Raw genomic sequence first — 129,456 nt, forward strand, 5'->3', positions numbered from 1 at the left:
TTCCATGGGTTTATTCGTTACACAAACTGCTACTTAGTACTTGTTTATGTTTGTGCAAGAGCATCCCTTTGCCAGCTTTCCAGAACAGAGGCTGAAGGCCCTGGTTCAGTATCACTGCTCCTCCAATCCAAAACATGTCACCTCATTTCCAGCCCTGGCATGGTTGACAGAGGCATCTACCCCAAACAAGTGCCCTGGGAGGCTCTCCTTCCTTCCTCTGCCACCGCCATCACCAGACTGTTTCCCTCATGGCAGGGGCTACTGGCAGCACTCCCCGTGACGCCCAGCTGGCTGAAGGCACCTGGGCAAGGTGGCTAAAAGCTGTTCCTCGCTGGCTAATAAAGGCGGGAAATGGAAGGGATAAGAAAAAACAATCCACAAATGACCGTCGAGGTGGAAGAGAGCACAAGTTCCTCACACGGACACACACGCTGCCCTCAATCCCGCCCCTCGTGTGGTCAGGCAGTAATGGCGGCAGCCGGGGCGGCCCTTCGGCCTTACTTAACGGCGGGCGGGGAGCGCTGACCGGGCGCCTTATGTAAGGGCAGAGGCGGGGAGAGGTGGGGCTGCTTTCAGCCCCAGCCCGGCCGTGGCGGCATCGGCGGCACCATGTCCTGGTACCGCAACGCCGTCTGGTTCGTGAAGGGGCTGCGGGAGTACACGAGGTACGGACAGCGGCCCCGGGGAGGGCGGCGCGGCGGCGGCAGGGCGGGCGCTGCGCTCGGGCTGGGGGCGGTTCTGTGCGCCCGAGGGCGTTTAACCGTTTGGAGGTGTCGGGTTTTTTATATCTTTGTAATGGAAGCCTTCCCAGCCGCCGGAGCAACCGCGTTCGAACGGCTCGGCTGTGGGAGCGGCCCGGTCGCACTGCCAGCGCCCGCTGCGGGCCCGCCCCGGGGCTGCGTCCGGGCCGCCTCCGCGCCTCACGGTGTGGGCTGTGTGGCAGCGTTCGCTTCGAGGTGTTACTGCCTCGCTCCTTGCACTGTCACTGGCACTATACGTAGCTTCTCCCACGAGTACAGAGAGTGATGCGGGGCGGGGGGGGGGGGGGTGTGTGCAATTTAGCATATGCTGAGCTGTGAGGGGAGAAGGCTTTTCAACCCTCCCCTGTGGGTTTTTTGTAAGTTCTAGTTTCTCACAGGTGTCTCTGGTTTCTTCAGGAGTGGCTATGAGTCTGCTTCCAAGCACTTCAATCCAGCCGACGTGGAGGTGAATGTGGCTGGAAGATCCTTTCTGATCACTGGCGCAAACAGTGGTATTGGCAAGGCCACAGCCACAGAGATAGCGAGGAGAGGTGAGCCAGGCTGTGGTGAGGGGCTCTGAGCGGTCATTACAAAGAGGATGGAAGGAAGGGGGTTTGGCTTTCCAGTACAAACACAAAGACTCAGCTCCCTGGGATGAGGGATCAGTTGTGGTTTTTTACAGGGCTGGTAATGTGGATTAGAGGTTTAAGCATGACCAGTACTGGGAAAACTGGAATAATGAAACAAAATTAATGGAGAGGGATCTGCAAAGTGTTTCTCAAGTGCACGTTTAATTAAAGAACATTAAAGAAACTGTCTGGGTTATAGTGGCATCTAAGGATATAAGTGATGGATCAAGGTCTGTTTAAGGCTGATGCAGTACAAGTAGCAGTCTGGCTGAACTTGAACTGTTTTGAAGAACTTAAAAACATATGGTATGATGGAAGAAAATTGGCATTGCTAAGCTGGGATGGGAGACTTATGAAAGAAGCAATATGGTTGTGCTTGACCTTAGTGATAATCTGGAGTTCGTGCTCTTTAACTGATTACATGCAACCATTTTTCCTCTTGCTCTTTGTAAGCAAGGAGAGGGTATGAACTGGAACTAGCTACTATTGAAGGATAAAACTAATCCCCTTCAAAGTTGACAAAATAATTCCTGTTGTGCAAGAGTGATAGGAGTTTTGGCATGTAGAAGAAAAGGGAGGAGCTTGCGGCTCTGCTCTTCTTGCTTTGGTGTCATAACTGCCTTATAAAGGGAAGTGGTGACTTGGTAAAATGAAACTAATTCAAAATTATCAGCATCAAAGAGCCTTTGGGTTAAAGATCCCTGTCAGTGCTAGTATGTGATTGATTTCAGGTTCCCACTACTGCCATTACATGTAACAGCCTTATGTAAGTATTACTCTGTCTGGTGACTGTTTTGCTCACAAAAGAATATGCCTGCCAGATTTTGCAAGCTGTCAAGCAAAGTGGATCTGCATACAATTTGGTCACCATGTCTAGTATTTGGAGCCCAAAGAACAATCTTGGGCTCAGACTGCTTGTCTGATACGGTATGTGGGTGTTGCTGTGCATGTGAAGTTGAAATGACTTAACAGTATCTTCCTGATCCTATCCTTGCACATGTCGCTCTGAAACTCAATGTCAGCTGTTGGGCTCTGGCTTGTCATTGAATCTCTTCTTGAATCTCTTCTCCACTGTGACAAGAAAACAAGGAACTGAGACTTAGGAAAATAATAGCAATCTACGTTGACATGACCTTCAGGCACCTCAGATCTTAGTAAATAATGATTGTCTTGATGACAACCTCTTTAGTCTGAGCTTAGCTGTTCTCTGAATTGGTGTCTTATGGGTATTGTAGATTTGGGCTTTCATGTATATCTTGTGAACTGCACTTCTAGTTTGATGCAGTCTTCTCCCAAAAACTCTTGACAATTCCCATGTGTTGTTTATGTTGAAATAATTTCAGCCTTTGCCATGGAAAATATGTTCAAATCCCTTTCCTAGCTCATAGGTCACACCAAAACTTCCCTCTCTCCTTAACAGCAAGAAAAAAAGTTCATACTTAAAGCCCTTCAAACCCATCTCTGTTTTCATTGGATGTTTTCCACTGTAGACCGAGAGCATTCATGATTGGCTTGAAGGCCAGATACTTCTTCCATATGTTTAATTTGTAGCTTCACACATTACTTGTTCTGTCCCCTTTGTTTTGGGAAGAGCTCCTTAAAGTTCTGCAAATACATGTCCTTAACTGCCTTAAGAACTTTAATTAAAGCCCTCCTTTTTGGTCCCTGTGAGAATGGCCAAAGCAGCTGGCATTGGACTGTGGCCCTTCTGATTTGCCTTTTCTCTCTCTCATGAAATCTGTTCTCCATGGGGAAAAGGCTGTGTGTATGTGTTCAGTGCCTGTTTGTGCACAGTCCCGTCCATGCCTGGTATATGTGTAATGCAAACAGAAGATGAAGCTGTGGTAAACATTGATTGGTGTTGTTTGTGTGATTATCCCCGATTTGGAGTTTCCCACTGCTGCCTCTGATGGCACACTTGGTAAAAGTAAGCCTGACAGTGCAGTCTGGAGGAGTCAATCTGGCAGTGTAATGGAGTCAGACCCTGTTAGAATGTTTCAGAAGAGCCCCGAGGCTTGTTGCCTGCCTCAGCTGCATGCCCTGTACATTTGCTCTAGCGATGCTCAATGGAAAAACCTGTCTCACTAACAGAAAATATCTGCTCAGTGTGGCCTGGACTGTGCAGTGTGTGACTGCTTTATCCCCAAGGTAGACTTGATGTCTTGCATTTGGGTTCTGGGCACTAAAAGAGTGACCTGTCATCATTGTTTCTATTACCAATCTAGTGGTGTACTGCTGGCACTTCCTAAAACATCTTTAACAATTGGTAGGAGTAACAAGTGTGGGTACTCCTGTGTCTGAGATAAACACATTACTTGTAATGATCACAGAATACAAAGCATAACAATAAAAAAGAATGATTCCTACCTGTACTTGAGTCCTTGTTTTGCAGGCTGTCTTTCATGTGGTCATGTAAGTATCCAGGCCTTTGAGAGGAGCTTTGCCCGGCATATTCCTTTCATAGAGAAGTTGACTGGAAGGTTATTTTATCCAGCATTGTTGCCAATACAAGATCAAAACAGCCATTTCTTTGTCTTGCTGAATCTTGAAACCCACAAGGACAGAAATTGTGTCCTCTTGGGACAGCCTGATCTACTCAGAGGAAAACTAGGGGAGAACTTTTTTCGTAATGCCTGACCTGAGCCTCCTAAGCTGCAATCTGAGGCCATGGTACTTGTCATATTGATCACTGCTGAGAAGAATTATTCTATCTGGCTTTTTTATTTCATCTTCACAGAGCAATGCCAGTCACTTGTGTTGTTCCAGCCCTTTACTGAACTTTCTAAGGCATGTACTAAAAGAACCATTTACAATACAGATGCCTTAGCTTTAGTTTCCAGTGTAGCTCTGGTATTTTAACAACACTAAACACAATGTGCAGACAGTACTTGGAGTGCTGGGGCCTTTTCCACACATGCAGCCTTGCGTGAGGACCCTCTTACAGCATGGTATTTCCTTCTATCTGCTTGCCTTGCGAGAGACCAGAGCCAAGCAGAACTCCTCCACCTGGCTGACTATATCTGCTCTTTGTGTCCCAAACCTTTTGTTTGAAGGACTTTTACCTTTAAAAGACCATTACATTGGTCTTTTGACAGACCCTGTTGAGATTCTCGGTGTGCCCTGTCTTCTGGATTGGTGCCTTTACAGGGGGAATTTGTTCCTGAGAATGGCCCGAGGCTGGTGGACGGTTCTGGGGTGCTACAGCCCTAACCAGCCCCAAGCTCATCAGCAAGTCACGGGAGCGCTGAGAGCTCCACAGACCTCAGCTTCAGCAGCATTGGTGAAAAGTCACCACTCAGCACTTGGCAGCAGAGAAGTGGGACTGTTGGCTGTGCACAGCTCAGGAACATTCTGCCTACTGGGAAGCTCCTGTGATATTTCAGTGACTGCCACTGCTATTAGCAGGCTATAGACTTCCCAGAAGCAGGAGGGTGATCAAGAAACGGGTTTTTTTAAATTTCATTTGGATTGTATAAAAACTAGCTTCAAACAAGAACTGCAAACAACACGGGGCTTCCTGGCCCTCCCTCTTTGCCGATGCCCCCCTCCCGTGCAATTAGTTAATTAATTAAAGACTGTCTTTCTGGTCATAACCCACCAGGTGGCACAGTTCATCTGGTTTGCCGAAATAAGGAGAGGGCTGAGGTCGCCAAAGCAGAAATAGTTACGGAAACAGGCAATCAGGTGAGTCGTCTTTCAGTCTTTTGTTTACTCTTAGACTGTTTATAGCATTAAAGACCTCAGAGGCCGTTGAGATACTCTGTGTTGCCATTTTGCTGTTGGGTTTTTTAATAGTCTTTTCATACAGACTTGGAAACATCTAGTGGTTTATCATCCATCTGGTTTGAAGTGATTTAATTTTGCTAGGTGATGTTTTCTGTGATTAATAGCGTTTCCAGCAGCATGCCCATGTATGTAATGTTTGTTGGTATGTTTGGTGATGTCCTACTTACTCTTTCTAACTATGTGGCTAGGGCTTTTAAAAGTTAATGCATTGCAACACTCTTGCAACAACTTTTATGACTTTACAGCACTGGAGGTTTCATATATCTGAATAACATGCTTCTGATTAGCTAAGATTGGCTGGTCTCTCAAGTCCTGTGTGTGGTCCTAGTTCCATGCTCCATGTACTTTTCTGTCTCCTTTCCTGTTACTACTTCTTCCTTGCCTCCTCCCTTCTTCTGTTATGTTTCCTTGTTGCTCCTGTATGTGTCCCTGGACAGCATACTCCTGTAGCTGCCACTGTTGTTTTTGCTGACTGTTCAGGAAGGTGTGCTTATGGAGAAGTGCAGTCATTGTCTTTCTATGTTGGTGCAGTGGTTTAGACTGGTACGGAGTTGACTTTCTTTGGAGCAGCTCTTATGGTGCTATGTTTTGGATTTGTGACCTAAACAGTGCTGCCAACCCATGCTTTTGTTATTGCTGATGAATGCTTGTGCAGCATCAAGGCCTCTTCTCCTTCCCATGCTCCCCCACCAGTGAGCAGGCTGGGAGTGCACAAGAAGTTTGCAGGAGATAAACTGGGGCAGCTGACCAAAGGGATATCACATACTATAAGATGTATGAGCTGAGAGAAGAATGAAGGACCATCATAATTATGTTGACTTTCCAAATCCCATTGTTTGTGATGAAGCCCTGCATTCCTGGGGATAGCTAAACACCTTCCTGACCAAGGGGAGTTGTGAATGAATTCCTTATTTTGCTTTGTTTACACACACAGCTCTGCTTCACTATTAATCCATCTTTATCTCAACCCAAAAGTTTTGTGTATTTTACCCTTTTGATTCTCTCTCCCATCCCACTTGGAGGGCAGTGAGTGAGTGGTTATATGGGGTTTAACTGCCTACTGGAGTTAACCTACAGCACTTGGAGAGCCATCTTCATCTTAAATAAAGATTTTGGCTCTTGAACACAGTGTTTTGATTCCAGTTATAGTTTTTAGTGTGTATCAAAAATTCTGAAGACATTTTATGGTTAAAGATACCTTAATGACTAAATTTCTGCTCTTTGGTTTCAGCTCCCTAGTGTGACACAACCAGCATTACACTTCAGTTCTTTAATGTAGGTGAATTAGATCAGTCCTTATGTAGAAAGAAATACTTTCCAGCTGTCTAAAACTGTGTAATCCCATGGTTACAGTAAGACTGGTAATTATCTATGTTTACCTCCTTTTGTAACTGCAGTCTGACAGCCTGGGAAGAGGGGTGAGTTTGATGACCTCTGAAGATTTCTTGATGTTCTGTTTTCTGTAATTTGGTGAAACAAAACTTGAGGCAAATAATGTTCTTCCTCTAAAAGCTGTACAGTTGCTGCATTCCCGCTTTTTGGTAGGCTTCAAACCTGTAGTTTCTGCAGTCATGAAAAAGTATGGGGGTACTACAGAACTCGTTTTGGAGGACCCTGGGGACAGGGCACTTGCTCAGAAAGCAGCATTCAGTGAAGTGTTAGACAAGCTGTAGAAGAGGCCTTGTGGGACGTTTGACAGCACTGGGAAGAGTAATTTTAATGAGGAGTTCACAAGAACATACTTCCTTTTTTAAGTGCTCCTTCAGAAACAATCCAGAGTGATAATAAAATCTGCAACTTGACAAGGTTTATCCAGACCTAGCTTGCTCATGCAGATCATCTGGATGGAGATCCTGGTGTAGTATATGCCAAAGATTTTTATTTTCTATAGCAACACATGCTGGAGTTTAGTGCTCAAACAGAGTTGTCATTTGGCAGGGACCTGCCCCTAGGCCTGGGAACTGGAGTGTTCTCCTAATCTGTTAAATTAGCTCTAGTCATGGACATTAGGTCTCACTTTGAAAACAGCTTTGCTCTCATCAAGGACTGTTAAAGGGAACAAGCTTTGTTTGAGCCAATGTGACAATCTTGTGCAGATAATTGTTGATTTAGATCTTTTTCAGTCTCTGAAATCACTTGTAATATTGAACATCTGTCCAAAAAACTTCTCTTCTGTACCAGTAGATAATGGTAGTTGCTTCGAGGGTAGAAAGCTTTTTGAGAGGTATCCAGTTAGAAACAGTAGAGCAGTGTCAAGTTTTTGGACAGAAATTAACATTACAATGAGAAAATTCTGACCTAACTCAAAGAGATGAAATCCAGTGGCAGGAGAGGAAAAGAAAAATCACATGTTTGTTATCTTCAGGGATGCAGAATTGTAGGCAGGGAATAATGCCTTAAAATTTTCTGAGCTTCTTCACTTATCTCATTTGCTTGTGTAATGAGTATTTCAAGAAACAACTTGGAAAGAGAGGAGGCCCTTTAATGATTATTTGTTGTTTTTCATGAGAACACATCCTCTGCATAATTATTTTAAAACTGCCTTTTCCTGGGGAACATCATAAGACCGTCTGTGGTGTGTCTTTGAGACTAAGTGCCATCTAAGAGAAGAGTGGGAGTTGACATGCCTTTTGTATGCTGATAAATGCCACTATACTTGTACTGAGTAGAACACAAATCTGCAAAAAGCAAGAGAATTGCCTGTAACAAACAGTAAAAGGTCTTTGATGTTTTGGAGAGAGGATATATTTCTAGCTTTAGTGGTTTAGAAAATTATAACTTTGCTCCATGTCAAGCTTTTCCTTTGTTGTTTTTTCCTGTTGCATCTACATTCCTGGCCATAATATTTAAAAACATTGCAGGACTGTTAATTTAGCAGTTAATGCCACAGTTAGCATGGAAGGGGGTGCAAATAGCACTGACACCTCAAGACAGCTGGAGTGGGAGCCGTGATGGAAGTGTGCCCTCCTGCCCTGTCTACAGTGCCTGGGCCTGGCACGTGAGAGCTCACCCAGACAGCCCCAGGGGAATGATGTGGCAGAGAGCAGGCTGCAGGCAGTGACTGGTACTCTCCCCTGAGCCTGGGGCAGAGCTCGATGGTGGCCTCATCTGTTGGATTCTGTTGGCCCCAGGAGATGAGCAGGTTGCTTAACTGTAGGGAACAGGAGATGGACAGGGTCTTTGCAGAGTGTAAAGGAGAACAAACTCCACGTTGTGTGAAAGGAGGGACAGCTGGAAGCTATGCTTGAATAAGTGACAAATAGAGACTCCTAAGATGAGGAGGAATAGAAGCTTGTGGCTGCTGGCAACAGAAGGCAGGCTCGTTCTCTGCCTGCAGATGTGCATTTGTAGAATAGGTGTAGTGCCATGGTAACAGATGAGGAAAAACAAAGTCTGTCAGGGGAAGTGTTGGAGACAGATGAGCCTGAACCTGTGTTGGCACTGGGAGGAAGTGGTGAGGGGCCAACCATACCTCAGGCTGACTGAACAGGAGTGTAGCCAGCAGGCTGAGGGAAGTGTCTCTTCCTCTCTATTAAGCCTTCATGAGACCAGAGCAGGAGTCTGTGCCCACTTTGGGGCTCCCCAGGATGAGGAGGTCATTGATGTCCTGGAGCACGTCTGGTGGAGGGCAGCTGAGGTGACTAGAGAGATGGGACATGTGATGTGCAAGGAGAGGCCAAGAGGGCTGGTTTTGCTCAACATTTAAGAGCAGAATGCTGAGATGGGTCTTAGTGTAGTCCACAGGCACATCATAGGAGGGTAGTGCCATACTTCTCTTGGAGGTCTGCAGTGAAAGGACAAGAGGCAGCAGACAGGAAAAACGGGAAAAAATCTGACTAGATACTAGGGGTTTTTTTTTCACCATGAAGGTGGTTAAAAAAACTGGAACAGGGTGCTCATAGAGGCTAGTGAATCTCTGTCTCGGGAAATGTAATTTCCCTGGACAACCTGATCTCAGTTACCTGCCTTGAGACTATAGTGGGACTAAGTGGCTTCCAGAGGCCCTTTCTAACCTAAATTGTTCTCTAATGCTATGACTTTGAACGTTGCTTTGGAAAGTTGCTTTCAGCAAAAGAGGAAGCTGCTGTATGAATTGTTTAAACAGAAGTTTTGCAAGCTTTGCAGTGTTTTTCTAGTTCTCTGCTATGCCTGGCTGTCTCATGTATATTTATCTAAGTAGGACTCTCTTTTAATAAATTTGGCATTAAAAAGCTATGTATTAGTAGCAACTGAATCAAGTGACTGAGCATGTTTTAAGAACTAGAATTAGATTTCCCAGTTGTGCATCTTAACCTAAGTGTTTCGGCTGTGTTCTGGACATACTGCTTTTTCATACTGCTTAAATACCTTTTCACCTAGATGGGTTGTAACAGACAACAGTCTCCTCGCTGTCCTTGTTGATTGAAACTTATTTTTTCCTTTAGAATATCTTCTTGCATATTGTGGATATGTCTAATCCCAAGGAAATCTGGAAATTTGCTGAAAAATTCAAAAGTGACCATAAATTAAATGTGTTGGTAAGTTTGTGTATTTAAATCATGTGTCTCTTTTTGTGGCAGGCAGCCTATGATTTTGCCCAACAAGTAGTGTTGATTTTGCAAGTTGGCCCTCAACTGACTGCTTAGTTTTCTCTAAATGTTTTTTTTTTTTGCAGTAGTCTCTATGGTTTGTTTGCTCTTGTCCATTCTCAATTCACATACAAAGAGGTATGCTACAAAAACGAAGGCAGTAATTTTTTAGCTGCATCTTTTGAGGTTCTGTTGACTTTCAGTGCTTTGTCTTTTAATAACTTTTAAAATAACTTTGTCTTTTCAAGGACTAGCTTTAAACTTCAAGAAAAAATACACTTTTATAGAAAGTCTAGTTAGAGCAGTCTAAACCAGAGCCAGGGAGAGGACAATCACCTAAGCATTGTAGCTGGTAAGGGGCTCAGTACACTTTCCCCTTTATTTAGCAGTGAAAATTTGGTCAGGGGACTGTGCTAAAATGGAGACACCTGTGCAGTTGTTTTGATGCTTACCAAGTGGGGAAATTCTAGTTGAAATGGGAAAAGAGCTTTTGAGGAGTGGTAGTGAAGAAGCAGGGTGGTATACGGGGGCAGATCTCTTTCCAAGGTGGGAAAAAAAATCTCAAGCTGCGACCTGATCTATGTTGACCTGCTTCTGCAGGGCGGTTGGACTAAGATGATCTCTAAAGATCCCTTCCAACCCTACCATTCTATGATTCTGTAATTCTGAGCTGCCTCTGGAAGGTAAGACAGAGAAAGAAGTGTCTGAGAATGTTAGCTGCACACAGTTTGCAAGCTTCTGACTGTTGCTGGGGCTTTGTCTTACGGTGCATCCGTGCTGTGTGGTGCAGTGCTGTTTCAGCAACATGTGAGTCAGTTGGAGTATCTGTGCAGGATTGCCAAGCAGAGAGGAAAAACTGGGATCCCTACAACCAGGGCACAAAGTCAATGTGGAGCATCTCTGCAGGTAGCTCTGCTCATCTCAGGACTAGCTTGATGGCAGCAATCTACTGACTGGCTAACCTGCTAAATTTGGAACTAATTCTTTGGATTTGCTGAAGGTGAGAGTTTCTGTGGCCCATTCCACCTCATGTTGCACAGCTTCCTGTAGTGGATTTTCCCCCGACAGTGAACACGTCACCACACAGCATGGAGGATGTGGAGTCAGTGTGGTCTCTCAGATGAGACTTACTCCACGACTTTAAACTCTTTTCTCACAGAAAGTAATATGCAAGCTGTAGATCAGCTGCAGCAGACTAGTAAGGTACTAGGAAGACTCTTGGCTGTTAGTGTAATACACCTGTGATGAGCCACTTCTCTGAAAATCCTTTCTTTTGTGAAAAACCTTTGTGATCAGTGTCAAAGTAGTGTGATTTGGAATAGCATGGTTTATTGAAACAGTTTGTAGCTTTGTGTTACAGTGTCAGAAACCAGCAAACTTAAGATGGACTACTTGTGCCTCTGCTTTTGTTTGTAGATATTTGGGTAGATTATCTTGATTTACAGGAGTTGTCTTGCAGATCAACAATGCAGGATGTATGGTGAATAACAGAGAATTAACTGAAGATGGACTTGAAAAAAACTTCGCCACAAACACTTTGGGTGAGTATTGAAAGGCTTAGTTCTGAAACATGCCTCTGTAACCAAAATAAGCTTGTTTTTACAGCTGGGTTCATGAGGTATGTGTTCCTGCTCAAAGAGGGACCGTGCCATTGGTATGCCAGGGAAGAAACAGAAAAGGAGGAATATGACAGCTTGTTTGGAGTGTCATATTAAAAGTTTCAGTTTTTCAGTTCCCATATTTATTTACTGTATGTCTTTATTTATCATAGCAGCAGTAGACAAATACAGATAAGATTGATTCTGAAATTTGCCGGGAATCTTTGTTCCAAGCCCTGCTACTATTGATGCTCTTTGTATAAGTGTGCTCCTGTGGCTTGGATAGAGCTTGGAGCATGTTCAGATATTTAAAAAGATATTCCAATGTTTCAGTAGGCTTGATCAGCCTTGTTTGATGTAACAGAGGCACTGTGTGGGAAGACTGTTCCTTATATAGTGCTCTGGACATCTTCAGCAGATGCAACACCTGGTCAAGTGGCTTAGTAGTACTGGGTAAGTCTTGGGCACTCCATGTAAGGGGCATATCCCATGAACTGCATGGTGGAAGTATGAGGCAAAATGAGGGAAGCAAGTAAAGAGGGAAAGGGGAGATGTGAATGAGCAGGGAAGATGGTGAGCAAAGTAGAAGGTTGCTCCATAAAAGTCATGGAACAGACATGAACAAACAGCTAGCCAGCAGACAGAAGAGCTGCCTGCCACCACTGATATCTGTAGGGCTGAAAGCGGCACCTCTTGCGAAGAGAGCTGCTGTGTTTGCATCAACCAACAGTCTTTTCCCTCATCTTCCATGCAGGGTAGGTGACTTTCTCAAGAAACTGTCTTTAATATATTCAGAAGTGACACATTAAGGAGGAGCTGTGGTGCTTTGTTTCTGTATGTTTTCTCCTGTTTATCAGTATCTGGGGGGAAGAACAGGGAAGCTTAGGCTGTAAAGATCAGGCATTTTTAGAGCTAATGTAGCCTGGAAACCATTGTTGGGTTTTATTCTTAGCCCTTTTTCATGTGTAGCTTCCTTAACTCCTATTTACTTTTGAAAATTAACATTTTAGGTATAAATGTCATGTGCTTAGCAAATACAGTGCACACTGTTTTTTCTTCAAGTCTGACAATATTAAACTGACAGGTAGGTATAAAGGCACAGATTGATTTTCTTCAAATTAATCCTCTGCTAACACTCTTCTGTTTCTCCTGGTCAAAAATCAAATGGAATGTAATTTTGCCATCAAATTTCCTGTGGCTGCAGAAGTGCAAGAACCTTGAGAAATGTATTCACCTTAAATTAGTTTAAACTTCTTGTGATTTTTCAAACAAAAATCCAGTGATCCAGTGCAAAGGTGCAGCTCTTCCAGAGAGAAGCAGAGTGAAATAAATAACAACAGTTTGAACATGAAAGCATATTCTGGTTTAGTTTGATTCACTGAGGAAATTAATTGACGAGGAACTGTACTAGTGCATTGCTTGAAGTAGATTTTATCACACAGGTAGAAGCAGTGAGTTCTGCTTTCCTAGTTGTAAATCAGCCTCACTAAAGACATGCAGCTGCACAGGGAAAGCTGAATTATGATTGCAGCATACAAGGAAAGTGCTTTTATTACCTTTTATGAATGTTACATACAGATGTCCTTTATTCATTTGTATATCACTTTCTGTGTGACTGTATAGGAAGGTCAGGGAAATGATTGCATATTTGAGCAGATAAGGTAAGACAGATAGGTAAGTCATCCACTTGTCCAACTTCTGCAGGGTTCAGACAAGGACTAGGTTGTTTGCTCATCCTGGTTATCTCTAGGCAACAAGAAGGATTAAATTTTGAAGCTTTTATAACAGAGTGGGACTTGGTTGAGCTGTGAGAGGCTGTGTGGAGAAAGCTTCTGTGCTTTCAGGTCAGGCACACATGAGGGACCAATGCTGTCAACAATGCAGCTTTTTTTCTCTTCAAAAGTCAGAGCTGGGGTAATAAATCATATCTGTTGGAGTCAGAGTAGGAGAAAGCTGTATGAAGAAATGCCTGTCAGAGTGGATTCTGTGTTAAGTCATTTCCCCTAAGCACTAAGTACACTTGGGTGCGATTTACTTTGGAGAAGTTACTCTGAATCAGGAACTATGTGTGGTTATGGGTTCCCAGCAAAAAACTTGGCTGAATTGGATATGGCTGCTGTATAGGTTGGCTGTAAACTAGAATGTGGTCTGAGAGAACAAGTTGAATTCTCCTCTTTGCCTGGAAAAACTAAACCTTGGAAGGTGATGTGGGCTTAGTGTCCCTGTTTTAGAAAATCTGCAGTTGTCTACCTCATCAGCAGCACAGAAACAGTAACTCACAACTGCCTGATTTCTGCAGGATTAATATTGGTAATTATATTCAGATTTTCACAGGAAAGGAGTTTCTTCTGTCTTTCTTTCACTATTCATTTCTATCCTGGATCTTAGCTCTGGTCTAGTAAAGGAGTGTGTAGGCTGTTACTAACAATGCCAGACTCTGAACTATAACACGCTTTAAATTCAGAGCAGTCTTTGAATTCTGCATCTGATACTTGATTGGCGTTATGTAAGCTGTAGAATTGCTCGTTGAGGTGTCGAAAATGCTGTGGAGCTTTTAAATCCAGGCTAGGAATATTTTCCTCTTGACTGGCTTGTTAATCTGTTTTTGAGCACAATGGGTGTTAGAGTTCAGTTTTAAGTGGTTATCTGACTTGAAAACACTTTATATCTTGATCTTTTCTTGGACATATATGGGACAATGAGTGCCTAGGTCCTCTGGTACATAATCTGTATGAAAACAATATGGATTAGAACAGAAAGTAAACTCTTGCTGTGAAACACCACTGACTAATCGAGGACAGGTCGTTGAAATAGGAGGCGGTAGAGTCCTCTCAGGTGTTGTCAGGATATACAGGTGGGTGAAGGCCATGAAAATGCAAAAGGCAGGTTGGCAGCTGAGGCTTTGTATGCTTTGTCCAGTATTCAAGGTCAAACTGTAAACTGCTTTGAACAGGCAAAGGCAGCTGGATCTGTGCTGGTACCAGGCACCCTTAAAATGGGACTCGTACACAAAGGCCTTGTGGTTTGTTGTGTTTCTGTTGTTGCTGTCACATGACACGTCTTTCTCTTTTTCTACATCCCCAAGAATTGTTAGTGTGATTGCAGAGAGCAGAATAGCTGTGGAACACACAGCGTGGTGTGGGAGAACTAACCAGCTACGGGTCTGAAATGGCCCATTGCTGATTGAGTCACTCCTTCAGTAAGAAACTGAGTGACTGGCCTGGGGTAATGTGGGCAGATTCCCTGAGGAGCTGCCAGTCCTGATGGACTGATTTCATTTGTGAATCCTTTAGTTGCCTTTACATTTCCTGGGTTGTTTCCAGGAGCTGGGCAGTGACAAGCAGTTGTGTCTTCTCATGAGACTTTACAGACTTCTGAGACAACACTTCTGTCTTTTAAATTATTTTTTGATTTTTTTACTTCACTTGTTTTAGCAAAACTCTCAACAAAGAATAATCAAACCGACAATAGTCAGTCATTTTGGGGAAAAAACTGGCAGCATTAGTATGCAAGTGGAGGCAACAGCAGTATGTTCTCATTGAAGCACTAAACATTTAACTGAAACAATCCTTGTTCCTCTATTTTATAGCCTGACTCACTTTACTTTTACTCAACAGATCTTCTTGCTTGCCATGGAGAAATGGCATATGTGTTACATTTTTATTGCTACTTACCAGCCGAGGGGATGCTAAAACACACTCAGAGATAAATAAATGATGCTCCTAGTATGCATCTTTTCTTCAGTCTAATGTGCTCTCATGTTTTAATAATATGGCCATATACATTTACTCTCTGTGCAAGAAGGGACGAGGACAGAGGAAACAAGATGATTTTCTTCCCCAGTAGCAGTACAGCCCACGTGTGGCAAATTGCCTAACCTGTGTAGATGTTTTGTCAGTCTCTTCCCTTCACAGAAGCCATATCTAACTGGTGTTTTGCAGAAGCCAGCATTGCCTAGTGGGCTGTCTTCTGAACTACTAGGGAGTCCAGCAACTTGGATAAGAAAACCTTTGGCAAGATGACCTAACCTGTGAAAAGGAGACTATGATACCAGTTTTCTTTCTAAAGAGCTTTGAGACCTGGGGATGAGAGGTGTTACATGAAAGGATACATTTGAATATAATTGCAAATCAACTGGCCATAGGAAACAGAGGAACCCCTGGGCTTTGTAATTCAAGGGCAATGTAAACCTTTGTTTTGTCTTTCACATTTGTTAGCTCTTCCCCTATACTGACAGTTATTGTTAGGGTGGAACTGGCCCCCAGAGACAGCACACTGGAGTCTTCATTCTGATCTTGTACTCAGGAAACAGACCCAGAGGCATCTCTTACTTGGAACTGCAGAAGCCAAAGGCTTACAAAGACAACCTGGTCAGGGAAGGATGTCAGTTTGGTTTTCATTTTGTTTTAGGGGTTTTTAAAGACTTGGACATAAGAAAAGCAAGCCAATGATTTTTACCAGATGAATGAACCATAGACATTTGTACAATAAAAGTGGGGAGGGGTTTGTTCTCACTTTTTTCACAGTTGGAATAACACTGTTCCTATTAATACTGCAAAGCTCAGGCAGATGGGAAACTTCACTGAGCGCAGTGCTGGCTGCATGCCCTTATCTGAATGTTAGTAGATTGAAAACCTCACCAACAATTTACCACTAATTGCCAGATAGAACAACAAGCAAAAACTATTCTAGAATTCACCGAGACACTTGGGTCTGCACTAATTGTCTCATCAATTAATTTGACGTAATAAACAGGTAATGGCTTTCCGATATTACTTCTGCTCAAACCATCATTTTCTTTGCAAATTAAAGTACAAGGTTCAGGGCCACTTTAAATCTGTAGAGCAAATAGGAGCATGTGTTCATGTACTATGATTATATGTGATATCCTGTTGATTTCCAAGTCTGAAATGCATGAATCCTAAGAAGTCTTCCGGGTTTTAGCAGGCTAAAGCTGAGTTACAACACCAGCATTCTGGAAATCTGCCTTTGCAGTGTTTGTTTATTTTTTTGTTAGAGCTGTTCCATCTTTTAGTTAGTTTCATGTTCTAGCGTGGAAAGATTTGTAGCCTTCTGTAGGAAAGGCCAGTGTCTCATACACTGTAGGCTTCTGTCCCTTGCACAGGGATAGTTTTCACTTTGGTTATGCTGTGTTGGAGATGGTGAGATCCACAGTCAAGTAACTGTTGCAAGAATGTGCAGAGCTACCTTCCTGCAAGACCTAACAATAGTGTTTTCGGTAGAGTTCCTTCAGCTTCTACTTCAGGTCACACAAAAGGTTGCCTAATCTTATATAGAAGCTTGTGAAAAGCAGACAGGCTGATTTTCATTGGATTTGGTGTGTTTTTTAACAACTTAGTCTAGGAATCGAATGTTTATCTCCCTCACAGCTCCTCCTATTCTACACTTGCATCATTAAAGTTTCCCTCTGGTTGTGTGAGTTATCGCTCAGACAGGTTGACAGGGGAGCCCACTGTATGGAATTAAAAGCAGGAGTTGTTAATTAAAGCACAATATCAGATGACTCAACTGAATTGAGAAGACCTCAGAGCAAGCAGAGCAGTTACAAAACACACTACAAGGGAATGCAGAGTCATTATAACTCTCTTTTTTGAGCAAATAAACATGAAACTTAAATAAACATCAGTGTGATCAGCACTTGGGAGGGAGTGTGTATGAGCAAAGTGCCTTCTCATTGAGTGCCATCCTGGTTGCATTTCTGGAATCACTGTGTGTCATGCACAGACTGACAACCCACAGTCTAATCTACAGCAGGACAGAGTTGGTGGAATGGTTTGTGATGGAGGAGTTGCTGTATCCTTAGAAGAAATCGTTAATGACACTGTGTAATACATGATTTCCTATTATGTGAGCTCAGCTTCAAGACATAAAACATAGAGGAATTTTTCCAAAGAAAAGCAAATGTTGGGAGGATGTTTATCTTTAAAAGAAAATGTGCATCAGTCCCATGAGCCTCTTTTAACTGGAGAAAACAGGGCCAGTGAGTGCTGTGTCAAAACTCATTACACAGGAGAGGGCTGGAGCTTGCCCAGTAGATTTCTCTAGTCAGCTCTTCACCTCAGCAGAGTTCAGTGAGGGCAAGATCAAACCCTGTATGTGGGGGTGACTGGATGCTTACTCATCCCCTTCAGCATTTCTGCTGCTTCTGAGCAAGCTCCCAAGTTCCTCTTGCCAGACTCCTTTGTGGCACAGTGAATGCTCCTATTCAGAGGAAACGTATACCATTTTACCATGGCTTATTTTTTTCCCCCACCATGACATGAGTGGGAGTCAAGCTGTCAAGCCATGTAGACAATGTAACTTCAGAGGGCAGAAAAAGGCATTGTACAAGAGTCAGGCCTTTGTTACACAGATGTTGATGCAGGTAGGAGAGCCATATGTCCAACTCTGCCTTGTAGATCTACTCATAGCTGGCTCTGAGGTGTGTGTGTGGGAGACTGCTGCTCAGGTTTCTGCCGTGTGAGCAATTAAAGTAGTTTGCTCTTTTCCACGGGCACTGAGACCTGTGCAAGAAATGGACCATAATCCAGGGGAATTACTCAGACAGAAACATCTTGCTCCCCATTGCTGTGCGCCTCAGAGGGCTCTTGGTTCCTCTTTGGCGTGGATACAACTGCTGGGGAACAGGCAAGGGGTATAAACTGGAACACAAGAGGTTCCAAAGAAATACAAGGAAGAATTTCTTCACTGTGAGGGTGAGAGCGCACTGTAATAGGCTGCCCAGAGGGTTTGTAGAGTTGCCTTCTCTGGAGATGTTCAAAACCCACCTGGATGAGTTCCTGTGTGACCTACTCTAGGTGGTCCTACTCTGGCAGGGGAGTTGGACTAGATGATCTTTCAAGGTCCCTTCCAACCCTTAAGATTCTGTGATTCTGTGGTGGCCTCAGGGCTGAGTGTCTCCATTTACAGAGTATCTGCTTGTAACAAAGACATACTTTCTCTAGAATCTCCCAGGAATAGTGGCAGTTCTTTTTTTCTGGGATTAAAAAGGGCCTTCTTTTGTTTCTGGCTGAATCCTGAAAGTCTTCTCAGGATGGGCAGGATCACCAAGATATCCAATGCTTAATGCTTTCAGTGCAAAGCATGTCACTGTTCATCACTTTTCCCTCCATGCACCTTTTAAAAAGTCTGCATGGTTTGAACACAGTGGTAATTAAGCATTAATCACACCATTTTTACCTAAGCTCTGTGGGAGGAGGTTTCTCCTTTAACAGACAACAGTGACTTTTGTCAAGGAAACACACTAGAATGCTGAGTGTTCATTTTGGAAAGGCAGGTGTCCAGTACGTTGACGTTAATAATTATCAGCAAAGGGATATACAATTTGGATGTTGTCTCGATTTCCTTGAGTAGCAGGGAGGAGAAGGAGGTGTATTTTCTTCTACAGAATCAGTCTTGATTTTTCTTGCAAAGACATTTTTTTTCTTGTCTTGGTTTAGCAAGGAGCAGCTTTTGCTTGGTAAGAGGGGAAGGGGGTTGCAGTGAAGACCCGGTAAAGAGTTTTTGGACTCTCCTGGGTTCAGACCCACCTCTGGCCCAGCTGGGCCAATCTGGTGCCTCTGCCACCACTATTTAGGGACGGGAATCTGAAGTGCTGGCAGGAGGTGTAAGAGTGATACAAGATGGAAGTGAACACGCAGACCCTACAGTCAGAGAAGGAGGAAAGAAGGAGAAGCAATAGACCAGAGACCTCTCTGCAAGCCGTGGCGAGAATGCAGGCTGTACGTCTGCAACCCCTGGAGGGCAATGGCAGGACTGAGAGCCACCAGCAGCTCCATGTGAGTGAGCTCGGATGGGTGAGGGACTGTGTGGGGAGATGGCCATGGCCCAGGCCGTGTTGAAGAGCCTGCGCGCCGCAGAGCAGCCCCACACGAGAGGCAGAGAGGAGCTGCAGCCTTTGGGATAACTGCACATCGGAGCAGCCTGTTCAGGGCTGCTGGGTGTGTGAGTTACCCCACGGACTTGCAGGGAGGACGGGTCCAGAACCCGCCTGCCCTGAGGAGGAACAAACGGCAGAAGCTATGGGGAATAAACTGACTGAAACCCCCACTCCCTGCCCCCCCCCGAGCCATTCAAGGGGGAAGAGGTAAAAACACCAGGATCAGGGCTCTTAAAAGGAAGAGGGGAGATGTGGGGAGAAGGTGTTCTTAAAAGGCTGGTCAGACTCTTCATTGTTGTACCCCTCCATGTTGTTTTGTGTTGGTTATGTTTTGGGGTTTTATGGTCATGCTTTAGTTGGTGTTGGATTAAATTATTTTCTGTTTTCTTCCCCAAGCCGAGTAGCCTGCTCTGTTTTGTCCTGAACCTTAAGCGGCAATTAAGCTCTCCCCTACCTTTGGCAGTCCTCAGGTCTTTGGTACTTGAGGCTAATTGTGGTCTTTTGTTCCCCGATGGGCCTAAACCATGCCATTTCTTTACTAAAAATAAGAAAATTTTCCTTATTAGTTTTTATACTGTTACTGCAATTCATGTTTTTGTAAGGCCTGTGTCAGGCAAGGCATTCATTTGCTTTTCATCCCCTAGCACTTAGAAGTTCAGTTTAGTGTTAGCACTTGCTCTTGTACAGCTGCGCTTCGCAAGACACAGGCCGTGAGGTCAGTGGCTGTGCTGGGCCTCTGCACGGGCTGTACTGGGCATTCTGCTGCTTTGTGTGCATGTAACTGTCGGGCCATGTCAGTACAAAGGGGGAAATTTCAGTCAGTGAGGGTGTGTTCCAACCATCAATGTACCTTACTCGTAAGGTATATCTACTCTGCTATTACTGCACTACATTTCTTCTCCAGTTTGTTTTACCTCACAGACCAGCCCAAGCAAATGAGAATGAGTATGTTTGTTAAAGTAGTAAGGGGGTTGTGTTTGAACACTTAAAATGGGGACAATATTTGGTGAAATATTTAGTAGTGGGAGAAATTAAACACTTCAGTCTTAGCATCTGATATGTCGCATCTGTGTATGTTTTGAGATCCTAGTGCTTACCATAGGAAGCTGGGGGCAAAGCTGTGCTCTGTCAGAAAGCAAATGAGCGAGTGGTTTTGTGGGTGTGATTGTTTAGCCCTGGCTGGGTGCCAGGTGCCCACCAAGGGGTTCCATCACTCCCCCTCCTAAACTGGACAGGCCAGAGAGAAAGATAACGAGAGGTTTGTGAGTCGAGCTACAGACAGGGAGATCACTCAGCGGTTACTGTCACGGGCAAAACAGACTCAACTTGGGGAGAAATGGTTTGATTTATTAATGAACAATCAAAATAGAGTAGGGAAATTAGAAATAAAAACTGGATCTTAAAACACCTCCCCCCACCCTTCCCTTCTTCCTGGGTTTCAGCCTCCTCAGTGGCTCAGGGAATGGGAGTTACGGTCAGTTCATTACAGATGGACTTTGCTGCTGCTTCTTCTCAGGGGAAGGCCTCCTCACACTTCCCACTGTGCGGGGTCACTCCAATGGGAGATAGTCCTCCACAAACTTTTCCAATGTGGTCCTTCCCACGGGCCACAGCTCTTCACAAACTGCCCCAGCGTGGGCTTCATTCATGGAGTGCAGTCCTTTCAAGAATGAACTACTTCAGCCTGGTCCTCCGTGGTGTCACAAGCCCTGACAGCAAACCTGATCCAGCATGGGCTCCTCTCTCTTCGTGGATTCCCAGGTCCTGCCAGGAACTCACTCCAGGGTGAGCTTCCCACAGAGTCACAGCCTCCTTCAGGCATCCACCTGCTCTGGAGTGGAGTCCTCCATGGGCTGTGAGTGGGTCTCTGCTCCCCGGTGGCCTCCATGGACTGCTGGGGCACAGCTGCCTCACCATGAGCTGCAGCACCAGTCACAGGGGAATCTCTCCACCAGTGCCTGGGCACCTCCTTCTCCACTGATATTGGTATCTCTGGAGATGTTCTCATATTCTCACTCCATTTCAATACATTAATCACAGAAGCATTACCCCTCCCCTGCTAATTGGCTTGGCCTTGGTCAGTGGTGGGTCCACCTCAGTGGGAAAAGCTTTTAGCAGCTATTTTTTTTTTCTTAAAGCTACCTCTGCAGCCCCTTGCTATCAAAACCTTGCCACACAAACCCACTACATTGGGGCAAGAAGATGGAATGCTGTGGCTCTGTGGGATTTACTGAATTCTTAATAAACTTGAGGAAGAGAGGAGACACTGGCTTTGGCTTTGCAGTTCGTTTACGGTTTTAAATAAGCACATAAACTTCTGACAAGCTGTAGCTGCTATAAGCAGAATTTTTGGCACTGAGCAGTTCTGTCATCCAGCTGGAGAACAAAATGAAACTCGGTTGTTAATGAGGCAATGTTAATGCATTCATCTTTGCATCCCTTTAGAATTAACAAATCAACATGAAGCCTCTCAACAGTGTAAATTAATCTGCAGGACAGTAAAATCAAGCGTTGTCATAGCTGGTGCACTGCAGCTCTGCCTTTGGGAGATGCAGCTTATTTAACCAGAATGTGATACTCCTTTGCATTGGAAGGATCCATAGCAAATCAAATTGTAATCCAGGTTCTCAGCTTGCACTGAAGTGATTTTCTTTTAGGTTTTCTTTACACCATGGCAGCCTCTCATGACAGTCAATGGTAGTTCTGGTCCTAATGATGTCATCGTCCAGTCTCCCCACCACTACCAGGGGAGACGCACAGGCTTCTCCTTATTCACTGTCGGCTGCCTTTGCACGCCTCTTCTGCTGAAGACAGGCTGCATTTCCTCATCTGCTGTGCACTCGCTTTGTTTGCTTTGCCAGGGTTTTTAATATATTGTGTGCACGTGGATGTCCCTCTGATTATGTAGAGAAAAGGGAGACTGCTGTGACCAGTGGGAGAACTGAAGAGTTTGTTCACTGAGCGTGTAACGCGTGTGATTTTGGGAGCATATTCGTAAACATTCTAAGTGATCTCATTGCCTCCGTGGAAGGGAGGTTATAAAGACATATGCTGAAGTCTTCATGGCCAGTGAAAAACGTGGCCTCAGTAGCTCATGGAAAAAAAGATGTTTATGGCTGACATGGAATTGTTGAACTAGAGCCATTTGTGAAGAGATGAGAGGGAAGTATTATCCTCTACACAGAAAGACCAGACTAAATGGGGCTAAACCCATTTTGAATTAAGCAGGATTTTTAACATACAGTTTGGGGTGGGGGAGGGGAAATGAAAAATATCTCTGAAGAGACAGAACCAAACAGAAATCCCTGTGTCACACTTGAGCGGCTGAAACTTCACTAGGTGTGTCCAAATGAAATGCAACAGCAGTTGGAACAGTGTTTTGAATAACAAACTTTACTGGTCATGGTAACAGCTGTAATGGAATATATTTGTGTGATGTGTACAAATCTGTGCTAAATGAACACGATTAAAGTGGGGAAGGACACAGTTCAGTTTCCCCAAGTAATCTTAGCTCAGCCTTGAGCACACAACATTAATACTTTTCCCCCCAAGGATTCCTTATCTTCTGTAATAGTCATGCCTGGCATTTAAGAGGCTGTTTTTATGTGCAACACAAATCAAAAGTGTCAGCATACTCTGAAGAAGTATGCACAGCAAGAAGGCAAAAATGGACGAGTCTGAAGTGCAAATGCAAGGGCCTAAAACACAAGTCTGAAGCACAAGGTCCTGCTCTTGCTCGTGACCCGGCATAGATAAGTGTATATGTGCCACATATGGAAGGGAAACACACTCCCAGTTTCTTCACTGGCACCCACCCTCAAAGAAATCCATACCTGAGCCAATTTGGCTTCAGAGGCATGGCTGAATGTGTTGAACACTTTGCTTTATAAATACAATAAACATAAAAGTCTATAAAAGAACTGATGTGCCTCTCAGTGAGTTCCACACCGACATGGACCACTACAAGTTGAGTTGCCATACTGCAGGTGAAGCAGCAAAAAAGGAAGTCAGCATTAAATTCATGTTAGGTTTCAGAAATAAAGAGACTTTGGGGTCACTACAGAGGGTGGGGAGAGAAGAAAGAGTTCTTTTTATAAAGGAAAGAAAAGTTAATATGGTTCCTGTTTATCTTTCAGGTACATACATTCTGACGACTGCCCTGCTGCCCCTCCTGGATAAAGAAGTTGATGCCAGAGTGGTGAGTCTGTGGTGCTGTTGGAAAGTGGTGTTTTACTATTCTTCCCTTCTGGTTTGTGGCAGCATTACTTTGACTGTAACATTTCCAGAGTCCTCTTGTATTTTGCTAACAGAAACCTCCATCTCCAAGGCAAAGCCTCCTGCCTGCTACTTTTGAACCTTTCATTGGAAATCAGAGCAAAACATTTCCTTTGGCAACTTGTCCTTCTACTTTCCCTGAGGCAAATTATCTCCCGCATCGTAGTGCAAAATGCCTCTAGCAGGAGCATAGGCTTAAAAGAACATTACAGCTCGTGGTGTAAAATAGGACAGGAGATTTTAAAATGAAACCTCCCAGGTTTTGTACAGTCTCTGGTTTTCTCTGTAAATGCTAAACATAAGCAGTGCTATTCTTCTATTTCCTTTCTCCCCAGTACTTTTCAGAAAGCAGCACCACAAAGTTCCCTGAAGGAGTCAACATCACTTTGAATGAAAACCACCTTCAAAAATTAATAAATCCTCTTTCTTCCACCTCACCTCCACATAGGAGCACAAGTGTAGTGCAAAGAGTGTGCAGAGGAATCCTGCTCCCTAGGGACTTCCAAGTAGGGCCTGAAGAACACCTTACATGCATGAGGGTGATTGCAGGGAGTTCCTTTGCTTTTCATTCATTTGCTTTTGTTCACTTGATTACAGATAACTGTCTCTTCTGGGGGCATGCTAGTTCAAAAACTGAACGTATCGGACTTGCAGTCGGCAAGTGGGACGTTCGATGGGACTATGGTGTATGCACAAAACAAGGTACAGTCCACGGCTTTGAGAGCAAAGCCCAGTGCTCATTTGCCAGGCAGCTTACACCATCTGCTTTGCAGAAACCCTGTTGTTTACTGCTGCTTCCCCTTTGCACCCAACCTGTATGGAGGCACGCAGGGAGCAGTCTGCAGGGATGTGATGGCATGTGCTGGTGAGCTCAACCCATCTTGCATGGAGAGCGTGGCTAGGCTTTGATTTGATGTCAGTCTCAAGGGGGAAAACTGTCTTTAGCTGATGGTTTTCTGCCTGCTTTGCCCTTACCTCCAGTCTGTAGCACGTAGATGTGGTCAGTAACAGCAGTGTAACCACTTTAGAAGTGAGCTTGTAGCCAGGATGTGGATTGCAATGGTGGTCTCTGGCAAAGCTACCCAATAAATGTAGTCAGGATGAGCGAGGCTGTATTTCTGCTGTACATAAATGCCCTGGTATTTACAGCACATTGAGGTAGTTTATCTCCCTGGGAAGCGACTCGGTGGACAGGCTATTGAACTTGATGCTAGCCTGGCTCTTTTTGCTCTCTCCTAGAGACAGCAAGTTGTCTTGACAGAACAATGGGCAAAAGCTCACAGGAACATCCAATTCTCTGTTATGCACCCTGGCTGGGCAGACACTCCAGGTAACAGCTGCTTGACAGTCTGGCTGACAATCTTTCTCTTTTTTTCCCCCAAGATTAGTCTAAAAGAAAAGAGAAAGAGACTTTCTGGTAGATTTCTCCAACAGGTGCAGTGATTTCTTGGCTCCAAACTGGTGCTTGAAGTAGTTTTGTACTCCCTTGGTAGCTCTTTTGTGCACAGTGTCTGCTGCCTCTGCATAGCCAGAGAATATTTGTGGGCAATGAATGATTCCAGCTCCACACAAGTGCCCAGCAGGGCCATAATGCTTGGAGCTAACCTTTATGTTTGTGGACGGTTAAACACAGAGACAGAGCTTCTGTCTTTCTAAGTACCAACATGCAGATGCTGGGAATTTGCAAGGGCATGTCGGAAATCGGAGCAGGCAGCGCTGTGCAAGCCCCCCTCCTCTGCTCTTCCCCTGAACACATGCTGCCACAGAGAAGCGGCAGGTTTGGGCAGAGAGCCCTTTGTCTGGGCTGCAGCTGTTCCTCAGGGACTGTCCCAGCAGGACAGGAGGGCCTGCTCCAGTGGCCTAGGGAGCCGTTGCATTCCAGCCCCCGCTGCCCAAGCTCAGGATGCACAGCAGCAATCTGATCTCTATATCTTTTCTAGAAACAGTTTCCCAAATGTGTTTCTGATGACAGAAGCATTTACCCCACCTACTTTATGCTCAAAAACTGCCCTTTCCAACTGAATATCCTAATATTTATTTTTAAAATGCATCGATTTTTGCACATGGTTTGTAGATTTCAGACCTAACGAACCATAAAGTTATCCTGCCTTAAAGCTCCAGGACTCTCCAGCCCCCAAAAATAAACAGCTGCAGGGGATGGGCCTTCATTCATCACTTGTTAGACAAAATAAAAGGAAACTAGAGTTTAAATATGAATGATGCAGTTGGCTTTGGTGCTGCTCACTATACGGTTTTTAAATACAGTGCTAAACCTGGCGATGAAATAAGAGCTAAAAATCTAATCAGATCACTTGGGGTTTGGTATTTGAGTTTCCCCCATGACTTTGCAGTTTAAGGCCACCAAGATGATCAGAGGACTGGAACATCTTCCTTACGAGGAAAGGCTGCGAGAACTGGGGCTGTTTAGTCTGGAGGAGATTGAGGGGGGGTATATTTTTAGGTATCTAAAGGGTGGGTGTCAGGAGGTTGGGACGTCTCTTTTTTCTATAGTAGATAGTAACAGGACAAGGAGTGATGGGATGAAGATGGAACACAAAAAGTTCCACTTAAACATCAGAAAAAACCTTTTCCTGTTCAGGTGAGGGAGCCCTGGCACAGGCTGCCCAGAGGGGTTGTGGAGTCTCCTTCCTTGGAGGTCTTCAAGACCTGCCTGGACATGTTCCTATGCGACCTGATCTAGGTGACCCTGCTTCTGCAGGGAGGTTGGACTAGATGATCTCTAAAGATCCCTTCCAACCCTACCATTCTATGAATTGGCTGAGGAACCTCTCTCCCATCTGGTTCTCAGTTCCTACTAGTTTAGTCCCTGTAGCTTGACCCAAACAAACAACTGGTGGATCATCTGGCAGTTCAGCACTATTCCACCACAAATCGTCATACTCCTGGCTGTGGGGAAATACTCATTTTCTTTCATAACCTCTGAGGTGCCTTCTCTTCCTTTCACACTCACAGAAGCAATTTTGAGCTACTCTTTTTTGTTGTTATTGTTGTTTGTTTTTAAATCAAAACAAGCCATGTGTGGCAGGCCACCATCCCATTGTTATTCTTTGTAGCTGTGAGGTCGTCAATGCCAGATTTCTACCAGAAGATGAAGAATGCCCTGCGCACGGAGGCCCAGGGAGCCGATACTGTTGTGTGGTTGGCAGTGTCAGCTGAAGCAACACAGCTCCCGAGTGGATTGTTCTTCCAAGGTGAGGCACTAAGTGCAAGGCCCTATGTGGTGTAGGAGATCCCTAAGCTGCCCCAACAGGAGGATCCCCTTCTGACTTGGGAGGGGATGAAGGCTCCACCAGGCAACCCCTGTTCTAAGGATAATGTATTTCTCAAAGTCCTTCCAAGCCTAAAGGTTCGAGTGAGCATTGAGCAACCAGAGAACCACCATGTTATGTTCCTGCTTTTGTCCTCTAAAGCAGCTGATAGAGACTTCAGAGCAGTTTTTTAGGGAGAGTTGTGGGGGATTTTTTTAAATGAAAATGGCTGTGTGCAGGACTGTGCCAGGGGAAGGTGAATCACAGCAGTAAAACAGTATCCTTTATGATGCTGGGAAACTAGCATCCTTCTCACAGAGTGCTGGGGGTTGGCTTTGCTTTGACAGACTCCTCTTCCTACCCTGGTTAAAACTGCCGCTTCTGCTTTCCTCTAATGCTGGGCAGAGACTTGAGCATAGTGGCATTTTTGGCACTGTAAGCACGGGGAATGGAAAAATAGGAGAGCCTTTCTTTTGCCCAGGTATCTTATCAGGAGCAGCTGGAAGCATAGGGGTCTTCATGGTGATGCAGGTCAGTCCACAAAGAAGGGGGCAAAGCTCAGGGTAATTGCTTACAGGAGCCCAGTACTTTAGCTGGATGTGGTACTCAAATCCCGATTCACTGTGTTTCAAGGCGGCACATGCAGGAGTTCAGACTTGTCAGGATGGGTGGGCTTTGTCCCTTCTGTCCCCTCCAGACAGTTGCACAGGATTGGTTGACAGATACTTAACCAGACCTTTTCCATGTCATCATGTGGTGCATGCAGAAACCCCAGATCCCAGCTGCCCAGTCTTCTTTGTAGGACCAGGCTTTGCCCTTTCTGTACTCCCATCACCTTCTTCTGGTCCTAGTGCTTCTGCTCAGTTGCTCTTTCTCTAGATTGTAATTCCACCAGGCTCTTGCCTTTGGCCTTTGTCTATCCCTAACTTTGGTAATTAAACAGGCAACATGCCTTGGCTCTTTAGATTTTAAACCTATTGACTTTTGGTCTTGGTATGACTGCTCTTAAGGCTGCAAGAGAAATCAGTCCTATGCCTGTGTCTCTCCTATGTTTTTCAAATAGTCATGAAGTCAGTTATTTCTCTCTCCTGCCCTTGGGCAGCCACATCTTACCATGATCCCCCTTCAGGCCCTTTCAGTAAAGGGCTTTGTGTACAGAAGCACTGGACTACAGAGCCTGCACTTACTGGACAGCCATTTCCTGAATCAGTCACAGCTTCTCTCCATTTCCTCTGTTCTCTTTTATTCTGTTTCTTCTCGAGTGCAAACCAAAGCCAGCTTTTTTTTTTCCCGAGGAGGAAAAAAAAAGGGGAGTGAGAACATGACTTGTACAACCAGAGCTCTGCATCAGCCAAGATAAATAAAAACCTTTGACACAGTCCTGCTTTCCAAAGGCTAAGAAGTATCTTCTCCATGATGCTGAACTTGGCTTTCACACATAGTTCCCCAGCTTCAGTACAGGCTACTGGAAGCACTATGGTTAGGTAGGGGGCAGTTTGTATTCATAATTTTGGGTCACAGATACCCTATGCAACAATACAGGCTTGGGGATGTGTGTCTGGAAGGCTGTCCAGAGGAGAAGGACCTAAGGGTATTAATTGACAGCTGTCTGAACATGAGCCAGCGGTGTGCCCGGGTGGCCAAGAAGGCCAGTGCCATCCTGGTTTGTATTAGAAATAGTGTGGCCAGCAGGACTGGGGAAGTGATTGTCCCCCTGTACTTGGTGCTGATGAGGCTGCACCTAGAATACTGTGTCCAGTTCTGGGCTCCTCACTACAAGAAGGACATTGAGGTGCTGGAGAGTATACAGAGATGGGCAATGAAGCTGGTGAAGGGTCTGGAACACAAGTCTGATGATGAGTGGCTGAGGGGATGTTTAGCCTGGAGAAGAGGCATCTGAGAGGAGACATCAGCACTCTACAACTACCTGAAAGAAGTTGTAGTGAGTTGGAGGTTGGACTCTTCTCTCTAGTAATGAATGATAGGACAAGAGGAAATGGCTTCAAGTTGCACCAGGGGAGATTTATGTTGGATATCAGGAAGAACTTCTTCACTGAGAGGGTTATTAGACACTGGCACTGGCTGCCCAGGGAAGTGATGGAGTCACCATCCCTGGAGGTATTTAAAAGCAGTGCAGGTGAAGGGCTGAGGGACACAGTGTAGTGATGGGCTCAGCAGTGCTGGGTTAACAGTTGGACTTGATGATCATAAGGGTCTTTTCCAACAGAAGCAATTCTGTGATTCTGTGATTCAGTGATCGATGAGGGAACGTTCCTCTGCATGTTTCTCCCTCTTCAACGTTAGCTTTTAAGACAGCAAACATCTCGGCCTTCAAGGAAGCCTGATGGCAGCCTGGTACGTTTCCCTGATGTGCTGTCCAGTGTTGCAAGAGCTTGTTCTTCCAGTCTCAGGTGGCCACTGCAGAAGCTGGGCTTAACTGGGCTGACAGCACAGCCCTGGTGCTTGGATGGTCATTTCATAGACACCCAAGAGCATTATCACAAGGTTCCCAGGCTCTAGGTACCAAGTTCATGGAGAGAAAACTCCCCAGAATGGAAGGTGATACAACTGTATTTACACCAAGTGAGTAAGGAATATGAGATTTGGAGAACCAAGTAAAGCATCAAATGAAGCGAATTTGGTCAGAAGTCTTTAGGCTGGATACATGTTGCTTATGGTAAGTGAGCCACTGGTCTAGTTTACAGTTTGGAAGATAAGCTTCACTACCACTGTTTTACAGGTACCTAGAAGGTAAGTTTCTTGGCTTTGAGACCATGAGGTATGTTTGTGCAGAACAGAGCCCAGCAGAAAAACCTCCTTTGTGCTAGGAGAGGTAGTTACGTGCACCATAACGGATTTGTTTGTGTGTTTGCTTTTGTCTTCCAGACAGGCAACCGGTTCCTACACACTTACCCCTGGCCTGCACTCACAGTCCACTGGAGGATGAGGAGAAGTTAATGGAGGTGCTGGAAGAGTTCTCCCAGAAGTTTAAATCCACCTCTCCAGGAACTTAGCATCACTGCTGGCACAGTGTGACCACAAAGCTTCTATTTAGACAGCAGCAGTACTGTAGCGTGCCTGCTGCTGAGGGCATGTAGGATGCCATAGGCCTGTTAAAAATAAATAGGGTTCAGATGTTCTCATCACTGGGGACACTGGTGCCCACACCAGATTTTTTCTGCTGCCATTGTGAATACGCACCTGCTGTCTCAGGACACAGTAAAGTTGTGTTCTGTGTATTGGAAGAAAATTGGGAGGCATTAAAATCAGAGCCCAGGCTTTGTGAAGTTACCCCAAGTCATTTAAAACACTCAACATGCAGAGGAGTGTACCTTCAGTAGCCCTGCCAAAGGGCTCCAGGAAGAAGCAGTGAATGTTTTAAACAACATTTAAGCCCTGTGTTTGACAGGTTGGGGGCTTCCCTCACTGCCTGAGGCTGACTGGGCTCAGCCCTGTAGCTGAGGATGCATAAACCCTCTCTCACATCTCCTGCTCAGTTTAAATGGAAGGATTCCTCACGGCCTTCAGTTTCTATAAATCAAGGCTGGTATGCAGAAGAGATCTGCTTCCTCCTTTTTAAAGAGCAAGAATTTAGGAATGCTGCCAGATGCCTTTCACATTACTTGATGGAGCCAGGGCTGAATGTTATCCTGTTTATGTCAAGAAGTGGGAGGTTTCAACAACCACCACACCCAGACCTGGCTGGAGCTGGTGGAGAAATGGCTGCATGACTCTAGGCAGGAAGAGAAAGACCATGCTGAGCTCTAGGGGCTTGCCATTCCTGTGAAGGATCAAAATGAATCACTTCATCATTATGAAGGTATTAAGTGGGACACACAGGTTTTAGAGAAGTCCACCTCCTGATGAGAGGATTGTATTTTGCCTGGAACTATTTCTTTCCAGCCCCAGAGGAGGTGATGTGTGTCACCCGCCCTGCGGACATTTGAATTCCTCCTTTGGGATTCTCACCATACATTGGTAGAGAGAAAACAGGCTTTTTCACAGAGGTTTACTGGTTCCCCTTTAAGGAACACCACCAGCATTCCTCTGGCTTCCTGCTGATGGTGAGGACAATCAGCTCAGACCAAAACATTCAGGTGGGATTCATTTTGTCTCACAGGTTTCAGATTTACTGCAAAGCCAAGATTCTCCATAGCAATTGTGGTAACCCCTTTTCTCCTGAACTGAGCATGTTTGAGAGCAAACTGCACACAGAAGCCAAGCAGCTTGCACTGCTGTTGTACCTGTGGCTGGGGGCCAGTGGTAGGGCAAGAGACTTGGACACAGGTGTAACTCAGGTGTTGCTGAGCTCTCCACAGGGACCAGTAGCAAAAGGCCATGGTGGTGGGCAGAGCACGACTCACTGTGTCTGCTTCATGTAACTTAGTTTCCTAAAAAGATATCCTACTGGCTGATGGCATATAGTTGTTATTCAAAGACATCCTATTAAATATCAGCTTAGGAAAAAAATCCCTCTTTACAGCAAACTGTCAGTCTCCTAGGAAATAAAGAGAGGCCCTGAAATCAGTTTTCACCTGTTAAGCAGTGCTGAGAGGAGCTGGGCTGTCACAGCTCCTCCTGAAGGGGCTGGGTCAGCATTCAAACGATTGCTTTATTTTAGCAATTTAGCTCCTTCTCTCATGACAGTGAAAGAAAACAACAGCAAGGCTTGTACAGGTGTTTATTTCCTAGAAGGCTGCTATTGTCTTACATGGTTCAAACTGTTAAATGCAGTTACTGAAAGCAAGAGTGTGGCTGGAAGTGTATAATGGCTAATAAAACATTTGCATATTTGGCTATTTAAGTCAAGTTGCTTCTTAATTCTGCAGGATAGAAGAAAAGTTTAATGGCTGGTGTTTAAATAGTCATAAAAGCAACCAAACATGCACAACATATATGTAACATGTATTTTAGTCCGAGTTCAGCACTGGTGTATCTGAATTAGCTGACATTTTTCTTTTTAGTCACAGCTTAAAAATGAAGCCAAGGGTCTGAAAACTGCTTTAATCCAAGTGCAAAAGAGACAGATGCTGTGGTTAAAGCAGCACTTGAAGTTTAAAAAGAATTAAAGCACGTGATATCAATTAGCAACAAAATCCAGAGCCTCCCCCACTTTGGTGTTTTGGCCCTGATTATACTTCATTTCAGTCCCTTTCCCACAGCACAGACTGTGGCTGTAAAGCCAAGGAGATGCTTTGTGTTGATGCACTTGCATGTAAATAAATACATTTAGTGCCACCTAGAATGTTTTAGGAGCAAAAGGAGAATGGCATCCAATGCCAGCTCACCAGAAAGAGGTGAGACAGGTTCTTGCTCAGCAGAGCAGGCTGAGGGCTTCAGTACACACGAGGTTTACAGGAGCCCAAGGAGAAGCACCACAGCTGTCCTTACAGTGCTGCCCTTTCCACACTCAGCCCAGCACTTGTGGTGTCAGCCCTCAGGCTTGTGTGACTCTGCCTTCAGTTCTTTGTTATTCTCAGGCTGAAGGCTTTGGCATTTTTCAGAAGGGTTTTGGTGCCAGGGATGCTGCACATAGAGGGATGTAGTGCCACAGCCCACTTGTAGGGTCATTTCCCTGTGTCCTGAGGGAAAGGCACAGCCCACTGACAGTGTGGTGAGACTGACTGTGGTGGTGCAGGGCCCATGGGGACATTTCTCTCTCTTGGTGCATATTTCAGGTCAGTGTAACAGATACCAGGCAATTTTGTAAACTGCATTTCCTCTTCCCCACAAGTTTTGTTTCTGGGCCGTGTTTATTCTTTGTAAAAAGACCAAAATAAAGCAGTGAGTGAGTGGTTGATGACAAGTATCAGCAATTGGTTGCTGTCTGCGCTTGAACAGCAGGACACTCCCATGGACACCTTGATATTATGGTGTGAACTGCATCTACAAGTCGTCTGCTGCATCTTTGCCAGCACACCCACCAGCTTCTGGGCTGTCCTGACTCTCCCAGCTTACACTGTTCCACTCACTGGGAACAAGATGCAAACAGGGACACCCCGTCAAACAAGACCCAGGTGAGATGCTGAACATGCCCTGCCAGGACTCAAGGACCAGAGTCTCACTGTGGGCTTCAGTATAGACAGACTTAAGTCAGTACTGAAAAACTCAGTGTAAACAATCCTGTTGAAATCCTGTTTGACCAATCTGATAGCCTTCTATGAGGGCAGAACTGGCGGGCTAGATGAGGGGAGAGACTTCTGGAGAGAGTCCAGCGCAGGGCCGCCAAGATGATCAGGGGAATGGAACATCTTTCATATGAGGAAAGGCTGCAGGAACTGGGGCTGTTTAGTCTGGAGGAGACTGAGGGGAGATCTTATTAACATTTACAAATATCTAAATGGTGGGTGTCAGGAGGTTGGAACATCCCTTTTTTCAATGGTATCTAGCAACAGGACAAGGGGTAATGGGATGAAACTGGAACACAAAAAGTTCCATTTAAACATAAGAAAAAACTATTTCACTGTTCAGGTGAGGGAGCCCTGGCACAGGCTGCCCAGGGAGGGTTGTGGAGTCTCCTTCCTTGGAGGTCCTCAAAATTTACCTGTATGCATTCCTATGTCACCTGATCTAGGTGAACCTGCTTCTGCAGGGGGTTTGGATTAGATGATCTCTAAAAGTCCCTTCCAACCCCTACTATTCTATGACTCTCTGAATCTACTTGGTAGGACACAGCCCTGGGCCAGACATTTCTGTGTTCAGTTCAATCGCTGATTGTGTTTTTGGAATGACAGGGCAGTTGTTAAAGCCCCAGCAGCAGGAGCAGCACTAGTTTTCATTAAGTGATGTTTAACTCAAACAAGGAGTTACTCCTTCAGAGAGCAACCTGGTGGTCACTGACTGCAGTGAAGGGCAGCTGTAAACCAGTTTAACCCACATGTTCCTTTATGCCTATGCCCTTCTTCCATTCCCTGTATGTGTCTCACTCCCTACAAAAATAAAGCACCCCTGCTCATGACACCAGGTCCTACTTATCTCAAATTAGAGCTGGTCAACATCTACCCCCTGTCTTTTTAAAATGAGCTGTTATCAGCCTGATAACAGGGCAGCAGGAAGCTTTGCTCATCTCAGAGTATTTCCCTGCTTGCCCATCAGGCTTATGGATCTTGTTTTGTAGGAGTAGGTAGGTAGGTCTATTGAGGCACACTTAGTCACTTTACAGGGGAGAACTTTGAAATGCAAGGAAGAGGAGTTGAAAACCCTGTACTCCTGCAGTCACCCTAACAGCAGGGGAAAGAAGGCACAGAAAAGGAAGGAGTCTAATGAGAAGCAACTGCAACAAAACCACTTCCCAGACTAAAAGCGACCAAATCCAAGAACTTCATGAAGTAGGTCAGTATTTATGTTCCTCTCTCTAGAGGGAGCCATCAGATAAACGTTAGGAAAAATGATGTGTCCTTGTGAGGGAAACTTGTTCTCTCTGCAGACAAAAGCAGAGGCACAGCCTTACAGAGACACAGTGTGAGCCAAGCCTGAGGGCTGCAGCAGGACATCTTTCCAGCTGCAGTGGCCACAAACAACTCGACCTTTGTCATGCTGCTGGTGCCAGTGGTTATTTCACAGCTAAAAGGATTGCCAGAACAGATTAAGAGCAGTAAAAGCTGAACTGCTGCAAAGCTCAAGGACAGAGATCCCAGGAAGTGGCATTTTGCTTGATGGTTAAAATGATCTTCTTGAGCATCTTCCCTTTACTTTCCAGTTGAGAATCCACAGCCTGCAGGGAGCCTTGGGGTGGTGCAGCTCCTTCACTGCCCCAGGACCCTGCTTCCCTCAGCCTTTGTACATCAGGATCTGCAAACGTGATGAATTCAGTGAACAGGGATGAAAAAAAGCATCAAGAAGCCTGGAAAGTACAAAGGTGATAAGCCTTTTAATAAATTTAGGTGATTTAATGATCTAAGGAATAAGTGACTGGAGAGAGGCAAAACCTGTCTTGAAAAAGCCTGACAGCTCTCCCGCCTCCTCTCAACAGCGATGTGTGTCTTGCCCATCATTTTCACGTCAAAGTGCTTACGTGTTTGGTGTATTTCTCCCAGCACTACTTGAGGTAAGTAAACACTATTGAGCAATTAAACCAAAACCTGAGAATCTGAACTCAGATCTTGACAGTCCCACTCTACCACCTCATCGCCAGAGCAACTCTCTATTCCTTGTGGCATTTGGATCCTGACCAGGGCTGCTGCTCAGCTCCCAGCGCCCTGGGGCAGGGGATGGTTCAGGTTTGTACAGTCCTGGTGAATATTCATTTCTACACTACTGACCTTTTTTTATGTTTCTCTTGGCACCTGTACTTAGCAAAGACTTTGCCAGCAGACCTTGCTCTCTTGTTTTCATTGTTTTTTGGGTACACATCCCCATATGGCATCAGTTTCAACGTCTTTGAACTCAACCCTTTTCTGTTCTTAGCAGCAAAATGTTGTCCTGAAGCAAAGAAAGTTTCAGAGATGGACAGACTGGTCACAAGCAACCCGCCCCAAACTGGGGAAAATGCAGTGAAAAGCCACATGAGACCACAAAGAGGTAATCTCAAACTTCAATTCCAGAACTTCAGGTTATCAAGCCAAAGGGACATTCTGAAGAAGAACAAAGATTTCTTGCTAAATTCCACATGCAATTTTGAAGGGAAAAATCCCTTTCTGCCTCAATGTTATACAAGTGGTCAATGCTGAAGAGACTTGGCACATTAATCCACCCTGGAAATAAAGTTTGTTATTACTATTGTCACATACAGAAACAAAATCTTCTAAATCCTGATTGAAAACATGCTCAATGTGGTCTCCTGGAAAGGCCATGGCTCTGTAAAACCACACATTGTAGACTTGTTTCCTATGTGCTACAAACCAAAACTTTGTTCTTACCCAAATACTATGGAGGAAAAGACATATGTAGGGGATGCTAATTTGTTAGTAGCCCTGGTATTTTAAAGAAACAGACATCTTTCCCTCCCCTCCCTTTTTGTTCTTTCTAACCCATGCAGCAGATGCAGATGCTAAGTGGACTTTGAATTATAGAAAGGCTGAGGTGAGAAGGGAGCTCTGGAGGTCATCTGGTCCAACTCTCCTGCTTAAGCAGGGTCACACAGAGCCAGCTGCCCAGGGCCACATCCAGTTGGCTTCTGAGTATCTCAAAGGATGGAGACTCCACAAACTGTCTGGGCAACCTGGGCTAATGCTTGGTGACCCTCACAGTGAAAAATGTTTTCCTGATGATCAAAGGGAACCTCCTGTGTCACTGGACACCACTGGAAAGAGACTGGCTCTGTCATCTTTGCATCCTCTCTTCAGGGCTCATTGTTCAGATACCCCCGAGCATTTTCTTCTCCAAGCTGAACAGACTCTGCTCTCTCAGGCTTTCCTCACAGAAGTGCTCCAGTCCCTTCATCATCTCAGTGGCCTTTTGCTGGACTCTATCCCATCACTTAATCTCTCTCTTGTACTGGAGACTCCAGAACTGGACACAGTTGGGAAAAGAAGCTGCATATTCCCTTCTAATAGAGATTTCGTCAGAAGGGATGAAACAAACTTCTCCCCTCCCCCCCCCCCCCGAGTCTTTTTGGGGTCATGCACAGCCATTTCTTAACAGCAACCAAGCTCCCCCAGAGAGAACACATCCCTCCTTTTCCCAGTACTGGAAACATTCATGTCACCCTCTCGGGCAAAGCACAGCTACCACTTCTGATGTGCCAACAGCCAAGGTGCTGACATTTGGGTGAGGGCCTCAAGTTCAGTGAGACGAGGTGGGAAGGTCATGTGTGCTTCACTGTAAAGAGCAGCTGCAGACAAGAGTGCAAACAGCTGAGCACAGCAGTGCCACCATTGGGGATGAGCCTGGCATGCTGCCTGTCTTTCAGCCCTCTGCACTACACTGTTCCAGCCATCTCTATGATATTAAGTCTTCTGCAGGCAGCAGGACCACCAGTGCTACTGTTGCAAGCAGTTGCCCAGAGTTTTTTCTTTACTTGTGTATTTTCAGCTTAAAAAGCCTGAAGTTTGAGGCTTGGGTCTTCCTTCAGCCATGTGGAACACAAGTGGCCTGAGTCAGCTGCTCAGGCCCAGTGCTCATGACCAGCACCCGCCTCAGGGCTGGACCTGCTCTCCATTGTAAAGCCAAGAACAGCAGCAGATGCTCTCTCTCTGCAGGGCACTGCTTCTTCCCCCAGTGAAACACCACCTAAGAGAGAAGTGAAAATCCTGTTTTCTAAAGCAAAGAGCAGAGGAAGGCCAACATTGTTGGTGTATCCCTGGGCACAGCAAGAGACATCACTAAAAGCCTGCTGCTGCACTTCAGTAGCCCCAGGGAAACAAGACTTGGCTTCATTTCAGTGTGTTAGGTCTGTGTGTGGGGTGCTGCAGAGTTTGCATCTGTACCAGAAGATACATTCCCCCCTCAGTGCAATTCCTAAAAATAACTCTGGTTGTTTATTCAGCAACTCAAATGGAAAGAAAAGGCCCAGGCAGCAGGGATCCCTTTTTGTGCAGAACTGGAAGACAGAAGCAGCTGATATTGTTCCCCTGACATGGCAGAGCAGGAGGGCAGGCAACCAAACCCTCCCACCCTCAAACCATCCTTGTTTCATTTGGAAGGGAAGGGAATTGTTTGAATTAGAGACATCCATTTCCATTTCATATCTCTACATTATAGCTCTTAATGTTATAGCAAGGGGACAAACTTTTCCCCTTCAGCTTCTCTTTCAGTTTACATCATTTTCTAAGCCAAGACCAGTCTGTCTGTTTCAGACTGCAAGACAAGGGAGTGCTCAGTTTTAATTCAGATAACCCGGCAGGTAGTTCAGTCAGAAAGAGCAGCAAGAGAAATGTTGCAAAATGGATTTGTACACCCAACATCTACCAGTGAGCAACACTGAAGTCATGGCTCATTGGATGAGAACTGGGGAAGAGACCAAAAGTTCACTGCAGAGCAGTCCAAACACACCTCCCTCCCAAATGTAACCACCTTTGGAGTCAGTTCCTCACCTCTGTTTGAACGTTACATGTTCAGGAGTAGGTGTTGACCCAGAGGCAGAGCCTCAGCTTACAGACTCCACAGCTCCTGCAGTGTTAAGCACAGTTCATGCTGGAGCCCTGGGCTTGTTGCAACCACTACCTCTCCTCGGCAACAGAGCGCTGAGCAGTGATTTCAGTTCACTTCCGTGCTCCCACGTTTTTCTGCTACTGTGAGAGAAACTCTCTGCACAGCAGAGCACACCAGGTCTTTAGCCAAAAGACCCTGGGCCCAAGGTAATGTGGAATAGTGTCATCCAGCAGAGTTTCATCCATCTACTCCATCTGGAAGGAAACACTGGCAGGTGACTGGCACATCCTGCACAGCTTCATCAGCCAAGACCGCTCCAGTCATCAGAAAACATGCACAAGGTGTAATGAAAAGCCTTCCACGAGGAAACAAGCATCCAGCTTCGATGAGAGAAAGTGGGAGGACTTAGAAAACAATTAACATTCAAGTTGGAAAAAGAATCTTTTTAGTGCTGTGTAAATTACGTTTGAAAATGTGCTTTAAAATATGCTGCCTAGAGGGGTGCCAACAACAGCCTGTGTGACCAGGAAAGCCGAGGTGGCATCATTTCAGAGAAGATAACTACAAAAGGCTTAAGCACAGTTTATGGGATGTTTGTAAAGAGAATTTTCCCTGAAAATATGTAGCAGTCCTGCAACACACACACACACACATCCACTCAACCTTTACTGTGACAGCTCACCAGTCTAGAATTAATGCCATGGACTGTGTTAACCCTTTTGTTTCCTCAAAAGTGAATTACTGCTGGGCAAAAAAAGGAGAAGCTTTATTTTCTTCAGGCATTACCACTCCAGCAAAACCACAAAGCTTCTCTAGGTAGCACTGTGCCCTGTCATGGTAAACATCATGGCCTGTCTGCTTCAGAGGGCAAAAAGTAAAGTCCAAAATGGGGCAAGGCTGAGCACCAGAAATCTTGTTTCTTCTGTAAATATCAGCTACAGACCACGAGGCCTGCTTAAACGGGAGCTACAGGAAAGCCCTAGGTCTGGGCTGCAGTTTGATTCTCTGCTCCAGTTCCATGGAAGCACGTCAGCAATATCATGCTAAAAAGCAAACCAGATTGAACAAACAGAGTTGACGCTTCAGAGAAGATCCCTTTGGGAAACCAGGCTTTGTTTTTGTTTATTCATCTTCCCAAAGTCCTCCTAAAAAGGTAATTTGGGTCAATCCAAGTTTTTATACCACTTTTTATTTTTAAAAGAAAGAAACCGTAAAGTATGATGACAGGACAACGGGTGTTGTTCAGCAACATCAGTTTCTGGGCTACAGAGGAAATCAATAAAAACTATCAGCATCTTAAAAAATAAATATGACTAACCATACAGAAAACAGGAAAATCAAATTCATCTTCAACAACACAGACAGGTATAAATGCTGAAATGTTGCTGTGCAAGGTAGAGGTAGAAGTAAGCCAGACTTTTCGGACCTAGACCAATTTTAGCTCTGTCTCCCACCCCTTCCCGCCCCCCATCCCACGTGCACACTCCTGAAAGTTCTCTTGTCGATAATTTAACTTGAGGCAGCCTGTCAGCCTCATCAAACTCAAACAGGTCTGTGTGCTCCTTGCAACACTTTGAGCCAGAAAACTATTTCAGTTTTTGTAGAAATCAGTTGCTAAGCAACCAGGCCCCTAGTTTTGCGGCTGGTGCAGCAAGGAGGGAGGCAGGAAGCTGGATTTTACCTGCCACAAACCAATGAGATGCTCTCTGGGTGATGTCTGCTACCAGGGTAAGGAGAGGGTGGAGCCCTTTGAGGAACTGCCATAGTCCATCAGCTCCTTGGTGAGGCAGCCAGAGAACATGTGATGCCGTGCCCGGAGTTCCTCCACAGAGGAGAGAGTGTGCTCAGCAGAAACAATCTCCCAAATCGGTGGGCACTCGCTGCGGGGAGAGCCCACTGCCTTACACAGTGTGGTGACACCGAAAGCTCACGCGGTCAGGCACAACCTGCGAGGCCTCTGAGCAAAGCAGCGAGTACCCTGACAGTGAAATAGAAAACCCCAAAAGTGCACCACACACGGATTTTCCAAATCAACTCAAGACAACCGAAGCCAGACTGTACAAACCATCGGTTAAAAAAATACCTTCTTGTCTGCTTTAAGAATAAGTGGAAAGAGTCTTCGTGCAAATGTTCAGCCTCCAACGAGCAGAGGACGTGAGATCGTTGTAGACACATTAGTTCCTTTCTCATCTGCCGTACGTGCACAGCGTTATCCATCTTCTGCGGGATGATTAGGGCTAGGAAATCTGTCTCTTCTGTAAATACCACCACTCAAGGTCCACTGCTGCACCATCAAGACACGACTGGTGTCATATCCCACAACTGTTAACATAATAAAGAGTAGTATGTACATGGCAGTGTGTATATAGAATCACAGAAGCATAGACTGGCTGGAAGGGACACCTAGAGGTCATCTAATCCAAAAAATACATAGATATTCAAAACATATTAACATATATTTGTTATGTTTTATATATTAAATATATATAGAACTGTTAATATAATAATGAGTAAGGCCAAAGAATAAAATATAGTACATAATGTCATTCGTAGATAATTTGCTCCTTCTCTTTGCTTGAGAGGCTACGTAGCTGGAGTTAGATCCAGCAAGCCTGAGGAAGTTTGGTTTCATTTTCCAGCACTCACGTCAAGCTGACCAAATGATGTTCTATATGTCACTGTGCTTTACCTTCATGAGCCAAGCTCAAAGCCGGCCTGAAGAGAAACCCAAACTCTCACACTATATTGCTAACTTGAATGATTAACAGGCTGTCAGTGGCTTTTTTGAATGATTCAAACTTTGTTATAAACATTCTTTTAAGTGATTTCTTTTCCTAGCCACACAAACTGAGATTTGCCATGTTGTGAGACAGTCTGTTTTTCCAGTAGAAAAGCTGCAGTGAGCACTTGTCCCAGCCTTTTCAGGCAATAACTTCATAGCCCAAGACTTCCTCGGTCCTTATTTGGGCAGAAGTTTGTCAGTGAGAGTCTCTGGATGGAAGAAAGCAGGTAGGATATCCCAGAGGAAGGGGAAATGAAATATAGGAGCTAGAGCAGCCTCCTCACTCCTACCTTAATAACCTTGTCTGTCCCTGAGGTCAACAACCATCCCCTAGTTGCATCAAAGTGGACGTGAACAATATTGTGCTTGCTGTCGTGGAAAGTAGCTGTGGGCGCCCGCCTGAAGGAAGAAAGCAAAAAATCAGCAAAGAACTCTGACTGCAGGATTTTCACAGAAATGCTGAATGGTAGGGGTTGGAAGGGATCTTTAGAGATCATCCAGTCCAACCCCCTGCTCAAGCAAGTTCACCTAGATCAGGTCACACAGGAACGTATCCAGGTGGGTTTGGAAAAACTCCAGAGGAGACTCCAAATCCTCCCTGGGCAGCCTGTGCCAGGGCTCCCTCACCCTCTCAGGAAAGAAGTATGATTCTATGATTCTCCTCTTGTTGAAGCAGAACTTTCCGTGTTCCAGTTTGTGCCCATTTCCCCCCCCAGACATTCCCAACTGAGGAGATGAGTGTCTGAACGCTGTGGTTCCGGTGGTGCATGTTGGCTCAGGCCCAAACTTACTCCTCATCTGTTATTGACTCGTGGCAGCTGTCACAGACCCTCACTTCGAACTCGAAGCCCATCAGTGGGATGGAGGAGCGCTTGGAGCTGCATTTGCCGCACACAGCCTTCCCGCACTTCCGGCAGTGATGCTGCAGGGGAGGACACACGCCATCAGCCACAGCCCCAGGCCCCTGCTCGGGTCACATCGCCTCTACCAGCTCAGTCCAGCGAGAGCCAGCAATCAGGAGAGTGACTTTTCCAGGAAAAGAGGAAGGAAAGCAGCCAAGGCAGAATAAATGGAGGGGACACCCCCCCACACACACTTGTTTTCCCCTTCTCCCCCTCTGCCAAGGAGCAGCTGATCAGCAGCATGGACACTGGGAACTGGCAGATAAAGCACTGCCCAGGCCAGGTGAACTACACCTCTCCCCCTATGCTCCAGAGTGACATCACACACCACCCAGTAAGTCATCGCCACCTCCACTGTTTGGCATCTGTGGGTGTAGCTGTGGGTCAGGGCTCCTTCACTGCGTGTGGCCAGTGTTACAGGGGGAATTCAACAGGGGAGAAGGTGGAAGAAGGAAAGTCCAAGCTTCAATAGCACAGCTAGAGATGAGAGGATGGGACAAGGAGCTCCACTACACACTCAGATGTGACCCAGTTGTGTCCCAGCTGTGAGGCATCTGCCACAGGGCTGGGATCTGCAAGCACCCCTATCCCTGGGAGCCTCACTTTAGGGACATGGGGCATGACACCACCACTCAGCAGCACATCACACATTAAAACACCTCCAGGTCAAGGTAGGATGGGGCTACATTAGTGCAGGGTCATTTTGGAGTCCTGCCCCAGCCTCTAGGTATGAACATCTACCATCAAATCATCTTGGTCAATCCCTTTGGCCACTTTCAGCCCCAGAAGCACTAGTGTTTCTGCATTTTGATGCCACCCACTCTGTGCTTTCTCATGCCCTGGCTGTGTGGGCCTGTGAGGCTGCCTCGCCAGCTGCAGGAGAGCTAGGCTCTGCGGTGATGAATGTTACAGAAAGAGGAGATGCAGCTCAGCTCTGTCCCAAACACCTGACTTAGCTGAGCTCCACAACAACAAGCCTTTCAGTATTTTTATGCTCCTTTCCTAAAAGTCTGCGATTCACAGCCTTCTCCTGCTGAGCACAGAAAGGCAGCAGCATGTTCCAAACAGACCAATAAGCCTTTCCAACACAGCCTGAGCAGTTACAGATGTTTACCCAAGCTGATTGGAAACAGCTTTGGTTCCAGCACAGTCTCCAAAAGTCAGCTGCAATTTTTTTTTCCTACAACACATTCAACTAACAATAAGCAAAATCTCACATGGCTAAAGCTGTGGAAGGCCCCAAACCCACTGACTCAGACTAAGGTCTATTATATCCATTTGCTACTGGAAGTGGTTAAAAAAACAAAAGAAGAAAAATAAAAAAGTGTGCTCCTCTTGCTGACAAAATCAAATCCAATAAGAGGGGAGCTCACAGTCCCACTGTTGAGTGGAAGAACAAAGCACAGATTCTTAAGGCCTTCGGGGAGAGAAGCCTGTTTGCACCACGCTAACACACCAAAAGACCCATACAAACCTGCCTGAGGCCTATTTTCTTACTGTCCCACATTTGCTTGAAGTTCCAGAAGAAAGGCTGATCACATTTTTGACAGGAGTCACTGTCCAGCCACTCAGGGGTCTGCAACACACACACGTAGACACAAAGCAGGAATGAGCAACGAACGGAAAAGCTTCCAATGGAGCCCAGAGACAAGACGAGAAGATATATTGGGATGCAGTAACATGGACAACTAAACTTGAGTAAAAATCTCCATTTTCACTGAAGAAGCCATTCTGAATGTTCCATGGGATGTCTTTTTTACCTCAGCTCTCAGCCTTGAAGGACATGGGAGGTACCTGTCTCATCAAAATCCTGAAGCACAGTTTGACTGTAAGACCACAAAAACAACCCAGGAATGAGCAAACATCCCCGACCTCTCCATGTTTGGAATTAAGCCTATCAGTATTCTGTCCTGTCTGGACAGAATTTGCCATCTGCTATTGCCTCTGGTGGGAACTGGGGGCAACTCGTTTTTCCCATAGCCAAGCTACTCATCCGAAACAAAGGGAGAGGTATCTAAAATGCTGGGAGGAAAGTGAAATTCTTTCAGTACTGTAAGAGGTGTTCCTGCTGTCAAAGGTGTCTGTGCTACAAAACACACGAAGGGGTAAGAAAGATGATATTTACCCAAACAAACATCAAAAACTCAAACCAGCTCTTTTCCCTGCTTTTACAGAAAGGTGATGGAAGGAAGGTCTTCCATTTCCTAACACAGTGTGTAGCTCTGAACTCACACTGTGGATGAAGCAGGTGGGAAGATGTAAAGAAAAGAAGGCACTTCTCTCTTGTGCAGCCAGGTTTTGCTGTGTGAAACAGCACGCACCAGACGTTGTGGGGAGGCTCAGGAAACACCTGAAGTGGCAGGGAGGCATGTGAAGCAGGCAGTGGATTCTCTCTCGTATATTTAAGTCTGCTGACTGTTGTTTTTGAGCTGCTGTGGGACACACGGTGTGTCTCCCCACAATATTTAGGAAACCTTCTGTGGGATGTGAGGAGCCTGAGTCCTAGTTCTTGACTCCTCCCCAGCTGGCTGTTTATCTGCCTATCCTAATCTGGCCTAGCAAATGCAATATTCCTTTCCAGCAGATGACTTCTGCTCCTTTCTCTATCCCACTGGGACAAGAGCTCAGCCCTGAGCAGGTGCTGGCAAGAGGGTCCATCCTGTCCTCACAGTGGGGCCAGGAGAGGCCTGTCAGCGCTGCCTCAGGACCACTGCAACACGTTCCCATCAACCCCAGGGCATTAAATAAGCACTAAATAATGCTTAATGCTTTGTGAAGAACTGTCATTAGCAAACTGCAGTTGTCTCATCAGAGCCACTAGCTTCTCACACACTGCAATTTAAAATGGCAAGAGCTACAGCTGAGATGAAGAATTACAAACAATACAGAAGCCGGGCAAAGATAAGGTAAAGCTGATGGAGACTCTCAGCTCCCAGCATAGCTTTGACCCCTGTCCATAAAGCAACTGCTCACTTCAGCATCTTCTGCTAGTTACTCTGAAGGCAGTTCATTCTGCTGAGGCAAATCCTGGTCTTTTCTACCCGTAGCAGTCTCTCTGTTTAATGCCTACAGATTTTTATCTGCCTGTATAAGTGTTCATCTCTTACACATCTGAACATTAGAGATGAAGACGACATTTTGCTCCTGACAAGTAACTGCTTTGTAGTCAAATAGAAACACAGCTTCTCACATCTTTGGATGCTGTCTTCTTACAGCTTTTTAAAAGCAGAGATGAAAATAAAGAAACAAGGGCTAAAATGGCTTTATTCACTTGTGCAGCTTCGGAGATGTGGGAAAACCTGACAGCATCAAAGTGAGTACTAACGAGGCATCGAGTGGAGAAAACCCTTAAACAAGGGCAAAAATATCAAAGCCAGGATCCAGAAGAAAATGGTGTGGGACCCCAAACCAAGGTTAGGTATTGAAATCTCCAAGGTTCATGCTTTGGGGGTGCTTTAGCATCATGAGCACCTTACTGTCCTACTGATAACATGAGCAAGCCCACATAGCCATAGTCAGAGAAAGCAGTGCACCAGTCAGCACCTGCTGCTGAGTCCTCATTTAGTTAATTACATTTCTCCTCCACTTTTTAAATCAGCCTTCTTGCAGCACTGCTGCCTCTTCTGACAAGTCAGTCTTAACCCTTTCTGTAGCCTGGCGAAGGCAGCAAATGAAGGTTTTCATTTCTGCATGTTTGAGTTGCAGCAAAAAGGAAACATCTGTTGGGAAGGAGGAAGCCACTCTGCCTTCGCTTCACTTTTGGAGATGATGAAATAATTGGCCATTAGACTAGCAATTAGAGAGACACAACTGGAATGCTAATTCCTATGAAAAGGGGAGCTCAGTTCCTGCATATTTTAGTAGTTTCTTCAAAATGCCAGGGCCTCCAGCTGCCCCGGGGTGCCTGTCTGCACCCGCTTACGTTCACTGGCCGCGCGGCACAGAAGCTCTCAGGAGCACAGGGGTGAACGAAAGCTCAGTCTGGGTTGGAAAAGTCATCATTTGCCTCACTTCTGTGTGGTCATACCAAAAGGAAGCAAAGATCAAGCAGTGGGTGAGATTGAAGCCCGAGTTAAACATCTTTTTAACAAGAACAGGATTGCAGGTTTCCAGAAACGACAATGAGCTCTCTTGTTTTGTTTTCTTAGAAACCTCAAATAATTATCAATCTATCCATTCTCCTCTGAACTGATCACATTTCCCATGATGTTCTGAAAACCAAAGCGCAGCGTCTCACAAAGCCCTCCTCAGAGGCTGTCTTTCGGAGCAGTAATGTAAAGGGTAAGAGCCATTTAGCAGCCTACTCCCTACACATTTTCTGCCAGATAATTTCCCCTGCACCATATTATCAAAGGCACGGCATAATTGCTGCATAACAACTGGAGCATGTCCAAAAACATTTTTAAAGCCTGGAATGATCTCGTTCAGGTTGAAAGTTGCACATTTTAGAAAAGCCTCTTCTTTCCAAGACTGTTTCAGACCAAATCAACAAGAACTGAGTACCTACCTCCTGCCTCTCGACATCCATGTTCCAGACGACGATTCCCCCATCCGCACCGCAGGAGATGAGCTGCCGAGTGTGGTGAGCATAGGAGAGAGACTGAACCTTATCACTGAAAAGGAAACAAGATAGTTACTAACCAACCATCTGTAGCTAGTACACAAGTAAGAGTAGTATATGCAATAATAAAGCAACATAAACCACTTGTTTGCCCATATGTTTCCCTCCCTCCCTTACTGTACATGGCATCCATTGGATGCAAAACAGCCTTTGCTGTCCAGCTGGGACCAGAACCAGATTGTTTTTCCATCTACAAAAGCAAAGACCTGTCATAATAACTGCTTTTGCTGCTCCTGAGGTGGGAGGTCCAAGCTGTACCAGGAAGGCTGAAGAGAGCTGCAGCTCCAGGCCTCTCTGAAGGCACATCTGAATGCATAAACGCAGCCCCAGTAAGGTACCCGTCTGTCAGAAAGTCAGTAATAACTTTGTTTTCATAAATCTCTGCAACATCTAGGAATACAGCACTGAGGAAATACTGAAGTTTTTCTTTCTACATTAACAAACATGGAGAGTTTCAAAAACATTATAGGAATCACTAAGTTGTTTCTAAGCCTTCTCAAGGTAAGGTGGAAGACTTAGGTGCTTCTGCTGCCTCCTTTAAGGACAGAGTGACACAGGAGAAATAATTTAGCTTAACCTCCCCCAAAGCTGGCCTCATTCTTTCATAACAGAAACAAAACCCAGCCTCATCTCAAGCTATGCACAATCTGGGAAACAAAGACCACACAATACTGTTAGAGGAAAAACTCCAAAGTTAGGGAGAGACAGTCACTGAGTGTAGGGCGACTGGAAACAACCCTCAACGTTTGCTTTTCTTTGCTGCCACCGCTGCTCTGGTCTCCCCAAAGGACTTTCATGCTAACACAGTTGCTTGTGTGTCCAGTAACTCCCCTGGGGAGGGATGGGTTTAGGGGACAGTTTGGTAGCACTCAGCCCATCTTCCTAACACCCACCCGCTCACCCACACCAGTGGCACCACCAGCAAAACATTTCTGGAGTCCCTTCAGGCCACACTGCTGCACAGTGCCAGCCAACAGCCACATCACAGATTAAGATCCAAAGGCTTTTTAAAAATTTTTGTTAGAAGAACTGATTTCTACAGCAATAAATCTAGCAGCAGTGCATTAGCAAGTGTCACTGGTAGGGTAAGAGGGTGATCTGGGAATTTCAGTAAGAGCTCTGCAGTGCTTTGAAATCCCAGCGGCACCCAAATCGCTCAGCAGAGTGCAGCATCACTCAACAGAAACGTATGAAATCATTAGACCAAAGCCATCGTGGGATTTTGCTTCTCCAGACTGGAGCCTGACACACGTCTCACATTTACACACTCTCAACACACTGAAACAGACTGGTGGCACTGCACATATTAAGAGGCTAGGAAGTCATTGCAACTACAGCCATTCTGATTTCTAATTCAACATCCAGAACAGGCTCACTCATCTTCAAAGATATATGCCATGCTATGAAAAGTGAGGTCTGTACATGCAAAGATGAAGCCTCTTTGCATTCAGGAGATGGTAAAAGCACATTACACAGATATCAAGCTGCAGGGAAGTGCCACGGAAAAGGCATGGAGGAAAAAGGGACTAATTATCCAAGGCTGATGCTCCCTCTAGGGGAATGAAAGACCTTGACACCTAAAAAGTGAGGATTTCCCTGCAGCTTTTCTCATCTGAGGACTCTTCTCTCCAACAACAGTGCAAGGTCTGGTGTAACACATCAGGACTATAGATAATGTGCTTTCCTTCACCATCCTTTGCCTCTCAAACCAGTCTGTGGGGTACACACTGAAAAACCTACTATAAGCAACTTATTCCTGTTGTATCTGGACCATAGGGAGTCACACATACAAGATCAAGGCTTGTGAAGGCTTTAACCTTTGGGCTGTTTCCAGATGTGGCTTCTGCCTTTAGCTTTTCTCCCATAAAGGCAGGAGGAAGGGCTTTGAACGTACTTATGTCCTTGCAGCTCAATGGCTGTTCCTTTTCTTCCTCCAATATCCCACATTATAATGGAATGATCAGAACTGCCTGAGAATAAAACTCGGTGTATCGGGTCCCAACAGAGAGCAGTGACACCACCTGAAACAGGAGATGCACACAACAGTCATTTCATTACAGAAAGTGGAAGACATGGATGTAGCTAAATGTATATGTATAAAGAGACAACCAAAAAACAAGAGAGTGGTTAAAATGCAGGTCTCTAGCAAAGGCCATGCAGCCACTGTGCTTGCCAGTTAAAGGCTAACAGCCTAGAAAACCTACTGAAGTCCCATCCTGCTCTTCTGTGGGCAGAGGGCACCACTGTCATTCACACGAATGACTCCACTGAGCAGTGAAGTGTGGTAGAAGGATGGTCACAGTGGGACTACAGAGCTTTTCATCTCCATCATTCCCAAGAGATTAAAAGAGAATCAAGTGTGGAATATTATGGGCATCTTCACAGTATCCTAGCACAAGGCTTGAACTACCTTGTGCTACCATGTCATTGAGCTATTAGTGTTCAATCAGAGAGGAGGGATACAGAGAGAAACACTGAGGAATGACCTCAGCATTTCTTCTGTCAGATGGCAGGATTATATCTCAGAGTTGCTTTCTTTAAAGTGTGATGGGGCACAAGCCCCAACAGTGAAACAATCAGTACCTCCAAGATATGCCTGTTCCACTTAGGCAAGAGTGCCTACCAATATGGGATTTTCCTTAAGGAGCATTCTTTTCCTCCCAGAAGTATCACAACTCATTCTAGTCTCGCTTTGATTTAATTAGCAGCTACTGATTGTGGTGGCTTTTTCTTCCACAGAAGTTTTTCTGATTTGAAGTCTGATGGCTCTTGTTTTTACCAACAAAGAATAAACTTCCCTGAGCTGTAGTGACAGTTTAAGGTCTATCTCCCTTCCATGCTATGCACTGACATAAGCCACTTTGTGTTTTGTATGAGAGTCAAACCACCATGAGACTGAGCACAGATTAAGAACGAAACTGGGTCTCCTCCTGAGGCCTTACCTGTGTGTCCCTTAAACGTTGTAACAAGACTGCAGGACTCTTGCTCTAGTTTGAGTATGGTCACTTGTCCAGAATGGTCACCAACAAACACATGCCGAGTTTCCACATCAAATCTGATGGGTAAATGCTAAGGAGAATACACTGGGTATACAAGCTTTGCATTCTTTTTATGACTTAATGCTTTTAACACAAGGGTACTGCAACCATGTGAATAGTGTTCCAGTCTCAAGGAGGTATTCAGTGCACTTTTAAGCATCAAGCTCATACTTGTCCTTATTAATAGCACAGTTTCCCTGAGTAAATCAGAAAGTGAGAAAAAAATGAGACTGTTCCAAAGGACACAATTTGTGGGTTTGTTATGAAACACCCTTGAAGTAGCCCTTTACCATGAACATAGGAGTCAACTCCCTAGGACGTCTAACTTGGGTGCCAGAGTTGGATGGTATCTACTCTCTCTTTACCTTTCCAAAAACGTGCAATATAACTTCTACTAGTTTCCTGCTTGTATTGGGTTTACATGACAAGGTTTTTGCAGCAGGTGGCTTCTGTGAGAAGCTGCTAGAAGCTTCCCCCATGTTTCATAGAGTCAATGCCAGACAGTTCCAAGATAGACCTGCTGCTGGCCAAGCCCAAGCCCAAGCCCAAGCCCATCAGCAACAGTGATAACACCTTTGAGATAACACATTCAAGGAGGGAGGAAAAAAACCCCAAACAACATCAACCAAAAAAAGCACAATAACAGAAGCCAGAGTGAGCAGTGAGAATACGCGAGAGCAAAACTCTGCAGTCACCAAGGTCAGCAAAAAACGAGGGGAGAAGATGCTCCAGGCACCATATGGTGAGATAAGCTCTTCCCCTGCAGTCCATAGAGGCCACAGGGGAGCAGAGATCCACCTGCAGCCTGGGGAGGACCAAAGCCGGAGCGGGTGGATGCCCAAAGGAGGCTGTGACTCTGTGGGAAGCCCACAGTGGAGCAAGCTCCTTGCAGGACCCAGAAACCCATGAGGAGAGGAGCCCACGCAGGAGAAGGTTTGCTGTCAGGACTTGTGACACTATGGGAGACCCACACTGGAGCAGTCTGTTGCTGAAGGACTGCATCTTGTGGGAGGGATTCCCATTGGAGCAGCTTATGAACTGCAGCTGGTGTGAAGGACTCACGTTGGAGAAGTTTATGGAGATCTGTACCTTGTGGGAGAGATCCTACAGTGTAGCAGGGGAAGAGTGTGAGGAGTCCTCTCCCCAAGGAGGAAGGAGTGGCAGAGACGATGTGTGATGAACTGACCACAACCTCCATTCCCCTTCACTGCTGAGTTCAGGGAGGAGGTGGAGAAAATCAAGAGTAATGTCTGGGAAGAAGGGAAGGGTGGGGGGAAGGTGTTTTAAGACTTGGTTTATTTCTCATTATCCTACTCTGACTGAAAATAAATTCATTTCGCCAAGCTGAGTCTGATTTGCCCATGACGGTAAATGCTGAGTGACCCCCTTGTCCTTATCTGGACCCATGAGCCTTCTGTTTTATTTTCTCTTCCCTGTCCAGCTGAGGAGGGCAGCAATAGAGCAGCTTTTATGGGCATCTGGCATCCAGCCAGGGTCAACACTCACTTCTTCATTATAGTTAAGTTTACTAATACAATGAAAGTGTATTGTTTTATGTCTTATTTGGGAAAGTGTGAGCTGCATCAGGTGCATCACACAGTCTATTCTAAACTGAATAAAATCTGAACCCATTCAACCACCTAACTGGGCAGGTTCTGACCTCTTCAACTGATTTAACTCCACATTCAGAGTCCATACTGGATATTTAAGGAGCAGCTGCTTAGCGGTGATTTTATGCACACATTTGGGGTTAAAAAAACGCACATTCCTGCTGCTGACAGCTTTTTACAATACTTGCCAATGATTCCTCCTTCTCTTGCCCTCCACCAGCATGATCTGATGACCCAAATTAAAGTGTCCTCAAAAATTCTGAATCACTCTAAACAGTCTGTTCTCTGGAGAGATTTAGGAAATACAGGACAAATTCCTGTATTACACATTCAAAAGAACTTATCGTTTAATTAGAAATTAAGTTCAGTCTTTGTGCCATTTAGACGGGCTGAGTGAACAGATGACATAAGGCAAGTTCAGTTCAGATAGTACTTTTGAGTCAGTCTCACTTCCCATGAACTAGCATGAGGCACATGATCTATACCACGTACACTATGAGGCACTAAAAAGTGTGTTTATGCTAACCCGTTTTGAGCCTTAGCCCTCATACTTTTCCACTCCCGTTTTCAGTTGCAATACAGCTGAATTAATATTTCTTCTATTGTGAGGCAGCTGGGGCAGCTCTAGGTAAATAAGCCACTTGAGTGCCATTTCTGGAGTCGTTTACTCTTTAGTTTCCCCAAATTCCCAATAGTGGGCTGCTCCAGAGTGAAGGACAAATGGTCGTTATTTTATCCTGAAGTCACATAATTTTTACCATGTGCTGATCACCAATCTGTTCACCAACCTACTTTGGTACTGGTAATTCTTAGAAGAAAGTATGCACTGCATGTTAAAATGAAGGCTCTGTCCACATTTATTAAATCGCAGACCACAATAGGTTGCAGATCACCCATTGTTTTGCTCAGACATGCTCAGACCTAAATATGCCACTGTGCATTAAGGAGACAAAGCAAGGAGAACCGACCGTTTTGAAGATTGGCTCTAAAGAACAGCTTCTCTCACAAAGCACTGCACCTTTATAGGGCACAAAATCTGGAGGTCAGCTAGAAAAACAAGCTAGAAGGGCTGTTTGAGTGCCAAAGAGCAGAAATAAACCCAAGAGCTCAGCAAAGGATACTGCAGGCCACAGGCACCCGCGCTGGTGCGGTACCCTCCCAGGCGCTGGCCGCTCTCTGAACAGTGCCACGTGAAGTGCTTGTCTTGCCCCGTGCTTAACACCCACTCCATCTCCAGGACAAAGAGAATCATTATGACTCTGCTCTGATGAGCTGAAAATGAAGCAGAGAGACATACATATATATAACCATGTTACACCACATACATATGGCATGAAAATCACACAATATCACATTGTGATATCACACATATAATCACATTGTAGAGAAGAACATGGGGCTGGAAGACCTCTACAAATAGCAGCTGCACCCAACTTCTCCACTCCTACTGCCCTGCTTGGCCTTCCCTAGGGGAGAAGCTGGGGTTTAATAATCCTGTTGACATGAGCTACCATGCAAACTTGTAAGGTCTCTGCTCTGCATGCTCAGCATTTGCAAAAGAGCAGAAGCAAGACTTTAATTCCTTCCATGCCTATTGCAGTCATTTATCTTTTGCAGTAGCATGTCTTCCATCATTGTATCATCAGCCAACAAAGCTGCCATTGTGGAAAGGACTCGAGACTCTACTGAAACCTCTTTTGAGCTGGTTTTATGACAGCAGTGCAGATGCCTGTGCTGCTGCTGCTCCTGCTGTGAGATCTGATGGATCTGGGCTGAGGACTGTGATGCCCCAGCAGAAAGATGAGTTATGGCACAAGCACAATGTTGCACCAGTGGGACGTTACAGTGTTGCACATAAACCAGCCAGAATGGGGACTGGAACAGAATACAATAAAATAAAATTAAAAAAAAGGAAGAAAGAGATCACAGCCGGGCAAGATGAATAAAACAGCTGAAGGAATAAATTTCTACTGCTACCTAAATAAAGCCATCAAAAGCTCTTCATCAAAAAAAGGCAACCCAGACTTGTACAGAGACAGCTTTTTGCACAAATGACCAGTAGGCTTGGCCTGAAGTGCTGATTGAGCTAACTCCTTAATAAAACAAGTGGCTGGAAAGACATGCAGAATTACTCCCAGCTGTAACTTACCAGTGAATGCCATACTCCTCAACTGACAGCCCTACTTGTTTAGTGCTGTTCTGAGACCCAGCAACATGTGTTGCACAAAGCAGGCTGGTTGTATTTGTTTTTGTAAAAGCTGACATGCTGGAAAGATTAAATATCTTTGAAAGCTTAAAAACCAGCCTGAGATCTCTGTTTGAAATGCAGAGAAATTCCTCAGAACAGTTTGGGAAGATTGATTGCTACCTGCTCTATACAAACATACAGCACAGATGAGAGCTGTGCTCAAACTCTAGGAGGGGGAACTAGCTGTAGCAAAAAATAGGAGGCTTGCACAAGCCATAACCTGCCCCTAATCCACACTGCTTTTTAGACACAGGTTCCCTGAGAAGAAAAGTCACTAGACGCATTGACACAAGCTGACATAACCATGCTGGGCCAGTTTACAGTGTCAGACACAAACTTTGCCCAGATGCTTTCACCAACAGAAGAGCTCAAATTTTGACTCTCCTTTACATGCACTTTTAAACTCCAGGCTTGTAATAAGGATAGAAGGTCACTTGAGCTCTTTTAGACAGACCTTCTCTCCTCTCACCTTCTAGATTTCCCTGGGAAGAAATTCAGTCATGCTATGGGTGACTAATGCTTATCCTTACCTATCTGTTGCTCTCCCCAGGAGCACCTGCATTAGTTGGTAGAGCAGTGCACTGCAGAAAGGGCCATGATGGGATGCATGGTACAATAAGCACCTGATGGGCTCCTATACATGCCTCAGGGGCTTGTGTGCTCCAGCAGTGCTGAGGACAGGCCTGTGCACCTCCACAGATGTGCAAGCTGGCTGAGATCTGGCTGTTCAAGGACTGAACCAGGAATGTTTTCTCAGCACACAGCCACTGCTACTGCTAGTGTTGGCATCCCATGATTTGAACTGGCTGTAAGGACAGTTGGCATCACCCAGCTTTCCTAAATCTCCTCCTAAAACTTCTTCTAAAAGGCAAGGCTTGTACCTTTTGCTACAACTACTGCCTGTGGGTGGTGTGACAGCTCTCTCTGGCAAAATACTAAGTAAACACTAAAGAAATGCATACATGCTAAGAGGTGGAAAGGGTGCCAATGACAGCTTTGATTATCCTTCATCCCCTAAAAGAGCTTTCCATTCAACAGTGTTGTCCGCCTTGGAGTGTTGCATGTGTCAGCTGGTGCCATCGAACAGATGCTGATGGCAGAGAGGAAAGGAGGACAAATGCAAGTACAAAGTCATTTGTCATTTGGAGGGAATGTGACCCATGTAAGGCTTTAAGAAGCAAAATGTGAGAAGGTTGAAAGCTGATAGTGGAACAAGCAAGTGGGCCCTAGGATTAGCACAGGTTCAGGGTCATGAAGCAGCAAACATAGATCTAGTTCTTTATCCATGGAAGGTTTGATCGACATTTCTGTGCAGAAAAAAAGTGGAGCAAACAGTTCAAAGATGCTCACTGCAACAACAGCAGGATAGAGAAGCAAGGACAGGTGGTGATTGTGGTTACAGTACAGGAAAAGCCATAGCAAGTACCAGGCAAGAGCAGATCAGTGTAAGCCAGCATGAGGGCCCATGTGCAGGAGAAGAGTATGCTGTAGAGAAGGTAGAGAAGCAATAGACAGGAGAAGGTCTATCTGCTGCTGGAGAGTGGGAGGAAGCAGAGAGGCTGCACTCCTGCTATGAAAGAGTAGGTTGGAGGGAAGATGGAAGGGCCATACCTAGAGAAAAGCAGCAGCAGGCAGGAGGTACATGCTCAGACATCAGCAGCCCAAGTGCAGGAGAAAGGATGGTCTGTGCTGTTGGTAAAGACAAGGTCTGAGAAGCACCATGGCCATGTACAGCACAAGGCAAGAATCTGTGCTGGGGAAAAGGAAGAGTTCCAACAGCAAAAAAGCAGCAGTGAACATAAAAAAGAGAGGTGGAAGTTAGTAAGTAAGAAATAAAAACTTGGCATGTGCAAGAATAGGGCAAGAGAAGAGGGTGTGCATAGAGGAAAACAGAAATAAGGGCATGGTGTGTGAGCTGGCCTGAAAGCAAAGAGACAGGAGGACAGCCCCAAAATGGGCAGACTACCGAAAGCATGGAGCAGGAGCAGGCCTACAAATCCTGCTCAGCACAACAAGCATGTGTTAAATATATGTAAAGAAAAAATAATTTAAAGAGCAGGAGCTGTTATACCATCCAGAGAGGGCATGGACTCAAAATGTGGCAAGAAGGCACAGCTGGAAGGAGCGGGGTGGAGAAGGCTGTGCAGAGCAGGAAGCAGCCATGAGGCAGGACTGGGCTGTGAGGGGCTGGTGGGGGCTGGAAGCTGAGGCTCCTGAGGGCAGGGAAGGGTTTATTTGACACCCATACTCTTGCAGGAATGCAAGGGGCTGCTTAGGGAATGAGAAGGTTGCTATGGAGTGGAGGTTATTCATGCTTGCTGTTGGTGCTGTGGCTGAAGAAGAAGGGACGGTGATGGTTATAAAAGATTGACACAGAACAAAAAGTCTCATTTCCCAGAGCGTCTCAAACACCTGCACCACCCTTCCCCAGTCAAGAGAAGGAGTTTGCACCTGTAGGAATCCTAACACCGTGACATCCCCAATCTCTTCATTTTGATCCTTTTAAGAAACGGAAGATTTTGCAACTTCAGACACAGTGTGACAGCAGAAGCTCCAGAGAGCACAGCTAGCCAGTGCCAGGCCCCTGTACAACATCAGACCTGGCTGCAGACCACTGCTAAGCCCAGGGCGCAGCCTGTGCACGTGCTGGCATTCTCTGCCACTAGCAGATCATTTGGCACACACACTCATGGCCTTGAGAGACATGATTCATGTTCTTGAATCACAACAGCAGCTCCAGCTACTTATAATAATACCTTGTGGGCGCTGGGAAAGGCGCTACTTTTGAGAGTGCTGCTGAACATTTACAAAGCTAGTACGCATAAAATCAGCCAGCATAGCTAAGCTAAAGCCCCTTGGTAGGCTAAATAAAACTATGTACTCCCCCTAAAATACTTTTTTAAAGAATATGGAGGCCTTACTTGAAAACTTTAAACAAAACTAATGCTTTTTAAAAGTACAACTTTTAACAATTGAACCACTAGACAGCCATGATACCCAACAGACCTACATGTTGCTTTTTAATGACGATTTTCCCTTCCCTGTCCCAGGGCTTTGCCAAAATGCTTGTGCCAACCCTCATACCTCGGTATGGCCATGTGATGAAGGTGTGGTACACAGGTACAAGACTGTGGAGGGGAGTCTTCCTGAACTAGGTGAGGAAGGTTCATCTTTGTTGGATCATCACATATCTAGCAAAGGACTACATGGCTCTTCCCTGCAATATTCTCCCAGAGAGCACAGTGAACTGGACTGGAAGACATTCAGAGAGGTTGGGGAATTATTTGAAAACCTTCAATGGAGGTTTCCAAACCCACCTGGACACGTTCCTGTGTGATCTGATCGAGGTGACCCTGCTTCAGCAGGGAGTTGGACTAGATCTTTAGAGGTCCCTTCCAATCTCGACCATTCTGTGATTCTGTAGCATGGGGCTCCTTCCTCCTTGCTGTGTCCCAGCAGCACCACTGAACTCTGGCCTCAGTGATGCACCCAGTAGGTCCAAATCTAGTGTCCTGGATGGAGGTCACTGTAGCGAGAGAAGCATGGAAGTACCTCCTGCTGCACCGTCTAGGAAACTGGGAACCTGCTGGGAATGGCAGGAACCCATGGCTGGAAGCAGCTCCCAGAGCATCTGACTTGTGTGACACTTCAGGGAGCACTGCAGATCCCCAGTATGGGTGAAGTGGAGCTCAGGGGTGTGGCAGGGGGCGTGCTGGGCTCCCTACCACCCTGCTGTGTGACAAATGGGGAATGGACAGAGGAGGCAGGAGTACTGTACCGTGGAGCAGCAGGCAGCCCCAGGTCATTGTTGAACTGCAATCAGTAGAGAATCTCTGCTTTGTTTTCCTCCCCTGCACCCTTAAAAAAACAGCCTGCTACAATTGCCTCTCGAGACTTTGAGTGACACTCTCCAGTACAGTTGAGACGAGCTGAGATCGTCCCTGGGTTGCTGTAGCCTACTCAGTGTCATGTCATTGCTGGTCTGGACAGAGGAGTGGCCCAGTGCGGTTTGTGTAGCTCAGCATGGGTTGCCAGCACTGCTGGTAAGCCAGGCAGAGTGTGTCTTTATGCAGAAGCTCTCCTCCATTTCCGTGTCCTGTCTGGCTGTGCTGTAGAAGCTGTCAACTGCTATTTCAGGGAAAGTTTCCTGCTGAATCTGAATGGCATTTCATTGAGTCTAGTCCATCCTGCAGCAACTAATTGGGGTCTGCCTTCCCTCCTCTCTGGTCACCATCTCCATTTGCAGCTTCCTTAAGCCAGCAGTTGGAAAGACTGAAGAAAAAAAAGCTTCTCCAGTAGTACCTGAAGGCATATTTTTCTAAACCCAAACTTTGGCCTATGTGCAGAAAGCAGAACATCAACCATAAATGCTTCTTTAACCCTTGTGCAAAGGGGATTACTATACAGATACCCACCCATACATCAATCTGGGGGATCCCAGCAGCCTAGGAACACCACACTTACTTTCCATTCCCAAAGCCAGGGCATCTGTACACGGTCACTATTTTATAAATTGTAACAAACACAGTTTTCATCAGCTAAAACAAGGAAAAGATCAAACATCAAACTCTGGCAGTGAGGGAGGAGCAGAGGACTGGAGCTCTGTGTCCCTGAGGGACACCGTGCCCCTGAGGGGACACAGCAGCAGACATCAAACACATGGATTTAAGCCTCTGAAGGCATATTGCTGTCAGCAATCACCATGGGTTTGAGCTGGAACTGATATGCTGCCTATGCTGGACACACGTATTCCTTCTCTTGACCTAAAGTCCACAGATTTCAGATACCATCTTCTAACACATCCTTACAGGCAACTTCTAGAGAGTGCAGCACAGGTCCACCAATATGATTAAGGGACTGAAACATCTTTCCTGTGAGGAAAGGCTGAAGGATCTGGGGCTGTTTAGTTTGAAGAAGAGGAGACTAAAGGGGGATCTCATTAACACAAGTATTTAAAAGCTGTCTCTCAAGAGGATGGGGTGGCACTTTTTCTGTTGTCTCCAGTGACAGGACAAGGTGTAACGAACAGAAAGCTGGAACACAGGAAATTCCACTTTAATATGAGGAAAAACTTCTTTCCTGTTCAGGTGACAGAGCCCTGGCACAGGCTGCCCAGGGAGGGTGTGGAGTCTCCTTCTCTGGAGGTTTTCAAACCCACATGGACATGTTCCTGTGTGACCTGATCAAAGGGAACCTGCTTTAGCAGGGGGTTGGACTGGATGATCTCTAGAGGTCCCTTCCAACTGTGACTATTCTGTAATTCTCTGATCCTCTGAGAGTCCTGGCACAAAACAACCAGAACAGATAAAAAAATCTTCCCATGCTGAGACAGACAGCCTAGGAAGGAGGCAACTCCAGCTGGGTTTGTGGTCTCCTGCAATGCTCTCCAGCAGCATCATGTCTGGCATACTGTAGCAGAAGGCCATGAGAACAGCTTTTACTTTATTTTAGTTTATTTTACAAGAGCTGCTCCCCAGGTGGACTACCACAGTCAACTGGCTATTCTGCAAGATACACCTTCTGCTCTGCCAAAATTTTCAGCCTTTTCCCTGAAGAGCTCACCAAGAAAGGTGGTCTCACACATATGTTGTTCTACATATGCAGGACACTTTAGCTCACCCCTTCTAGGCTGTGATAGGTCTGCAAGATTGAATCCAAGCATGCAAATGGATGAGCTAATAACAAAGGGGGCTACAGAACAGTCAAAAGGACAACAAACGTTACATATAAAACTTAGATGTGTCAAACTGGTGATTGCAGAGCAATCACAAATGCGGATACTAAAGAACGGTACAGTCAGACTGCAGCAATCTTATTGAATATTCACACATATATTTTATTGTTATTGGATATTTCTGTTCAGTTTTTACAAGCTAAGAAAAAATCCAGGCATTCTGGCTTAATTTTACAACACATCAGGCATTCATGAAAGAGCTGAAGTAAAACACTAAAATGCCAATGTGTGTTAACTGTGCTCCACAAAAATCAAGATTCTCTTCATGCCTTAAAATATAAATATTACAAAGTGATCCCCAGAGTCTCCACTTAGAGATTTAAATTATCCTCTCAACCCTTCAAGGTATAAAACACAAGCAAATACATAGTTTAAAACATATACGAGAAATCTCAAACCAATATGTCAGAATCTTCTATGTAGAAACATAATACTTATCACATAACATGATATCATACTGTAGACTTTTAGACCACCTCTTAGTCTAACAGTCAAAGAGGTAAGAATAAATTGTCAGATGTATTGGTTACATGTATATGAATACCTGTCCCAAGCAGAGTGTCCTTTAGAGGTTTTACAGGGATAAATAGCTTGGTTTCTTAAAACATCATGTTAGTGAATGCCAGAATATCACTAGAAAAGGTATGGATTAGTGTTTCTTGACCTTTTGGTATGACAGGTGTTCACTGATAATCAGATTACTGAAGTTGGCAGTTACTAAAATATAGCCAGAATGACTCCAGAGGTTACAGTCCTATATGTCTCAACCCTAAAAAGTGGGTTAGATTCCTATGTTGTTTCATCAGATACACTGGGTTACTAAAGACTAAAAGCCAATACTCCTCTACCCCAAATGTGGTCTGGATTTTGAACACTTTGCATCTAGAATGATATTCCAAAGGAACATTTAGAAGGAAAACCAGATCACAAAATAGGTCTTTAAAAGTATTGTAATCGCAAACCAAAGCACACTATTGATCTATGGATAAAAGCAGCATTTACATTTGTTTAAAAAACAAAAATCAACCACTGTAAAGGAGACTTCTCTCCATTCACATTTCTAAAGAGAATATTAAAAAATTAATAACAATATAAACCAGTTAACAAGGATCATGGTTCTTACCCTGGTAACTTTTCACTTGTGTCATCTTGTTGTAATCTTCTGATAAAATGAATTCCTAAGGAAGGAGAAAGAAAAACAAAATAAATGTGCTTAGATTCAGAGTGTTTTCATTTGAATTCATTACCAAGGTAAGCTCTTCCTCCCTTGCAACCACAGCTTTCTCTATTCTTTTGCTAATTTTGAGTACTTCCATCTAAAAACTATTTTACCTATAAAGTGGCCTAAGAAACAACATCACAAGTGCTTCTGAACAGAATAGTGGAGATAAATGAGAAACTATTAAAACAGAAGTCAGAAAAACTGACAGAAGTGGCTGTCTATGAGCAGAGGTATTATGAAATGTGAGACCCGGGATCTGGCGCATAGCAAACCCCTACTGCTCAGGATTGCCTGGGCAGAAACCTGCACATGTACACAGCTATGCATACACATGTGTGCACATGTAGTATAGATGTGTATCCATGCGTGTGCATGCACTGTACCCCTACCTGAATGCTCATGAAACTCATGAGCCCCTTGAAGATGCTCAGCCCTAACTAGGTACCAATGATCCATGATGGGAACACATTTCATGTTTCTGTTCAAACAGTCTCTCAGTGCTTCAGACAAACAGAAATCCAGACTCTCCTACCTCTCTTGATTTATTTTATCCCACTATGGGTTAATATTTATTCTGGTATCCCAGATGCAGACTTTTATGCTTTGCTCCTGCTCTGTTGTTGCATGGGACAGAGAGTGGCTTAGCCCAGGCTGTGGCTGCCTGGGGAGAGATGCCTGGTGTCACCCAGCTGGGCTTTCACCCCTACGGGGTCTAGCTCTGCAGGCCTGCTGCCTTGGTGCTGCTCTTTAACCACAAATACAGCTTTTTCACCAAAAAAATGACAAAAACAGCAGCTAAGAGACTGCATGGCAGCCTCGGGTCCTGAAAAAACCTCATGTGGTTAAACTGACTGAGCACCATGGCTCTTGCTTTGAAGAGGAGAGTTGCTCAGTGCTGCAGAAACACAGTGGCCACAACCATACTCCTGCAACATCTCTCTGGAGGAAGCACCCAGGCAAAGAGCATTCTCTGTGGCATGAGCACATGAATTAGCTTTCAAACCACTGCCAGGTATGTACCCGTGTACTCAGAAAAACATAAAGAAAAACCAAGCAGTATAAAACCACATCTTGTTAATAATTTATAGCAAACTATACAGAAACTCCCTGAGCTAATCTACCTAAGGGACAGAAGAAGTAAACTCTAACTTATTTAATACAAAATAGGGGAGGAAAGCAATAAAAGAAACATTCAAACAGAAGATAAACTAAATTTTAAAGCATGCAGTTGTGAAATGTTCATGTATAAGCACTGCCAAAAGCACTGTGCAACAGTAGAGAAGACTGGATTTCAGAAGCCAACAGACTATATTTAAGGCAAGCCAAAAGAACATGAGAAGACATTCTAACCACCAAAAAGCCAGTATTTACCCACAATTTCCAAACTGGAATTAAAAAAAGAAAAGTCCCTCTGCACTTTCTGTGGGATCACTGTAGGTAATCTGTACCATTTTCCAGCACCAGGATTACCCTAACACATCATATCCCCAGCTTGGCACCAAGGTGTAGAGGCTGCAATACTCATCTGTGGAACATCTACTGATTCAAGCTTCCAGGAAAACAACTATGAGAGATTTCAGGCAGCTATGTATTTTGCTGTTTCAAGGTTTCTATTCATAACTTAGTTATAAATATGTCCTCTTGAATTGCTCTTCTTCATCTTCCTTATTCTGCTCCACCTCCCATTAGCTTTCCTCTGGCAGCCGAGGACTGCAGTGGGGAGTGTTATTTAAACAGCAGTAACAAATCAATTAAGTCAGATGGATTTCTATACCAGGGTCACCTTAACTCTGCAAACCACTGAATATTAAAAACTTGCTATACCTCCCTAGCTGCTCACAGAGTAAGTGGTTTTCACAATGCATCATCGCATAGAATGCTTTGCTACCAAGCTTACTTGAAGCAAGGTCCTTTGCTATGAATGTCAATGTTCTGCTGTCATTACCTAAAAATAAATGGCTTCAATTGCTACAACACATGGTGGGAGAATACACCTGCCCTTCCCATCAATTTGGGTGTCCCCAGCTTTGACTGTGGTGGCACACAGATGTTGGTGACTTCAGGTGGGATGAAGAATGTGGTGTGTATTTTCATTTTTCTTTGCATTTTTCCCATGGCCATTCTGTGCCATGATCTCAACAGTTTCACAGTTCCAGTGACAGACTGAAAAGGCTTTTGAATCTCTCCATTATAACACAGTGAATCAAACACAAATGCAGTTTGTAAGGTTTAGCCAAGTGCTGATAAGCTCTTTAATACAAACCACAGCCATGTACTATTAATACATCATTCCAGTCAAACAGATAAACAAATACAGTACAAAATAAACACAGTTCTAATTAACCTGAATACTGGATATATTTCCTTTCACTTGCTTCTCATTTTCTTCTTTGAAAGCATATAATAATTTGTGATGCATTTTCCTGTTCTGCATCTTCTAACCTTTGTCAGGTCTTTACTCCCTGCTACCCTTTACACTATCACATGTTCCTCCATGGCACTCCTCCTCCTCCTCCTCTCCCTTTCAAGGCCAACTGTATTAGTTGCATCAACAGACAGGTATTTTAGCACAGGGCACCAAGAAATTCATGCCCTATTGCACATCCATTGTGTCATCTGCACTATAAAAACACCAACCACATCTCTTTAACATTGTACCAGCAGAAACTGGGAGGGTTTTTACCCTTTCATACGTATATGTTTTTCTCCATCCAGAGCTGCTGACGCTCAGTTCTCATTAGGCAGCTTTCTGGCTCTTCTTAATGAGCTAGAAAGGCTGAGGTCACCCACACAGCTCAGTTGGTGCTTGTTAACAGAAGAGAGAAATATTTCTGAGTCCTGTGTGAGCCCCTTTGCACAGGAGGGGCTGGGATATATCAGAGTGTTCAGGATAAAACTTTTTTTTTTCTTGGAAGATTGCTCTTTCCTCTTCAGAGGTTTTGTTTTTGGGTTTTTTTTCAAATACTTTACTATCTTTTTTTTACCAGAGTGAAAATATTAGTGATCAGTCTTGGCCATTTCTTGTGAGCTTATGAATACAATGGTGACTTGGTACTATAAAAGCTTTCACAAAGCAGAAAGGAGAAGCCCTGAGCATCCAAAAAGACTGCAATTTAGTGCCCACTGTAATACAAAGACCCTCAAATGTACCTTCATAGAATCATAGAATGGTAGGGGTTGGAAGGGACCTTTAGAGATCATCTAGTCCAACCCCCCTGCAGAAGCAGGGTCACCTAGATCAGGTTGCATAGGAACATGTCCAGGCGGGTCTTGAAGACCTCCAAGGAAGGAGACTCCACAACCCCTCTGGGCAGCCTGTGCCAGGGCTCCCTCAAACAGAAGGAAAAACTATTTCACTGTGAGGGTAAGTGGAACTTTTTGTGTTCCAGCTTCATCCCATTACCCTTTGTCCTGTTGCTAGCTACTATAGAAAAAAGGGATGTCCCAACCTCCTGACACTCACCCTTTAGATATTTATAAATGTTAATAAGATCTCCCCTCAGTCTCCTCTTCTCCAGACTAAACAGCCCCGGTTCCCGAAGCCTTTCCTCGTATGAAAGATGTTCCAGTCCCCTGATCATCTTGGTGGCCCTGCGCTGGACTCTCTCCAGAAGTTCTCTGTCTCTCTTGAGCTGAGGAGCCCAGAACTGGACATAGGACTCCAGAGGGAGCACACCTCCCTCTCACTGAACCACGAAATTCTCTTGAGCCTAAGACCTCCATAAAACATCAACCTGGAAATATCAGCATCTTGTTTCAAATTATTCTAGTTCAGGCAAACAAAACCCATACTCAGGTGTGTGCCATTTCAGAGTCCTTGGCCAAGGGGCTTGCTGACATGGCCCAGGATCTAAGGAAGACCTATGTCTTTCCAGAGCTCCAGGTGGATGCCAACAGATATATGCCAAAATAACACTAGACACCTCTGCTTAAACAACTGAATCAATGTCTGGGTGTTAATAATCTTTAGATATTAGTTACATGCTACCCATTCACAACCTAGTTTCTACCCCACACAATGTATAGTCTGCACTCTGGTAGATTTTGACAGCACAATGAGGATCTCTTTAAAGGCTCAACTTCACCCTTTTAACACAAGCGACCAACTCACTTCGGAGAAGAAAGAGAATGAAGACTCTTAAATTGACTGCCAGACACTACACCTATGTTTGTTGCAGAGAAAACTCTACAAAATTATTACAGTGTTTTTACTTTATGAAGTACAAAAACTGGGAGAGAACAGAAACTATCACCTAGCATTCTCAGAGGGAAAAAGAAAGTGAACTTCCCACAGAGGCAGAGTGGGAGGGTGCACAATGGCAGGTAGAGCCTGACTCAGCCTCAGGTATTCAAATTGCTCTTTATGGTCAAACCTGTAGATACCTGCAAGATCAGACTATGTGGAAAATTGATTTATCTAAAGTATCATCCCCAAGGAAGAATTCTGAAGGGATTATTCTGGTGCCCTGTAGTCCTTGTGGCCCTGCTTGAAGTCTGTAACAGCTCCTAAACATAAGCATGGTCAGCAAAAAATATTAATTTAATTCAGTTTCAGCTACCTAAAAATCAAACCCCTCATTTAAATCTCCCCAGAAAACCGAAAAGGTGAGAGAGGTTTATGCCATTGTGTATTGGTTTCTAGGGTACGTAACATGAGCACCTCCAAAGGCAATTCACCTCTCCACTGGCTGCAGTGCCTAATGATTAACTTTATCTAGGAAGTTAACTTTCAGATTGATGAAATTAGGTGAGGAGTCTCATCTTGGCTGTGGAAGTCTCCCATCTGCTACAAATAATAGACCTTTCTTCTGCTTTTTCTTGTTGTGGTATCTTGAGAGACTTGCAGCCATTAAAGCATGTTTTTCACCACTTCAGAGCAAAGATTTTATGACCATGATAATATCTTTTGGCTTCCAAAAGGAACCTCAGGCAGTACCTAAGTCAAGGTAACAGAAATGCTATTTCTTCTCAAAAAAAGGTTTTTAAAGTGTAAAAAAAGTAAATCACAGAAACTTTTTTTAAAAAAAAACAATTTTAGGTACCATTGCTCTTCAAAAGCAAGATCACAGACATTTTTTCCACTCAAGAGAATGGTCTACTGTGCTGCACAAATGTTTGTGTAGCCTTCATGTTGAGAAGTTGCAAAAGGTTGAAAACAATCTCTTCATCTCTGTACAAGCAAAAAATTGTCACCCTGTTTCAACAGGGAAAAGTAGCTTTGCTGGAACATCTTTCTGTGACAAGACCATTGCTGCCCATCCTTCTCAAAGCACACTGTACACAGTTCTCAGGTGCCAGGCTTATGATCAAAAAATGTACAGTTTACAAACATTTCATGTAGAAGAAAAAAGGCAGTTCCACTTTCTTATGCCCACTTACATATAAAAGCAGAAATTCCTTGCAATGCAGAAAGTTTAGTCTGAGATTGTGGTGTCCCTCTTGTGAGTATTATAGCTGCTTACAGCCCTCGCCAGGAATCCTTTCCTTCTACTCAAAGTGAAGATGAAGGATGATTTTCAGCCTTATTTTTTTTAGTCCTGCACCCAGCTCATACAAGAGTGTTGGGCTTTACCAGAAATGTTAACTTGAAATATCTGACAAATTCCCAAATACTTCAAGCGGCTCAGGTAAATTGCGTCCACTTTCCCTTTGAGGGCCACACAATTAAAAGTAAGGGCAATACAGTCACCTCGCTGCAGTAAGTTCTCTTATTTTGTGATCAGTGTGCCCCGCTTGTATACCCCTGTGCTAATCATCATAGCTATGCTCAGAAAGGAAAATTTATCCTTTCCTCCAGAGGGTGGTTGTAACCCACTTTTAAGCACTTGGGGATTTTCTCTAACACCCTAATGTTGCTGGGACTTCAATATTAGGCTACCCTCACTCTTATTCTGTTCCCATCTCCACCACTTCTTGTAGCACACTACAGCTGTGGCTTCTTACAAGCCTTAGGTTTGCTGCAGAGGAAACATTTAATCTCGCGTGGAAGTTTGTGGAGTGCACCAACCCTTCCCCCTTCCTATGGACTTGTATTCAGAAGACTGGGAAAAGCCCAGTTTAGCAACAAACTGAATCTCCCTTAGACAAGGCAATAATACCCAAAGTCACCAGTTGGTTCACCACCTGCATATCTCATTTACTTTCTTTAGCTGCAGAATGGAAAATATTTGACTTCATTCAGACTCAAGCATCCTATGACTTTTCAAGGCAAAAATGCCCCGAGGACAAAGGACACACCTTCTTCCATCATGTCAGAGTACTTAAATACCTTATTTACAGTAGCTTTCACATTCCTCAAAGGCCTGGTGAAAACAGAAGTGCCCAGTAGGACTAGCAAACTACAGCTATTTCAGAGTGGGAAGGAGGGAATTTCAGAGGTGCAGGGAATTCTCTAGCAGCTGTTGCATCTCCTAGATACAAAAGGAAAAATCTGCTACTAGCCATTAATAGCTTTATAGGTCAAAACCTTCACATCTTTGATACAGCTCTCAGGCAACAGCTAAAAGGATCATACACTCTTTCCCAAATACCATCTTGGCTTCAGCGCAGACAGCTGCCCTTATGTCAACCTGTAAACACTCATTCAGTTATAAAACATGTAAGGCAGAAAACAGTAGCAACAAAAATCTGAAATGGTGGTACAATGATCTTAAACTGGAAGAGGAGTCTATTGATGAGGCATAGGTGAAAAATACCTGTCTGACCCATGAACCTTACACAGAGTGATACAGCTCTTTACTTATCATCCCACAGGAAAAATCCATCCATTGATTAATATCAACTGATACCCTCTGTCCTAGATCTAAAAGACAGACTCTTCTTTTTAAGACCCTGCTTCCTTTACACACTCACATATCGCAGATGTTAATGAACAAAATCTTTCTCTCCCATTTAGGAGAAACTTCTCTGAAGAAATTAAGAGGAAAACAAAATCTGAATGCTGAGGTTCAGAAAAGCATCTAGATATGGACCAAAAATCTACCTTCTGCTTCTCAGAAGATGATTTTCCCCCCGTTAATTGCTGCTTTCAGAAAACATTGGTAAGTATTATTAACAGGGCTCTCAAATTTAATGGAACAACAGATAGATTTCTGTGCTGTTATTTTTTAAGAGACATGCAAATTAAGACAGTTTGTTGAGTTGCCTAATAAATACTGTAAATCCCACTCAATCTCTTTGTGGCAGTTGGAATGAAATTTGTAATAATCTACTATTTTCTACACTGCAGCTTCAGTTCTACTAGCAGTAAAACACTGGCAAAAATGATCCTCGTCACAACATCACACATAGACTTCTCAAAAGGGAAGCATTTCAACTAGAAATCTTTGGATGTACTTACTGAGATTGTACCATTGTCTAGACCTATGGACAGCCTTCTGGTTTCCGGGTTAAAAGACATGCATGAACATGGAGCTGAAAAAAATGAACATGTTGATGAAGTTAACAAAACTGTGATTCTCATTTTCTAGAAGTTCTGGAAAGCCTAAAACTAACTAACATGCTTTATGGTGCCGTAGAGTATTTTGGCTCTTCAAATAGACAAGTACTTGAAAAACCCAAAGGGGTTCTTGCAATTCATTCAAGCCTATCCTACTAGGACATAGACCAAGGGATATTTCTTGCTCCAGCTCCTTCATCTTTTTCTTACTATTCTGAAAACAGGCATGTCATACAAGATATAAGAAACAGCTGACACTTCAGTATAAATATGAGAGATTACTTAGCTGAATAATTTAGGGTTACTTCATTTGCCTGAATTTTACTGACAAGAAAGCACTGTATTATGCCAGAGACTTGCATCCTATACCTGCAGTAAGAAAGTTAACTTGTAGGAATCAACATTATCAACCAATATTAAGGATTGAGAATCTAACTGCACCCTACTCCAATTTCACCACAGATGCTATGACAGTATAATATACTATGGCCAAAATAAAATATTGCATCAAAAACTAGCCACTGTTTTATTATATTAATATTACTCTAATGCACATAGTGTACTCTTAAATTGCACACAAGTCAGGTATACTATGCTCCTTTGAGGATCTGGCTGAGTTTGAATCAAAGGTATTGTCTTGCAAGAAGAGCTATGCTTGGTTTAATTGGGAAATTGTGAAGTTGCATTGAGAAGGCAGATTTCTTTTTACTGCTCAACACAGCAGCATGAAGCTGGGAGTCCTGCTGTACCAACAGAAACCTCCAGGAACTATTTTTCAACAGTGATTGCTAACTGCAGCTAGGGGCAGGCATTCTTGCACCTTCCACATGGATAAGAATGTTTTTGAAACCATATTCCTGTGATAAAAACAGAGTACAGTCAGATGTGCTTTTAGTTCCCCCTCTTGGTTTCTGATCTCCACTGTGATTACTTGCACTGTTTTTATTGCTAACAAGTCTGCAGTCCTCTCATTTGCAGTACTGTATATCTGGTATAGTCTCAATTTGTGTAAAATCTCACCTAGCTTTAAGTAGTCCATAGCTCAGCAAACCTTCCCCAATAGTTTAGTTGTCATCAAAGCTACATGAAGGAGAGTTTATGTTTAATGTTTTACAAAACTTGTTCTACCTTTAGTACAACCACCCCCATTGAACCATTTCCTAAAAGACAACCAACTGCAAGCAGAAAGCCTGTCACGTTCACATCCAGGCAGGCGCCTTGATTTATTTATTTCCTGGAAGCACTGACTGAATTAAATAAGAAAAGGCTTCAGTTCAAGGAAACTGCCAGAAAGGAAACACTTAAGCACTACTTATAATGACAAAATTGCACCTTCCCATATCTCTCACTCCAAAAAGGAAATCTTGAATCATCCCTTCAGATGGTGGTACATTATTATTACACTGAGGTTTCTGGGGTTGTGGCAGAATGAGACAGTTGTAGGAAAAATAGATCTTGGGGGCAGGGGGAGAGGAGCGGAGGGAAGCAATTCCAAGCAGAATAAACACCAAATCCTTTTAAAGGCACTTGATGGAGAATGGGTGTATTCTACATACCATTTTTCATATGCTAGACACAGTGCATACTGTTGAAAGAGCTACTAATAATCCTGAATACAATAAACAGCTCACAGAGAAAGTCTCAGGTAAATTAGCTATTATAAGCATGCTTTTCCCAGATAACCTGAAGTGTTTCAGAAGCAAAGGGTGCAAGCAACTGCTTGACACAAGCTGATTTTAAAAAAAGTTACTTCTAAATTCCAGACCTGTGTGTACACAGTCATATCAGTGTAAAGATACTTATTTTCCTAAGTGAATTTTTCAGTAACATGTGCTTTTGGAATAATCATTATGTCAGCACTAAAATCACATTCACACTAGTCACACCAACGTAGCTGAAGTAATGCCAGTTGTAACAAGACTGCATCAGCTTACACTTTAGTGAAAATAAGATGACACTCAGCTACTTAAACCCTTAGGCTTAAGAACAGGGGAAGAAAAAAAAAAAGCAAAACAAACCAACCCCAAACCCTAAGCTTCTGAGACATTTAAGATCCTTTCACAGTAATATCCAGAAAAAAAACCAGCAGAACTTTGGCTGTAGTCAGGGCAAATTTGTACAAGGCAAATACACACTAATATTAGTCTTTGGAAAATTAATTGTAGAGGAAAAGTCCAATTACATACTCAAACTCTCAACAGTGTGTCACTTCTATTACAGGCTGGTAGAAATAGAAGAGAAACGTCTGTGAGAGGTTTGGGATTGGTCTGGGTCTTTTTGGGTGGCTTTTCTTTTTTTGGCAAAGCTTATTTCTCTTGACTACAATTCCTTTTCTTTCCATAAACTTGTGCCTACTAAGCTGGGTTTTTTTTCCTTCTGTACAGACACTGACCAGAAATCATATATCTAAACATGGTTACATATCTGTAATCTGTGTTACACAGTTGTAACTAAGTGTATCCTTCTAATTATGAGGAAGGTTAACGTACTTATCAGTGGTCTGCTGTTAATAAATACAGCTGTTGAGACTATGCTAGCATGAACATTATCCAGGTTTCCAGCCTACATTGTTTGCCTATCATTACTGATGATAAAACATCATGTGCAACACCCACAGCTTGCTCTTTCTCATGGGCTAGAGGAGATGATAAAAAATGTGACCACCATGTTGTTCAGAATTTTCCAGCCACAGAAACGCCCATAGATGGGACATAAAACTTTGTAATTTGGAAAATCCCACCTCTAAAGAGCAGTAAGTGTGTCCATGCAGAAGAGATCAACAACCTATATATCTTTTTCCAGGTATTTCCTGTGTTTCATCCTCAGAATGCACCGATGCATTTGGGTGCAGAACTTGACCGAAGTACATGGCTGACTCAGCCCAACTCCTCATCTACCTTATCTCCCTGAGCACCCAAGGAGCGAACTCAGGTATTAAAGGTTACCTAATATCAAATGATCACTCCCTACAACTACCTGAAGGGGAGCTGTGATGAGGTGGGGGTCAGTCTCTCCAGTAATGAATGAGGAAACGGGCTCAAGATGTGTCAGGGGAGGTTTAGATTGGACATTAAGAAGAACTTTTTCACTGAGAGGGTTATTAAGCACTGGAACAGACTGCCCAGGGAGGTGATGGGGTCACCATTTCTGGAGATATTCAACAGACACATAGCTGAGGTGCTGAGAGATATGGTTTAGTTTTGTGATGGGCCTGGCAGTGTTAGGTTAGTGGTTGGACTTGATGACCTTAAATAATAAAATGGTGTAGGTCATGCACCACCCTAACCAAAGTCACAAGTCATGCTAATGGGGTATCTATAGGTGGAACTGCCACTCACAGTTTGCTAAGCAGCACAAAGGCATCATCATGCCTACTACATTTTTACACAGAGAACCTCTGGTCAGTCGTTCTTTAAACCATAAAAAAACAATATGAACCTAAAACAGAGGACCATCAAAAAGGTGACCCACACAGAAACAGACAAAAAGAACATTTCCAGTCAAATGCAGATTTGTACAGAGCACTTTCTAAGATTTCCAAGCTTAAAGCCACAATTGATAACTATGCAATTGGCATAGTTATCAATAACACAGTATAATTTTAATATCTCATGGCTCAAAAGCTTACCAGCCTTCCAAGTGAAGGAGCAGTGTCAGGTGTTCAATTTTATGAAGGAATTTTAAAATAGTCCCCTTTGAGTGCATATGGATCTACTCCATCATTCCAGTGAAGCTGTTATTACTGGCAATAATGTGCCATTGCAAAACCAGGAGGACTTAACAAGGTTCTATAATGCAAATGTATGCATAATCACCACATGGGAAAAAGAGAAGTATCAATGCCAAAGTACTAGAATAGGCATTTCATAACAGTTTGACTGGGGGATTCTATGATCCTATGACAGGTCAAGAGAACTTAGGCCATTGCTAGTAATCATGACAGAACTCCACAGACTGCCACATCATTACCTGGTTTCCAATAACTTTTTGTGCAAAATCTTGAGCAGAAAGTACTTAGAGGCTTGATGTGTTCTTATGAGCTAGTCTATCACCAAAGGAAAAGAGATCATCCTCTTTACCAAACGAATGCTTTCTACAGCAGGCAGTCAAACACCATGCCACTCTAGGGTCCTAAGTTGATGTTGATGTGGTACTAAAAACTTACATGTCTTAAATATTTTACTTATTGTGGGGACAGATGTCTCTTCCAAATCTATCTATCTTAGCTTAAAATAATTCTTTCTCCAGAGAGTAAGAATACCTTGATGAGACTTGATAAATGCTCCCCAATCTGTGGACTTTAGGTTAGCTTCATAAGCTTTCCAAAGACAAGCTAACCCAGCACATCTGAAGCTGACTGAGGAGCATCAGCATACTCCTGCTGCTGCTCCTGACCTGCAGAGCTATACTCCTGCACTCAACACAGGGGTTATGACAAACAGCTAGGGCTGTGATTTCTTCAACTGTCTCCTGGAAAAATGGGCATCAATCTGCAGTTTCTTTTAAAGCATGAACACTCTCTTTGGGAGAGGAGACATACAGCAGACCATACCGAAAGGATGCATCAGGAAGATTTGGTTTTCCACATTTAATTGCAGGGGTAAAATCATGCTGCTTCTTCACTGGAAGAGCTGCTTTCCCTGTCTAGTATCCTCTCGATCATATTAGCTGCCACAGGACATTAAGTTCTTACCAAATAAAACCATTTACCATTGCACTCTAATAGACTGAGCACATGCAGTCAGAAGAGCAGAGTGATTTATCCTGGAGACTTACAAAGCTTTATAGACTCCATTAGTGGCAGAATGCAAGGCTACATTTTGAGCTCCCACATTTTTAAATCCCCGTTTGCATTAAATGCTCGTCACTTGCTAGCATATCTGTACCCTTTTGTTGTTGTAATCCCTGATTCCTCTCAGAAGTGTTAGCATGCAACTAGATAAAGCTTCACAGAAATCAAGAGGATTGTTCAAGAATAATATTTAATACTCAGCGGTAAGCTTGCAAACAGTCATAAGCATGAAGCTGCATCAAAACCAGAAGAGACATTTTGCAAACACACAGTAGATAGTGAACAGCTCCTTATACTTACAAGGCATTGCATGGTATATGCTGGGCCAGTACTGACCACTGTCTCTCTTCAGCCAGACACGAACTGTTCTATAAGAGAAAAAACACAACACACATGTGAGGAAGAATGATAAAGTGACTACAAATGAAAACAAAGAGGTGACAATGAATGCACAAGACCTTCTTATTTTGCTTAGAGGGAAAGTAAACATGTAAACTCCCACAGCAGCCATATACATCAACCTCAGATTAATCTCTGTAGGGTGATGAGGGTAGCCCATTCTTTGGTTCCATGTAGCACTCAACATCTCAGCCGAATGTGTCCTAACAGTATTTGGAAACTGCTGCGGCTTTTTGTTATTTGCCTTTATCAAGAACTGAACATGATTGTTCATTCAAGCCCTTACATGAGGATTTCAGACACTTCGGGTAGCCCAGGAAAGCACTGCTGTTTCAGCCCATCCAGTCCCCTGCAGGAGCCTTTCCCCTGCTCTCAGGGGAAGTCTTTTGTCCCTCTGCTGCCTCTTGTTTTATTGTTCTGCTTTAGGAAAGCCTCTAAGTAAAGGACTGAAGTTCTGATATCTTCAGCTTCTATTTATTAAGTCCATTTGTGCTAACAGGGAGCTCTTCAGCTTCAGGACTTTCCCACCTTCTCAGTGTATTCAGAGTGCTATCAGATGCCCATTTAGCATCATGTCGAAGAAGCCAAGCTCTTATCCTCCTCTGAAGAGGACACTTGAGGCAATGGGCAACTTTGCAGATCTCCTCTACCCCATTTTGGAGTTGCTGTCCTCAAACAGGAAGCATACAGTGCTCCAGACCTCTCCACAAACACATCAGTGGTTCCCTCTCTTCTAGAAGACCTTTCCAAGGTATCTCAGGATTACTTTTGTTTTCTCATAATCGTATTGTAGTGGCAGCTCCCTGTCACTCAGTCCACGCCCTTCACATACTTAAGACACTTGCTGCTTGTTTCCTGAGCAGAGGATGAGGACTGATACATCGAGTCATTAAATATTTGTTATTTCAATTCTCATTGTCATTTGCTTGTTTGTGTACAATCTCTGAAGCCTCTTTCTAATTGAAGATGTAACTGAAGATTAGTTCATCAGCTTATTTAATCAAAACATGCCTAGTAACGGTCATCAGGCAGGCAAAGCAGCAGGCAACCAGTAATCTTGTTCCTGCACAGCCTACAGTCATCTCAGTCACAACTAACTGTTATCTGCCTTACTGTTCCTCAAATCCTTATCAACTCCATAACTCTCCATATAATACTGTATTCAATGCTTTACTGATTTATACAACATGTACTAAACTTCTCTAGAAAATTTAGTAATCCCAGACAGTATTGTGTTATTGTAGCATAATAAGATTTTCACCTGTCAGCATTTCTACCTAGCTTTCCCCACCAAAGTTACGTGCTAATAGATACAAGAGGAATCTCAAAAACTACTGTTACAAATAAGCCTATTTTCCTGTAGCAAATCTATAACTTGCATTTGACAGTAATCAGGGAGAAACAAAAAAGCAAGAATGGCTCTTTCCAGTTCATGAAACATGTGGAAATACAGCTTATGGAGAAGACTATGTGTTCATTCCTACTGTTAGCTCATTTTTGTGGAAAAGCAGATTTCAGCTCTTTTCAGCCAGTAAGTTTAGAGCAATAGAATAACACAATATGATTTGATCTACAACATTACATACACAAAAATGAATATGAGCACAGATGCAATATAATAAAGCAACTGAAGAACTAGTTATGTATCCTGCAAACTCCAAGGTAAGGGCTGCACCACTACACGTTGGCATATACCCAAAATCAGGTTTCTGCTCATCCTGCTCTGCATCCAAAGTCATTTTTCAGCAAATAATTCAGCGACCCAAGTATTTGGACACTATATAAGATGTATCATTTTAGAAGCATCTTGTGCATACACTTTGCTCTAAAAACTAACATTTCACTGAGTCAACAAGTCCCATGGTCAGAAATCTCTCACGAATCACTTAAAACCTGCAAAATTCAGTATAATTATCTCAGAAATTTAACAGTCTTTTTGCAATGAATCAAAAAGCAGCTTTTCTGCAGTTCTGAAGCAAAACCACAAATACTTTTTTAGGGATAATTCATCAGCTGTTAACAATGCTACTGTATTTTTGATAGTGGGACGGCCAAATCCTCTTGTCATTTCTTGCAGTAGGTAACCATAGCTGTTGTCAGAGTGGCATTCTGCATCTGCATTGGCCCACACAAATCTGGGAACACATCGACAGTCACAGGGCTGTATATCAGGTTTGGGACTGGGTCCAAGAACCTTTGGTCCACCCCCAAAGGGGACCACTTTTGCTAAGAAAGTGGTCACTTGAATTCTGGAAGCAGATCAGACACTTTTTCCCAAACAAGCTCTTACTAACGTGTTTATCTTCAAAAAGTGACATTGTTGTAGGAATGAATGAGTGTGCACAAAAAAAAATGATGTGATGAATCATCACACAGAGCTGAAATAACTCAGTATGAAACCGCCCTGGGGAGGTGTACCAATATCCTGTGATAGACTTGTCTTTCTTGACCCTCCAATCTATCCATTCAAAACTCCCAGGCTTCAACAAGGTTGCCTCTCCTCTCCACTTTAAGGTTCTGGCAAATAATAAATCCAGCACGACATCTTACAGATAAGTGAGCTTATTAGAAAAGGAATACATACAAGAAAAAACCTTTTAAAAGCTGGAAGAAATAAATATAAATTTTCTTGGCAAAAGTGACGACAATTTAGATGCTTTGGGTTGGTTTTGTTGTTGGTTTGTGTTTTTTTTTTTAACTGCAGCCACTCAAACTTACTAATTAATTTGCCAATTATGTCAATGTTAAGACTGTTAGACAAATGATTTTTAACACCTCCTTAAAAAGTGATTTACGAAGGCAAGGGGTGGAATGTCATGGTTTGACATGACAGCCATTTCCAGTAAGGGGGAAAGGGGTGTAAAGACGGCTCCTGTGAGAAGTTGCTTGAAACTCTCCCCAACTCTGTGCCAGACCCACTTCTGGGACTGGGCCAATTAGACATCTCCACAATCACTTTTTAAAAAGAAGTCAGAAGAGGAGGGTTATTCCTGTTTCTTCCTTCTTCTGTCCCTTCTTCTTCTCTGAGTGGTGGTGGTGCAAGGATTGGGAAGAGAGAGAGAAGCAATCATGCAGACTCCAAGGTCAGTGAGGAAAGACAGTAGGAGGTGTGCTGGAGCAGAGACTCCCTGGCATCCTACAGAGAGGACTGGTGAAGCTGAGATTTGTTTGCTGGAGTCTGTTTCGCCCAGAACCGTAATTGGCAGCGAGCCCTTCCTGCCCTTGTCTTAATCCACAACAACCTTGCTTATCTTTTTACTCCCATTTCGCTGCGGCCTCTGCCATCCTAAGGAGGGTGGGGGTGAATGGGGGGCACCGAGTGAGAGACTGTCATGGTGCTTCTGTGCTAGCTGGGCCAAACCACGACACAAACCAAAAATAATCTTCTGCTTAATCTTAAAAAAAATCTCAACAAACAAAAAAGTGGTGGAGATTCCTAGTTAGGAGTGAAAACACTTTTACCAGCGTAGGCTTCTTCTGCAAGTACACAGTATGCTCATTTCTTTAGGCAGTCAAATACATACAAAAAATAGATAATCAGGAGACTGGAGCATCTTCCTTATGAGGAAAGGCCGTGGGAACTGGGGCTGTTTAGTCTACAGAGAGAAGACTGCAGGGAGATCTCATTAATATTTACAAATATCTAAATAGTGGATGTCAAGAGGTTGGGACATCCCTTTTTTCTATTTAGCAACAGGATAAGGGGGAATGGAAAAAAAGCTGAAACACAAAAAGTTCCATTTAAACATAAGGAAAAACTGTTTTACTGAGAGGGTGAGGGAGCCCTGGCACAGGCTGCCCAGGGAGAGTGCGGTGTCTCCTTCTCTGGAGGTCTTCAAAACCCACCTGGACACGTTCCTGTGTGAACTGATCTAGGCAAACATGCTTCAGCAGGGAGTTGGACTAGATGATCTCTAGAGGCCCCTTCCAACCCCTGCCATTCTGTGATTCTTCGATATTTCCACTCAATGACTAAGTCATGCAAAATGAGAAATAAAGCATTCTCAGAGTAAAAAGTCTATGAAAAGATGTTATCTAAGTCTAAAGTGTGTGAAAGGGAATAAAAACAGAAAGTCAGCTAATGCAATTCTTTACAGAAATACTTATCTCCCCAGTAAATAATTTTAAATAAAGGAAAACAAAAATTCTTTTAAAAAATATTTTAAAACTGAAGACAATTACTATCTTTAAAACAAGCATTTCAACGTTATGTCAAGTACTAAAACCAAATTTCATTATCTATGTATAAACTGATGTAAAAGCATAACATTTCTTCCTTATGTCAGAAAATGAAGACTCATGTTTTTCCTCTCTTAAGATCACTGAATTAGATAAGGGATGTTATTGAAAGAAGAAAAACTGACCTCAGTTCACTGAACTTTTCTGAATAACTTTTTCTCAAAGTAGATTTGTGTTAAAGAACAAAACTGTGACAATAACTGAACTTGGGAGAAGCCAAATGTTCTTGGAAGAGGGTCTCTTTTTCAGCTGCAGTTATGCACATTTTTGGATACTTCTTAACACAATACTACCCACTAGATGTGAAATCCAGAGCTTTTGAAGCTTCTAAAGAATGCAGAAAAAAACCCCACAAGCATAAATGAAAATAAGCTTTTTATGTATACATAACACAAACAGTACTCACTGCTTGCATAGCTACTCAGCTGAAACAACACCCACCCAGGTCACGATTCATTCTTCAACTGCTCTAGCGTGATTCAGTCAGCATCACCATGGATATCAGTTGTCTCTTCATTTTATTATCAATGAATTGACTTGGAAAGATTTTTAGAACCTGTCAAATTGATGGATACTCTTCTAGTCTTTTCATAACAGAGATGATTTATTTTAAAATGAGATAGGCTATATGGAAATAATTCTGCCATGCAAAAGGCAGGCTATGTCTTCATAAATTAAGAGGATAGGGGAAAAGGGTATTTTAAAAGAAAAATTGCTTTTCTCTGTTATGCTACAGGAGGTTGGACTTCATCTGAGTGCCTACTATACACATCAATAGCAGCATGTCCACCTCAGCATGGCAGCTCTATGCTTCACCATCTACTGAAACTTATTCCATCACTGGTACATGCCATGGCATCTTCTTTCCATTAAGGGCATTTTGTTCACATAAACCCTAGTTTGTGTGTTTAGGCTGCAGTGTGCTCCAAGAAACTGCATAATGCTGCTGGGCTGAATGCCAGGTTCTGTACCCATCCCTACTCTGGCCTAAGCTAGAAAACTGCATGTCACTTGGAGAGGCAGACTTGAGTTCCTGAAACTGACTCATAGGCAGTGCTCTACTCTTTTCTCCATGGTGCCTTGCATGAAATCAAGGCAAAAGATAAATACTTTGTCTTGTGTATGTGTTGCATACAGTACAGACATATTGGACACGTCCCAAAATGTCTGCATGTTGCAACACTGTGAACTCTGTTGCAGTGAGATCCAACACCACCTCAAGAAACAAGTTATCCCTATTCGACTCCACTTCTCCAGAATACACATAAAATCATCAGTTCTATTTGTAGTGACAGTGAAGAAATCCCATAACAGATCCCTCATCTCCTGTTTGTGAATATTTTCCTTCCTCACTCACATCTTTTAAAACATTTCTCTTCGCCAAGATTCATTTGTGTAATGAACTGTCACCTCCATGCCTCAGGCATGTGTCAGCTGTGTAACACAGCAGAGGAAATACTCAACACTTACAGTTTACTACAATATTTTGTTGGTACTCTTAGGCTTTGGGAAATTGTTTTAAATTGTATTTTAATTTACCTTGGACCATATATTGTGGGATTTTTTTTTTATTTCCTGTCTTGCTGAGGGTCCAAGGTAAGCATCAAACCCAACACAAGGTATGCAATACATTTTATTCCTATTTGTAGGAATACACTTGGTACAGAAATTATCATCTGTCACTTTCTAAAGTCCTATCAGGCTCACCCAGAGATCAACTCCTGCCCTATGAAAGTGAGGTAGACAATCTGTGCAAATGAAATGACATGGTTAAAAATAAAGGCAGCCTTTTGTCAGCTGTTCTAATCACAGAACTAATTTAACACAGTTACAGAAGAGTAGGCAAAGGAAGACACTAAAATACTCTGGAAAATTCTTTAAAATGCTCATCTAGATGTTTTACTGACAGAAGAAATAAGAGATTAGACTATTATAGCCAAGGTTAGTGCAATCTGTGAAGTTTCAGGTATACCTATGGAGTATTAGCACATATTCTCTCCATCAATATATTGAAGACTTCTTTAGTGTTGAAATAAAAAAAAAAAAGTTTAAAATTCCCTTGTTCCTTAATATCCAGTAGTCAGAAATTCAGAACTATTCAAAAACCATGTCTCTCTGAAAACTGAGTATCTGCACTGGAAACAGAAAAAGCTTTATCTGCTGTCATTACATAAACATGACAATAGTAGTACTTGAAGTCCAAGTACAGCACTACCAGTTTTACTGCCTTTAACTCATTAGAAGCGGGATCGAGAAAACTATTTAATAATTGTACTAAAGATACTATGGTAACAAATGCCTCAGCTTTTGTAAGCAAGAGATGTGAAGAGGTTCTGGCTCCCATCAAGTAATGACATGAGCTACTACTGGAATTTTCTGAGAGAATGAAAGATCTTTCACATTTAGCAGCAGCTCATGAAACAGTCTCTGTGTACTGGAAGCAGCAACAAGGAGTTCTGCTCCTCTGACAAGTTTGGAAAGAAAATATATGAAAGCAAAAGTCAAAACCAGAATTTATTTCTGAGCCAGTCTGTGTTTCAGTGAAACAAAAAACCCCAAAACTTAATAGCAGAGTGATAAAACTTCACCAAAAGGACTTTATGTCCTCCTGAAAAAAAACAAACAAATAAACAAACCAAAAAGCAAAGCAACCCCAAATGACAACACTTCCACATCACCACCCCTCCCCAAACTTGAAGACCCAGGGAAGTACATGCTTGTGTGTCTCAGGTTTATCCATGCCACTCCCCACAAAGCCCATCATACAAACCCATCCCAGTCCCCACAAAGTCCATCACATAAATCTTGATGGAGGGTTCTCCATAAACCTCACAATTTGGGGGCATGTTTCAGATTCTACCTTGTTTTAACTGGTTTTGATGAACAAATGTGTGATTTAAACTAAATTAAACAAGGGTTTACTCACTGGGCTCTAAGACTGTAAGACAGTGTACAGCTATACATCACTGTTCTAGGTTCTTTCATATTACAAAAGGGCAGGTTTGGCTTCTAAAACGAAGTGTAAGAGCTACTAGTTCAGGAAAGGGGGAAAAGATTGAAGAGCTTTGAAGAATGGCCTTTGTTTCAGGGCTGTTTTAGAGAAGTTCCCTCTTCACAATGATTACATAAGGGCATTTCTAGAAGATACGGTATCTTCATTGTAACCTTACAGTCTGTAGCTCAATCATTCTGCTTCCTATAAAATAAAAGCCTTTTGAGCAATAATTGTACTCTTTTCTCTAAGTCTCAGGCCCTATGACAAAACCATGGGAGCAGTAAGATCTGGCCTCAAGAGGAAGCTCAGCTAGCTCTCAGTAGCCAATACCTGTGACATGCTTCTGCTGTACCCGAAGCGCTACTGCTGTTGCTGTCAGTCCAGCAACCCTTCTGCATAAAGCTCAGAAGCACCCCAGGAACATGATTGCTGCAAGGGAGACAAACCAGATAATGGCTGCATGCAGTCCTAGACAGGAACAGCACAGGCAGCTGCTGAAAACCACATGGAGGCAGCTGGATCTGGCAGCAGTAGCTCAGGCACCAACTGGGTGGGAGCAATAAGTCTGATGAATCCTTGAACATTCAAGTGCACTGTCAGTCTCCCCTGGTGATATAATATATATAGCAGGCTAGTAGAGAATGTTTTAGGTGAGGTTCATCATTACAGTAACCTCCATGATAATAATTTACACAGCACTTGTCAGACATGGGTCAATAAAAGCCCAGACTTATCATTTCTCCTTCTGCCACACAACAATGCCAGATGCAGCCTTTACAATGCAGACGCCCACTTGATGCTGAACAGGGACCTCAGGAGCAATCTTCAGTCTGGTGTAAAGAGTGGAGGAGGAGTGAAATGCACAAGAGAGTTCATAGACTTTTCTGACCATCAGCTGGTGGCAACTAATCTGATTTTTGCTACCTTTAATGATTTTCCTCATTAAATAAAAATAATTTTATTTGCTGTCCATAATTCTGCCTTGAGAATCTCTCTTGCCACATCCATTCTCAGTCATTAGTATAGTTTCTTACCACGGATCCCAGTAAGATCCTGAGTCCTACAAAAAATAAACTACATGTTATACAAGTCTTTTGATCATGAATAATCTAATTTTCGAGCCCGTATCTCCAGAGAAGACAGAGAAAAAGCTACTGAATGTTGTGTGAACTAAGCTCAGAGGTTAATGATCTTGTAGAGCACTTTACTGCTTCCTTTCTGCTTAGGAGGAATGCATTGAGAAAGTCTTGGAATGAAGCTCAAAGCAAAGGTACGCAGGGAAGAAACTGCAAACCTGAAGTACTGTACATTTACCACCTATATTCAGAAAAAAGCATTACACAAAAAGTATGCCAAGCAAGCAGACAGATGGGCCAAAAGACAGGCATTTTGTCAGGTAAAGCTTACACAAGATTCTAACTCAAACCATGCTTTGTGTGTTTTTTCCCCATTTAATTCATGCTGCTGTAGACTACATGCAAACACATGTTGAATAAAAGGGAAAATGTCAAAGTTTTGGTAGGTTATATTCAGCTATAGAATTGCATAGGTTTATCAGAGAAAAACTGTTGTAACCATCAGTGGTACTTCGACCTAAGAGACATTACTTAATTTAACACAGTTTTGGTTTACATAGAAGGCTTTTTGGGTATTCTGTGGGAAGTGACTAGAAAACAAAGTTTCATGGGAGACAATCTCAGGAGAAATGGATTTTTATGACTCAAAAAAAAAATCATAGCAACATGACAGTTTTACTACTCAGCTGTGAAACAGTTTCCATCCATTTTTCAGTTTTCTGGACAATGAGCAATGCAGTTCAGTGATTTTTCCAGTTACCCAAGCATGTATGCCTGGAAGCAGTGCGTGCTCCACTGTTCAGGCACTGGACTGAAATCAGATTCTGACCAGTTTCCACATTGAAATTTTGGGCAAGTAAAGAGACACCAAAAAAAACCAACCATAAGCACTACCTCAGAAAAAAAAAAATATTGTGTTACCTTGAGGTTACCAAGACAAGGTTCAGAGAGTTGAGCTGCTTTAGGTCTTCAGCAGCTCTACAAGAAGTGCTGCTCATCAGGTATCATATGAATCGGTGCAGTGTCTATACTCTATTCCAGCATAAATGCTGTAGGGAAGCCAATTTTGTCTGCAAATGCAGGTAAATGCAGGTATGTAGTTCTCAGTGAGCATCAACCTACAGCTTTGGAAATTATTAAACAGAGTGTTACATCACACTGGGATGTTTTTCAAGCAAAGTTTCAAAATTGACTCCCTTATTAAGACTTGTGCATCAGTCTTCCTTACAGAGCTCTGAGGTAACAAAATGATCTTCATCGCTCCCTCTCACCCACAGATCCACCAAATGATTTCCCTTCCAGAACAGATGAAGCTTTGGTGCTTCTTGTACTGATCAATTCCCATTTGCATTCGGGGAGCATAAACACACAACTTTTTGAAGTTAATCGCCTTAGATGATTTAATTATTGCAATCCAATTACTTTCACCTCCTTTCCACATTCAAATATTTCAATAATGAAAGTTATTAGAAAGCCCCTCGTTAGATTAGATTAAATTACAGGCCTGTCAAGCACTAAGCGACTCAGTGGAACCATACTAAAAATACCTAGTAGACCCATGACTGGAAAACAGCAACCCTCCAGCTTCCCTCTAAATTGTCCACATAGCAAAGGCGAAGAACAAGAACCTACCAGGTCATCAGCCCACTTCCAGCTGCTCTGTACAAATATCTTTCCAGCAGAATACGATTTTTTCCCCCTCAAAGCGGCTAAGGCAGTGATCATTTTAAAGTTATGCATGCTTCACTCTGCATAAACATGAATTATTACTCAACAGGTATAAAAGCAAGCTTATGTTTTTGAATCTATGAAGTTGAAAGCTGAACATATTTATTTTCAATACAGATACCACCAGCATGACATTTCTAAGAAATGATATTCAGATGTAGGTTAATTTACAGGTAAAGACTGATATTTGATCCCAAGCACTAAATTAAGTCTCTAGTTGGAATTTACAACAAACATAAATGCTAGTATACTGGAGCAGAATTAATTTCCTCCTTTTTACTCCTCTTTCCTACTCTACTCTGAAATGATACCACTGCATCAGTAAGAAAACAGAGCAGGCCCTGGGAGGAGAGTTTAATGTATAAGAAAACACTTTGGAAGTAATAAAAGGGTATAGGGTAAGATAAGAGATCCAGGCTCAGTCAGTCATATCCTTAGGCCCCAACTTATTTTTCATATAAATGTTTTCCTTGGTTAACTATACAGTGCAGCAGCTAGTAAGTTATGCCTTTACTGCAGGGGAAGGAACCCACATTTCCACATCCATAGGATAATGCTCTCTGGATGCATTTTAATTTCTGGATGTAAGTCATCTGCATCATTCATTGCAAAATACTGAATTAAATCATTAACTACTTCATTGCTTCTTGGAGGATATCTAAGGCTTTTAAACAGAGTATAACCGTTCATTGCAGATATTGAGAATCCTAGTGTAAGGAAAATAAGGTCTTAGCTGCAAAAAGTAAGAGCACGTAAGTCTTATTTTCTCCTGATAGTATACTTAGCACATTCAGATAGAAAGCACCTAACACTGAATTCAAACAACACGAAGTTGTAGGGGGGAAACTGTGTTTCTTGGATTTTAAGAAGAGCATCAGTCATATCATGATGCAAATTAACTCTTTTTCAAGCAGGCAGCTGTTAAGTCCAAATGTCCAGACTGTTTCCCTCATTACCTCTCAATTTGCACATTTACTTTTGTCACTATATGTGCATTCACTTTAATTAATTGTTTATCTGGTTTTGTTTTTTGTGGAAAATCTCTCTTAAAAAAAAGAAACTTACTGAAACACCCTTTTTAAGGACAGATCAGCTTTTGTTTTCCAAATACTGATGAATAATTATGGCACTGTTTTTCCAGAGACAGCAAACGCATCTACTTGGAATGTATTTGCACGCTCTGCACTGCACCAAGATGCCTCTGGAAATGCTCTCCTTGAGGCATCAAGGACTTTCTGCAAAGGAATCCCATTTCCAGTTCCTCCAGTTTACACTGAACTTGAACAATGATTCACAGGTGATAAGATGTTCCCTCAGCTTTTCTGCTCATCACTATTTTCCTCTCAGGGCAGCCTGACTCAGAAATAACTCTCACTGTCATCACACAAACCCTACTCCTACCTGCTTGCTCTGCTAGAGGAGGCAAGAAGTTATTCTCTTGCTTTGACCCAGTAGGGCAACTTTGAAGGAGAGTCATGATACTCTTCAGGAAGGAAAGCAGCAAGACCAGCAGCCAAAGCAATGCCAACCCAACCCCATCCTGAAGGGTTTGTTGTTCTGCTGCAAAGGAACTGCAACCCTGAAATGCCTTGCCAGGGGATCTCAGATTTCTTATCACCACATACACTGAGGAGTACCTTGTGAGGTGGCAGCAAAGCCCAAACCTATGACTCTGTAATTTAGAGGTGATCTGGCATTTCAAGGGCTTACAAGACAGTTTGGCACCTCTGCGTTCTCACAGGGGTCACACAGGGCTCTGGAAATCAATACAAGTTAATAGAAACTGCCTTCAAACTTCTATCGTAAGACTGAACGTCACCTCCTAAACTTTACGCTCTGTTATTAAAGATTTTTATCTGAGACATGCAATACCTCACTACAGCTTTCCCAGCTTTTAACATTCAACTTCATACTGTGCTAATTTTATTCTGTGATCTTTAAGGTTGTTAATAATGAATTTCAATGAACATCCTCCTGGGTCTTGTGTTAGAAGATTAGAAATGTCTGTGGTCTCTACTTTCTTCACTGTTTAGTTTGCTGTGTATACTCCTATCATTTCTTACGTACTTCCTCTGTAAAGTAAGCAATCTTTACAATCTCATTGGAAAGTTGTTCTTGTGTCCTGTTTTCCTTACCTGTCCTTGCAATCCTTCTAATGAGGTAATATCCCACCTGAAACTGGCATCTTCTGTACTAAATGCAGCAATCCAGACACAGACAAACCCATTGAACTGTAAGAGCATTAGCATTCTATCCTTTATCCAACTTCTCCCCATACATATCCTAGCAGCATTTGCTTGTTTGGCAGCAGCTGTACATAGATTTTATTCACAGTATCAGGATTACAAAATAAGGATTAGAGGAAACTGTATATTTATCAACATTAAGTTCTCTCTGTAATACACTGTTATCCATTTATTAAGTTTTCCTGCAGTTCTTCACACCTCTACAGACCAAATCAGCTTATTTGTGGTTTAATCTGCTAATTTGTGGTAGAAGACTGTCCCAGACAGCACTGGCAGGGGAGGGAATAGAGGATTTGTCAGCTACAGCTCCTAGGGGCAATCCCAGAAGTCCATGTTCCTGAGAGCTGGAAAAAGAATGATAAAAGAGAGCAAGGGCAGAGGCAATAATGTGCCAGGGAAACTTGACAATATACATCACAGTTTCTCCTTGTGAAGACAGGACAGAAAAGCTGTACCTATTATGTAAGTGTATGGATGACAGAAGACCAACTGACTTCTCAGATATGGAAAAATACATTATTCAAATATGCAAAACAGTGAAATATAAATTACAGTGCATCTTTGTAAAGATGCCTGGTGGAACTGTGTACTGACAGGAGGTCACTGCTCAGATGACTGCTACCCATCCACCACACCAACAAAGTTTGTAGCAGCTTCAGTTCTTTTATCTAGTCATTGCCTTCAGGTAATTCATGCTTTGCAGTAAGGGACAGCTTCTAGTTCATGGCAAAAGCACTAAATGTTATTAAAATCTCTCTGCTGGCACCTTGTTACTAGCTTACTTTACTAGCTTAGTTTTATCTAGAGGGTTTTAAGAAGAGTCCTCCGCAATTCCTATCTAGATGCTGTCTCAGCTTGCATTCTCCAGATCTTTACTGCTGCCAATCGTAGGGGAAGTTTCAGTATTATCTTGGAAGAAACAGATTTGAGTCTGCAAGATAAAAATCAGCTCTAAAGATTTGCTTCTCTGTTTTGCAGCTCCTCCTATTTAAATCTTACTCCAAGCTAATACAAAAGGCAACATCCTGAAGTTCAAAAGTAGAAAGGTCCTACTAGGTCATGCTATTGGACATGGTGATCACAAATAAAAGTGTTTATGTATTCACAGGAATCGGGGATTCAAGGCAAAGCAAGGACTTTCAACATCATTGCAGATTTAACTAGTAAGCAACTGTACATGATTACTGGAAAGAGCTGATCAGCTTTCCCCATCCTGAATAAAGATGAGTTTCCTTACTAGAGCACTTCTTTTCAGTAAGCTCCCATACCAGCTTTCTACACCAAATTCAGACAGGTAAGGATTCGTGAGCTCACATCAAAGAACACAGACAGCTGACAGGTATGGAGATTGCAACAGATGCAAAGTATTTGATGACAAGTACAGTAGAGTTGGCCTACAAGAGCAGCACAGTGCATGTGTGAGTACGATGTGCTACACCATCAGAGACAGCATATGCTGTGAATAAGTATTGGTGAAGTGATCCATCCTAATCATGGTCAGGATGGTGCCATGCCTGTTACTACTATTAATATATCCTCTTTAAAGAACAGTAAAGATATGGAGAGTAAAGATGTAGCAAGACTAAGCTAGTAACAATAAGATGATTTGTGCAGTTTCTTTTTAGGAAAGGACAACTTGATGTTAACCATGACAAGGACACACGAATGAACTTTGAGTTAGGTAATATTTTCACGGTGACCTGAGCTACCTGCAGAGGAGTTGCATGCACATAAACACAGATTGTTCCATACCACTTCATTCAGAGAAGTTGCCTTCCTCCTGATGACTATTAGTAAGCATAAGCATGGACAGTGTGAAGAACAGTATCTGAAGTAATGACTTTGGGCTGTTTGAGGGCCATTAGAAACAGAGGATGGCAGCAGATTGAAGAAAACTTAATTTATCACTGACCTTGGCAGAGGACACCAGATTTTAAATGGTAATACAAGGTAGATAGAAGACAACTAGAAACCACCCATTGGGCAAGTAAATCCTTATACTCTTAGTTAAAGCATAAAATCAGCTCACAGCATCTGCCAGGGAAAAAGATGAGCTGAGATGGGGTAAAAGCTGTAAATAATGGAAGGGTCCTCCTTGATCCTGCTGCCTTGCATGCTCAGCATGCTTGAAAATTTAAATCGGGTTTGTAATTCTGGCTCAGCTATTCACAGGTCAGACAAGATTGCTTCTTACACAGAGGGCACGGAGGAGAGCAACAGCTTTCCTGGCAGACAGTTTAAGCTACTACGCAAAAAGGCTGAGATGATATGGCCAGTTACCTCAAGCCATGAGACACACTTCCCACAAACTAAAACCTACTCTTTTGTTTCAAAATCCATGTGTATTCTGAGCCTCACTCTCCTACTCTACTGTTTTGGTATCTGAGACACGTTGAAAACATCCAGGTGGAATGACCTGACAGTCCAGTAAGTCTCTCTCATGTGTCATATCTAATACAAGTGAACAGTGTTTTCCTATCAAACATACAGTGTCTTTGGAGGGATACATGTAATTTGTGAGCAGTTATCAATAAATGTAAATCATTAACAATCTGCAGCAGACTAACTGGTTTATTTAATTCAGAGATATCTCAACTACTGAGCAGCTGGAGGGAGACAGTGCACATGGAGGGCAGTATTTTAATTATGTACCTCAGAGGCCAGCGGCAGGTAATAATTTTTATAATTAATTTTCATTCCAATTGGAGGAGAGAAAGGAGATGGGATTAGACAGAGATGTCATGTGAACAGAATCTGGCCCCTAAAACAGAACAGATGGACATACTGCTCTAAATAATACCAATAAATAGGAACAGCAAGTTTACAAGAAAGACCCAGAACAGTTACGACCTTGAATGCTGCAGTGAACAAATGGGTTTCTTTGGAAATACACACGATTTTTTATCTTCTGCACTGTATAGCATAAAGAAATGCCAACCAGATAATTTCACAAATGCGTCTTTCTGCCTCTGGCACTGCACCTTTAAAACAGTTGCTTCACTCACAGAAGTCTGAAAGATCAAGGTTTGCTTTTCCTATTCACTTTTTTTTTTGTTTTGTTTCTTGTGCCAGAGCATTTAACGGTTTTGTTTGATCAGTTTTTTAAAGGAAAATAGTTCTGTGGAAGGAAACAAAAGCTCATGGCATCGTAGCTACATACTAATTAGAAACCACAAAGATTGAGGTCCAGGCTTTTCCAGTGGTCAACCAGTAACCCCTACTTAAGCCATCAGAACCAAAGAGGACAGACCACTATCCTACTTCCAAACACAAAAAGCTCAGAGACATTTTTTTTTCTGTACTCTCATCAGTTCTCCCAGTCATCCCACGCTGTCTGCTCCACTGGCATCCTTCATTTTTATGTACATTTCAGCCACGTTATTTCTCTCCCTAGAGCTTTGGCTCCAGCACTCAGGTTCAGCAAGAGCTGACAGTGATTTACAATCCTGTTAGACTTAGTCTTTTAAAAATACTCAATTATTGGCAAGAACAGAAGTTTCAGATATGTATGTGTGTGCGGGAAAGGTGCAGATACTTCCTTCGCATCCCAGTCCTCCTGTTTTCAGGAACACCCATTAACCAGCAGGTAGCAGACTACCAAGGGCACTTCTCCCCAGCAGTAGTAAGCCTTCAGCAATTCACAGCATCACAGAATCTTAAGAGTTGTGTATACCCAGGCAATCACAGAGGCAGCTCACATACCTGCTGAAGCAGCTATTGTCCCCTTCATCATCAAGTCAATTATGGCTTTGAAGCAATGAGGTAAAGGCAAATATTGCCATTCCCTCCACTTCACTGCAATGGAAAGAGTCTCTTCCCATTTGAGTTCCATTTCTCTACTGCTTGCAGCATCCCAGCCTGCTCCCTGTTGCCTGAGATGCATCAGTCATTCACTGTCTCTTAATTACTCAAAACAATTGAATGCATTTTAATAATATTTAAACAGGTTTTAAAAATCCAATAATAAACTGGGAACTACTATGGACTGCTGCTGGAACACAGAAGAATACAGCCAGTAGGTACTTCAGGTGTGCAGAAGGCAACATCTGGCAGATAAAAACAGCGTAACACACTGAACGCTTTTCACATCACCAACACACAAGGTGGTTTTTATCACATTTCTAGTGCCAGCGCTTTTCCTGACCCAAGCTGCCCCATTTCATTTTCCTGTTAGATGGCTGCTGAATATTGGTATTTAACAGCGTTCAGCATTAGCAAAGATGTGTGACTCCTCCAAGTTCATGCAGGAAGGAGACAGTCTCTTTTTTGAATTCCAAATTGATAAGAAGGGGTCACAGAAAGAATTAATAAACAGGAAGGTGAAGAGAGACTGAGTTAAGAGGAATTGTGTTAGAGATAAAACATGAACAGGAAGAATAAGCAGCAGAGAACAGGTTATAAGGTACAAAAAACAAAGCCTGCAGTAAGGATGGCAGCAAGCAGATGAGCAAACCGAAACAGTATGGTGTTTTGGTAATAAGAGATCTATCCAAATGAAGGCAACAATCAGGCTGAAGACAAACCCTTCAAACCCCAAGATTCTCCCTGCACTCCAGTTACTGTGGTATCAAAGTGGCTTTGTGCATGAGGTCACCAAGAGGAAGGAAGAAGTCCAGCTCCACACTTTGCATTCATGAAGCAGCCTGCTTGTGACAGACATGTTAATGAAAACCCTTCCAGCTGCACTCAACAACTGAACATTTCCCTGTATGCCATCTCCAAAATATGTAATATGGAAAATATTTCCCACATTAAGGCTTCTCCAGATAGTGCTCTTACACTTACCTCAGTACATTGCAGATATGAAATTCTTGCTCTGCTACTTGGAACACTAAACCAGGCTGTATCAGTTTTCTCTTAATAGCCACTTTTTTTTTGGCATTTAAGACAAAGGTTCATTATTTATCATTACAAAATAAACACAGAGGAAAATAAACAATACTTTGAAAAAGGATGTCATGACCAATGCAGACTATCTGAATTCAATTTCAAGTGATCTTTTGCCAACTGCACACTGCAAAATCTGTATTGGAAAGAAAAATTACCACCTGATCTAGGTGACCCTGCTTCTGCAGGGGGGTTGGACTAGATGATCTCTAAAGGTCCCTTCCAACCCTTCCATTCTGTGAAAACCTTTTCAGTGGATGTTTTTTTCCAGGGAGAGAAAAAGCTTCCTCTGAAATGCTAGTGGAAAGTTTCAAGTCTCAGCACTGGCTCTGAGCAAGTTCCTACTCTAGTTTCTTCCTCAACATGTGTCAAGTTACTGCTGAGTATCAAGACTAAACCATTTCCCTGTTCAAAGCAGCTTAGCTTTTGCATACACACATGGAATCAAACCTGGTCCTGTTCATGAAATATTTACAACATATGAATATCAATCAAAACTAAAAAAACATGTGTTTTAGATGCTTCTAAATCACACCTAGAAAGTTAGAGGAAGCAGCACCATAATCCAGCTCCACAAGAGAACCTAAGGACAATGATATCAAATACAGGCAGGTCTAAGGTAAATGCACAGGTCTGAGAGTATTGCTCCCACTAAAGAGGTAGGCACTGGAAAATGAGACTCTCATGAAACACGCAGTTCAAGCTGACCAACAGAAAATGCCAAAAAGATAGGTCAAATTCCACATCTCCTCAGTTCCAGACATACTTCTGCAATCCTGTCCTGGATTGTGTAAACACCTGGATCTCAAACTCTTGCCTCACAACACTTGTTTTTGCTACACAACAGCTTAGCTGTGAAAGGACTCAACTAGGAAGACAAGGCAGACTCCTGAGTATGAGGGGATTGACACCACTCTTCTCAGAATTTCATCTCAAACACGAGCCCGGCACCGAAACACTAATCCACAGTTGATGCTACGATGGACATTAGCCAGGTCATTTTCTCCCCAGGAGACTCAGAACCACTATACAAACTTATCAAAGATGCAGAGGTTCCGTTTTCACATAGCACCAAGACCAGCTACACACTAGTTAAACAAGAACTAAACTGATCTGCAAGGCAGGCTGGATATTCACATGTTCTCCCCATTTTCACCCTTTAAAAAGAAACTTTCCATTTTAACTTTCAACTTCAGCAATTAATTTTTTTTTCCCAATTGCTTAGATTTTCAGATAATTCATAATCATAACATGTTACCAACTGGCAACACCAGTGTCACTCTGGTCTGTGATATCAGGAAACAATATCAATATAGTTATATATCAGGAAGGGGAGCCAAGTTAGGTATCTTGTTCTGTTTATTTTTATATTGCTTCTGCAAAATGTACAGCTATTCACAATTTAAGTTTATATGACTCCAAATCTGGTTTTTGCTCTTAATATCTGGTTTCAATTATTGTTTCCACAAGATTTTATGCAGTAGAAGACAAGCAGCATTGGTATCTGTGTCTACAGTATGAAAGTGCAGTCTCGTGGTACAGCAAAAGCAGCAGATTTTGTCAAAAAATACTATAAAGACTATTGTAAACCCCCTTTGTCCTGGGCATTCAAGGTAATTCAGGAATTAACTAATTAATCCTCTGATCCTGGACCTTAAAAAGGCAATCACAGTCTCATAACATCTCAGGGCTAGGCTAAAATTATCTGATACAATTTCCTCAGTATCAGAGGATCTGTACCAGAGGATCATGTCATAGAATCATAGAATGGCAGGGTTGGAAGGGATCTTTAGGGATCATCTAGTCCAACCCCCCTGCAGAAGCAGGTCCACCTAGATCAGGTCACACAGGAATGTGTCCAGGTGGGTCCTGAAGACCTCCAAGGAAGGAGATTCCACATCCTACCTGGGCAGCCTGTGTGAGGGCTCCCTCACCATCACAGTGAAATAGTGTTCTCTTATGTTTAAGTGGAACTTTTTGTATTCTAGCATCATCTCATTAACCCTTGTCCTGTTGCTAGGTACAATAGAAAAAAGGGATGCCTCAACCTCCTGACACCCATCATTTATATACTTTTAAATATTAATGAGATTCCTGCGCAGCCTTGTCCTCTCTAGACCAAAGAGCTCCAGTTCCCACAGCCTTTCCTCATAAGGAAGATGCTCCAATCCCCTGATCATCTTGGTGGCCCTGCACTGGACTCTCTCCACAAGTTCTCTGTCCCTCTTGAGCTGGGGAGACCAGAACTGGACATAGGACTCCAGATGAGGCCTCACCAGGGCAGAGTAGAGGAGGAGAAGGGCCATTGGCCTTCTTGGTCACGAGGGCACATTGCTGGCTCATGGTTCGTTTATTGTCAACCAGGACTTTCAGATCTCTGTCCGCAGAGCTGCTCTCCAGCAGGTCAACCCCCAGCCTGTACTGGTGCATGAGATTGTTACTCCTGAAGTGCAGGACTCCGCACTCATTCTTGTTGAACCTCATGAGGTTTCTCTCTGCCCACCTCTCAAGCCAGTCAAGATCCCACTGACTGGCAGCACAGCCTCCTGGGGAATCAGCCAGTCCTCCCAGTTTGGGTCATCAGGGAACTTGCTGAGGGTACACTCTGTCCCCTCATCCAGATCGTTGATGAAGATGTCAAACAAGACTGGCCCCAGGACAGACCCCTGTGGAACTCCACTGGCCACAGGCCTCCAACTCATCTCTGTGCCATTGATCACCACCCTCTGGGCTCTGTCATTCAGCCAGCTCTCGATCCACCTCACTGTTCACTCATCCAAGCCATACTGCCTGAGCTTTCTGATGAGGATGTTGTGGGAGACAGTGTCAAAAGCCTTGCTGAAGTCAAGAAAGATGACATCCACTGCTCTCCCCTCATCTAGCCAGCCGGTTATGCCCTCATGGATGGCTATCAGGTTGGTCAAACAGGATTTCCCCTTGGTAAACTCATGTCGACTCCCCCTGTTAATCATGTTTCCTTTATATGTTCAGTGATGACATTCAGGATGAGTTGTTCCATCACCTTTCCAGGGATGGAGGTGAGGCTGACAGGCCTGTAGTTTCCTGGGTTGTCCTTCCTGCCTTTTTTGAAGACTGGAGTGACATTGGCCTTTCTCCAGTCCTCAGGCACCTCGCCTGGCTCCATGATTGTTCAAAAACGATGGAGAGAGGCTTAGCAACCTCAGCCAGCTCCCTTAGCACTCTCGGATGCATCCCATCAGGACTCATTGACTTATGAGCCTTAAGCTTGGCCAGCAATCCCAGGAACAGTCAAAGGGATATCAAAAGCTAAACAAGAAACTTTTTATAGAGAAGGAGTAAAGGCAAAGGGCTCCTACAACAAGACATTCCACGCAGGAAACCCAAAATAGAATACATAAATTCTCTCACAATCCAGGAGGGAATAATAACATCCTATGAAAGATGAGGAAAGCCCAACACTCCTCACCATTGCAAAGCCTGGCTCCAAGGCACAAAAATCAGCTTAGGAACTTGGGCCAAGCTCCATGAGCAGGACAACGTAACTGCCAAAGAGTGTCAGAACAATGATGCTCCATTGTACAACACGTTTTCTGAGTCCTTCTCCATCCCAAATACTGTGGCAGAGACAGCAAAGGGACACCTATCCTGCTTCTGCCTACTGCAGCAGCTGTAGATGCACTCCTCTGGTAATGTACATACCAGCTGCACTTTCAAAGCATTTGTCTGATTCTGCTCACAAGGAGGTCAGCAGCAAAACTCTCAAATGATGCTGGAGCAGGATGAAACCAACAGTGATAATTTTAGTATTTGTTTACATATTGAAGCAAAATCAAATTATTACTTCTTCCTAATAGGAAAGACATCAGTATCCCCATATCAGTGGGTAAAGGTTAAAACAAAAGGACTAAAATAAACATTATGTGAATCCTCAGACAGATACACAAATTGAAACAGCTGGTATGGAAATAAACTACGTAACACTATGGAAGAGAGACTTTCTCTCCACAAGACTTTGCCCCAGTGATGGTATGTAGCTCACGTTACATTTTCAGTGGCAGGTAAACTGGATGAGGCACAAAGATTAACCTAACACTCACAGAACATGCTCCCTCTGTACAATCCTTTCTATTGCAAATGTGCTTTGAAGATTAATTTCATATTGTATCTGAAACTTCTTATGTTTTCCTTGGCCAGAGAAACAATCAAGCTACTGAAGCAGACTACTTCCTCTTCTTGGTTCCTCTGTGGCATCGCCAGTTTTACTGGGAAATGAAAGTTTCTTATCTTCTGACCATCTTGACATTTTAATACAACCTACACATCCTATTGAGTTTTCTATAATCATTTGGCAGCAACACCAAAGCCTTGGTTACATGAAAAAACATGTAGGTAGAAAACAATGCTTGGAGTAAGGTAAGTGGTGGCTGTACGCTAAACTTATTTCAAGTATTTTAAGGACGGAAAAGAGCAGAAATATCATTTTTACAACTGAAGGTCTTTTAAAAGATGACAAGCTTAGGCAAAGCCTCCCTGCAGAGGGTCTCTGAACTTTCTTCATCTTCTTCAAACTTTGCTCTACATTTGGATCATCCCAATGAAGAATTCTCTCTTCAGCATGTAACAGCCAACTGTACATGTGTTTCAAAAAGGTAGATGATTAATGGCTTGTATTTCAAAATGCATCATTACTACAGCTTAGCACCATTCTATGGCTTCAAAAACAGAGGATCTAAGCTTTCACTTGGCCTGAAACTATGGGGGACGATCTCACGCTTATCAGAACTGAAGCCTGAGCTCTCATACTGCTAGTTTGTAGAGCAGCCTCTATGGAGTTGCAATGACACCAAGCCCACTGGAAGCATGCTGGGCAGTGTAAGCATGGAAGAAGCTGGTATGTAAAGAAGCATTCATGTCCTGTCTTCCAGACCTACAGGATACGATGAAGAAATGCTCTGCTCAAACCAATCAAAGATACTTCCCTGAGTGTCAGAAACAAAGGCTCATGGAGACAAATTACCTTGACAACTTCTGAGGAACTCCTACAGGTTACAGGTGCCACGCTTAGGCCTCCAGTGGTGTAGCAAACGAACACAAGGGCCTGACTGGAGGACTTGGCCATAGAGGCCATGAGTGCCACTCAGTGCTCCAGCTGGGTTTCAGCCTTGGCTGTAGCCTTGTGAGTCTCTGGCCAATGTCACAAGCAGGAATTTGGCAATACGTGCACTTCTGCTCAGCACTGCAGCCCCAGGAGAACTGTCCTCCCTGGACATCTGGTTGAAGTTAGTCTTAAGAATCTCAAACTATTTTTGGTCTCAAATTCAGTGCTTTTAAAACTTACTGTTACATATCTTAAACCAGCAAAAATATTTACAAGCAGACTAATTTTAAGGGCTATGTCTTGTTTAAACCAGTGGCTTCGTTTATTGTGTGTTAAGTTTTGTGTTTTTTTGTTTTTGTTTTTTTAAAATCACAGAACCAATTTCCCATAGGCAATCTGACATCCCACCAGCAGGGATGGATACACGATCTGGACACCTGAGAGATGTGAAACATGCCTAGACTGATATATGACACAGGCCCAGGACCAGTCTCTGGCAGAGAGGCCACCTGGCATAAAAACCAGCAGCTGCATTCAAGCTGTGTACTGGGAATGGTCCCTGGTCCAAGCTGACTCCTAAACTCTGCCTGGAGACTGTTTGATGCTGTGCAAATTGGCTCATAGCAAGAACAATGCCTGGTACCAACAATTATACAATACAGTCAGCCAGATCCCTGTGCTTGAAAACATACTCTTATGCTATTTAATTTACCAGAAATATAGTCATTATAGCAACTGGCCCTGGATGGAGTAGCTGGCCCTGGGTTCAGCTGCCCATTTCTCCCAGCAGTTTCAAGCAGTTATAGAAAAGAGGAAACAATACTAATCCCACAGAAACCTGCCCCACATACCCTACTCTGTGCAACACTGGGCTCGTTTAGAGGAATTGGGAAGTTGTAACAAGAAGTTTGCTGCCTCTGCTCAAAAGAGCTTTCCTTTTCTGCTACATTGTACATCACAATAATATACCTCAAGCTGGTCCACCTTATTGGTACTTGTTTCATTAGTCTGAGTTCAACGTAAAGACATTGGCCAGCAACTGAATAAACAGCAATTTCTGGTTTATAGTCATCATATGGAGCAATAAAAGGAAATCAAGCTCAAATCAAAAAGACAACCATTGCCAGGATAATACTTCAAAATATCACAATGGCTGGCTTGCAAATTAGAAGTCTGCCTGAAAACACTGCCATTTATTTCTGGAAAAGTACCATCAAATCTGAGGTTTCACCACATGCAAACACATCGCTTTTTGAAACCACTGTTTGCACTTCTTAATCCACATGCAAAACACTCAAATGCAGATCACTAAGCAATTGCCCATATAATTTGCTTTTCTCACATCCAGAATTTGACAAAATGATTATTTATCTACTTCTCCCACATCACTTTGTATGGAAAACACTTGCCTACACAGTTAATAGTCCAGGTTTTGTCATTGAGATGAACCACAATTGCACGTGCTTCTAAAATAATCTGTCTCTTTAAACCATGCAAAAATATCTGTTCATGTCAAAAAGTGCATGTGAACACAAGCTGAGTTTTTAAAGGAAAACCACACGAGACACTGATGGAGGCAGATCAAGCAATTTTTAGGTCTGTCCAAGTGTCCTGTTGTGACCTCAACATCTGCAGTCCTAAGGCCATTCATTCAGACGTAGTCTCACCTCTTAAAAAGCAGACAACAGTGTTCATTCCTGATTCTCCAAAAAGTAGGTTTTAAGTCATTGGGTTTTTAGAAGGATGAATATAAGCTGTGACCAAAAGGATGCTTCAGGTTAAACTAGTAGGAGATGGAGACTTCTTGGCTTCATTTCTTGTTAATGAAAAATTATTAAGGAAATCAAGCCAAGCTTGTCTCTTATTTACAAAAGAACCTACTGGGGATGAGGAAAAGGAGGAGCAAAGGCATCCTAAATCAGAGAGGAGCTTTCAGAATTCATGTATTTTCAGACACTACAGCATGTAATTCTTTTTTAAGCAATCAGTAGTAGGTTTGTAACTCCCTTTCCCTACTGCTTTCTTTGGTACCTAATGCAGGTTAGCCACAGTAATTGAGGAAAAGTTAATTGCTGGAAACTTAACAACCAGTATTTACAGCATTTCTTGTTTGACAAAAAACACCACTCCTACCTTTGCTTTTAATCTCAGACTCCAAAACCAACACTTTGCAACTGAATTAATGGCACAAGCTACTGTGGGACTTTCTACATTCCCACTGGCTGTGTGCTCTCTAGCCACACTAGCAACCACAAAGAGCACAGAAACAGGAAGACGAGGTGCCAAACAAAAGGGGTCCCAAATGTCCCCCTGAGGAATGTCTGCTGCTGTGCAGCCCACAGAACCCCTGTCTGTGGTGGGGCTGAGAGTATGTCTCTGTAACAGCCTGTCACACTCAACAGGCCTTGTCATCTGCCAGTGCTTCACACCTCAGGCTGCCACAGGACTCCAAGCACTGCAGCAAACTCTCCAAAATTTATGTGCTTTTACTTTTTGGCTACAAATAGGCATAGCAACAACAGGAATCAGAATGTGAATCTGAAAGTTCAGTAGGCGTTTGTATGGGTCTGAGTTGATGTCCCTGCTGGGAGTCCAGCCGGATCATTTACCAGTTGATATTTGAAAGCACGATGATGGATTCATCTAATCCCACTCATTTACTGGCAGTTGCAGAAGTTAGCAAGAAGAGATTTGTTTATGAAGTCTGATTCATTTCCTGAAGAGAAGAGACTGCACTCTTCTTCAGAAATGGATTAGTGCCTATATGTTGTGTAACCAACCTGTGCTACATAACAGACTGTGCCAAGTACAGTGGTCTACCACCCATTGCACTTGGTACTCTTAAGCTATAGTTGCTTCCACTCTTTTCTCCTGACTGAAGAAACCCAGCCAATAATGGCAGTGCAGCCTCAAAACCTCCTATGACTCCTGACTTACATGTAAGACAATCTAGAACACATGAGGAAATATCAGACAGGCTTTGTTTCTAAAAGTGTCAGCTACAAAGGCAGCACACAGGACAGCCCAGGCAAGGCTCTGGTAGATGCAAAATGCACTTTGAGACCTTAATTATAGTTATTCTGACTGACTGGGACATAAAATAGGGCTCGGCAGAACAGAATAAAACACATCACTTCCCTGCAGCAAAAGGTATGAAATTCTTATTTCCAATCATTAAATAACTTTAGTCCAGGTCTTGGATAAAATAAAGTCAGAGGTGTCAATTTTGATTTGACAAATACATTATCTTCTCATCCTCCTCCCTGAGCACAATCAATAGTCCTCAATTCCCCATGTTAGTACTACCAAAATGCCCTACTTTGATCTCTAGTTTTTATCAGTATCTACTTCTCCTTGTGCTGAAGCAAACCATTATTAGGGCATATTAAAAGCATAGAGATCATCTCAAGAAGTCAAGTGCCGGGCTCTTCAACAAAGACCCTTTCACCTCCCCTCAAGGTCCTGGCTGGCAGAACGCAGACTCCACTGAGGCTGCTGCCCAACCAAGGACTCCTGTGCCACAGCGGTTTAAAGCAATGGCACTAAGAAGACAAGAGTAGGTACATGGGCTTTATACCTGATGTCAGAGATGAGCACAGGCATGAGTTTTCCTACTGAACTAAGAGCAATTAGCCTTTGACAACAGCTCCTTGCTGGTGGCCATCAAAGCAAAGCCATGATTCTTAAGTCCGGCCAAGACGCAGTGTAGAGGATCTCCCCTGCCACCAGAATGCTGCAGCTATCTGTTCCATATGCATTGTGCTGCAAATCATGAAGTCTTCAAAACGTCAGTTTGAACCACTCACTGATGACTCCATAGCCCACAATTATTCTAGCAAAACACTGAGCTGGGAGTGGGGACAGAATTTCTTTGTATCACATCTGAAAACAGGGATGGCGCAGCAGATTGAGAAGGTACAGCTCAATAACACTAAGGATCAAGAAGGAAATATGTAAGGACAACTCAGCACGTAAGTAAAATGAGTGCAAACTAGTTACAAATAATATTTAAGTCATCATTTATGGTTTTATGTACAGATTCCTTAAGTTTCCAACATACATAAAAGGAGGCAAAAATAATGAGGACTTAACCCAAAAAGGATTACATTACATGGCTTTCTGAGATAAGGGACAATTGTATTAATGAAAAGGCAGTCCTTTCTGGATCTTTGTGTAATAAATTGGGCTAGAAACTTGCACATAGGCAAATATCTTACAGAACATTGAGTCCAACACTTGATTTTGCAGTGTCAGTTGTTATCTGCAAGGGAAGAAACCCCAAGCTTAATATTCTCTAGGAAGCATCCAAATCAGAGGAGTCATCTACAAGACAAGCTTTGCTGTACTACAGAAAGGCTAAAGAGCAATAAGGAGGAAAGCACCAGGACAGACTAATTTCCAGTGCTCTCCTGCTTCCTCTTATCTTGCATCACAATAAACCTATTGGATTTCCTCTTTCAGCCACTGACTTATATGTTTTTTTTCCAAGCCACATATAAGCTAAACAGTGAAGAAATCAGAGACTGTTGGTACCTGTATATCTAAATCTTGCAGCCTTTTACCAGGAGGACATGTATCACTACTCTGAACCAACACCAAAACCCTCTCTCATCCTCTAGTATGCATTAGCTTTCATAAATGTAATTGTGTTTTCCCTATACATTACTACTTCTAAGATGAAGTAAAAGTTTTAGCACTAACTCATGATTAGACCTTACTAGGGCTTTAAAAAAAAAAGGTGACCCAAAAGTATTCCACAAGGCAGATGTACTATCTGCTTAAGAATACTATTAAGCCCTTATTTGTTATTATAAGAGAATTTGCAGTCAAAAGTAAATTTATCAAATTTGCACTCACTGCTGGAGGTGCAAGATCTCATTAACTGTCATGTTCTAAACACAGGAACAATCTTCTCTCATATCCCTTCAAGACAGGGCGCTGTATTTGCTCTGTCACCTGAATTCAGATAATTGTAATCTAGATAATTCAACCTGGTGGCAAAATAGGCCAATTCACCTTAGGACAATCTTTTCTCAGATTTCTCTCTGCAGGACTCAGCTCCTAAGGAAACTGTGACTACAGACTTGTAAAGGTCAAAAGCATTGCCTTCTAGAGCTGATCGATCTCTGCCATTATTTCAAAAACCTGCTAAGAACACCAATCTTTTACCTCACAGTAAGAAGGAACAGTACAGGATTTGGAGAATGAAAGATGGTGTTAGATCAGACTTCTCCATAAACTTGGCAGAAGAATAGCAGCGCTCTTTTACCCAGAATTGTGCTTTGGCATCGCCTTCAATTCAGTGCTCAAAACCTTAAGAGTTCCCTGAAAAACTTAATTTAAGTGATGAACACACATGGTATGACAAGAGAAGCCCATATGTTCAAAGTCTGGCCAAGGTTAGTTACACAACACTGCTTCCTGCAGCCTGATAAAGAGAAAAATTAAAACATCATGTTTTTTAACCCAGTCTCCACAACTTCTTCCTCTCACGAGGATGAAGGCTGCATTTTGTCCATTTAAAATTTCAGCACAGTCTAATTTGCAAATGGATCACCTGCTTTCTGACAGCCAAAGATTCATTTTGACCATTACTCATGCGCAGTTTCAAGCTATTAGGCACACAGACTGTGACATGAAGAACCCTGAAAGATGTATATGGTTTCATGATCACGTAAACTCCCTCCCTGGTAGGGTTGCCTGCTAAACTTGCCATCTTCTGCTTCTCTTTCATGAAGTTGTCTTTTTCCTACTCCAGACTTGCTCCAGTCATTCACCCAACATGGCGAGCGCTTGCCAATCCTGTGTGGATATTTGCTTTATAGTTTCTGCCCTTTATTGCATGTCACACTTCACCTTACAAAAGTAAAAAGAAGGAAGTTTTAGGTTTTTTTTTTCCCCAAATGACCCAGGCAGGACAAGATTCTGCTGAACAGGATGCGTCCCACTGTGTGTGGCCATTCTCAGCAACCCACGTCTGCTATTCCTATCCCTTGCCATGGTGCCCCAACCCAGCCTGTCATGCCAGGCCTGTATCCATTGCTCTCTCATGTCATATGTAGAAGGGAAGGGGTTGTGGTTTCTCTTGCTCCCATTTTTGCAATAGACCATGTTAAGGACCATCACAATTCTCATCAAAATCCTGGTCAAAGCCATACAGATACTGGCAGAATTTTATATAAAAGCACTCGTATTTGACATATGTGTGATAGAAGTACCACGGGCAAGGCTATTAAACATGGCTTCTTGGGTGCTTTCCTCAAATGGCCTTCCCAAATATGAGAGGTTACAGTGCACAGAACACAGTGATGCATAGAAGATTTTTGTGCAAAAGCCCATTGCTTCCCTTAGGGTATTGTGCATAATTTGTGAAGCTTTTAGGTCTCTTGAGCACAGACACACGTATGCCTGCATCACACATCCCCATTCTCTCCTTCCCATTTGTTCTCCAAGCCATCAAGGATATTCTGACTGCTCAAGATTGTAACAAACATCATTTTACAAAACTCACGCAACTTTCAAGCAGATCTCTTGCATGCATTGTCACATCGCTGAAAGATGTTACTGCAAAACCTGTGCACAGATCACTATCAGGAGATATCATGCAGGGACGAGTGCAGCTGGAGAGAGGGAAAGAATAGAGACGTTGCCTCAGTAATCAAAATTCTGTAAGGTAGTTCAAACAAGCTGCTGAGATATTTCTATCATGCTACAACTTCACATGTTATTTGAGACCTTCAGTACATTAAGTGACCATCAATGAAAGGTATACTGAACTACCCTGATAGCTTTCCTTTATTTTAATGTATTACAGCTGTTTAATGCTGCAGCATCACTGTTTCCTCTAGCCATCTTTATCATTAGCAGAAAACCCAACATGTTTCCTGCAACAGCACATTTGTAGTTATACGCTGGCTCTGTACTGCACTTACGCCACAACTGGCATTGTTTTTCCTTCCAAGGGCCACGGGGCACACACAGAGCATTGTACTATCCCTTCTCAGCACGGAGCATTGTTCAGCTGCAGGGGAAGGTCACCAAGCCTGACAGACATGAGACACATTGATGAGAGACCTGTGTAAGCAGATGCCAGTGAAACTAAGACGGGGTCAGGGAAGACGAGAAGAAAAATGAGAACTGGTTAATATGGGAAGTGGATGCATCATCCCGAAACTTGCTGCAACTCAGGAGTGTTGTTCAGCAGTTGGCAGAAAAAGAGGTTACCATAAGGCAAATGGAAGATGTATTAAGTGACTCTTCCTATTCCAAATAAAGCTTATAGAGACACACATCTATGCCTTTTATACATAAAGAATAATCTCTAAAACAGAGAAAGGCAAGTAAAAATCACTACATCTCTGTCTCTGAATCCTCAAACACCTAGTGTTCCACTCTATTTTGATGCCTAATTGCACCACTGAAACTGGGTCTGTACAAGCTGCGGTCCAAGCCACGTCCTATTACACTTTTGCAGGTTCCACCTTCATTGAAGACCTGAACTCAGTACAACTGCAGTAGCTGCACCAATTTGTGCATTGACCTACAGGAGCTAGCAGTGGCAAGACAGCACAAATAAGAAAGATAAGACTAAATGCTTGTGCTTTAAATCTTTAATTGACACGGAGTACTTGAGAGGAGCATCGTAAGGCAAAGGATATACAAACTCTGGCAAACTTCAACAAGTAATTTCCTGGTGGCATGGAGTGTCACAGAGGGTTAAAAAAACCACTTTGCAAGGTCTCCCACAGGTTACTAAGTAAAATTTATCATCTCCAACAAAATACTCAGCAAAACATTTTATGTGCTAGTTCCAGGACTTTGGCATCTCAACAGGATACATGTTAGTCAAATCAGGAACAGTTACTTTTCAACATCTGCAATAGTTTCTGATTCCAAGAGATTTTGGACCTCCTGCCTTCTCTTAAACCTCCTGCCAGCATCCACTACTTTCACTCAGAATGGCCAGCACTAACCTCCACCCTGAACGTTCCTCCAAACACAGTCATCAAGTTACAACACATCCAAATAATTTAAAACAACTTCAGGGCAAAAAAGGTGCATGTACAGCAATAGGTCTCTTATGAATCTTTGCACTGTTAACGTAGAGTTCCTTTATTTCCTCCTAACAATTTTATCAGTGACTGATGTTTTTATAAAAATTGAAACAACCTTCAGGCAGTAAGAAGCCTTTTAACACCTGTGAAGAGCATCTGCACCTTCTGCACCACTTGAACTACTACTACTCATGCTGCAATGACCTGAGGGTGAAACCTACAGGTTTACAGCAATAAACATACACAAACAGGCAGCATCCAAATCAGTTCTCACATCCCCTGCATTTTCACTGCAAACCAACTGCCACACGCAAAGCAGTGATGGAACCCCGTGCTTAAATGAGAATTACAGATCTGTATTGCAACGACGCTGCTGGGCAAAGCAATCACTTTCTACCACTCCACCACAGGTGAAAGGAAACCAGGAGAGCTTACCGAAGGTCTGCAGTTCCTTGTGTCCTGTCTGGATGTAGCACTTTCCCATCAGAGGTTTTTCACAGGCATGAACAATAGTGCTATATGCTTTGTGGCCTGAAACTAGACAAGAAAACCACAAGGACTGAAATACTACTTTTGATATATTTAAGGGTGGAACGATGACAGTGCTTGAGGGGTTATCAGTGAGACGCAAAAGACAATTCCCACATTTCTTGTCACATTGACATTGCCATTTGCTAAACTAATGATGAATTACAAAGTGGAGATTTCATTTACACAAAATGATCACTCATTTTTTTGTACCCCTGAAAAACCTGCTAGTTAGCATAGCTAGAAGATAAGCCTTGGACAATAGTTTACATGCACATCTGCATTTAAAAACCTCAATCTAGAAACCAAACCTAGCAATACAAGCTCCACACAGTTTCCTCTATGTGAGACCAAGACACTAACATGAACGTGACACACAGTCCAGGCTCACTGTTTATACAGTCATCCATACAAAGAAGTTGAGATATCTCCATTCAAAAGGAATTTAAGATGATACAAGTGGAGAAGATTAAGGTCTCTGTTCCCTTACTTATTCATATTTTTGTGTCTATGGCATAAAAATATTTTCTCCTAGGTTTTGTCACCTTTTAGGAGTCTAGAATGCCCAAGTTTGTTTTTTTTTTTTTTTAAATGATTCTGACAATTTTCAGTTGACTAGGAAACCTTTTACCTCCCATGAATACTTTAAGGACAATAGTTCTTGAGTGCATCACCTATACTTCCAAGGTCTGTAGCACAGAAGGAGCAAAGAACTCCCACCCAAAAGAAGGCACGGATCTGAGTTCATAATTGTCATGAAAGTTGCATACATCACCACATGTCTAAGGTTTCCTCACCTACAACAGAGCTAGTGGAAAAAAAAACCCAATCCAAAAACAACAACAAAACCAAACCAAACACAAACACAAAAGATGGCTAGTAGCAAAGTGGAGATTTACCATGATGAAACCTAGCCCTCTCCTGTCAGTCTTGCACAGTGAACCATGATCAGCACATTGACAGCAGCACTCACATCATCAGCAGGCTTTTGAGAAACACCAAAGCAACACCACGCTGGGTGACTCACTGTGCTTCTCCCACCATATCCCCACGCTCAGGTGAGATTAATGACACTAATCTTCTCTGGAGTACAGTGTTAGATATGTTGGAACTTGACATGCCAGTGACCTACTTTTCAGACATGCCCAACACCCACATCTCCCTTTGAAGGCAACGACAGGCAAAGACGCTCAGCAGTTTTGAAACGTAGCACGTGCTTTTAACACACAGGAAGCTGAAGAAAACTTCGGGCCAGCTGTACACGTTAGGAAAATCCCACTTTAGCTTCACAGGTAGCACCTACGGCATTCAATGCTATGGATCACTCAAGATTCTACACGTTTGGATATATGTGCCTGTTAATTCCAAGCATTTGCTGGCAGGTGAAAGAGCATGGATAAAAGCTAATAATTTCTTTCTTCCAGCCATCCTGCATCAGATTTATACATTCTTGGATAACAAATGCTGCCACTCCTTTAGACTCTCACCTGCCTAGACAGGTGTATCACTTTTCCTTAGAAGAAAAACACTAGATAAAATCACATCTTATCCCTCCCAATGCACACACTGTAAAGAGATACAGACTCAGTCTTTTTTTGCCCTAGTAAGGAATCAGACAACAAAACGAAGATTAGAACACGATGCACATCATTCAACTAATATGATTGACTACGGTTCAGGAAAGAAAATATATAGAGCACACAGGGAATGCATACTGAAAGGAAACTCCAACCTCACAGGTTATATAAAGTCTAGACGATCTAGTTAAATATGTACACAGGCACACCAAGGTTCCTTCTTTCCCACTCTGGGCAATTTTTAATGAAGAATAACCACATTCTCTATTATTACTTAGCTTTCTTTTTATTTCTTAAAGTAAATGCATGTATGTGCTACAAATTCAATGATTCTGGGCTATATAATGCACAACTATGTCTGCAAGCTATAACTGAAACCACTTCCGTGTCTTTTAAAACCAGATAAAACCACCAATCCCACACAAAATAGGCTAAAGACCAAAGCTCCTGCTTTGAAATCTTTACAGGTATGGAACCACATCATACACTAAAAAAAACCCTCAAAAGTGGTCCCTAGTTGTAGTGTATGTTAAGACTACTAGCAATTTCAACAACAATATACTCAGCCATCAGCCAGTGAACCAATGGAGAACAGCCCCGTCTTCATCTATAGAAGAAGATAGCAAGTCTTTTCAGCTGAAATTATCTGCAAAAGTTTCAGAATGTTTCTCTCATATGAGCAGTACATATCCCAGACTGGGAAACATGTCCAAAGGTCATTTATTTAGCCAATAAGGGAAGGGACAGAAAACATCTCCAACATCACTCTTTACAGTTTCCAGGAATGTCTAAAAGCCTTCTATATTAAAAGACCCTTAAACAACCATTCAACACTAACACTAGAAGGCAGATCCAAAGTGAGGATCTGCACAAGTCTAATCATAAACCACAAGTATTCAAAGTCTGGTATATGATGCTTCCATTCCAGGTATCCTGATACCTGAACATTTGACTCCTAATCTGTTATTCCTTCCAAACAAATGTTAGGCTCTGAATCTTTTAATTACAATAAAACTGCTAATGCAGGTAGAAAAGTTAAAAAGAAAAACACTTCAATAAACATCATCATGCCTACAGAAATGAAAAGCCTGGTCACAGCTCACAGCATCTTAAAGACACTTCAAACCAGGCCCACAAACAGGCAAATTACCTGGTAAGTGCCTTTAAACAGAAGATAGGCTGGGAACCTTCATCCTTGCTACAGTATTTTCATGTCCATAGAGATACCCTGTATCAGCAGCACAACTTGAGACATCTAGCAGCATATCTAGCAGCAGATTTCTTTACCCAGCTTCATCAGCAAACAGGCCCTAACTGACTCGCACCAGGGGTTTACTCTGGGATGGGAGGGAGAGGGTGGTACACATGAACTAGTGAGTTTCTTAGTGTGAAGCTCTGATTTCTGCTTCATCACTCATGTTTTTTGAACCTGACACACGAGTTATTAGGAAACAAAGATCTCAGACCAATCCTTTTCTCTACGTAAAAATATAAACTTGAAGTATCAATCTATTCTCAAGAATTCATATGTGTTAAATCGGCAGAAGCTACTTATTCATTCTAAGGTGGAGGGAGAGACAGATTGAGACATTCATATGAGGAAAAAAAAATCAATTTCAGGGATACTTTATTAGAGACAAAAAGAATTGACTAAGTCTAACAAGCTACAATAAGCCAAAACATATTCAAGCTTTATTCAGCTTCACAACAAACACACAAAAAAGTAAAGACAACAAAACTGTGAGTACATAGCAATGTAAAAATCTGCTTAAAGTCCCTTTGACAGTGTACTTGCTTTAGTAGCTCAGTTCCTCTTGCCTTGAGGCATGAGAGTACACTTGGAGACCTCAGCTTAAATGAAATTAAATAACCTTAAATTTGCACATTTTTGACAACTAGCTGAAAGCTAACTCACAGTGAAGACAAAGATAAGATGAATGAAACACTGACAATTTTCTGGAAAGCTAGCAGAGGCATAAAAGCAAACCCTCAATGGGATAACTGGCATTCAGGAGAAACAGTCTACCAAAAAACCCCTCAAGAATCAAAACATATTCACACACTGGTCAACATTTGTATTCCAATCCAGGAACACAGGTTACACACCATGCACTTGAGTTGCAAAGAAACTCTACTTAAAAAAAAAAAAAGAGCTCTCACTTTAGAGTCCTTAAATAATTTTTTTTTTTGGCAAAGGCAGGCACCTTCACGATGGAGTTTTGCAGCCCCAGCTGCAGGGCTGAATTAAGTTTGAGCTCTCAGAAGAGACCAAGCTGACTCTGGGCAGCCTCAGACCCTGTACAGTCCAGTGCAGCTAAACGACCTGAAATCAGTCTCCTCTTTGGCAGCTCTACAACATGCGATTTAACTCCAAGATCTTATCACTGATACATGGTATTTTTAAACAACTACCAAGAAACGTTTGCAGAGAAGAAATGGGAACCAAAACTACTGTTTCAGCCAATGCCATTGCAATCTTTAGGCAAGGTCAAATATCTCCCCAGATTTCGCCCAGATGAAGGTGATCCCAAATCCCAGTTTACCCACATTAAGAAAAGTCATTCAAGTCCTGCAAGTTTCAGCAGCGCCTCAGTCCACCCATACAGCGGTGGAAAAGGAGATAGACCTCAAGTTGGCCACTGCCCCAAGGTCCCTCCCCGCCAGAACCAGATGTGTCTGCCTAAAGCCGTGACGGACCACCCCTACACTGATGCTTGCCTAGGCACCAGTGGTGAAGTCTACAGTCACACCAGTGATAGTGGTGTGAACCACCACCGCAGGACCTGCCACCTCCCATCGTCACTCATCGGCGATAGTGGTGGATCACCAAGGCACGACCGCAGAGCCGCCGCCGCGGTGATAGTCCACGACCACCACCATCACTGACGCGTGATGCTGGACCACTGCCACGGCCCCTCTGGACGCCCGCTCCCCGGTACCTGTCCTCGGAGACGCTGATGACCCCGTCCTCCTTGGGCACTATCGCTGCCATGTTCACCACCTCCTGCGAGCCCTCCACTTTGTTGAGCAGGACGGGCTTGCGAGTCAGCGCCTTGGGCTGCGGCTCCGCCGCCATGGATGCCACGAATCCGGCGGACACCGCCGCTGCGGCCGGAGAAGCTACGGCACGCGAGGCGGCCCGCACTGCCGTGGGAGCAGAGAAACCTGCCGGAGCCAGGCGCCTCCGCGGGCTCCCCGGGAAGCAGGAACCAACGCGGCGGCGGCGGCACCGCCCCCGGGCTGGGCCGGGTCGGGCGGGGTGGGGCGGGGCGCGGCTGAGGGGGCAAAATGGCGGCCGGCCGCCGCCATCTCATAGTGGAGGAGTACGGCGCGGTGGCTCTGAGAAGGCGAACCTTTGGGCAGGCGGCGGCTGCCACACACGTTGTCAGTGGGCACCTTCCCGGGGCCGCGGGCTGGCTGAGCCGAGCTGAGCGCGGGTGCGCCTCAGGGGGCACCGGGGGAAACGTGTCCTGCTCGGGACGAGTGCCCAGTGCTCCTCAGTTGGCACCGTTCGGCTGCTGGCTCTTCGCCCCGTAGTCACAGTGCTGTGAACCCTTTTGCGAAAGAAAGAGAAACAAAGATTAAACGGGACGACTGCTTTCCTCTGCTTACTGTTTTCCTTCTCAGTTTACCTTGGATAAGTTTACCTTACGTAACTGAATGTTTTCTATGTGAATTTAAGCTTATGAATACCTAAAAGGGTGGGTGATGAGCGGATGGGGTGAGTATTGCGTCCAGTGACATGATAAGGGGTAACCGGCACAAACTGGAACACAGGAAGTTCCACTTGAACATGAGGAGAAACTTTCGTATGAGGGTGAGGGAGCCCTGGCACAGGCTGCTCAGGAAGCGTGTGGAGTCTCCTCTGGAGGTTTTCAGACCCAGCTAGACCTGTATCTGTGTGACCTGATCGAGGTGAACTTGTTTTAGCAGGGCAGTTGGGCTGGATGATCTGTAGAGGTCCCTTCCAACCCCCACCATTTAATGATTGCATTATTTGGGTGAAGTGAAATGTGGGGACTGCCTGGACAGAGGTAGCAATCGGCAGCAGCGGTTGGTAGTGGGTTTGCAGAGCAGCAGGGCTTCTTGCAATGTGGTAGTAGAAAGTCACCATTAGCTTATTCCTAAGTGAAATGTAACAGAGCTCTTGCAGCTCGTTTTTGGCAAGAGGCTACTTTTCACTCCTCCTGACAAGTTCATTGAGGTCCAGGAAGGTCAGATAAGTTACCCAAAGCTCTGCTAAAGCCAGTGAAAAAGGACTGCCTCGTGAGGTATACACCAAACCTTCATAATCTGTCTCAAAAATACCTGGAAAATCATGCTCAGTGTCTGAACTGTTGTCCTACTTCACAGAAGTTGTCAGCAGATTAGAAAGCATTATTTCAGCTGTAACTTTAAATTTGCCCACATTAAGCTGATGAGCTTAGTGCTCGTGTGCTTGAACGCTTTGTGAAAAAAATCAGCGCCCCTGCCCCAAGCGGAAAAACTGAGGAGACTTGTAAGAGTGCAAGTATGAAAAAAATCAAAGATCAAAAGTTTACTTTTTCTATGGGAGCAACACCCAGCAGTGTCAGCAATAGAACAAATCTTCATTGCCCATTTGGCACATATGTTGCCTAGGTAGTAGGAATAGGCAACAAAGGAAAAATATAGTAAATTCTTTGGGACAGAAATGAAATTTTCACAATGTTTAGTAATCTGTGTTACACTAAACAAACAAACACTATCTGCAGGACCACAGCAAGACATTTAAGCTTTACTTGGCTAACTATTAGAGGTTCACAAGTATACTGTAGAGGGAAAGGTCTGGTTGGCAACAGCTGATGGTTGTACAATGGCTTATAGGAAATGAATCTGCACTCTCAAACTGTTTCCCAGAGGATGGGTCATTGCACTACCTCTTTCTCACAATTAGAATGAAGCCTACTAAAGAGGCAAAGACCACTCCTCTTATTGCTATGGGTGATCCTGTGGTCCTAGACTCACCTACAGACAGAAATGCTTGTCTCACTGCTCGACGAGACGTGTGAGATATTCTTTGAGGATGTCAATATACTTGATAGTTTCCAGAATGGATGTGTATATAAAAATGTCTTTTAAAACTGAAGTCTGGAAAGATCTGCTGTCTTTGGAGTTGTTTGCATTCTCAAGACTGTGCATTGCTGACAGGTAAACAGGAGCTGAGAGTATGCAGGACTCTTGATAGACAAAGGCACGGTTCACAGGACTGCAAGTAGGTCCTGCATATCCCTCAAATGAACTGGGCTTTCTTTAATTGCCTATTGAGATGTATTACAGAATCTTAAGTGTTGGAAGGGACCTCGAAAGATCATCTAGTCCAACTTCCCTGCCAGAGCAGACCACCTAGAGTAGCTCACACAGGAACTCACCTACACTGAAATAAAATATATGCTTTACACACAGGTTTGATCTTTGGAAATAAATAACCCTTTGGAAAAGAACACAAACACACCACAATGCAAGAGAGGCTGCAGTGGTCAATCAAGATAAAAATCTTAAGGGCATGTTTTATAGCGTAACTGGTGACTTCCTCTACAAGACTGGGAAGGCATTTGAATTACAGAAAGGTGTTCCAAGGTCTAGTACATAACTTAATCAGGTATCCACACTTGGGGTCAGTGCTCTACTCTGCCTTCTAAAATGGGGAAATGTGGTTGGGAAATTATTGCATACAAAAGTAGTTTTGCTATGACTGAATGAAGAAAAAAGTAATGCATGGAAAACGGAGGAGATGAGGAATGGAAGCAGAGAAAAACAGAAAAAATTCAAAGTGAGATGGGAACCTGGACCCTCCTGCATCACACCCAACAGGCTAAGAGAATATTGCTGTAATTGTGGGAAAAGAATTGAAAATACCAACAAGACCCGAGTGTTCTCTCAGATCTACCATTTTCACCTATAGTTCAAGCAAAACCTTTTCAAAACAGTTTTCCCATAATGACAAAAAACAATGGACAAAAAGACTTCAAGTTAGAATTGCAGTAGATGTGAAGTTTAATGAGTACCTGCAGAAAAAAAATAGGGTGGTTTAAAAAAAGCATTTCCCCATATAATTGAGAAAAAAAAAAGAAAGAAGAAAAATTTTCTAAATACTTCTTAGTAGTTTGGTTATTTTTTTTCCCCATTTTATGTCACAGCTTTCAGGTCAAACTGCATGGATTAAAAATAGTGCCAGGACTGAAAGCATGATGGCTTAGTAATTGAATATAAACCCAAGAAAAGCAAGCTTAGGCAGTTCTTTTTCTCCATTAAAACAAAAGAAAAGTGGGGTTAAGAATTCTGGTTCTTCTCTGGTATGGGCTTTTTGCAGGTAATCACAAAAATGACGTGGAAGGAAACATACAGGATGACTTCACTTAAAGGTTCTTTTCCTTATAACATAAACTGAATGGGTAGAAAGTGTGGTTACTAGTACAGTATGCTCACATTACCTGAACTTTCTTGGAAGAGTATATCTGTCAGTAACATGGAGTGAAAAACAAGCTGAAAAGTGCAGCTTACTTTATGTTGAATTAATACTGCCTCACCTTTGTTTTTTACTCGGTGTGCCACCACGTTAAAGGAAACATCTCTCTGTTAGTTTTGGCAGAATTAGGCTGCCTGCCTATGAACAGTAATAGTGGCTTGTGTATTAACGTACAGAATGGTGACAGAGGACTTCTGGGATGAAGCAGTGCTAGCTTGAACTGATCACAAGCAGTGGAGCTGCTTTATATAGCCTCATCCCACACCACAGTCTTGGAGGAGTTCCTCTAATTCCTCATCAGGAATCTTTGAGGTTTAGGAGATGAAGCAAATCGAATTCCTCATCTTCTCTGCCAATTTTCTTTAAAAGCTGCTCTCTGGCTCCATCTTCTGTTTCATCGTTTGGTTGGTTTGGGGACCGATTTTTAAATTTTTTTGTATTTTGGTCTGTCGGAGTGAGATTCTTCTGAGTTTTACCAATTAAGTTTGTTTTAAAATATAGGTAAGCACATCTCACGTGACAGTTTAGACAAGCAGGAGAGGATTCCGACCTGCAAGTGAAAAGGGTGGCCCAGAGAGGAGGCAGCTGGAAGGTCTCCAGCTCTCCTGTCAGCCCTGTGTTTAGATTCTCCTGCCTGCAAAGTCATTACTTCTGTTACAAAAGGAGGGGAAATCCCTTGGCCAAAAAAAGCACAGCAATATCTTCTGTTTTGGTGTAACTGTAAATTTTCTGTGAAATTATGATCTTTACATGATTTGGCAATATGGTGACATCTTGCATAAGCTTTCAGCTAAAACTGGCAAGCGCTGTGGCCACAGAGTAGGAGTGGGACAAATTAGTAAACAGACTGGCCTCTTTGCAGATATTAAGCAGTCCTTTAAAAAGTGTTTAACAATAATAACAGTAATATTATAATCCCCAAACCAGGCCTTAAATAAAGAAAAATTATTGAATGGCAATTAAAGTTTAGGCCCAAACTATTCAACACATGCCCCTTTGAGGCATTAAGTAATCTGATTCCAGTTGCTCTCACTCTGCAAGAGGGGGACTAGTGTGGGAGCGAAACTGCACTTTGACTGATTCAGTGCTTAAATTTAAAACTGCTCTGTTGACAGCGAGCCAGATTTCGGCTTCTGAGGCCTCTTCCTCACTCACCCATGCAAAGCCAAATAACTCACATACACAAAAACTACATAGAAAAGGTACAACCACTTGGCCTCTCAGTAGCTATCGAACATGGCCAGTGCTTTATTCTCTCCCATGCTCTTCTTCTCTGCCTATTTGTAAACTGTTTTACAGCTTTACAGTATATGGAATTTACGATTTCTTCAAAACTTGCACTTCTGTGCAACTGCAAAAATACATGCTTAAAATTCTCTCCCTCTCTTGTTTTGTCAGCAGTGATAGCCTTCATAAGGTAGCTGCTGAAAAATATTTTTAATTTCAGATACTACATCATTCCTGGAAGCATGTGGGAAACAAATATAGATGAGCTCTTTATATAGAAAGGCAAACTTCACAGAGCATCAAAATGTTCCGCGGAAAATTAGCTTGTCCATCTTGCTTAAAAATACCAAACTTGTTGTAAAAATATGCACCCTCAAACTTAGACAGTGCTCCTCACTTTGCTCCAGGTATTTACCAGTCACATAATGAATAGTACTGCTTATCACATTTCTATTAATAAGCCCTACATGCTCATTATGACAGTTTTCTTCCATATTTCATTAGTTTGGGTTTCTGTAGGCATTCAGCAAATGAGGACCTATCAGAAACATAGCTTAAATCTGCCGTAGGCCAAAGTAATGGAGAAAAAGATTAGCTTAAAAACCAAAAAAAAAGCGCATGACAGTCTCACTGTATAGCACCTTATTGAGAAGAAATACACTCATTTTTTAGCTGCCATGCAAGTGCTGTTGGCTTTGTAACTAACTGTGAACAAAAAAAAGTGATGCTGTGTCAGTGTGTGGGCTGCGAATGAGAACTCCTGGCTCATACATTTTGCCCCATAAGCAGTTCTGGCATTGTATGCTACTTTATTGCTGTTTCCTTTGTCCTCATTGATCCTGCTATAGTATTACTCACATTCTAGGCTCCCAACTTGCTGTAAAAAAAAAAAAAAAACCCAACAAAAACTCTGTAATTTAATTCACTGTCTTTTTGGTGGAACTTTCTGACCACTAATTCTTCTAACCTCGTGATTCTTATATTTTCCTAAGTCTTCCTTCCCTCTGTGATATGGAGGGATTGTGGAGAATCACCACTGATTTTTCTATTTGAAAAATGCATTGAAGTCATCTATGTAACCTGCTTGGAAAGTAAATATATTTTCCCTACGTAATGCACAAACTATATGAAAGCTTTGAAGTATTTCCTTTTCTTTCATCTGAACTGTACAATTAAGAAAACATCCAGGGAATATCAAGGAATCTTTTCTTACAATAACTTTTGTCTTTTAGCTCTTTTCCTAAATTTTTCTCACCTTTAATACATGTAGGCCTACAGGGAATGTTGTTATTTTAACAAAATGCTTTCCATCATCTGAAAAACTCACGAAGCTCAACAAGGCCAAGTGCAAAGTCCTGCACCTGGGTTGGGGCAATCCCCAATATCAATGTAGGCTGAGGGATGAAGAGATTGAGAGCAGTCCTGTGGAGAAGGACTTGGGGATACTGGTAGACAAAAAATTGGACATGAGTGGGCAACGTGTACTTGCCCAGAAAGCTAATTGCACCCTGGGCTGCATCGAAAAGAAAGTGGCAAGGTGATTGAAAGAAGGGATTCCCTGCTCTCATCAGACCCCACGTGCAGTACTGTATCCAGTTCTGGGGTCCTCAGCACAGAAAAGATGTGGACCTGATGGAGTGAGTCCAGAGGAAGGACTTAAAAAATGATCAGAGTGCTGGAGCTCCTCCTCTGTAAGGAAAGATCGAGAGAGTTGAGGTTGTTCAGCCTGGAGAACAGAAGGCTCCAGGGAGACCATATTAGAGCCTTTCAGTATATAAAGAGGGCCTTTTAAGATACAAAGAGACTTTTTATCAAGACCTGTAGTGACAGGACAACTGGCAAGAGTTTTAAACTGAAAGAGGGTAGGTTTAGATTGGACAGAAGAAGAAATTTGTTTACAAGGAGAGTGGTGAGGCACCGGAACAGGATGCTCAAAGAAGCCATGGATGCCACATTGCTGAAGGTGTTGAAGGCCAGGTTGGATGGGGCTTTGAGCAACATGGTCTAGTGTAAGGTGTTCCTGCCTAGGCAGGGGGTTTCAAAGTACCCAGAGGGGTTGTGGAGTCTCCTTCCTTGGAGGTCTTCAAGACCTGCCTGGACATGTTCCTATGCAGCCTGATCTAGGTGAACCTGCTTCTGCAGGTGGGTTGGACTAGATGATCTCTAAAGGTCCCTTCCAACCCTACCATTCTATGATCTTTAAAGGTCATTTCCAACCCAAACCATCCTGTGACTATGATCTGAGCATATAACAAAAAATAAGCAAATAAGAAAACTATTATTAAACACTGTTTTTGCAAGTTCATGTTGGAACTATCTTAGAAGTAGGAATAAAGGAGTATTTAAGAAACAGAAAAAGTCACCTGATACAATCTTTGGCCAAAAAGACCCTATCAGTGCTACTGCTAACAAAGGTCCAGCATCATTTCAATAGGCATTTTTCAATGGAAAGTTTTTGGAGCTGGGTAGTTTTGTTGAAGCCAAGCCATTCTGTGGATTACCCCTTACTGCAATTACATGGAAAGCTTCATATTGTAAACCCAAGCATCTGAATCTTTAAAAAATATGTAGACTCTCACTAAAGCTGCCAGTTTTTGACAACTTAAACCTGTAACAAAAGATTGCTTTAAAGGCTTATGGTTCCTGAAGCAGGGTTGTTGAACTCATCCTTTCTATGGAAAAAGATTCCTGCAAAGAAAGAGAAGGAAGTTCTGAGAAGCAGCTTGAGAGCAAGCTTCCAGAAGTTTCAGTGTATACAGGGACTTATGGTGCAGTACCACAGGGCTGTTTGAGGAGTTAAAAAAGAAACCCAGATTATCTAATGAAACTTTTTCTTGTCTTATTCTGTGCAAATATTACAAGTAACCTTTACTTAAGCAGGTAAGTCAGCATTTCTGGCCATCACTACAGGAAGGGGTTCCTCAGTTATGTATGTATGTCCCAGTTATGACCGATTTAGATGGGCACTATCATGGACAGTGCGGAGCATTTGGTTCCCTGATTACCTCATGGCCATTCCTGATAAGTACAGTTTTTATTCTAGATAGATTAGACCCAGAATGTCTAATTGCTTTGAACATCTTGCACAGTAGTAGGCCCATATGTCTATATTCAGAATCTACAGAGTGCCCTTTCATTTTGAAGAGAGAACCATATCTGAGTCAGGTTTATCTGCTTTGGGGAGACATCTTTTGAGATGAGTGGGTGCAGAAGCACTGGCCCATTCCAGTTCAGCCACCAAAGGAGAAAATTTATGAAAGTGGAAGAAATAGTCACTGTTTGTAAAACAGTAAATGCTCTAGAGACAAAAGGCCATAGATGTTTGAAGAGGAAAACCAATTATTCATCTAATCTATAACTTGGTGACTTCTTTGGGTAAAAATATCATCTGACAAGACAGTAGAAATACCTCTGTGAAGACTGACGAACTGGTGAACATACACCTTGTACCTCTGAAAGTCGATGAGGAAACTCCAAATGGGAAAACAAAGAAAACCCTCAAGTCAGCCCACTTGCGACTGACTGAAAGAAAACAGTCTGACATTCTCAGTAGTTCTGATTAGTCCCTGATGTTCAGGCTAACTAGCCCTAGAGTAGCCTCTGTATTCTGTGTTTAATATGAGTGCAGAAAATTTTCACACAGAGACTCTGAATCAGGTATCAGTGTAAAAAATGCAGTTGTTCAAAAAGCTCCATATAAATCCAAATGACGCTCTTGAAGTCAAAAGAACTTGTCAGGTGTGTAAAATCAATTCCCAGCAATAGGAGGGTACTAGGACAATAGTTATTTTTCACAAGAAACACTGTAAGAATTAACCATGTTAGTACTCCCAAAGTGTTCAAGTGAGAAGACGTTGGAGAGGAGTAGTAATTAAGAACATGAAAAGATCCTCAAAATGTAATGAATGGGTGTTAGAAAGAGGTTTCTCCATCCGAAATGCCACGTTGGATAGGTATGCATTTATGTATACACTTAAACTCATTAAAAAAACCCAAACCCCTGACAAAATCTGGCTAAAAAAGGAACCCCTCCCTAAAAATAGAAAGCCCATGGCCAAAACTGTAGCAAGAAAATCTAGTACCTGCCCCAGGATGGGTCTAGCTCTACTATCTCATAAAACAGACCAGAGATCATTCTTTGGAATCTGAGGCCAAACAGTGTGTCCTAGCCTGCATCACAGAACTATATTTTCTTCTTCTCCCAAGAAGGAGTGACGATGCAAAACTGCCTTTGAGAAATGGTCCCTGCTCCTTCCTGTCCTCCAAGCCATGTCCATGCCCAGGTGCTGGGAGGTTGCTGAGTCCTGTACCAAAACTGCTAGGTAATGTGCTTAAAAATGTTACTCAGAGCTATAGGAGCAATGGCCTCTGAACCTTACCAGTGCAGATCTGGCTGATGAATCTTTCCCCAGCTTTTTGCTACCTTTCAATCCAGCAGTTTGGCCACAACAACCCTTCCACTTTAGGAGCAGGTACCAATATAGCAAAACTCCATGGCATTCGGGAGCTAAATGGTGAGAGTCTCAGACAGCTGCTGAGAGCCAGACTGCTAAAGGACAACTTGTCATAGAATCATAGAATTGTTTGAGTTGGAGAAGACCTTTAAGATCATAAAATCCAACCACTAACCTAACACTGCCAGGCCCACCACTAAACCATGTCCCTCAGCATCTCATCTGCACTGCTTTTAAATACCTGCAGGAGCAGGGACTCCACCACCTCCCTGGGCAGCCTGTGCCAGTGTCTAACAACCCTCTCAGTGAAAAATTTTTTCCTGATCTCCAATCTAAATCTCCCCTGGTGCAACTTGAGGCTATTCCATCTTGTCCTATCACTTGTTACTTGGGAGAGGAGACTGATCCCCGCCTTGCTACAACCTTCTTTCAGGTAGTTGCAGAGAGTGATCATATCTCCCCCCAGCTTCCTCTTCTCCAGGCTAAACATTCCCAGCTCCCTCAGATGCTCCTCATTTTTCTGGACTTGTTCTCCAGACCCTTCACCAGCCTTGTTGCCTGTCTCTGGACAAGCTCCAGCACCTAAAGGTCCTTCTTGTATTGAGGGCCCAGAACAGGACACAGTATTCAAGATGTGGCCTCACCAGTGCCAAATACACGGAGACAATCACTTCCCTGATCCTGCTGGCCACACTATTTCTGATACAAGCCAGGATATCATTGGCCTTCTTGGCTACCTAGGCACACTGCTGGCTCATATTCAGCAGGCTATCGATTAACACTCCCAGGTCCTTTCCCTCCAGACAGCTTTCCAGCCCCAAGCCTGTTTGTGTCCCAAGTGCAAGACCTTTGTTGAACCTCATACAATTGGCCTTGACCCCTTGATCCAGCCTGTCCAGGTTCCTCTGAAGAGCCTTCTTGCCCTCAAGCACAGGTACGCTCCCACCCAGGTTTGTATCATCTGCGAACTTACTGAGGGTGCATTCAATCCCCTCATCCAGATCATTGCTAAAGGTGTTAAACAGCATAGGCCCCAACACTAAGTCCGGGGAACACCACTGGTGATCAGCCACCAGCTGGATTTAACTCCATTCAATTGTGTACAGGCAGATCAGTTTTTCTCCTCCACAGTGACACACAGAGAAGACAAGCCATCCTCTCACACATCTCATTTTGCAGATCTAGGGACTTTGGCAGCTGGCTTGCAGAATTCCTCCATAGCAATGTCTGTCTGGAGCTGTATCCATCATCATTCAATTCCTTGACTCCCTCCCCTGTGAAAGGAGTGCTAGATGTTAGGGGACTCTTGTACCTCTGCTTTGATAGAATTGTAACAGATAGTTTTCCTCTCCCATGTGCCAATAAAAGAAAAGAGGAAAAAAAATAAAACAGAAGAGAAACTAGGACAACTTTCCTATGCAGGGATGGGCTCGAGCCTCATCTGAATGGGGAGGAGAAAAGAGGGAATGGCTGTGCAGCTGCAGCATGATTTCATACTATGAACACATCACTGGCCAGAGTAACGATCTGGTCTCCAAATCCTCTTGTAAGGCTACACATTGCATAAAAGTGACAGTTGAAAAGGCATTCCTACCATAGACTTTCCTAGGTATCTACTCTTTTCCCATCTTGAAGGCTGGCAGTGTCAGCTCTAACTTGTATGTAAGGAAGTACTTTTTCTTTGAAATTATATTTTGATTAATTTCAGGTGGTTCTATTCATGTCCTTTGGTTTGGCCAGAAAAATAAGGAACTCTGTGCATTTTATATGTGCACACATTCATGAACATAAAAGATTCAAAAGAGAATGAGGGAAAAATACCACTTCTGACTAGGTATAACCGTTCTGATTGGAAAATTGATATACATTTTATGCTTTTGGTTTTTAATAGGAGATGACACGCTGCCTTACTGCTGACTTGTAGCAGAAGAGATTAAAAATTCTTGGACCATCAGTAGCAAGAAATCACAGGGCTGTACTTACAGAGAGGTCATTAACTGTCCAGACATCTGTTGGGTAACAAATTCTGCTAAACATAGATCACGAAACAGTTCTTGAATTATGCAGAGGGTAATTTCACAATCCAGAAAACGAAGAATTCAAGCAGAGAAAAAGCCATGTAAGACCTTCTTATTGCTAGTTGGGGAGGAATTCACTACAATGTCCGAATTACAGGAAAGTTTGATGCTCATGGCAGCAGCCTGCAGGATTACTACCAGGGTGATAAAGAACAGATTTAGACGATGGTCACAGTTATGTATTCCACAAAGTGACTTTATAGCAAAATTGGCCATATTAATTAGAGGGACATTGTGACAAAAGTGTCCAGCTAACTAGATAAAAATAAAAACTCTATGTGTCAGTGAAAACTACTGTCAATCCTGTTAACAAACAATTAATAGATTTTAGTACTGTCATGGTTTGACATGACAGCCTTTTCTGGTAAGGGGGAAGGGACTGTAAAGAAGGCTCCTGTAAGAAGTTGCTCAAAACTCTCCCCAGCTATGAGCCAGACCCACTTCTGAGGCTGAGCCAATTAGATGCCTCCATGATCACTTTTTAAGAAGAAGCCAGAAGAGGAGGTTTCTTCCTATTTCTTTCTTCTTCTGTCCCTTCTTCTTTTCCAGCTGGTGGTGGTGCAAGGAGTAGGAAGAGTGAGAGAAACAACCATGCGGACTCCAAGGTCAGTGAGGAAAGAGAGGTATGCTGGAACAGAGACCCCCCCTGCATTCTATGGAGAGAACTGGTGAAGCTGAGATTTGTTTGCATTTTGCTAAAGACCCTGCATCAGCGGCAGAGACTTATTTTGATAATGACCCTGTATCAGGGGCAGAAACTCATTTTGCTAAGAAACCCAAGCCAAGGGCAGTGACTATGGCCAGAGGAGGCCATGTCCCATGGGAGAGACCCAATCACTTTATTAAAGGCCCCAAGCCAGGGGCAGTGATTTTCTTCATTAAAACTATGGCCAGAAGAGGCTGTGTCCCGTGGAAGGGACCCAATATTCACAGAAACTGTAACTGTGGGGAGGAACCCATGACAAGGCAGCTCATTTAACTTATGCCCAGAAGAGGCCAAGTCTACCTGTGGAAACTGCAACCATGGTAAAGAATCCACACCAGAGATATTCACCAAGGACTGCATCCCGTGTGAGGGACCCTGTATCGGCAGAAGCCGCAGCTGTTGGGAAGAACCCACCCCAGAGCAGCTCATTAAGGACTGTGTCCCATAGAAGGGACCCTGTGTTGGAGCAGTGGAAGAATGCCAGGAGTCGTCCTCATCTGAGAAGACAGAAGCGGCAGAGCCCATCTGTGAGAGACTGACCACATCCCCCACTCCCTGCCCCCCTGAGCCGTTGGAGGGGGGAGGAGGTAGAGATATCGGGAGCAGTGAGCTGGGCCCGGGAAGAAAGGAGGGATGGGAGAGAGAGATCTTAAAGTGCTGGTTGTAATTTTCTCATCATCCTACTCCCCTTTTGCTTTTATTCCGTTCTGTTTCTTGTAGAATAAACTTTCCTGCTTTCCTCTGTAAGTCGAGTGCTGGAGTCTGGTTTGCCCGGAACCGTAACTGGCAGCCAGCCCTCCCTGCCCTTGTCTCCATCCAAAACAACCTTGCTTATCTTTTTACTCCCATCTCGCTGGGGACTCTGCCACCCTAACAAAGGTGGGGGTGAATGGGGGGCACCAAGCAAGAGACTGTCATGGTGCTTCTGTGCTAGCTGGGCCAAACCACACCAAGTATAAAAAGGGAGTTTGGAAACAATGAGCAGATACAATAAAGTAAAAATTGGTGCTAAGGTGGAAATAACAACCTGAAGCATTCAAAACAATGTACAGATCAAAGTATAACAGATCCTAATTCCCCTTGAAAAAGGAATACAGTCCTGCCCCCCTAAGTTAACTGTAGTAGCTAACTGGCAGAGGGTAGTCGCAGTTGGCAGAGGGTAACAACAGAGTCCGATTATGCCGCACTGGACTATAACTGGGTTAAAGGGCTGTTACTTACCTCTGAAACAAGAGTCCAAGTGATATCTGTCAACCTTTAGAATCGGGAGTAACTCTGGAATCAGGAGTTACTTATTAGCTGCCGCAGAAGTCAAGCTCACAGCACAACCAATCATTGAAAACATGGAGAGTGAAAACACTTGTCAAGGCAAATGAGTGGTTTTGGCTTTTTTCGCCCTGGCCAGCAATATTGAATATCTAAGTAGAAATGTCAAGAAAAACATATTGAAACTTTTTACTGAAGGAAAAGACAAGAGAAAGGGACCTGAAATGGAAGGTGTGAGGAAGATAAAAATTGATTAAAAAAAAAATCCCCTGCAATACCTTGAAAGTAAAAGGACTGGATATAACAGTTAAAAGCCTGATTTGTCTCCTTTGCATTGCTAATTTTCATTTTCCTTCAAGACACCAGTTATATAAATCACTGTTAGCTATGTATTCACAGCTTACATAAACCAGCCAACATGAATGCATATAACAGTGTCAAGGCCCTCAGAAAACAGAAATAACAGAAAATAGAAATACCTCAAAGGAGGGAAGGAACAGGGGAATCTCAGAGAAAATGTTACATTCATCACACAACTGGTATACGCAACACACCCTGCCAAACCTGGAGAAGCATACACTTAGTGTCAGACTGAATTATGGGATTGGCTTTCTTGGACTTTTTATGTTGGCCCCACGATTGGAAAATAACCATAAATCGGATATTGCCTTAAAAGTGGCCTACCCACAGGAAAATATTAGAACTGATCCTGAAATGTTTGAGGCTTTCCGATTGCAACATCATGAAATTAAAAGCCATCTCCAACAACAAAAGAACTCGTCACTGACCAAAACAGCACTGCTTGGTGAAGACTGTTTTTATGAAAAGAAGTTACACTTGTAATTCAAGGTTCACTATAAGCTGGTCTCCAGTCAGTTCTACAATTGGCCTAATGATAAATGCTTATCTTGTATTATCCTTTTGTGCTTTCCAAAGGCATGTTTTAAGCATCTTTCCTTCCTGTTTTAAATATTTTTAAAACAAGATGGTATTTTTCTCCAAGTTGGTGCAAGACACATTTGCCCACTGTGGCATCCATTCAAGTTTGCTGTAACAAATAGGCCTTGTATCAGGTCTTCCGTGTGTGCATAAAAGAAGAAGAAAAAAATCCTCTCACTTTATTTTAACTGTGTCTTTCAAATAACACACTTAACAAACAGTACCAAACACCTCGCCAAAGGTACTTTAAGTCAGGGAATGCAAATGGAGAGATTTCTTCCCTGGAGGAAAGAGGCTTTATCAGGTTTGGTTCACCGTAGAAGACCTATGCCTGTGCTTTATAGATGGCTTTCGTGGAGATTTCCAATTAGCTACTAGTTGAGATTTGTTAAGTTTTCATTAATTGCTAAGAGGCAAAAGACACACCAACTGGTCTCTATTCCATTTGACACCAACCATGCCTGCTGTTCTGCAGAGAGTGACTAAGTGCATCTCTCTTTTAAAGGGTATTTTGATTTTGGGCAAAAGATGACAATGCATAATAATCACATTTAGAGTAAAAGCTGGATAATAAACTTCTCCAGTGTGGCAATATTTTAAAGAAACAGCTCCCAGCTCTCAAATACCACATGCAGGTGTGATATCTCAGTGGGAATGAATGAATAATTCTGTCCTCTTGTTTACCAAGACCATAGCCATTAAGTTAGCCAATTAAAAAAAGAAAGAAAAATACATCTCATTGTTTTGCCTCCCTGGAAGGTGTTTGTACACCATCTTTTAGCTGTAACTGCTTACACTCCAAGCTGACTGTAGCTGGAGTTGGTGTCCCTTTGCTGCTCGATGAGTTAGATAAATTCTGCATGCCTGTGTCTGGGATCCATGGTAATGGAGTTACGTTGCTACGCTATGAAATGTGCAGGAGGGTCCAGCGCTTTGGGAAGGATATGATTTCTAAAGCTACTGAAACTTCATAGCACAGACAAGAAGGAATGCTTAGAGGAATGAACAAAAGAAATTGCTGGAAAGGTGACAAGGGATCACTCAGGTCAGTGAGTACAGACAAGGCACCGATGTCCCAGGAAAGCTTCCTTGGGATAGATGTAACAACCATCTCAAAGATGGTTTAAAGGTGCTGTTGTGGGGGAAGAGTATCCTACTTCATCTCATCCTGAGGAAAGTCTGCATGGCTACGTTGTGGGTTACAGGCATGGGTGTGGAGGACTGCATTAACTCCTTACCACACACTAAAGAACTTTTAACCAGTACTACAAGAAGAGAAAGCCAAACAAAATCAGAAGGGACTGCTACAAATGATGTCTCCTAAACTATGTGATAAACTATTATCTCTGGCTATCCTGACAGGACATTTTTTTTTTTCCCTTGGCATAAGCAAAAGTCTCCTCAGACCTGTTGTTTTAGCGAACACTGTCTTCATGGTCTGGTGGGGGCTGGAGGGAAGCTGGTAAGTTTGTACCAGTATTTCTCTGGGCACTCTGGTGTTACCAGGAATTGAGTGGACTGCTGCTGCCTGCTGCTCCCAGCATCTCAAGGATGGGAAAAAAAAAAAGACAGGTAAAAACACCTTAGCTTTTGTTTGCTAGGAGTGTGTTTTCCATTCTCTTTGGGTCTTGACATGCCAGCTGAGATACCCAAGAGACAGAAAAAATGTAAAGGCCCAGAGCTGAGACCAGTTCTTGACCAAAATCTTACCGTAAGTGAAACGCACATCATCTCAGGAAGGATATACAAGAACTGTAAATGTATTTGAATTCTCACCTGCACTATTTTGTTACAACTGTTTTGTTTTTTTTTTTTTTTAAAGCAGCTTTCTTCATGTCAGATTACACATTCTCCCACAGCACCAAATAGGAGAGGTCCTGCCCTCTTAAATACATATGAAAACAACTCATACCCTAGACCTTTCAATCTAAGGCCAGTAATACTGAAGGAAAAGCATGTCTGATTTTAATGACAAAAGCCTCCTTATCTTCTATTCAGGTGAATTTTGACCTCTAAATCATTAATGGACTCATTTCTGCTGTCACAGCACAGATAGTCCTTGAAGAGATTAGTTTTTCCCCTGAAAATACTCCTACAGTTCACTTCTATCATACCTTTCTTTGGAAGAACCTAAGTACTTCACAAATATTCATGAATGTAAGTCTCCCAGTACCTACACTCAGCCGGTAGAGTTAGAAGACAAACTCTATCAAACTAAGACCCATTCCCTTCCATTTCCACATTAACTGTTCTTCCCCTGGATGGTATGCTGCTGTTCACTGTGCTTCCAACTCCCGAGCCAGGAAACAGCAAGAGATTTGGATGACTGGAGGGGTGGTGAGGAATACAAAAATCCCTAGGAAGCTACAAAAGGCTATCCTCTGGGTTTCCCAATAGAGGGACAATAAAAAGGAGGCTGTCTTTGAAGATTGGCCAAGAGAAGCCAGAACACAACTTCTCTCAGAGGTCATCGTTCGGCAAAGGGATGTAGTTTCACTGTGTTCCGGTGCTGGTGAAGCCAAAGTACAGACTTCTAAAACGTACTAGACAGTTTCAAAGGAAGGCAGCTGCCTCTTCAAATTTTATAAAAATAGGCATCCTCAACCCAGGTCCTAGAACACACATAAAACACGGAGATCCAGTTATCTTAATGTCACTTTTCTGAAAAACTTTGAGGGGTACATCTTATCTGATTCCAGCCTTCTCTGTAATTATTCAGGCCAGGATGAGTTTTACATGTTTACCTAAGCTGCCTGAATGGGAAGATTCCATCAGTTCCTCTTAGGTAATAATTTCAGGAAGAGAAAAAAAAAAAAAAATAGGGTCAAAACCCACTGAAACTAGTAAAAACAACCAGAAACAATATAAGCTGCCATGTGTGCAAGACAAGTGCAAAAGAAAATAGTATTTATTCAAAAAAGCAAGTAAGTTGAAGGCACACAACTTGGCTAAAGGAAGACTAAAAGGAATAGGAGAAAAATATTAAACAACAGTAAACTGAAACACAGAATGTTGTATAAATGTATTTTAATGATAAGCAGTAACATAAAATTGGGTGATGGAAAACATAAGGTTTTAAATTAAAAAAAGTTTAATGGTGACAATCTACAAAGCTATGGGATGGTATTCTAAAGGATGTTCTGAAAAATTTACCCGTGTCATTAAAACCTGGACTGACCAAGAGCCTGAAATATTCTTTCTGAAACAATTCTGTATTGAGAAGGAGAAAGCCAATTTAAAAAAAAAAAAAGAAGTTCTACTGTCAATTTTAGTTCTGCCTGAAAGTCTTGAGCAGAACATCTTCCATTCAAGCCTGCAGTGCAGGACAGGATAAGGTTAACGTTACATGATAATACAACCAAAATCTCACAAATATCATCTGGGAGGAGCACCTGGTTAAAGAAATAACACTATATCGGCAAATGATGCCAAAAATACTCTTCAGGTTTTTTATATGATTTTTTTCTGATATATATTTTCTGATATATTCTGATACTCGTATTTGAATTTTGATTTCTTGATGTAGCATTCAAATTTGCATTTTTAGTACCATCATTTTTGTCTCCACATGGGCAACACCTATTCTGAAGATAAGAAAATTAGTATTCTGAGACACACGTATACATTTATGCTTCATCATGGATGCATGACAACTAATAAACAAAAACTGTATGAAAGTAGCTGGAATCTTTGGCATCATCAGAACAGCAAAAGTATTCCTCCAGACAGAACCATGCTCAAATAATTCATCCAGATTTAGGAGAAGAGGTAGAACTGGCTCATTTAGACCACTGTTGTGATTTAAACCCAGACAGCAACTAAGCACCAAACAGCTGCTCCTTCACTGCCCCATTCCAGTGGGACGGGGGAGATAATCAGAAGAGTAGAAGTGAGAAAACTGTTGGGTTGAGACAAAGATAGTTTAATAGGTGAACCAAAAGACCCACAAACAAGCAAAGCAAACAAAGGACTTCATTCCCCACTTCCCATGGCCAGGCAGGTATTCAGCCATCCCCAGGACAGCTGGGCTCCATCGTACATAATGGTGACTTGTGAAGAGCACAAAAAGCCTTGGCTCTGTGCAAGCACTCCTCAGCAATAATAAAAACATCCCTGTGTTATCAATAACATTTCCAGCACAAATCCAAAACACAGCCCCAATATAGGCTACTATGAAAAAAATTACTCCAGCCAAAAACCAGCACAGCTATGCCTGGGGTATAACTTCACCCACCATGCAAAGAAGCTGAAACCAAAGAAAAATACATCTGTTTTCAGTGACAGCCTCAAGCTATCTCCCTGCTCAGCTGTGTCAGCTCTACCAGTAATAAGCATAAGCACTAATAGCACTGGGTTTTGTTCCTATGCTGCAAATCTCCCATACAGATTTATAAATGTGACTCTGATGGCAGCACTAGCCATTATGACTCTCACATCAAGAGGCTGATACACACTTAAGGCTCAGGTTGATTACCTATCTCTGAATCTTTCTCAATATTAATCGAATTGGCCTGCTCCCAGCAGAAGAGTACTAATGCCTACCACAGACAACACATCCAGCCTTGATTCTGCCCTGTAAGGGATCTAATATGGATCTAATGTAAGATGCACAGGAGCAGGAAGAATTGAATGTTCCAAATGGCTTCAAAGACAACAGCAAAAAGCAAGTACATACAGAAAAGTACAGTAAATTGGTTTTGCTTGTATAAATCCCATTGCAACTGCGTGCAAGTTTTGTCTGTGGGAGTCTTTTACCAGTGATAAGCACTGGAGCTGATGGGACTAAGGGTAGAGTAAGCCCAGCTGCTTCAGCCCCACCTTCCCCTTGTGTTGGCAAGAAAAATTACAGCATGCCTACCGCTCACAAGTTTCAAAGTAGATTCAGAATTCATGCTGGTTTATGACTGATCCTACCATGAAAAGTTAATATTGCATTTCCCCCCCATACTGGCAACAAAACTTAGGAATTCCTAATGACCTTCCAGGATTTATGTACAGTCTCCATGGCCCAGGCTACCTTTCATCATGACACTTTCCTGGTATGGCAAGGGCTTTAAAATTACATTCAAGCACTTTGGAGAAGGAACCATTCTGGAAGTTTCCCAGTTGTAGGATGCTCTCCAAGAAGATGCATGATACTTGACAAGTAAAAGTGATGGTGTTTTTATTAAGATGGTCAATGAAATATCAGCAAAACACAAATAGGTACATTATTCAGGCATGCCACTCTCCTCAGAGATTTTAAAGGAAGACAATTAGAGGCTGGCATTGTACATTCACTCAACATTACACCCAAATGAAGTTACTAATCCCAAAGCACGATGTGTTAAAGCAGCACTGTAGCCTTTACCTAACAGCTTGAATCCCACCACCTCTGGGAGACAATTACTACTCTAGGAGGAGCCACTCTTGCTGGCTACAGAAGATATCCACAAGTTTCTGTGGGGAGATGGTGTCCCAAAACACCTCTGTAGAGAGAAAATAACTGCAAACCAAGCCTCTCTGATAGTCCAAATATTTTACTGTGTAACAGGGGCTGGCATGCAGCTGGATAGCAGGGCAACCTGGCAATGGGGCCTCTGTAGCACCTGCTGGTTTGCTTCCGCTGACAGCAAGGATTCAGTTTAACTGGTAGAACCTGGACCAGAAGAGTCCTCCAGCTGGTCATGAGACATGGCACCACTGCTGGAGCTCCTGCACTGGACTGCTGGAAAGACACGAGCAGCTCAAGTCACTGGGTGCACATGAGCTTGGCCACTCTTACTAGCACCAACAGGATCCACAGAGAAACACTCTTGAAATACGTTGTTTCCAAAGAAACCCAGCTGTCATATTTTGGCCTGCACTGACTCCAATGATTCCTGCCCAGATCTCATAGGGTCCTTAAGACTGGAGATTCCTTAATGGCCTCGAATGGTGAACTGGGACGTGAGGAATTTACTCTGACTTCACCCCAATGCCTGAGAAGGTATAGCACAGGTCACAGATGCAGCCCTGACAGTAATGCCAAAATAAGCTGCTCATGGGCATAAGAATGCATACCAATCTGTAATGGAAATACAATTCTACCCCTCTTTCCTGATAGAAACTAAATGCTGATCTTTCATTAAGCTTAGGAAAAAAAAAAAAAAAGAAAGAAAAAGCAAGCCCAAACCAGCTTTTGCCTAACAAGACAAAAATCTTGCCTGGGAGAGCAAGTTACATGAAAGCAGGGCACTGACAACTTTATCTTGACAGAAAGGAGCCCAGTGGCTTCATACTTTCTGCAGCAGTGGCTGTGGAAGCACATCAGCTGGATCAAGGGAAAAAAAACCCATCAGTCAAATAGGAAGCACAGCAATCTTCTGATCATATTATGCTAAAAAAAGGCTTGGAAGTTACTGCTCCAAGACTGCGGGTGCAGAAACAGCAGAGACTCTACTGCTGGGGGAAAAAAAAAAAAGCAAACCACCAAACAACTACTGAGAACAATCTTCGTCATCAATTGGCTGGAAACACTCCACAATTATATGATGTATAGGAAGTATATTTGGAGTGTCTTAGCGTGGATCAAAGAAACATTAGTGTTAATCTCTCTCTGTACGTAGGGGAAAAGGTCACAGCTAGGACTAGCCAATTCTTTCTCTTTTTTTTTTTTTTTCTAAGCATCGAGTGAAAGGCCAAGCCACGTCTCTGCGAATTCACCATCAAAATGGTACCGAACACAGTTTTCCACAGCTTAAACCCAGTGGGTATGACAGATGACAGGGGCAGTCTGTCAGGAGCCCAAGTTCCCTTGAGCAGCGAGCCTTGCCCTCTCCCCGGGAACCAGGGCGGGCAGGTTTCGGACTGACCCCGGTGTCCCTAGCCACTCCTCTTGCCTAAGGGACTGCGCTAGCACCTGAGCGCTACACAGCTCAAACCCGCGAATGAAAGGGTTCCCTTCCTGCCAACGAGGGGTAAGGCCTCGCCGGGGGCCGGCCCAGCCCCTCCGCGACCCGGCTACTTTCTCACACGGAGAACCGCGGCGACCAAGACACAGTGCGGGGGCCAGTGGCCGCCCCCTTCCCCTCACTCACTTACCACCCCGCTCCCGGCGGGGACAAACCGGCAGCACCAGGCGCCAGAGCGGCCGCCTCAGCCGCCGCCGGGGAGCCTGCGGCCCGCGCTCCCGCGGGGCCTCCCCGGCCACCCTTCCCGAGCGGCCGCCTCCCTCCTCCCGCCGCCGCCGCGCCCCGTGCAGGCGCTACCGCGCGAGAGGCGCCACCCCACAGCCCTCGACATCGCCCAGTGAAGGCGGCGGCAGGTCCCCGCTCCGCCGCTGCGCA

The 129,456-nt window shown here is 43.2% G+C and overlaps 2 protein-coding genes across 3 annotated transcripts; one reads left to right on the forward strand and one right to left on the reverse strand.

Annotated features, from left to right (window-relative positions):
* Positions 1–494: 494 nt before the first annotated feature.
* On the forward strand, positions 495–32,565 carry DHRS12 (dehydrogenase/reductase 12). 2 transcript variants are annotated; one of them, XM_062020468.1, is made up of 10 exons: positions 495–665; positions 1,158–1,291; positions 4,971–5,053; positions 9,580–9,672; positions 11,183–11,264; positions 23,358–23,419; positions 24,094–24,198; positions 24,736–24,826; positions 26,571–26,708; positions 29,652–32,565. In XM_062020468.1, exons 1-10 carry the CDS (start codon positions 610–612, stop codon positions 29,777–29,779), a joined length of 972 nt encoding a protein of 323 aa, XP_061876452.1. In that variant the 5' UTR covers positions 495–609; the 3' UTR covers positions 29,780–32,565. The 2 variants fall into 2 exon arrangements, with proteins under 2 accessions (XP_061876452.1, XP_061876453.1); XM_062020469.1 differs by lacking the exons at positions 495–665; positions 4,971–5,053 and having other exon boundaries at positions 1,214–1,291.
* A 6,343-nt stretch (positions 32,566–38,908) lies between these two features.
* On the reverse strand, positions 38,909–108,183 carry WDFY2 (WD repeat and FYVE domain containing 2). Its single transcript, XM_062020470.1, has 12 exons — positions 107,932–108,183; positions 72,484–72,551; positions 67,293–67,366; positions 59,855–59,909; positions 51,871–52,021; positions 49,044–49,156; positions 47,996–48,122; positions 45,988–46,093; positions 42,955–43,056; positions 41,370–41,500; positions 40,869–40,977; positions 38,909–40,118 (listed from the first exon to the last, which is right to left on the reverse strand). Exons 1-12 carry the CDS (start codon positions 108,066–108,068, stop codon positions 40,089–40,091), a joined length of 1,203 nt encoding a protein of 400 aa, XP_061876454.1. The 5' UTR covers positions 108,069–108,183; the 3' UTR covers positions 38,909–40,088.
* Positions 108,184–129,456: the final 21,273 nt, after the last annotated feature.

The sequence above is a fragment of the Colius striatus genome, chromosome 1 (genome assembly GCF_028858725.1).
Source record: "Colius striatus isolate bColStr4 chromosome 1, bColStr4.1.hap1, whole genome shotgun sequence".
NCBI lineage: Eukaryota > Metazoa > Chordata > Aves > Coliiformes > Coliidae > Colius > Colius striatus.

Bases quoted from the DNA above. Each gene is read 5' to 3' on its own strand.
- DHRS12 (XM_062020468.1), top strand. From the start codon at position 610: ATGTCCTGGTACCGCAACGCCGTCTGGTTCGTGAAGGGGCTGCGGGAG. The intron at 5,054-9,579 runs GTGAGTCGTCTT...TTTTTCCTTTAG, and splicing joins TTACGGAAACAGGCAATCAG to AATATCTTCTTGCATATTGT. The intron at 23,420-24,093 runs GTGAGTCTGTGG...ACTTGATTACAG, and splicing joins AAGAAGTTGATGCCAGAGTG to ATAACTGTCTCTTCTGGGGG.
- WDFY2 (XM_062020470.1), bottom strand. From the start codon at position 108,068: ATGGCGGCGGAGCCGCAGCCCAAGGCGCTGACTCGCAAGCCCGTCCTG. The intron at 67,367-72,483 runs GTAAGTATAAGG...CATTTTTTTCAG, and splicing joins CATATACCATGCAATGCCTT to CTCCATGTTCATGCATGTCT. The intron at 40,978-41,369 runs GTAAGTTTGGGC...TTCTTCCTTCAG, and splicing joins GAGTCAATAACAGATGAGGA to GCGGGCGCCCACAGCTACTT.